General features: G+C 39.5%; 1 protein-coding gene across 1 annotated transcript; it reads right to left on the minus strand.

Annotated features, from left to right (window-relative positions):
* Window positions 1-4,610: 4,610 nt before the first annotated feature.
* Window positions 4,611-118,964, minus strand: Octalpha2R (alpha2-adrenergic-like octopamine receptor). The gene is made up of 3 exons (XM_043411015.1): window positions 112,288-118,964; window positions 17,034-17,408; window positions 4,611-16,236 (listed from the first exon to the last, which is right to left on the minus strand). The coding sequence occupies exons 1-3, from the start codon at window positions 113,779-113,781 to the stop codon at window positions 15,637-15,639; spliced, it is 2,469 nt and encodes an 822-aa protein (XP_043266950.1). The 5' UTR covers window positions 113,782-118,964; the 3' UTR covers window positions 4,611-15,636.
* Between the last annotated feature and the right edge of the window lie 25,215 nt (window positions 118,965-144,179).

Genomic DNA, 144,179 nt, shown 5'->3' on the forward strand with positions numbered 1-144,179 from the left:
GCGGCGGAAATAATGTCAAAAACGTGCCACAGGTGCAAAGCTCGTATTATACCGTCATCTGTTCTAATAATGGTCTCGTTCCAACGAAGTTTTCCCTCGGTTCTGGCATTAGAATCGCTGCCGTGACTCTAGATACTGATCCATGGAAATTAATAGGACAATAAGTGAATATTTGAGCAGAAATTTTCATATTCGTGTATTTATATATTAAATAGGAACTGGTAAAGATGAAATTTGAAGATGTTCAAGCCCGTGATGTAGAGTCGTTGAATTCGAGATTAGAATCAGTAAATCTTCGAAATATACTTAAAACTCTTAATCGCGTATAGACGCTCCTGCTTTTATATTGTTCCATTCTCAAATATTACATACAGAGATATAACTGTATATTCAGTATCAGTAAATGGTTTCACGCTCACTGATTCCTCAGCTCTTATCGCAGTGAGACCAGCATCAGTCCAGTCTGATTACGTTCAGTCGATTACGCTCCGCTTCCTCTCCAACACGTTCGACTATACTAATGTAGTTGCTCTTCCTCTCAAATTCTCTACCTTCCAGTGCCTCCTCCTCTTCTCTCAACCTCAGAACGTGCCTGTACCAGCGAAAGATGTATATCGTCAAGTTATGTCACTCTGTGGTTAGCGAGCTTGCTGCAACGATCCTAGGATCCCATTGCTATGCCTGCTCCAAATGACATGGTCAGTGTCGATTATAACAGCTGCCGTCGATTCTCAACACGTTCCTTGGCCGACCTTTGTAGAATTGCATGTATGCAAGTTCATATATGCGTGCTTTCGCGCATTGTTCGGTTGGAAAGAAATGCAAACTTGTCACCAATCCCACGTTTCATTATTCAGCCACAATTTCTTGAAACCTAATATTTGACAAGAATAAGTAGAACATGAATAACGATGATTCCTCGTAGCTAAGAATTTCTTGTGGAAAATATTTCGTTATAAGATATTCTGCTCCACTCAATCCTTAGTGCATTCTGATTTTTTGAAACATTCTCAATTCCTTTGAAGGAAATTTTCTAGCGTGGAAGCCGAATGATTTATTATTTTCCATAATAATTTCTGTGTTTCGTATTGTTTAGTACTAATGAAGAGAGTTTGTTACAATTTACTCTTGAACTGGTAGTCTCATCAGTACAAGGCAGTAATTGAAGAACGGTTTTTTTTATGAGATTGTGAAGAATATTTCTTAAAATTAATAAAAAATTTGCAGGGGTAAAGCTTATGCAATCTGCGCGACTCTATTTAAAGTAAAAGCAGGTTTTCTCTTCTTTAAGTACTTTCAAACATTTTGTGTTTTTAAAATTCCAATTGATAATCGAACGACAATTAAGAAAATTCAATAGAATTATGAAATTTCTAATAAATTTCGGAAATTGAAAAACATGAATAATCTCAAAGTGTTTACGAACGTTAGCAATTTTTGTGACTTGATACAAGGAACTTTATACGAGCATTCCGTGCTTCCTGACGCCAAACATATCCAGCGACTTCTCAAAAACAAATTTTTTTTTGGAATTTTTATTCCATAGCTACGTAATCGTCAGTATCTAATAATAAGTGCATAGACGATGACTCTCTTGAATGATGATGAGTAACTGTCTTATAATCGACAACTTTCACTCTATTTACTTTAATTAACAGGAAATGGAAGTTTTGTCGTTGTAGTAGTTTGATCTTTTCACATGGATACTCATGAAACTTGACTTGAAGTGGCTTTTAAGAAGTAGTCTTAGGACACAAAAAAGTACCGGAATTTTTTATTTTCTTTTATTTTACTTCATTTTCTTAAACTAAGAGGAAAGGATGCTTGTGTGTGTTCATGGTATGGGTAAAAGGTGAAGATGATAAGGAGTATAATGAGGAGACTCCTTATTCAGACTTATTATAAGCCGCACGGGGCCTCTATTTGTACAACTCTGAGTCTTAATATTAAAGAAGTCCACCCAAAGAAACGCTCTCTTACTCCTTAAAATGTTCCTCTTTTTCTCTCACTCCCCCCCCCCCTCCTCCCCTCGAACTGGTGCTCACTGACTCGGTTCTGCCTTTCTATTTGGCATGCAAGGCTTGGTCGGTTGGATTCACAGTCGAGGGATGAAAGTAGTCTCAACGGATATATATGGAGCTTCGTTATTACGAAGTCTTTGGAATTTTCAGGAAGCAATAACCATGAAAGAACGTAAAATTTGCGCGTAAAATGAAATGCTTTTTTATCTCGTGAAGTAATCTTCTCACAACTAAAATATAGATATGAGAAGTTTGAAAATTCGACGTGGTTCGACCGACATCGATGCACCAAAATTTTCTTGATGTCTAAATTATTCTAAATTTAAAACTTTATTCATCATTGTCCTTCACAATTTTTGACAGATTTATTAAAAATTCTAGAGATATTCAAAAGCCTGCAAACAATCAAGATTCAGTATTTTCTTATGAGAAATATTTTTCAAAAATTGCTTTTCAAACAGAGATATTTTTGGTTTTGCCAAAGTTGTTCGCATACATAAATTCTTTCTATTCACCTCTACGGACTTGACGTTTCACGAGAATTTCTTATCTCGAGTAATAACATGGACGGTATAAAGTTGAATCAAGAATTGGAGAACAAACTGTGCAAAGAGTCCGATAACGTTGAATCGATCTCGTGAAATGGCTTCACGTAAGTACGCTTTTACGACTCAAATAGGGCATTCCAAGAGCAAGTCTTTTTTTCCACCGTAGATGGTCTGCCACGTGTAGAGTGTTTCCATTGGATACTACAATTTAGTTTAACGCTGATGAGAGAAACTTCGGTTATCCACAACTCTATGACTTTCAATTTTAATCGAATTTTTCTATAGAACTCGTTCAAACAAATTTAAAGAGAGTTCACATTTTTCCTGCTTCGCATGAATAGTTTAAACTTGAAGCGATCCGCTTGTTCGCGAGCTTATTCCCGAGTTGTTTTTAACAGAACGAAAAAAATTCTACGAGACGATTCGAACGCAGTAGAACAAATGAGAAACCGTCATTCAGCCAGGAGACTTCGATTACGAAATTCGCTTTCCAAAAACCAACTTTTGCAATGAAAGCCTCAAAATTCTACCCTTTAATATAGTGAAAGTTTATCATGGACGACGCACCGACATGAGCGAACGTTTTCAAAAGCACCGTATGCAGAGCAACTAACTTCTTCGGATTGATTTTACATCTGTGATGCGAACGCGTTATTCGATTTCATGCATACATTTGTAGTTTGGTGTTCCAAACGATCAGCATAATCATATATACATGCGAATTCAATTCAAACTAGAAACTCGAAATTCTATCTACTTAGAAGGTAAATTTATCTGCGCACGAGGTTTCCTAATCCCTCCCCGTGCGCACGTAAAGTCTATCGGGCTTCGAAATACCGACAGGAAGCATCAAACTCTGTACTTTCATATAACATCGTAATACACAGTACATTTCTCGTTTGATGGTGCGCACACTTTCCTCCGTGCGTATAACGATAAACATACCACAATCTGCAAGGGAACATGGTTAACTTTAAGCCAGTGAATGTGTGCATTCGAAAGTAATATTATTCCAATGCAAATACGTGAAATTCCTTGCAGGTTAAGTAAACACAAAGATCGTAACGAGAGAGAGATTCCCTAGCGAGCATCAGCAGTAGATTGTAAATTCTCCCATTCGCATCGGCGTATATTTTCATAAACACATCCCGAAGCTTTGAGGGTCAATGTACATCATGCCACACCGGATTTCGAAGGCAAGCTTATACCGTTGTACCGTTGTACATACACATAAATATTAAGGTAAACCGATAGCGATAAGTCTCTTTACTTCAGCGGTGTACCGGATTAAGGAGCTTAAGTTCCGCAGTATTTGGTTGGGTGACATATTAGCCAAGCAGGGGCTTGAGTATTGATAAGAAAAGAGAACGTACTTTTTTAGGTTTAGGTTCGAGTCAACTTGACTGGATACTCGGTTAAGTGTAGAAATCCTCAATGGAAAAAGTGTAGAAATGGAGTAATAAAAATCCAAAAGAGTGATAAAAAAGGGGGTGGAAAAACGAGTAAAATAATGAGAGAATACCATAGAAAATTTTAATTTCCTCCCAGGTTTTATAATTTCATCGCAATACTTCAACTTCGTGCTACTACGTTGCAGCACCTTCTTTTATTTCAGCACTACAGATAAGCGACTGAAAGTGAGCTAATGAAGAAAGCGTGAGAAAGGAAAAAATAATTTGCACCTTGGAGCTAGAAATGGTAATGATAAAATAGTCCGTGCAGCTCGATTTGAAAATTACTGGTATAATTTAAATGATTGAAAACGTTTAACGTTTCAAAGATTAAATAAAAAATTATTTCTACAAGTAAAATTGCCCATACTTGGAAAGAAATTCTCATCGCTATCGATAGACTTTTGGAAAAATCGTCTTTAAAGAATGAATGTACAGAAATATCACTTACCGTGAATCGTGCAGTTTTTCATTGACGTCAAGAATGACGCGTGGCCATGTCGTTAGTAGATGGCGCCTCGGAGTACAAGGAAATAAAATGTAGGGCAATGTCGTCATTGAATAAAAAAGACACGAAAAGAAACACATTGTACTCTTGGATTTTTGTTTTTACTTTTTATAAAACAAAGTCGTAAGTATTGATAGTTTTTGGTTTTTTTTCGGTTTTGTTCAATTACTGAATACAACGTAGTACTCGTTTGTTATATATTCCATATCGTCGTTGTCGCTTAAACCAAAACTCTCTCTCACAACGTAATCTCGTTCATGCTCATACGCCCATAATATTTATTTCAATATTTTCCTTTATTTCCTTCTCTCTCAAATCTCTCACTTGTGAATGTGTCAAGGGAGAGAACTCGGCGCAATCATTTATTTCGGGCACTCGGTACACCATCTTTAGTCGTCGTATGATTTATTCGAATGAAGAAAAATTTATCGTGTCGGTTTTGTTTCGTGTGACGTTTTATTTTTATTTTTAGACATCGCGTTATCTTGTCAGTTTGTGACCCTTCGTGTACTTGAATAATTGTAGGAATAATAACGATAATAATAGAAATAATAAACAATATTTATAGTAATAATAATAATTATAATAACAACAGTCATTTCAAGTAAGCGCATGAAGTATCCCTTACCTCTCGAGCGTTCTGCTATTTCTTACACCTACGATTCTGTACGTCGCATCTCTCGTTGGTCGGTTTTTGTAATAACAACAGTAATAGTCATGTTGAGAATATAATCATAAATAGAGATAATGACTACAATAAAATTTGTTGACTCTTCATTTCGTAAGTTATTTTAGTATCGTTCAAATACGTATGATCCTCTGCTTTCGGTTTTATCGAACAGTGGACCATTGAGAACGTCGACGCATCATTTTGTTAATGTCCTATTAACCATCTTTATACAAAATTATTATCGCTATTGCGATCCTACGTGCTAAGAAACTCGTCAAAAGAATGCGTGTGTGCATTTCCTTTTTTTTTTTTTTTTTAATTATTTTGTTTTCTCCCACTATGAATGTCTGTATCGTGTGAAAGTGTGTAGGCGGTGTATAGAGTGTTAAGTTTTTCGTGGCTCTTTCTTTTCAACAATCCTTTGAGGCCGAGAAAAAACAAACCGAATTTTCACGATTTCCATAAAGCTTATTGAAATTTTAACCGAACATCGTTACCGTTTCAAGGAATTCATTTACATAAATGATCGTTTCATAGGATTGGAAATCGAGTGAATCTTTTTTCTCGGTGATTTGCACTACTTTTATTCTGCTAATATTGACGACAACGGGATTATTACAGCTTTCAACGACTTACAAAGAAACACCAGTGTTTCTTTATTTTCCTCGGCTTATCAATGTTTTTGTCGCTTCTTGTATCAATATCTTTCGCACTTCATAACTTTCTCTCTCTCTCTCTTCCTTTTTTCGACACTGTTACTCAACATCTTGTCTCTGTTGTCCCTGTTAGTACTTCATTATGCAAAGGAGGTGCCCAGCTCAGTGATACAGAAACTGATCGCGGGACGAGCCTTTAAAACGTGAACACTTGAACTCTCGAGATTGGAACAAGAGGAACGGTACTCAAGAAGATGATGGCGTGTAAATTTTGAAATGTCAACTCTTAGCATATTTCACAGGGTGTGATAAACTAACAACATTTTTATAATGGGCTAATATTTTTCATTTAACGTTCAAACTGCCTTTTTGACAGTATAGTTTTTGAGAGTCTAAAACAAAAAATATAAAGCAAACGAGAGCCTTTGCAGTGTGTCGAACAAATAATATAAATTATCAAAACGTTCATCAGCGATGCTCTGTTGGCTAAAAGTGACTTTACACGACCATTAATTCATTCGACATACCAGAAAAAAACTGTTTATTTAGGGGAGCTGGATTATTCAATTATTCTTCATTTATCAGCAGGAAAGCTAGTCTTATTTTACTGTATCTGTTAAAAAACCAAGATTTCGTAGTTAAAAATAAAGCTTTCGAAAAATGTTGTGTCGGAGCATTCGAAATAAACTATGAAACGAGTAACATTTATAGAAATAGTTTTTTCTCTTATACAATTTATAATAAAGTTTTGAAAGGTTGTCGGGAGAAAAGGTTCATTTTAAATGTGGTTGAGTTTCTCCGCTTGCAAGCAGTCAGTACAAGATATTCAACGTAGAAGCTCATATGTGACATTTTCCAAGTCCTTGAGTTTCAAAGCCATTTGAAGCTGGGCATGATTTTTATGTCGTACCGTCGAACGAATGAGATAAACGTGATTGGGTTTTATATGTAAATTCCTTCGAGCTCGTTTTATCGTGCAAACGAGAGTGACAGTCTTAGTAGATACTTTTCTGTCGAGGAAGGAATGGAAGACTTTTATAGATCAAACTTGACGTAAACCGAGGATTGGGAGCCTCAAACAGAAACCACATAGCATTTCACATATAAAGATTCCTGCGCGTGGGCTATGCCGTTATTTTATTTTTTATTCATGTGCATACCGTATACGCCTGAATTGTGTGCAAGATGTGACTGATTCGAAGATTAATTGACCCGTATGCCCGAGCGGGCATTACACAAAAGGAATTTCTCATTTCCTCGTAGATAAACCAATAACCTCCATCAAGATAAGAAACTTCCAAAAACGGACGAAAATAGGTCAAAATTACTGTTGCTAATTACGGTAAATCATATTATTTAAAAACGAATTTAAAAAATAAACTCGTCGCATTATTAAAACAAAAGTGTTCAAATACTTTCGAGAAGAAATTTCTTTCTCGAATACAAAAACAAGATAATAAAAGGTATTTTTTAGCTGAATACTGTCATGTTCCATTCGAGGCAATTTACATTGGGCGAACAGTGATATTTACATTACAAATATCATGTATCCAGCTGTACGCGGCTAAGATTCATTGTGCAGCGATGTTTTGTGTCAATGTATTGTGAATTGTATGAGCGCGTTCCATTTTGATGGTTGGCATTTGGTTGGTTCGGTTGAAACATTTGATTTTAAAAAACGTATGAGTGACCCTTTAAAGTCAACCTGACTACGCTTTTCCTACACAATTTCCGGTCGCTATTACATTCGAGTGCACTGATTGTTCGAGCATTCAATGTTATCCGATGTGTACAGGCAGAACTATTTTCATTGTGTGATTGCTCCGCGATCATTTTTTTGCCAGTATTATATGATTGGAAAATTATTGACAGGAAATGAGGCGTTTCTGTCAGATATATTGGACAACAGTTATCTATATTTATATTTATACACGTATATGCTGGAAATTTTCAATTTGAAATCTTCGAAATGAAAGCTCACATCTACGGAGGTAAAATCCTTTGCTAGTTTGATTCTGTATGTGTGTGTGTGTGTTTTTTCACCCTCGATAGGAACCACTGGAAACCGTAAGACGCGCCGAGAAAATATATTGGGTTCTCCGTTCAACCGGGAATAACTGAAATATAAACTGGCAAATCGAACGCAACATGATAATGTTTGTGGCCGATTGCGCTCGAACAACTTCTATCCATTTGTAGAACGAAATTGATTCGCGAAATTGTACCAAAGATTTGATTAACTCTTATTTCCCAACCAATGGCGAAGGAAATTCCTATCTTTCATTCATTTTCTGCACAAAGTACCAGCAGTGGTGGAATCGATAAACTAAACTTATCCAATCAAGTATTTAGCTGGAGCCTGATACTCGTTTCTCCGACCACCGTTAATGACGTCCAATTGGAAGGAAAAAAAAAAGTTTTTTTCTTCCTCAACGTGATTTATAGCAATTGAAAAACACGCAGTGGAATAATTCGGAGGGTGGTCACACATTTATAGGAAACTCATTCAACGATTCTTTATCAGAAAAAAAAACACAGCAAATAGAAAAAATAGATTTAACAAATGCGACTTTAATTATTAAAAATCGTTTCTATGGGGTTGATAGTACGATAGCAAGATAAAGTATTCGTGAATACTTGAACGTGCTCACAATGACGAGAATAAAAATTCATTTTCGTGCTGTATGACACAGCTGATAATGTCAATGAGGCTATTACACCAACGAAACTAACTCGAAAGTACAGTCACGAATTTTCGAAGCCATTAACGAGGGACGAGATGAACGATGGCGTTATTTTTCATGATCTTGATTTTATCAGGAAAGTGTAACGTTTTGTCCGCCTTTGAAAATATCGCTATAATATTTATAATTATAATGAAAAATGTGACAGACGGGCTCAGTGATCGTGATGGAACGGCGTGTTTGTCAAAACTCTGAGTGAGTTCGTGTAGACGCGATTATACGAACATGGTCACGCATAGCCCGTCACGCAGACCTCAGAAGCTTCTCAGCAATAAATTTATAGGAATTATACGAAACGCATTTTACAATTTCTCTCATGCCATTCAGTTCGGTATTATTTACAAAATTAAATATTTTCTGGTCGCAAAAAACTGTTTATTTATATATATATATATATATATATATATATTTTATATTATTTTATAACGTTGTGTAAATTGAGTAATATCATTCGTTTTCTTTTATGACGCTCGATATTTCATTAAAATTTTATAATATTTTTTTTTTTTTTTCAAATCTCCCGGACTTTATGCTCTATAACAGACAACCAACGCTACGAGACAAGAGGACTTGATAATGATTCTTTGTTCTTCAATATTTATATATATATATCATATGTATAATTTTTTAAAAATATGTTACAGCTAACAATGACAGTCATAATTTGCTTTTTTTTTTATAATGAATCAATGACGATAATAGTGATGATATTAATAAAATATTTGTAATAATGGTACTAACTGATAGATACCCACGTTTATATAAATATGTATATATATATATCATGTTCTTTCACGTGTATATACATGTATACATAGTTGGTTTTTCTTCCTAGTATACACATAATCGTATAATATATACAAGTGTCGTTACTAATAATAATCATGGTGATAATCATTCTTTGATTTACCATTGAAATTTTGTAATACGTTGCAGAACATGTGTATATATATATATATATAAATACACAAATATACTGCTATAAGTTTGTATGTATATGGGTGCATTGATGAATTTTTATGTACATATATATTGATTTGAAATTGCATACTCGTTCTTTCTAAGGATAAATATCCAATTTATAATTTTCGATTATGAATATCATAGATTTTCTTCTTGTCTGACTTCCCTCATAGCTCGACATATTCTGTCCACGATTATTCTTGACTGTGGATTTTTTTGAATATCCTTTCATACCCGATTCCCTTTTGAAGCGTGCGCGCGCGTCGAATTCTTCTTGTTTAGTCGACTATCACACCCCTTGAAAGCGTTTTAGTGATATCACAGTGATTTCATTGCTCCAATATTATCGATAGAATTTGTAACGCGATAATCGAGCGTTAACGCGATTTTTGCCAAGCCATTTCGCGCTTTGATTGAACATTGCTTTTGCACTTCGAACTTTAGCATTCAACATTGATAAAGCGATATTTTTCTTTCCTTCGTATATTTTCTTTGTAAAGTGAATGATTGATGCTTTATGTTGAGGGATTGTTGGCTTTGTTTTTCATGCATGAATATTGGGCATTATCGGATTTGAAAATTAATTGGTCCTCAGCTTGTGTTTCTATCATAATGGGGAGACCAATTTAATTTAGGTATTGTGCGGTATTGGTATAACAAAAGTCTGATGGAAATTCGTTCGTTTAATCACATTGCTGATCGAAACAAACGAGCAAAGCTCAAGTTTTTTCTTCTTCATTTCCTCCTGTATTTCGTGTTACTAGAAGCGCGCAATTTTTCTTTCAATCGCCACAAGTCGATTTTTTCCTACTTCTTTTGTGGTATAGAAGTGCGGTAAAGAACTATAGGCGAGGTTGCTGCATGCACGTGAAACCGCGAAAGTAAAAGAAACAAAAAGCGGATTAACGTCGAATCCCTTGGAGCACACCCTCGGGCGTACCTGATTTATTCAGTGAAAAGTCAACCGAGCTTTTTCCTCTTTATTCGCTTTTTCATTCTCCCTTACTCTCTGGGACTTCGTTCGGGCGAAAGATCCATTTGGGGTGCATTGGTTTTCTTTTGCCTCACGTGTAAGAAAAGTCGACCTCGCGCGCGAAATGCTTGCAAATTTTTCACCGCTCCCGCACGACTCGCACGCTCTCGACGAATAAAAAATAAGCATTTATCAATAGTTCCACCGAGAAAGATTGATTTATTCAATTCCAATCAAATTATATTTCATCAAATTATCTATTTAAGTGACTCCCCTGATCGATGATGTTTTCAGTTTGAAATATTTTCCGATAACTACTTCAATTATAATTGAATATATTCCGCTCGTAGTAAATACGATCATGAAAACAATTGATTTCATGATATCAAGTAAAGAGTGATTCATCTCAATCGGCCCACACGTCGGATCAGTTAAACGGTTCTCGTGGTAGTTAGACATAACGAGTACATTAATATATAATAATAACCACTTCTCTAGCCATGCTCTCTGTGACTGTGCGTGTGTATATGTGTGTAACGTGGGATTTTCAAAATTCATTCTTATGGGTTTTATTCGCAACATTTACTTTTGTATCAAATTTATTATTTGCGAAATACATGCAACGACTCAAAATGAGCCAGGCTCCCTTGAACAGTATTATCATTGCATTTTTTTTATTTTCCAATCGGAATAATCAATTTTAATGACGAATCATTAATTAGTCTCCACATTCCCGGTTATTAATCGAAGTTCCACAAAACGTTCTATTCTGATGATCGCTATACTGACGATTATAATTGCGTTGATGAATTCGCTAGTATTATTTATAATGTCGACTAATGTTTCATCTATACTATCGCTCCTAACTCTCCGCGTAATCCGATATTTGTGACACACAGAAATTTTATTTTGCGAAAAAATGTAGAGGGGAAAAAACTGTGACTCGCATCTCTAAGACACATTCCGAGCAATATTTTTCTTATAGGTATGCATTTATTGATGTTTTTGTCCAAAAATTATGGTACATTACCATACTAAGTAGAATTAATATTTAATTTTATAACTACAAATTTATTTATAGTAGAATTTACAGAGGGCTTTTTTCTTACTATTATTATCGTTAGATTTTTCATTTCTGCTCGATGTGTTAATCTAATCATTGCCGATACCATATCCGACAAATAATAAGATTCGTATAGTATGTCACGTTCGCGTATTGCAGTAAAAACTTTTCGCGCCTAAATAAGTGGAACAATAATAATGACCCTAAAATGTTCGATCTTTAGGGTTCATCACCTTTAAGTTACGACTAAACGGTACCTGTGAAAATAGTTTCAAACTGGTGTTATACCTTCTCCTATCATTCATAATTTTACCATAATGAAAAGAGGAAAAATACCTTTTCGATTCCGTCCAATGTTTTTGTCACAACACAAAACGAAATGTGTATTTTAATTATCAATTACAAGCACTCATTTGATGTATATTTACAAATGTTTTTGAAGGTCCCTTCAAATACGTGTAATAAAATTTATTGAATCTTAATTCTCTCTGTGCGTGAATCCCTCATCGTCGTATTTGTAACTAAATAAAATATTATTTTTTTGCAAATAAAAGGTTGATGAAACCAGATTAAGATGTTTTCATCTTCAATTGCTTTTCCTTAATTCAACTTTATTCAGCGTCATAATCGTTCCTAAATTTAATCTTGATCTATCTTTTAGCGGTTATCCCTTTTTTCTCCTCCTTCTCTCCACTCTCGATTTCACTCTCATTACGTTAACTCTCCAATTTCCGGGATACAACCACGGAAGTTCGGAGCTTCCGAAAATTCGGATCGATCTTTACTCCTATAGGTGTCTCTCTCTCTCTTTTCTCTTTTTATATATACAACGAAACCCCTCCTTCTCCTCCGCCTCTTTTCCCTACTTTTCCAACGTAAATTATCTCTGGAGTGTGTGTGTGAGAGAGAGAGAGAGAGAGAGAGAGAGAAAGCGAGAGGAAGAGAGATAGAGATAGAGCCGACATTTTCTTATCAGCGAATTCCATATTGGCTTCGCGCGTTTCCTCATTTCCGTTATTTCGCACATGAAAATACATCACGCGAATCACTCTGCCACGATCAAATATACGCACGCATACACAAGAGACGAGAGTATTAGCCAAAACTTCTATCGATTTATCGTTGTTGCACATTCCATCGTATTACTGTGTAAACATTGCCTCCGATCAGATATTTTATCTAAACTCGGAGAGTTTTTTTCCAAAATCATATTTTCACGTTGGTATACAATTGAAAGCTCATTCATTATATCGATCGTTTCAAATCGCAAAATAATTATTGTGCTTATCCTTTTACTTCAGAAAAGCACATTCAATTTTTCACGCTCTTATATTCGTGGCTACTATTTCTCATTGAGAAAAACATGCTCGAGCACATCGTGCCAAGGAAGTTGTATTTTTTGGAAAAATCGTAGAGTTTTCGCTTGGTGTAAACTTCAAGCTTGAAAGGAACGGAAAATCGCCAGATCCCGAGTACAGATATAGTCTTGCCTGACTCCATTTTTCGAATACTCAACGTCAAGACGCTGCCACATTTCTGGATGGCGAAATCAGATTCAACGTAGAAGTTTTATAAAGCGCTGGATTTTTAATTGGAAATAGATTGGAATTTTACTATAAATTCATTCTTCGTTACACTTTTTTTTCTAGTCCTAAATTTAAAATCAAACTGATTTTACTTGATTATCTTCAACGAATTGAAGCGACTGCTCTCATTTGCCGTGTATGCTCTCACGTGTTATTTGTCGTCGACGCAGAGTATCGTTTTTTCATTAAATTTGTATGTGTTTTTGTGTCTGCGTGCGAGCTCGTTGTTGTGTCAATTTGGGAAATTCTATGGAATCGTATTTGAAAATCGTCGTTTTTTTGTGCGACACGACACACGTTTGCTAAAATCTTCTACACGATAAACTAATTCAAATAATTCATGATTCAGACTCTGCCACTGCTAATGTGCTAATTCAAAATTTATTTATTTATACAATTGAAGTTTTCATTTGTTCTCCTTGAATATGTTCATAAATTATGATTTATACATATATATATATATATAAATATCATATGTATACATAATATTTTTGGAATATCTTGATTTTCCAATAAGACGATGCCGATCGATTGAAATAACCGATTCTATACACAACCCCAAGCATTTTTATAATCTGTTTAGTTTTTTTTCACTTCTTATCGTTAGGAAACATATTTTCGCGCGTTTGCTTGAGTCTCGAGCATTGTTTAAAAAGTATTATTTATTTGTCAGTGATTATCAATATAATCATCGTATCTCGTTTATTTTAATCCGTAATTTGGGTAGTCGTGCGAGGTTCGATTTTTAATAAAATCGGAAATATTTAATTGGAAATAATTATAGCATACTGTTCGATGATGAGCCCCAAACCGGCGAGAATTCATGACCAAATAGTATGAAATATAATAATATCGTAAATACACATTTATCTTCCATCCTAATACTTGCATAAACATATTGCACGTATAATGTATATGTATATGTATATACAATCCATAATATATAATGTTTCTGTGTTTTTAAAAATTACTTTATTCATCTCCCTTCTATTGTACTGAATATATTATCAGATCGGAGAGTGGATTGTCGTTTCATGTTCGAGTTACGAGTACAATGTTTAGATGAAAAATAATAAAACATTGAATTTTCTGGTTGAATAATGGTTTTTTCCATTATTTGGTAATTGATGAATATTTAATAATATTCTCTTTGTTGCTGGCGATGAATGATCGCGCACCGAGACACGTTTGTCAATGTTTATTATTGTTATTCTAATTTTAGCAGAATTATTGCTTAATTTCGTCGTGGTTTTTGTTGAGGATAATTATGATGCCTTCTGCGATGGTTGTTTAAAGTCTAAATATGAGACGCGACTATAGAATTCGGTGCGGGACCTTTGAAGGCCGAGATATTTCGTTTTATTTTTCTCTCACGTTCTTTCTCTCCACTCCTTAAAAAATCTTGAGAAGAGACAAGGACAGAACGCTCCGGCAACTCTTTTCTTTTATCACGGACTCGAGAAGTAACAGTGTGACCGGTAAATTTTCTTCTTTTTCTGCCACTCACCTCATTCTCTATGTGCACGTTTCGGTGGGTGGTTGGGGGAGGTGTTGCACTTTTGGACATTCGGGTCATTGACGAGGATGTCGACGAGGGGTTTTGTGAGAACGCAAAATATTTTCTTTCCTCCAAAATTTCGAGTGTCTCATCGTCGTCGTCGTCGTCGTCGTCGACGTCGTCGTTATTAACAACAACCATGCGAGTCTGGGTCAAGTGCGAGAGTAAGAGAGAACGGGCGATGTAAAGAAAGAAGAAAGAAGAGAGAGAGAGAGAGAGAGACGTGGCACGTTGTAAAGTTGAAAAAAGGTGTTTCGGCGCTTTTGTTTGGGAAAATGCGCGCTCATACATACAATGGCTTTCCACGTTTTATTTCCTCTCCCACTTTTTCGTCTCTTTATTTTTCTGCTACATTGTCAACTATATTTATATACATGTACGTAACATAGTCGAGGGAGTCTCGAAGCGCACCTGCGGAATGCACAGTCACGTCCGAAATTACCTAATTCAAATCTGTCTAACAGTTTTTTCATTTTATTTTTTTTCTCGACACTCCTCCACTCTGTTTCTCGTTAAATACTAATTGGTAATTAAGCGCCGGAAAGGCGATGTTTCTCCCGAATGGGAGGTAGATTTTCGATGCTGCTGTGACGATAGTTTTCCGACCCGATCTTTTGTCGATGTGACAGAACCGCGTTTTGTGTAAAAGAAAAAAAACAACATTCCATTTTTTCTCTCCTTTCGAGTTCCTTATTGGTTCCCACTCGCCTCACCCTTTCATAGGGTTCGGTTGAGCGTTGAAAAGGTCACCTTCGAATCGACCTTCGCGGCCCGTAGTTTATCGTATTTTTTGTCGACGCGACCTTTACCATCGTTTTCTGATTTGATGCTTGGGATTCTGGGTATCCTGCTGTTTCCTCGTCCTCGTTGGACTCTGAACTGATCCTGCCACGAATCACTTGTACAGTATTCGACGAAATGCCCGGCGAAAGTCCTTGTTGAATACCGTGTAGATAACGGGATTTAGGGCGGAATTCATGTAACCAAGCCAGAATGCAATGGCGAATGCCTGGACGGGTATCTCGAGAGTTGGGAACAACGGTTTCACGATATAGAGGAAGAAAAATGGTAACCAACAAGCTATAAAACTTCCCATTATCAGACCGAGTATGAGAGTCGCACGTTTTTCCTTTTTACGCGCTAAACGCCTCTTCTCACGCTCAGGGTCCCGAGGCTTCGCTGGCTTTATATCCTCCTGCGTCTCCTTGGCAGAGTGCTTGCCCGGGTCCGCGTGCTCCCTCTTGAGCTTCCCGATCGCTTTACGGCCAAATATTGGCCTGCAAAGTCTCAGCTTAAGAGGCTTGACCACTGCGCACCTGGACACGACACCGCTGTCGGACGAGGATGGATCGAACTCTGAGACCATGTCGACGTCGATACCAACGCTTGGGGCTCTGCAACGTGCTGGCACACCTGACGAACCACCATCGCCGGAACCGTTTGGCGAAAGACTCGCCTTCAGACTAGTCTTCTGCATCGGTATCGGCATGCTCACCTGACGTTTCATTCCCCCGGTTATTATGTATTTTTCACTCACAATGTTATCCCCGTTTCCTCTTCTCCATCGGACCGAGAAAAATGGTTTAAGTGTATCCACGATTTTTTTTTGACAAAAACGGTTTTCCCTGCTTAGCTCTCCCCATCTTTTCGGATGCTCAAATTTCCACTGGCCTTAGACTCGACAACATCAACTGCTAAACACGTTTCGACAAATCGATGGAAACTTCCGAAGCCATTTTTCCTGGTGATTGTCTCTAACCCTCCCGAGGCGTTTTGTTTCTTTATTCGAGAAAAATCAAGAAGAGACAGCGGTTTTGGTTATCCCGCAACGAACTTTGTTTTACAACAGAAAAGAGGATTTTAGGATTTTAGAATTTTAGCATGTCGTCAAAATCTACCCAAAAATTTCTAGATCTCAAAGTTATCAGACTCAATTTTGAATAACGATCCGTATCATGAAAAAAAGGTAAAAATAGATCGCTGTTCGAACCGTGTGAGCGAAACTTTTCAAATGTGTTCCGTAGCATTTTTTATGACTTATTTCCATTCAGAAGCTACCAATGCGGAATGGATTCTGCCAAGATCCTCCAGCGTATCGAGGCAACTGCTGCCGCATGACTGTACGAAAGTTTCGGCATTCAATCTTTATAAGAGACTAAAATTATACACCCGCACGCTTTCATTGCAATATCGAATTGATTATATCGAAATGGATATTAGTTCTTATAACGCCTCGGGAGATTTATTTGGAGAAGAAAAACTAGGTCGGAAGTGAACATTTGCTGAACGAACCTTTAGTGTATCCTTTTCGTCAGAAGCATAACATCCGCCTCCAGGATCAGCCTCCGATGTGCTTACGTCACTGGCAAAATCGCAAGTGACAATTGGTATCTGAACCGGCTGACTTTCGATCGTCGCAACGTTCTCCATCATTCCAGGTGTTTTTCTCGTATCTGTTGCCGGAGTGCTCTGGGTGAAGCTCGTTTGTCGTACGTCCGGTGATTCGGGAGGAACTGCTGGTCTTGGCCTTGGTTGTTTGCGAATTCCACGTCTCGCACGGGCTTTCGCCGCAAAATATATTCGTATGTATACGAATACCATGATGCACGATGGTATATAAAAACTGCCGAGGGCTGAATACAGCACGTAGCCGATGTCCTCCGATAACTAAAACACAATTAAAACCGACCAATTGTTAATTCTCTTCAATTATATAATGATTTAATATTTCTGTTATCGCAATCTTGTAATCCTATTAATGTAGGTTTATCAATGCCAACGCTTATCAACCGAATGCTTTATAATCCGGCTTTACCAGGTACGCGCCACAACGCAACGCCCGAAAATGCTTAGCAAATTCATCTGTGAACAACAGGTTTTTCATTTTTAATCCTCTTGTCAAAATAAACAAAATTGACCTGTTCGATTATCAATCAATTGCTGCGCAGACTCTTCTTGAACGACGTTTCCAAAATTTTAGGAAAAAAATCAGAAACCTTTGGATTGATCGAAAAAGTGAAACATTCATTCAAAAATGTCTGATTGTACTCAAAGCTGTCTATAACTTTGACTGCACTTCAGTTCCTTTTCAAATTTGCACATTTTTCCGTATTAAACCCAAAAAAATGTGTGCAGTGTCCATCGAGAATGGAAATAGTATACGGAAAGTCTAGTTCTGCAATTAATCCTCTGGAGATTTTCATTCGGTAATAATTTCTTTGGATGGTCCCGGTCGAATGAGTACTTTTTAGTGACTCGAATGCCATGGCAATTTTCTCCTCCGGTATAAAATAACTTTTAGTACTTTTGCGAACCATACGTCGGAGCGTGTGTGAATATACAGGCTCATATGGTAGGGCTCAATGTGGCTTGATGTAATCGGAGGAAGTACCCACTGAACGAGCGTTCAGGGGTTATATGGTCTACTGCATCACTCAGATTTGTCGAAGAGAGATCACAGAGCCGGTAAGGGAGAAATGGTGGTTCACGTGGATTTGCACCGCGGAATATAACGACCAATTCCACCGGAGGCAGGGATGAAAATTCATGAAACTATGAATAATAATGTTGGGTGAAAGAGAAAGAGATGATAGATAGAAAGAGACTCGCGGGGTCTGCGAATCTGTGGCGATTTTTAGATGAAAACCAAGCGCGAGGTGGAGTCTATATGTGCGAAAATATCCCCCGGTCTCAATGTTCGTATACTCAGTAAACAGATAAAAGTGTCAGAACGTTTCGGAGTAGAAAAGATCAAGGGAGAGCAAGGGAAGGAGAAAACGTACTGTTCCGAAACGTTGGAAGATTTTGTAGCGAAGAAGTCCAAAACTCTCATGGGAGAAGAGTATTTATTAATCGGTTGTAGCGGTACGAGAGCCATTCTGGGGTCAGCCGATCGATAAGTTTCTCTTTTCCTTGTGTTATATACGCGCAAGGAACGAAGGAAGGGATCTTCGCCGTTTTCTTCCTCCTGCTACGCAATACTGCCTCTTTGGTTACTATAAAGCTGCTTTTCTGTGGCTGCTATCCCGCCGGTAAAAAGTTGAACGAAGGTCGAAAGCCGTGAAGAGTGTGCTTACCAAGATTTCTCACGATTTCTCTCGAATATCCCAAGTGCAAAGAGCAACTAAAAATAGGGGAAAAGTTACTTTGACCATTGGCCATCAAGACCATAGTCCAATTTTCAACGGAGCTGAGAATTCTCGATTCACCAGGGACTATACGTGGAAAATTGGAGGACCGATGTGTATAGTGCGTTTATGACCCAAAGAGCTTCGAAGACCTTTTCCATTATAATTTCTCGTGGGTTTTTCCCTCTAGGCAGAATCATCCCAATCAAAAGGGCATGACCCATCGGAATTCATCAGGATATCAGCAGGGCCTTCGTGAGCAGCTCATTTTGCTTTTACACACCACTAACCGAAGTTTTTTCTTTTCTATCTGTTTCACTGTGAAGGGTGGAGATAGTCGTCACAGAGAAGTGAGAAAAAAAGGTAGAAAATGATGCAAGTACCATTTTTTACCCCCATTGATCGCATATACTTGTTTATTTGCAACACTCATACAAGTAAATGCCTGTCGTGCCTTGACCACGTACAAGCGAATAATAACTTGATAGCGACAACGCGATAATGAAAAAAGAATGAGATCCATGTGCTCATTTTTTATCTTCACAGACCGTAAATCATATGGTCCATGACCAACCAAAGAAGAAAGGTATGAGATTGACATTAAGGCATGGATACAAACCAGAAAGTACATGAGACAGGATCGCTTTTTTTTCATCATAATTCTTCTTCATTCTCGCTTTTACATGCGCCAGTTCTACAAAAACGTCATCTGTGTATCTTCATTAATCTGAGGCTGTTTTTATTCGACTGTCGCAATTCTCGACGAACTTTCGCAACCGTTATTAATTTTCTTGTACTTTGATCTTCGTCTTGTTTGTCGCGAACTGTATATCCAATCTGGCAGAAAGTCTGCCAATTATTTGAAGACTGTATCTCGAGGATTATTCGGTACCAATATTCTTTGCTGACCGCGCCGTTCGTTGGAATCCCAAAAGGACCTTCTACGCGACCCTAAGATATTGTCAGAGAAGACAATTTTCTTATTATTCCAAAAATTTCGTACCCGACATATCAAATATTCGTTTCTAAAGATTTTTCTCAATCAACTATTGCGACTCAATTCGAAATACTGGAATCACAATTTCGAATGATTATTCATATTTCAAGTTAGCAATCTTGAACATCAAAGAACATTATTAACACCCTCCTACGTTTCCACTCTGTTACAAGACTCCAATAAAAAAGTAAAACGAAAGAGGATGCTGGACAATTAAAAACTTTTGTGTAAAGTGTTCAAGTTTGATAAACATTATTTACATGGACAGTGGAAAAAAAATTGTTGTTTTTTATACGCCTCATGCTGGGTGTGTTAAGTGGTTGAGACAAGGGGTGCTTGAGCGGCATCATGGATACTGTACGTGTGGATGATACAGTGTGGGATGTAGTTTCGTGAGAAGCTTCTCTCCAATTAAGTTCAACGGACCCGAAAAAGCTTGTGCTTACGGAGTTGGCCATCCGTTGTTACCGTTGGTAGCCGCGTTCCAGGCGGATTTCATGATAGAGAACCGAGCCAAAGCTGAGGGCTAGAGAGCATATACATATATATTTTTTCTACCTACACACGTACTGAAGTTCTGACGAGGGAGAGGAAGAGTTAGTGACGGGGTTAAGGGAATTGGGTAGGAATCACTATGTTCCATTCTATGAGTTGGGTGCGGAAGATGTTGGATAAAAAGACAGAAAGATAGGAGGAAAGCAGGAGAGAAAAACCGTGACCCAATTATATTTCAAATTCCATGTCAGCTTTGAAGGGATGAAAGTATAGAAAATGTTGAAGCATCAAGCAGCTTTTTCCCTTTTTCTTTGTCGTAACTCTATCATCACAGAATTTTAACTTCTGAACTCTTCTCTTCCCGCATGCTCTCAACGCAATGGTCGATCTCTTAAACCCTCTCACACCCCCTTCGCACTTGAACACTGTTCAAACGGAGCACGATTGGTTCATCGAATGTTTGTTTTTGAGCCGTATATGCGTCTTCAGATATTGGAATTATAGATAATGTAGAGTAAGGTAAAGATGGAAAATAATTCAATTCACGGAAAGCCAGTGATAAGATTAATGACTGAAAGAACGAATGAGAGGGGGCGATGGAAGTAGGCAAGAAGAGGGACGAGAGATATATGACCTTCTCGAATATTAGCCACTTTTATAGCCCTCGGGATCCACACTTTGAATTTAGGTCAATATCTTTCAGCTCACTCATCACCCTGGTATTTATTCCTGTCATACACTTTTTGTGGCTGTCAGAAAAACTATTTTCTTTCGTTTTTTGCCTCTCTCTCTCTCTCTTTTCTCATGACGTCAAACGTATCACAATAATCGGGTATACATATCGAACGACCGCATTCGGTCATACAAAGATTTTCGTGTCCCCGACGTTTCTCAAACACGTGTATAGTGCTTTACAACGCGACCCGATGTAGGATACGAAATCCCTGACATATACGTTCCACCCCTCTCCCATGACGATTTCTCCCCGACGTGGGTGAAAGGAAAATTACCAAGTTGCACGTCGGATGGAAAAATCAGAAACGTGAGAAAGCTCTGCTGGATCGGATATGTGGGGCATAAAAGAGAATGATACGTTGTGAGTGCACCGTTGAAATGACTGGCTTTTTTGGAAAAGGAATGTTATTCAGCTCAAGAAAATCGATGTTGAGAGAATGCCTTATGGGAATTAAAGAATGTTTCTAAATAATAGCAATATCTGCAGGAAAAGCTTGAGGGGGGACCAATATTTCAAAGACTATAAAGAACCGTCAGAAAAAGGGAGGAACTCGTGTGGTCGAAATTGCGGTTTACAAATAAACCGAATTCCTTGGCTACGGTGTAGTACATCGGTTGAGAGAATAACATAGTACTGAAAATCTGGTCTACCTTAAACATTCAGGAGAAAGTAGATTCAAAATTTTAGGAAATTTCAGTAGCCGAGAACGTCAAGGGAAAAGAGTAATTAAGGTATAAGTAGCATAAAGTAAACTTACGTACAACATTGAGTGGCATTGAAAGAGGAACGAGGTAGGGGCCCCTGATTCCAGGCGCACAGGGTACTCACAAAGTGAAATTTAATTCATGTTAATTTATAATGCGCAAGCACTTTGCGGTTTAGCTGATGAAACCGCGTAGTGAAAAGGGGGATGGAAGTGAGGACGGATTCATCGTCCCTTTAAACCTGGAATACGGATATACAGTTAGGCTGAAGAGAGCGAAAGAGAGAGGTAGCAAAAGATCCAGGAGCGATTTCCACGGATGTACCAAACGAACCACATCGTGAATCGTCAGTACGTGACGCCGCATGGCTACCGAGTTAAACCTTTTGCTGGGGCATCTCTTGGATCTCACCGGCATACCTTACCCGTCATTGCCCTCGCTCTTTGTATATCACTTCCTCTCTAGATTTTCCGCTTCCTCCTCGCTTTCTCTCTCTCTTTCTCTCTCTAACTGTTCATTTGGTTGCAACCTGCGTTCCATCGTTCCCTCTCACCGGGCTGGTTTTTGTCATATCAGCCGCGCGAATTTTGCCAGACCACGCAAACGCACTATCGTTGTTCGTCACACTGCACTCTCATTAGTATGCTGCACCGCCGCGGTATAGCAATTAAAATCTTCAATTTCATCGGAGGACAATCGTCCAAAATCGATATTAATGAAGAAACAGTGCTTCCGTTATTCAATTCAAATATAGATACGTTTCCACAATGCTTCAATAGAGTTATTTTTTTATTGGAGCTTTGTGATGTAAATGGGTCTCTCCTCATTAGCGTTTAAACGAATTTTTCTCAGAATATTTTCTACAATCAGTCGTGATTATTTTATGCAAATAACGCGGGGAATTCCGGTCACTTTTAAAGAATACTACACCAAACATTTTTTTTTTACCTCATCGTCACAACATTTTTCGTCACCATTATTTCATTCTTTGGCTAACCGTCATATTTATCTTCATATGAATATGAATTATTCACAGCAGAGCTGTTTGTGTTTGTCTTCTTCTTTCTACTTTCAACACCTCAGAATTTAACATTTTTCAAGCTTTATTTTTTGCTGCACGCTCTCCAGAGCCAGAGAACAGACGTTCTCCGGATATCGTCACTGGCTATAGCCTTGTATTTATGGCTACGGGTTGCCACCATTTCTTTGCTTCAAGCAGCCTCGCAACGATCGTAGGGAGTTTCTTCAGCATCCAGTAAGCGATAGTTATACGTATAATCATTATACTTGTATGTATATGTATATTTATTGCTCTCCCTAGGGAGCCTCTCGTTCCTTTTACTCACGTTTCTATATACTCCGCGTACAGCTCCTCCTCAGCTTCTCGCCTTTGTTCTAGCGACATCATTCGGATCGCCTCGAATTTTCCCGATCGTTCAAGAGCTTCTTTTTTACTTCTTCCTTTTTTACTTTCGTATCGCCTTCTTTGTATCTTCCAACCAGCCTCACGCGATTATATACACGTTCTTCGTCGGGGCCAAGTTTATTCTTTCTGCTTTTCTTAAATCGTTTACAAAGGGAGGTTTGTTTTCTTTGTAAATTTTCGGATGTTTCTAAACGCTTTTATTTAATATTGCTCATCATTTGTGCATGTTCATGCGACGTATTCATCACCGAACAATAAATTTTCAAGGATGAATTTGTTGAGCTCTAACCTAAAATTTTTGAAACCACTGTATTTTCACTGTTGTTGAAAAACGGCTCAGAAAGGAGCCCTGGATATTGAAAAATACTCCGTATTTTTGAAAAAATACCCTGAATTGAATCCGAGTAAGTGGATGTGCCATGTGGAAAGAGAGGAAGAGGCGAGCAAAGTTGAAAATTTCTAAAGATAATAAAAACTATGGAAGGTCTAATTGATTACAGAATTGCAGTTCTTCGTTAGTGTGCACAAGAAATATATCGTACGGAGCGAAAAAACAGTAGGTGATTGATTTGGGTTGTAGCAAAAAGTTAGAAAGCTACGGCAGACATTGTCTTAGAATTCTTTTATAAAGTAGCGGCCAAAAAAGAATGAGGAAACGTTGCTTATATATTTTACTTGTTGTCTTCGACGACGTCAATTACGTGGCTATACATATCTAACAAACATCGTATCTCAACGACGAATTCCACTTCTCGTCTCTGTTACACATTTCTATTTGGAATGTTTGTTTTTGTCGATTCGCTTACATCTATAGAGACAGAGCTCGCGCGTTGTCCCACCAGAATTTATGATAGTCTTTCAATTACCTTCGTTCGTCGTATATTTCTTGAGAAAATGGTTCCTCACATATTGCTACTTGGACGGAAAATGCCTGTAAAATAAGTCTGAACATATCCAGGCTCTTCAAGTCTGTTTTATAACATGGATGTATTCGGACCTGATGTCATATTCGCTATTTTTCTTCAACGATTTCCACAACTGGCGATCAACCGATTCCTACCCTTTGTCTTACCCTCAACAAACTTCGTATTCATGAGAATATAAAAGAAACATTAAATTTGAGGAACCATCGCAAGGCTTTCCTTACCTTTTTTTATTCAATTAATAGCAGTTTACTTTTGATTTATAGCCGATCCAAATAAACTCTGGTTTAGCCTAACTCCTGTTGATATTATTTTACGATGAAAGTTGTTTATTCCTTATTGGACATTGTGCAGTCGCCATTCGCTCCGTGACCCTTCTACTTCTTCTACCGTTGTTGTTATCACGACGCGCTCGCATCGGTCCCACTTCCCTCTCCCCAACTCTGGCAAGGGGTAGGGATGTGATCATCACTGGTCGTGATAAGGAGCCATGGATTAGGCGAGTCAGAACAGCTTGGAAGGGAATGGTGATCTGCGAAAAATGAAGAGCTCAACGCGACCTCGTCAACCAGTTTGTACCTCAAACAGATTTCCATTATTTTCCAGGGTCTTTACTTGAATAGATTATGAACCACAGAACGTTACGAGAAAGAATCCCTCAAAAAGCGGAAGAGCGTGTCTGAGCATAAAGTTTGATTTACCGTTATCGATTGTGTTTGTCAACTGATATACGGGCAGGATTTGTCAAAGTCCATCATGTATTCAATTACGAAGGAGTACCGAGCTCAGCTGTAGAGAAAGCAGAGCGGATTATAAAATTCGCGAAATATTGATATGAGAAATTCCTTATAAACTTAAGAGAATGGATCAGTCGACTAACCTCACATAGAATTTTCGAAATCGAAATTCTTTTACACAGTTTGACCGATTAAAAAAAGGCTCTGTCAGCCTACACAGGACGATGGCAAAAATCGACTGACAGAGCCTTTTTTTAATCTGTTAAAGTGTGTCAAAGTGTGACTGATCCATCCTCTTAATTGAAGTAAACAAAAAAATAAATGAGGGTTTATCTTCAGACGGTCTAAGAAGACATTCGAGGACTATTACGTGAGCAAATTGGTCCGTCGTTTGCTACCCACAAGTCCGGAATGTCCCCTGTTGTAATATAGATCGTTGAAATACTTCTACAGGCATAACGGACGTTTGATGCGGACATGACGAAATCTCTTGGATTAAAAAGTATTGTAAAAGATACGAGTGAGGTTCTCATTCATAAATAAATTCGGATCTGTGAGAAGAGCGTGGCTGTAGAAATGCAGATACTATTCAAAGAGTAAAATCTTTCAAAATTTAAAACGTTGTACCGAATGGTTATAAATAATTCACTTTTCAATTTCATCATTAGTTGAAATATTCATGCAAACTACGGGGACACGTTTCATACAAAATCGATTTACTCTCAACCCCCATGAATAATATATGTGTGTGTGTGTGTGTGCCGAAAAAGTTATTTCGCAAGGTAGCATTTCGCTGGGGTGTTTCTCTCAAACAATTCTCCATCGGATACCTTCTTTATCCCTAGCTACTCCTGGAATTCTCTATCCCTTTTACCCCATCACAGCCTCACACTCAGGACCATACGGTGGAACGTATCATTTTTCATTCTCGTTAAGACGGTTATGATGCGCGTTTGCTGGCAGAAACGTCGACAACTACCAGCCGTACGTTTCATAATATATAAGGAACGGTCGATTCTTTTTTCCGCATGCTTCAGGGCTTGCCAAGCGATTATTCAATAAAAATGAAAAATCGTTCTCTGTAGTATCAGAATATATAACCATTTGATACGGCCATGAAAAAAAACGGTCATGTCGTTTTTTCGAAATTGATGTTTCGTTATAAATATTTCCCCGGTGCCACTCGGCCACATGATCTGCTGCTTCTCATTTCATTACTTGCTGGATTTTTATCCGCAGTTATTTTATTGCCAACTTAATCACATGTCACGCGCGCCCTCTTCATTTTTTATTCAGTAACGAGAGATTTGAACTTTGCACCGTATCATAGTTACTTTTGTACGCGCGTGACAGAAATTGAATAGTTCGCGTGTGTATAATTTTTCATAAACGTGGGGGAGGCATTTTTTCGATTGTAATGCGCACGCTGGTCGAACAAGAGATCAACTAAGTTCCTGGCTCAAATGTTTCAACTTGCTTTCTGACACTTGGTCATAACGAAAATCAGCGTTGCGCCTAGCGCGTTTTCCCATTTTCGCGCATCTGACGCGAGGTCCGATTGGACCGGATGCATTCCCTGCCAAGCGGGAACGGGCGGTTACAGAAATAGCCACTTGGCGGCGCCCCGGGGATAGTTGACCGCAGTCATTAGCGTATCCTGTGCTGATGTTAGCGTTCCATTATTATGCGGATGAAACAACAGTCAAAATCGCGGAGGTTCGGTAGCACGCCCATCTTTTATGTTTTCTTTTTTTTTTTTTTTTAAATTTAACAGCACTGTTCGTAGATAGCAATATTTGCCTAAAATGGTACTTGCGTTGTTTACTGAGGAAGCAAACTGTGTTGACCTTTTGGCATTTCTGAATAAGCGACTCGAGGCTGCCCAGTTGAGGTAATTTGGAAACATAGCTCAAGGCCGTACTTCAAACACACACCGATACTTGTGCAGGAAGATCTCCAGAAGAGGTCGAGAGTCTGGACGTGCGAGGGTGCCATATTCATGATGATAAACTATACAGTGACAGCTTCGCGGAGATGTATGTATACGAGAGTTCTTTATCACGGATAGTGCAAGGTAATGGAAAACGTATACGAAGATCGTAAAGATAACAATATGTTACAGGGGTATCGAAAGGCGATGAAAACGGTCTCGGTACCATCACGACAAAAAGAAGCGGCAGTTTTATCGTAGTACATTTGGCCATAACGCGATGCAGAACAAACTCTTAACTCCGGGATGGATGGAAAATAAATAAGCAGCTGTGAGTAAAAGCATGGGTTTTATGGTTCGGAAGAAAAGACGCGAAGGATACCATGTTCCAGTCTTTTAACAGAATACCTTGCTCGGCTTGCATCAACTTTCCTTTATGAAAAAAAAATAAATAAATAAATAAATATATACTTAAGCATCAGAATGTAAGCTGCATCGTGGATAAAGAAAAAAGGAGAACAGAGATGAAATAGAATCTTTACAGTCCACGTGAACATGAATTTACTAGCACTCAAACCACCACGTATATACCCGATGCACTTGCTAGTAGACAAACTACCATGTGGTATGGATGGTTAGCTGCAAGAGCATAGTCAACCGCATGCTTACGTGGAGAGTTCGTTATTTCAGGTGTCTCGTTACGTGAGATGCCCTCGGCGTCTCCGACACTGACACTGCAGCTTGACTTACGCATTGCAAGGGAAAGCAAGGATACTGTGCTGAGAAAAATATAGAACAGAGAACTCGTGAGCACGTGAAAAAGAGCAAGAGAGAGGGAAAGAGAGAGAAATAACACGGAAGGGGTTGAATATAAATTAGAAAGCTTGGGTGGAAGCAGCGTAGGACCAGGACTGAGTAGAGCGAGAGTGAACTGGTAATTGTGGTGTCGGTAGTCTTCTCAAAACGTCTACGCCAGGAGCTTTTTGCTTGAGGGATGAAGCTCATTTTACCCGCATGTTTTTAATAAATTTTCAGGATGTTTTTCACGCAAGTGAAACCTACTGAAGAATCTTTTGTAGACATATTCATTGATTTCGTTTTTACACATATGCCAACTATTAGGGAAAATTAACAGTCAACTACAGCAGGTAGAAAGGATCGTTCGTTTCAGTTTTTCGGGCATTATCGAGTTTTTATTCATCGTGCAGTTCAATAACCTTCCATTGTAATCTTTTTAACTTTATCAACTTCGTGAAGTCCAACGATATTCGTGTTTCCCACTTTTCTCTCGCTCCCTTTCTCTCTCTTCTTCGGTCCCTCTTTGTAGTTTTGTGTCGTTCCATGCCACTCTGAACTTCCCTCAAATTAGTTCCCCTTCCTTCTTCATTGCGTGGTCTACTTTATCGCCTCCCAGTCTTACATATCAATGACCTCAAAACTCGAATTGCGTTTTAGAGTCATAACAGAAACCACCTGCAGTGCACAACTCATTGGCAGTGATAGTGGTCAACCTGTGGTCGAATGAAAGTTTGTTAAACGTTGAACTCCGTGTGTACAGTGGCTTTGCTTCCGGCACACATGGGTCATCATTCGTCGGCACATAGGAATCTTCCTTCCCACAGCAGCGGTGATTGCTTCGCTCCTGTTTTAGTCGCTTTTTGATATGCTCATCTAGTCGTTTATTTTCACCTGAACGCGACAAGAGCCAAGCAGAGAGAGAGAACTCTCTGTGAGATTTTGTGAAAATGGTGAAACGTAGTGAGACTGAGTCACGTACACGTTCCCTTGAGCAATACCGTTAGTTGGTCGTGACATATACTAAGCCGGATACCATTGGGAGTTACATTTCTGCGCAAAATATGGATAGAAGAGCTAAAGGTGGCCGTAGAGTGAGGGTGGGATAGGGGCAGGGGGGAGGGGAGGGGAGCCGGAAAAACAGAAAGAGCGAAAAGACCGAAAAAGAAGCATCGCATATCCTTTCCGAAAAAAATGTATACTTTAGCAGTGAAAAGCTGCTTGTACTTTTTTATAGCTAGTAGAAAATGCCAGTCTTCGGTCAGACGGAAAAATTCGACTCTAGTTTTTGCCATCTTTTATTCAACTTTCCACTCGGCTTTTACTTGTTGCCAAGCCCTTTGCCACTTTGCTCTCTTTCAGAGTAAGTACTTACAGCATACTATACACGTGGAAAGAGTTCCTGATTTGAAAACTTATTCCTGCAGGACTTCTTCTTTGCCTTGATCTCCGCATTTCTATCGACCGAGAGTAACGAGAGTACCGGAAGAGTTTTCTATCGTGTCTCGTTTCCTCAGCTTTACCAAAGAAATCAATGAAATGAGTGAAATGGAGTAAAGAAAAAGGGGCGGAATGAAAAAGAAGGAAGATGCAGACGGACTCATAGGCGGAAACGTCGACATTACGATTCCTTCGAGAAATCCTTGTCGCCTCTTCCCAAATGCACAGCATCTCCGTGGTAAACTTCAAACTCTAAAGGCTTCATTCTGGTCTCGTTCCTCTCTGCACCTATCCTTTCACTCTGTTCCACTCAAAGGGCTCAGTAAAGATGCACGCATAATCTTTGTAAATGGCTGGATTCGGTTGGATCCAAGATCAGAAACATTTCATTGGGTGTATTGTTCAACAAATTTTGCAAGAGTGTACAACATTAAATGATGATCCGAAGAATGCCAATTATCGAAAATACCTTCCAACTGCCAAGATCGATCTTTTATCATTGAAAATTTGAATTTCGCTACTATTCTGGGGTCGAAAGATTTTGATTTTCTTACCAATTGGATTGCAATCCTAACCGAATATTAAGGGAAATTGTGAGCCTGAATGTTTGTTGATCCATTCGTTGCCTCATCGCTATTTCGACGATCAACGAATTATCACCGAAACGTGTATATACTTCGTTCATCCGCCGAATATAACACGGAGTCAATAAGATTTTAATCAAATCAAATTCTTCTCACTACGCCAGCGAAGCCACGGGTAACGGCTCGTTCTATAGAAGAGCATAGAACTTGGCAGTAGTGGAGGCCACATTGCGGTCAGACAACTGCATACCCTGGGGCATCGTGAATCTCGCTGTAAGCCTTCCTCTCTCTCTCTCTCTCTTATTTGTTTTCCTCGCACACTTGAATGCTTAATGTCTTGATTCGGAACATTTTAGTGGCTATCCCGACTTACCGCGTGTTCTAGACCCGTGGACAAGATGACTCGTGAAGTGCTAATTAACTACAATGATAAAATAAAATGTTCATTTCATTTATTTCCTCGAATAGTTCTTTCGTTTTTGATCACGGTATTAACAAAGATGGATTCACTGACCGAAGCATGTGTCTGCGGTACAAATATACGAATAATTATTCATCGACATGCCGCATGACAACGGAAATTCTCAGCATGTTTGTCGCACTATCGCGGTTCGCGAGCCTCGCGCATACTGCATCGTAATTAATTGTTATTCTGCATAACGAAGAGCAGAGAGATGAAGTAAGGGGTATGGTATGTATATGATAACTATGAGTGAAAACGACGAACGGGGAATGTTCGCTCACGTAAGCTGCGTGTAGGATCGATGGCTAATGCGATTAATCCCAATTCGCGATGGGTTTCGCCCCTTTGCCTCTTCGTTAACCCTCACTCCTGTGTCCTCGTTTCTCTAACCGCGCGTTCCCTTTTTAACTAGATACCTACCCAAGCTCTGTAGCTTCTGGACAAAATAGGAACAACCCGGACAGGTCACTAATGCTCGCTTCCCGTGGTCATCTCTCCCGCATCGTATTACTCTCTTAATGAAAATTCAATTTCACCGCGTTCTATGGGTTTCAATTTATATTCCCTCTGTTCCAACCACGAAGGAATGCATTAAAAAAAAAATACAACGTATCCTATCATCGTTGAAACTGTTGCATTGCATGATTTCAACATCTTTTCGAGGACGTGAATGCCAACGAGAAAATAAAAATATTAGAGGATAAAAAGTGTTTAGTAAGCTTCGAATATATAAAAAAGTTGAACAGAATTCTAAAAATCAGTGCAACTCCATTATATTCGTTGTCAGCTTACTGTGATTTTTAATGTTATTGTAGTGATTCTTCCAGAGACGCAAGATTGAAGAGTTAAAAATCGGACTATTTTTAATTCGTTTAAATACGTCATGAGGAAAAACTTAATCACCTATTAAGGAGTTTCGGTACATACAATACAATGTTGCCATGCTAAACCATGCTAAAAACATAAAAAATTTCAAAAAGTTCAGAATTTTATAAAATTTGGTGAACATATTCTTTAGTGCCAAATTTGGAAATACAAATTTTTTAAGATTTTTCTTCTACACAGTTATCGAGTAATTGATCACTAAAGTTCACGTGTATAAGCATAGCGTTTTCATATATATAGGTATACATTCCGGGCATAAGAAATCTGCTTTAATGCGTAATTAATCGATAACTAAGTAGAAGAAAATTTTGAAAAAAATTGTGTTTTTGCACTTGATGTTGAACAACATTATCACCAAGTTTGATCAATTTCTTAATATTTAAACTTTTGTACTGAAACTCCTTAAATAGAGTAAAATCTCGTCGAGTCGTAGATCAATAAACGGTTCTCGAACGGTGAAAATTATATGAGAATTATGACCGTTGTTATAGCTGAGATCGATGACGATTCATAATGAAAATTGGAGGTTACGAAAAGCAAGCTGGGAAGTGATCAAACACAAGTGTTGCGCGGTTGCAAGGGGCTTTAACAAGCGAGAAATTGGGAACTTGCCAGTTCATTAAGCGACAATCTTCAGGAAAAATTATATTCCTTACTATATTATCGTTAATAATCATTGAAGGTTAAGCGTCGAATTTAATAGGTGCAAAAAGGCCAGGAGCCAGAAAACAAACGGTTGAAGTTTTCATCAGTATATACTACCCTGAAGAGGGTGCAGGGTTCGAATAATTCTCGTAAAATGTCGAAAGGTGGAGGGTATATGTAGGCAAAAGCTTCGCATGCAGGACGGAGTGAGATGAGAGAGGCATATGGTAGAAAGCAAAGATTTTGGTATATGGCGGGTTAAAAGTACATTACATTATTACAAAGCCGGTGAGTTGCACACCATTCTGCCAGAAATAAGGTGCTCACAGTGCCAAATGAAACTCTGATCGCTTTTATCGTTCTCTCATTCGCGTGCATTCCGTTGAATTCGTAAATGGATTTCGGGCCACACTCTGATTCGGAAATCAATTTGTGCTTGGCACGCGTAATGCATAAACGTAAAAGTGTGGCAAGAAAATGAGTTGAAAGAAAAGATTAATCGACTGATTGGAATTATATGAATTCGTGACGTCGACCTACATTGGAATGTCAAATTGTGTTGTACTAACGTCACTCTCGTGATGCAGTAGCTCATTCTGCAATAATATTTCATTATCGTACAACATTTTCATACACTCACAGTATTTTTCAGCTATTCAATGGAAATGAGAGCAGGAAAGACTAGAAAAACTGCATTTTTGGGAGGCGAGATCTCACATTTCGTTGACTCATTGTAAACCACTCAAATTATACCAATGAATATATATTTCGAAAAAAAAGATTGAAAATAGGTCGAAGCGAATCCAAAATGGATGTTTTCCCATTCACAAATCGAAGGCCGACGAAAACAAAAATAGAGTGCGATTTATTTCGATCAGCATTATACTGGTTGAAGGTTCTAATGTTCCAAGAATATAGAAATTTACATTAGAGCCGTGCTGCTGAGTCATACGGAGATTTTTGGTAATTCCATTTACTTTCCCATTAAAAATTAAGTCGATCATTAGGAATAGCTAACCAGGAATATAATTCTCTTGAACTTTTTCGGTTTAAGTCACGCTTGAATTCCATTCCGAACTTCAACGGTCGATCCATACCTGATGTGGTCTAAAACTGGAGTAATTCTAATTTGTTGTGGTGGCTGATAGAACGACAACGCCCGCGCTCGGTAAAACGATAGCCACATATAGGGGTGGTTTTCGTTGCGGTTGCAGAGCCCGGTCGGGAGCAAGCGACGATGCGCAAATGCATTCGAACGCATTATTGGCCCATTATACGAGGTCCTCGACAATGAGTGGCGTGGGAAAGGGGGCCGGGCAAGAGGGGGGAATGCGTGAACGTGTGTCCCCAGAGCAAACTAATAGGACCGTTTCGAATACGGTGGGATTCTCGTGTCTCTCTGAGCATAACACAGAGTGACGCAAGTGGGATGCCATGAGACGGACTACAATATGTATAGGTCCGCGATTTGTGGGATCTCGTGGGGCAGTAGCGCGTAGATTGAACCAATGTAATCAAAACGAAAGCCCGAACGAATGATTACGAAGGTAATACGGATTTTCAACGGAATATTCGGAGGATTACGATTACTCTTGAACAAGAATTCGTGTTTCGTGGAAAGCATTCGAATCGATTCATCATCCATGACAGCAATAGTAATTGAGTAATAACGATGGTAAAAGTGAAGTAATTTCGTTTTCGTTCGATTGACTTTTAATTATTTTAATCTTTCATGTTGAATTCACCATTCGTCCACGGTGAAAACTGCTGTAGAAAAGTTACGAACGAGCGGAACTAATAATTAGCAACTTTTCCCTGCATTTTATTAATTCTTAACTCACGCGGAGCTTACCTCCATTCGAATACGTTTCCATCCACATATTTCAGGGAATAAATAAAAGTACGGTTAAAATTCGTGGGGAGCAATAAAATCTGATGATTGTTACGCCCCCTCGGCCGAGGCTTCAGCCTCGGCAACTCCGACACTCAAACTTTTCACATCAATTACCCTCACTACATAGGCGAGCAAGCGATTACAACATACTACAAAATTGTGTTTGAACCGTGGTTCTAGTGAACACAAAGACTAAATTTACTTCGTAGTGGATTGTGATATAGTTATACGCACTCCTACGTTGCGGTACTTATTCCATTCGCCCGTTGAAAAAATCGTTTAAAATTCGTTAATTGCTTCTGAATTGGCTTTGTGTGCGCTAGAGATTCCGAATTCTACTCTGGATAAATACGACTCGTTTATCTCAACATTAAAAATAGTACCAAAAAGGTTCGTAAATCCACAAAAATAAAATTCACAGACACGTCAGTGGCTCGACGCAAGCATTGAAAAATGCTGGAGTGCGAGTTCATCTGCACTTCCATAAACTCCAATACGACCATTTTCGGGCTTACGAAAGAATAAATGAAGTCGGGAATCCGACTACAGAGAAATATGTATAAAAAAATCTAAAAAATATATGACGATGAAGTTCATTAGTGATCAAACCGTTCGTGAAATTATGAATTAATGAGATGTTTCCAATTGAAAATACTGGCATATGCCATTCTCCCGAGATGAGATTGCTGAGAACGACTATTTTTTTAATGACGGAAATATACTTCCGCCGTGAAGCCACTAGCACTGGTATGTCTGTTATATTCAACTTGCAATGAAAACGCCCACACGAGACGATATTTTCAGTATGATCGATGAAACTAATTCGGGATCGCAAATGTTTCCGGTTTTGCAGTTCAGCTGATTCTCTGTCGACTGTCGTTTGCATCCAGTGGCCATTTGCCATTGGCATTTCGAGTGATTCGAAATAATAAAAAATAAAAAATAAATAAATAAAAAAAGAAGAAATACCACCGCGGGAGCTGAAACGGCGAAAATGTTACATGAACTCGTACGAGAGGTTCGTGCGTACGTATACTAACGAAATGTAAAAGCTTTCACGTCTGATAGCTCGATACTTTTTTGATAAACCGCTATCAAATTCGCCCAAATTTTCGTTCTATCTTCGATTTTTTCTCGCCTCATCTCATTGCCGTCACTCCCACCGTCGTTTTCATTTTTTTTCGCTCCTCCTCGCTCGCTCACAATACGCAGACATTCTTCGCGCGCGAACGTCAATAGTTACAGAGAGCCAACTGCGCGCCTAAACGTTTCGTTGCCACGGCTCGGTTCTATACATAAAACCAGGTTTTTATCAACGTACCGCACGTTTTTGCATTATTCTTTCACTCTCATTTCTGCATCTCTTTCTCTCTCGCGTTCTCTCACATATGCACGCATATGTAACACGAGTCTATCTCTTTTTGTCGATATCCATCCACGAGTGGACGGTTGGAAAAAAAATCACTGTGGATAACGCTCGCCTATTCGTCCGTCGTCGAACACGATGTGCAAACCACCGTTAGGACACCGACCACGAGCTCGAGGTATAATCGTAACCGCATGACAAACCATAAAGATACGTAGTTGCAAGAATGTTCAGAGGGAGAGAGAGAGAGATGGAGATGCACGTGGCAAAGAGTCACTTGGAGTGAGAGGAAAAAAAACTTGAGAGAAAGGGTGGAAAAAGATAGAGGCAGAGATGAGAGTCCTGCATGCATGCACCGATAGGCAGCGACGAGCTCGTTCTCCCGGCTAATTCCCGCAGTTCTCTTCTAGGCTTGCTGCACTTCTAACACGTTTTTTTTATTTATTATTCACGCTGCCTTTAGTTGACTCTTTATTTCATTCTATTTTTGAAAAAAATCTTTCTTCGCCATATTCCATACCCGCTCCGAGAATTGCTCTTCTCTTTTCATTTATTTTCGATTGTTGTTGTTTTTTTTTTCTTTTTTTTTCTTTTTTTTTTTTAACTTTGCTGATCCGCTTTGCGATATGTTCATCAGCATGTTTCGCTCCACTCAGTTTTCTCCTATCCAATTTTCTTTCATTGCTGTCTCGATCGTACAGGTCATGTGCTATATACGCGAATGTGTATCATGCGCTTGGCTGCATGTGCGTATGACGTAGCAATCAAGAGATTTAAACTCATGCATCTGTGCGCCTCGCCTCCAGCATTCGCTTTTATTCAACTCTATTTTTTTTCTTTTTTCACGGACGAAAAAATTAGTCGTTCGAACGGAGCGAACTTTTTGAACTTTTGAATATCTTCTCACATATCAATCTGTTCTCGCATATAACTACTCATCTGTTTTAATAGCCTCAGTACTTTCCGGACGAAAACAAATTCCAATGAAGATCCACCTGAAATTATTTTCTAACGTAATCGTGGATAACTGCGACACATTTCCATGCCATTTATATTTATCTGATTCTTTTTAATAACTTTTTACAATGTCCTCGCTCCATTGTTTCATCCGCGTCAACAGACGTTGATGAGAGTACGACTGATTCCATAATACAGTTCAATAACGTTTCAGGTAATGGAGAATAACGCTAACTTCGCTCATGTGCGTGTGTTAATTAGTTTCAGCACAAGGATACTAAAATTTCAGAATTCCAGATTTAATGCTCATTCATACCCAGACTGCCTTGAACTACCTTACTTCCTCTTCCACCAGCGGCGCAAACTTCAAGATTATTATTACATTGCTCGACTCTCACACTGGCGTTCCTACGCTGCGACTATTTCAAGAATTTCAATAGGAATTATTAACTTATTAATGAATTCTGTGCAAGTATAAGGGTAGCGTGGAGAAAGGTTACGCAATGGGCCTGTGCGTGAGGTGAAAAAACTACATCGAGTACATACGCACACTCGCAACACAGTCAGTGAGCTCTGACGGGAATTCCTGTTCGCAGGAGTAACGTTTATCGTTTCTGACGCTCATGCCACGTTAACCAACTGCGCGTGACTTCTGAGGGGTTGGAACTGTAATTGTCGCTTGTGCTTTTCGTAATGTATCGCAATCTGTCAGTCACTGTTGCGAAGACTCCAGCGGTTTTTATCTCTCGATTTGTCTCTCTCCATTTTATCTTTTTTCTCCATCCACACACGAAACCTGTACGACTATGAAAACTCAAGCGAATGCGTAGAAAATGGGGTTGACCTCGTAAAGTGATGACAGGAAGAGATTATGAAAAAGTTATGGTGATTGTCACTACCATAGGCGGTTTTCATATATGAGTAGGCGCTGGTCGCAAAGGATTTTTATAATGTAAAAAAGATAAAAGGTAACAAGTAAAGAAATTGTTCGAGGTTACGAGGAACAAAAATAAATCTCATTTATCCGTTCATCTGTGCATTTATAGACCTCAAATATCCACGTGTTGAAGAGCTGCGTTGTTCAGCCGGTATTAACTCGGTTTCACTTCACTTCATAATATAAACTGCAACGATAACATTCAGTACCCAATAACGTCGATCTACAGCAAAAAGAGTGTATGTCAGGGAAGGCGGAGAGTGAGAAAGAGCGAGAGGTATCCGCAGCGTTGTTTATCCTGAATGGATTTGCGTTGGTTGATACGTTTACGATGATTTCACACCGATTCATTATTCATCGGCGGTTCGCTTTCTCGAAGAACCGAAGCATCTGCCCCGTTCTATTTTCGTTCAAACTGAGAATATATCTATTCCCACTCTGCAATCTCGTTGGGTACAGTGAGGAGAATTATTCGGGGCAGAAGGTGAACATTAGTGTAGGTGGAAGCTTCATGGATTCGAAAAGTGCCAGCTGGCTCGTGGTACGTAATCAGCACCTTCTTCGTGGCATTTTCTCCCTCTCTCTCTATCTCTCTCCTCATCCACTTTTTTTCTCGTTTTTTACCTCTCTTTTCGAATATCTCCGAGTGGGAAGATTACAAAACGCTGAAAGCGCTCACGGAAAACGAGGCTCGTGCATTCCGCCCTGCTTGTTTCACGTACATCATCCACCGCAATTTATGTATATCTGTACGTTCATCCGCACATAAAATCATGCCTGTACGTATACACGGTTGTTGGCCCGTCTAACTGCGCGCCCCGTAGCTTCCGGCCAATTTACATGCTGCACGGTTTTTGCTGAGGTCAGGTATTTACCTGCCTGGAATATTCGTACATAACACGGTATGGCCAAACGAAGTACAGTTGCCGGAATGACGATCCAACACTGTACTCTGTATTCTCATATACACGTGCCTTAATCACTACCCTCTCGAGCCACAGCGCACATGGACAAGGCGTGGTCCGGTCACGAACCCGTCAACTCGATTCGAGCCGACTGCCATCGAAAAGTGTAGAGGGAATGCCGAGCAGGTTCGAAAAAAAAAACACGAGCAGAATGTAAAAGAGAAAAAAATTCTATTTGTTCATCTCTATCTTCTTATAAGGAACAGGAAAAAGGTCAGCCGCGAGAATCGATGCAAGCACATCACAGAAAGTATTCGATAGTCATCTTTTTTTTCGAAGCAGCTATGAACACGCAGTTACTCAAGACTCCATGGAAGAAAGGAGGAAAAATTGGTTGTGATTTTTTTTCATCCTGTGGGAACATAGATAAAGAGGGAGGGAAATAGAAAAGATTCAGTCTGAGTTTTTTGACGCTGATAATATTGAGAAACAATTTTTGGATTGTTATCCACGTTTATCGAATCCGGAACTGTTTTGAGAGGTTCGAATCCAAATCCTGAAAAAAATTTCTTTCAGTATATTGACCCCCTCCTCTCCGAAAATTGTCTCGATGCTTATGATCGATGCACGTGTGTGCTAAGAAAGCTTCGATTCAGTAATAAAAATCACTTTTATATCGCAGTTTTTCATGTTGAAAGAAAGGAGGGAGCATTATTATGTGCGAGATCGTAGTATTTTTTCTGAATTCAAAATGAAAATATTAGTTATGGAAAATGCTACAAACCACTAAAAGAGCTCACCCCTCTGTTTTTCTCTCTTTCCTTTTTCATCCAGAACCCTCAGGGTTCTGGATCGCTCTCATATTCGTGACAGAATATGAGACCGTGAAAACAGCATGAGTGCTGTAAAAAAATTGGAGACAAGTACATTTATGTTTTATGTAACCTCGACTGAGTAAAACCCGACGTGTTACTCGTGTAGTCCAAAAAATAAATGCACGATGATTTATAAGAAGTTGTTCGATCTATTCTCTGGAAACTTGCTTCAATAATGAGCAATTCATTACTAAAGGTTATAAAAAAAAACTATTTCAAACGTAATGAATAAAAAAAATGAATCTGTTAAATCTTGGTAATGTATGAAAAACATTTGGTTCAAAGGAACAAAAGGTTGTCAAATAAATGCAAAAGGGACGAGTACATCGGATGACGAATAAACAAAATTTTTAACATAATGGTATGTAAAAAAAATTACGAAACCAACTGTGTTTGAATAAAACAATTAAGAAAAGCTTTCACAAATCGTGAAAAAAACATTATATTTAGAAGAAATACAAATCCATAATTATATTGTAAAGGAAAAAAAAATTCAAATAGAACGTGAGAAATTCATTCCTACGGGAAGCATCCGGAACTTGAAAAAGTTCTAGTGAATCAAAAAGTTACCAAAAAATCGCATCAAAGGTAAAAGTCATTTGTTACTCTATGGTGACAGATACTTAGAAGAAAATCGATTCTTCTCAGACTTTCAGGATCCCTTGGTATTCACAATATTCGATGTCGATTTCGTGTCGGTACAAATTATGTTTAAATATGTGCTAAAAGTACTTGTCCGGCCCATCACTTTTCATTCAAATTGCTCATTCAAATAAAAATCAAACTAGACCTTAATTAATGTATTATTTTTATGGAACTAGTATTAACGCTGCCGTTACACGCCCACTTGAATTCGAACATCATCTCATATATGCTCGGCGGCAACTATTTCTTCGCAACAATTCACTCATGTTTTTATGTTGATTTTAACAAAGTGCAATTGTGTATGTGATAATAAAAAAAAAACGAGATTATACAGACGAATCCTCTCGAAAATTTCAATATAAACTGGAGAGTTAATTTGGAAGCTTGACAATTTTTATCGTCCGAAGGGTATTTTTTCATCAATACACAATAATATTTCTTGTATATTACAGAAAAATTGAATGCAATTAAGTTAAAATCTCTTGGAGATAATTTTCTCAATTCCCTCTGTAGGCATACATATGATCCATCAGATCTAAAAGAGCCCTGATTTTTATTTGAATGAGCAATTTGAATGAAAAGTGATGGGCCGGACAAGTACTTTTAGCACATATTTAAACATAATTTGTACCGACACGAAATCGACATCGAATATTGTGAATACCAAGGGATCCTGAAAGTCTGAGAAGAATCGATTTTCTTCTAAGTATCTGTCACCATAGAGTAACAAATGACTTTTACCTTTGATGCGATTTTTTGGTAACTTTTTGATTCACTAGAACTTTTTCAAGTTCCGGATGCTTCCCGTAGGAATGAATTTCTCACGTTCTATTTGAATTTTTTTTTCCTTTACAATATAATTATGGATTTGTATTTCTTCTAAATATAATGTTTTTTTCACGATTTGTGAAAGCTTTTCTTAATTGTTTTATTCAAACACAGTTGGTTTCGTAATTTTTTTTACATACCATTATGTTAAAAATTTTGTTTATTCGTCATCCGATGTACTCGTCCCTTTTGCATTTATTTGACAACCTTTTGTTCCTTTGAACCAAATGTTTTTCATACATTACCAAGATTTAACAGATTCATTTTTTTTATTCATTACGTTTGAAATAGTTTTTTTTTATAACCTTTAGTAATGAATTGCTCATTATTGAAGCAAGTTTCCAGAGAATAGATCGAACAACTTCTTATAAATCATCGTGCATTTATTTTTTGGACTACACGAGTAACACGTCGGGTTTTACTCAGTCGAGGTTACATAAAACATAAATGTACTTGTCTCCAATTTTTTTACAGCACTCATGCTGTTTTCACGGTTTGATTTGACTACTTTTTGTGCACTGTGAACTTGAAAAAAATTCACAGGACATGTTACGACACAACTATTATCGTTAATTCATTTTTTTGTTCGTTCCAAGAAATACACATAACTATTCTTGGCGTTTCTCGGCCAACTTCTTTTTTCGACCTTAGCATCATCAGCAAAAACCCATGACGTACCAGATCTTAACATGTTCGTATAATGCCCTTCAAATACTGTTCGATCATGATGGAAAATAGCACTATTGACTTTATATTTTTCGCCGCAAACAGTAACTACAGCGGATGGAATACCTTTAATACTAAAATTAATCTTTGAAAGTTTCATAGTTTTTTCATCTATAGATAATATTAAAAGTTGAAGAATCAAAACGCCTTGAACAGTTGATAGCGAAGTTTTTGTTAAGAGTGTTCCCATTCCGCCATAAGCATTGCACTGATGTCCTTCAATCGGATTCCACTGAGACAAACTATATATGTTCGATTAATTCCTGTAAAGTAAAAGCTTTTTTAACACGCGGAAAGCTCAAAACTAGTATATTATTTGCTTGTTCATCTGTGGTCGTATATTGACAAGCTTTACATCGAACTTTAATAATCAATTTATGTTCTACAGCATTTCGAAGTAAATCAGATTTTTTGCAGATTCCCATGAAAAATTCAGAAACGTCGTGCTGTTTTTTTTTGAATAAACGATTCTCCTACATATTCTCTTACAACGCATGAACTCACTGATTTATTTCTTTCCACATAAGACCGAAGTAAAAGAGGTATAGGATTTTCTTTCTCCTCCGAAGTCTGAAAAATTCTTCCCTAAGAGGTTTGCAATTGAAAATATATTGTATAATAGAATTAGCATAACACGAAACACCATCCGTATTGGTTAATCCGTTAATAGACCAGGAGCTCATATTTTTCCATTCACTTGGCGCTGCTTGACACTCCATAACATTTTTGGATATAGCCCAAACAAAATCTGGAATTTTGGGAGCCCATTGTTTGGCAAACTTTATGAGTGCAAGATCTGTACGAAACTTCTGTCTGAGACGATTGTATTCCCTTATAGCTAACTCACCTGCTTTTACAGAATGGGGATCGAAATTGATTAAATGTAGTCCGTCTAAGGTAGTAACACGAGAAAGACCAACATAAGTCTGTCCACAAGTGAATATAGAATTTCCTGCATTATAATTATTACCTATCAGTTTATTCGGAAAAATTTTTAATTAATAAAATAGATTTTTAGTTTCCCTACCTTGGAAATTTTTTAAAAAATTCCCTGCCTCATTGAAAGAGAAAAATATATCAAATTACGGCTAATAAAAATTCCAGATAACGCGATATTGAAAATCCAACTTACGCAGAATTAGTTTTTTTGAAAAATCATTTTATTATACATTAAAGTTGTTTTAAGTACTATACAGCCAAACAAACATGCGCGCGCATATTTTATTTCCAACTTAAATTTTACTTTGTTCGATTAAAAATCATCAACACTTTCGAATAGTCTGTTATGCGGTTACAAATTCAGCGCCATTTTCTAAATTATCAAGAATTCCATCAACGCCCTCATAAATTTCTTCTCCAACCCTATTGACTCCTGAATTAACGAGTCAGAGCAAATTTCAAAATGGACCATATTTTTTACCAAAATACATTAAGCAAACTCGTTTCTGAAAAACACGATGAACCAAGCCACAAGTCCGTAACTTCTTATCAGCAACAACGAGGAAAACTGCAAAAAACGTAAATATATATATATATATTATATAAGTGTTTCAAACCATGATTGCAATAATTTCCATCATCGACTAATTCGTAGCGTTAAACTTGGATACTGACTTACCTTGAGAAACACTTGAATCAATGGTTGTGTCTTGGCAAGAGCAACACGAAAAATGACCAAGCAGTTTGGACGGAATTCTCACAGCGAAAATCCAGAAATATTTTTTTTTTTAACTGAAATAGAATACAATTAATCACATAATGATGACTTCGTTTCTCATTCAATTTGATAGAAAACTACAAAAAAATGCATATAAATATACCTGAATCGAAATTTCATTCTCTGTAGTATCGCACCTTTCAGAACTGAAAAGTTCTAACATATTCCCAACGAGTCTGACCCAAGAATCTCATTCCCAGTATCCACTCATTTGAAGCCCATGGCTCAAGGAATACCTCCATACACTTAAGATCACGAAATCTGGACAATCAAGACTTTGAGCCATATATTTTCATGGAACGCTTGAGACTGTAAAACCGTGTTGATCAACCAAACTGAGGTCATGGAAAAAAATCACACCGTGTCCATTTGAATCAAAAGAGTTTTATCAGGAAACACCGCTTCCACTGTAATAAAAAAAAATTTTTATTGCAATTTCATCTTCATCTATACTATTAAACTGAACGAGTTTATAGGGCTTGTGGTTTATATTCTGATTGAGGATCAAATTTTGATACCTTTATCTCAGATTTGCTGGTCCGTAACAAGTTCTGACACTTTAGGAACCTGTACGCTTGGACCATTGCGACAATCTTCAAAACCAAAAATGTAAAGGAACAGCAACAGACCGCTTCCACATTTCATTAGCACTGGAGATAAAAGATTCTGTAATCAGAAAATTACTATTATATTGAAAAATTATTCTACTTACTCAAAAGCATTGTCACTGGAGCCTGCAAGTATACTCACCCGCACTTGATCTTTCTTCATTTTCTTTGCAGATCAACGTTGAACCAAACCTCAAGAAATCTCTATCCGAAAGGAACCAAAATTTTATCTCGGTCTTCTGACTGGCAGTCTTCAAGTATGAAACTTTAACGCTGTTGATTGCAATTTCATCTTCATCTCTACTATTAACTTGTGGTTTAAATTCTGATTGAGGATCAAATTTTGATACCTTTATCTCAGACAACAAAATTTTTGCTGGTCCGTAACAAATTCTGACACTTTAGGAACCCGTGGACATGGACCATTGCGACAGTCTTCACAACCAAAAATGAAAAGGAACAGCAACAGACCGCTTCCACATTTCATTAGCACTGGAGATAAAAGATTTTGTAATCAGAAAATTACTATTATATTGAAAAATTATTCTACTTACTTAAAAGCATTGTCACCGGAGCCTGCAAGTATACTCACCCGCACTCTATCTTTCTTCATTTTCTTTGCGGATCCAAAAATTTTTGTTGATCCAAAAATTCAGAATACGGACCAACTCAAGAAATCTCTATCCGGAAGGAACCAAAATTTTATTTCGGTCTTCTGACTGGCAGTCTTCTGCGTATGAAACTTTAACTGTTGAAAACACAATCTTGGATTTCGACCTCTATTTCGCTTTTTTTCATCTTTACTTTTTTCACCATTTTCACTAAACATTGTCCTGCTTTTAAATAGTCGGTGAATAGTCGGTGAAAACTGTTACATTCGCGATCTTTCTTTTACATCACGGAAATATATAGATATATACTTGTACTACAGAGAACTGTCAAACGCGATCTTTATAACCTCATTCATTTATAACAACACACCATACGTCATATCACGAAATATATATAAGTATATACTTGTATTATGGCACCAGAAAAAAAATATATAGGTATATAAAATGTATTATGGCACCAGATTTGTCACTAAAAAAAAACAAATAAACATCAAAAATGTGTGCGAAAATCCGACCCATTTTTTGATGCTATTAAAAAATAAATAATTAATATTTCTTCAACGCGTTAAGCTACAGAGTTCGAAGAGGTCGCGATCGAAAGAAAAAAAAAAATAAAAAATACGTTAACTTATAATATTCTCTGGAATACTATAGTTAATTAATTATTAAAGAAACAAATTTTGAAAATTTTCGAAAACAATTGGAAACGCTATCGCTCCGGTAAAGAGTCTCTGGCAGCAACTCGTCATGTCATGTTGTTGTTATAAATGTACTTGTCTCAGAGTCGCTGCCGCGACTCTAGATACATGAATCGCCTGTGATGAACTGCGAACACACCTAGTTCTCTGTGGACTGCTGCATATAGATTGCGTTTAGCACGTACGCAGTTTCCCCGATCGATCCAACGATCATAGATAATGGACACTTGCCTAGTTTCGAAGCAGCTTTAGCAGAGAACTTGAATTTCTAATCATCAAAAATCCACGAAGTAAATTAATAAAAAATGTAATTTTACTGAAACTAGGAAAGTATCGCGGGGTTGAATATTACGATCTTTAACGAAGGACCAGAGGGAACGAAAGCCGATTAAAAACGGTGACGAAATTGGTGGTTCAAGTATTTTTATCTCGAATATGTTGCAGCGCATCGTATGATTAAAAAATAAACTGGAAATTTACACGTGTTAAGTACAGGTACGTGCGGAAATTAAAGTTGTGATAGAGGTTCGTGCCAAGTGGCCATTACCACTTTCATACAACCAGCATAACCTCGAATCATAACGCAGACACTGACGTACCACATTTTATTACATGACTCTGTAGTATTAAAAAATAAGTAAAACTAAGCGATGCTATCTTGTCACGGATTAATCCATTAGGAAACAATAATGATATAATCAACCAACATGCAAGAACGAGTGAATGATTAAACAACTTCGAAGGTGAAATAAATGGTGACCGACAACTTAGTAATAGTATGGGAGTATAACACTATTCGATTATTTCTTTTCCCGTGACTATTCAAATTGTTTTGTAACAGTAAATATATTTCGAATACTCTCATCTACAGACTCGAGCACGAAATAGTTGTGAGCAAATAAAAAATACAATTGAAGGTTTTCCAATAGGCTCAGAGCGAATAATCGAGATTGAGGTTGCGAATGAATTTTGATTTTCCAAACTTTATATATGATGAATGAGAAATCTGTTTTATTTTTTTGTGTCGGTGGGAAAAATTCACTAATTCCTAATAAAGCTCAGGCTACGAATATCGATCGTTACTGAACACTTTGAGCTTCAAAAATCTCAGTATAATGGCCTAGTTGAATGAAGATATTCGAAGGAAAATCCTTGATGGACGTACGCTTTAGAAATTTCTGTACAACGGCCTAGTTCGATGAAGATATCTAAAGGAAAGTTCGCGATGGACGTGTGTCGAAGTTTCAAGCTCGACGAAGTTGTTGACGTCATCGTTTCACGGGTCATGGAAATTCTTGATCCGTCAGCATTTTCGGTAGCCAATGTTATATTAAACTTCTCGTGTTTAAAGTTCATGATTGCTTGTATGGGAAAGGTGTAAGACAGTATACGCTCTGTACACTGAACCTCGGAGCGAGAGCTCGCTCCTCTATCTTTCAAAGAATAAATATTGACATTGGCGATGCTCCATCGGTGATATATTTTGAGATTAAAAATACCGTCGTGGATAGAACCGAGATGAGAATTTAGTGAAGGTAGTGAGGAGAACGCCCGGGAGAGCAACGGAGAGAGAAAGAGAAAGAGAGAAAAAGGGAGTGTTAGTAGTGAAGAACCCAACAAGGACGCGGATTTTGAGTGGTTTTTTCTCGAGCAGCAGCTGGCTCCACTAGCGATGTTGGTTGAAGGTGAACGCAGGGTGTTATATACATATACATAAAGAGTTATACGAGAATAGAAGCACAAGGAATAAAAAGAGAGGATAAGAGAGAGATAGAGGAAGAGGGTGGGAGCGAGAGCGAGAAAGAGCAAAAACTCTATCTATGTTAGCGACGTCATTTTTCCGATCAGTCGAAGAGGCCGCGAAAGCTTTTTCCTTCTATATCTGTGACGATTCCTCTCGTTCTACGATCACAGACGACGAATCACGTGCAAATTTTTTCAATATATTCTCGTTATAAAAATGTATGAGGTCCCCGACATTTCGCGTAGGCCAGAACTCAAACTCTCCCTTCTCTCTCTCTCTCTCTTTCTATTGTTTCGGGATAGCTTATGCAAGAGGGTTTAATGTATATAGATTCGTAACAAGTAGGGAAGACCAACAGAAATGAGTTCAGGAAACCTCTGGTGTGTGCACCACCCAGAACTCGTTAGATAAGGATAAATATGGCACCCACAGATCTCCATCAAGTTTTCTCAATTCTCATATTTCTATAGTATTTTATAGAGACGCTCTGATGCATTGAGAATATATTTTTCTTTCTTCATTAAATATTTCATATGCTGACTGAACAGTCACGAGAGTAAATTACGAAGAAGATTGGTAGATTGTTGCCACGTACACAACAATATTCTTGGAAGAATATGAAACTTCTAACGAAGGAGAAGGAAGAATTTTGAAATAGAATTACATTGTCAACGATTTTCTTCTACATCTGTTATTATTGAGAAAATCTAGACGTTTAAATAGTTTGACATTTGCACTGATTGGACGGGGGGATCCTGACCGGTGAAATGATTAGATTTTCATCGGAAAATGTATTACCTGGAAATAAATTAATTCGATCAGCTATAAGGTCACATGAATTTTATTTGACTCGAATCCACATAGTTATGGACAGTTATTGCCTCGAAAAAGTACAACGATGGTGAAACAAAGGTCATAAAACTATGCAGTATCACGAGGGAATACGTACTTTTGTGATTTAAGACTGAAAAAAAAGTTGGTCAAGTAACGATTGCGGAACTTCTCGAATACAAACGACGAGGTTTTTTTTCTAGACACCACAAAATAAAAAGTACAAGTTTCCTCGTCTAGTAGAATTTACCGCAATGAGATAGATGGGGTTGACCCAAAAATGGAATGCGTAAATTTAAAGTTGAACTAACGACGTGGCTTTTCTATGCTGCCACTGTTCCACTGCGAAACGCACAGAGCCAAAAGTTACATACGCTCCATTGAATTAGTTGATCCAATCGGCTGATTCGGTAGTAATTGAATTAGTTTCACCGATGCTCCCGCTGGCGAAGTTTAGTAGCTAAGCGACCGTCATAAAACCTTCGTTGTATTTTAACTTGTCGCATAAAACTCGAATATACATCCATACAAGTTTGCTCGAATTAACAAACGTTATTCCAGCTGTGATTTTCGATTCTATAGAAATATGATCATCATTCGTTGAACTAAGGCACTGAAGAGATGAATTTCATAAAATTCGATGCAAAGCAAATTGAACAACGGAGCTGAACTAATAGAAATAATAATCATTATCCACCAGCTCGGAATTTGATCTGAACCATTTATAACACTTTTTGAATGAAATTATGTGTTGAAAAAACGAATATCAGAGCTCCTCGGCCTCATAATTAAAATATTGCAAACCTCGCAGCTTTCTATGGCTCGTTTTCAACCCATCACGTGTTTCTTTATTGCATCCGTTTGTAGTTTGAAACTTTGAGCTGAAAGCTCAAAGCTTATTAAATTTCCCAGATGCATTGAATAACGAAGTCAAAAAGAGGGAGTGTCGCTTGATATCAGAGGGGGATGTAACACACAGGCAATAGCGGATAGTGGAGAAGAGACAAAAAGAAAGAGAAAAGCAGGGGGAGAGCTTATCGATAAAACTGTTAAAGGCATACCCCGTTCAGTTCGTACCACGATATTTTATCACTGATATAGGGGATTGGCCTGAATCAGATGACAAATTATTCCACTAGCGATAAATCCTTCGAGGGTTGGTGAAACGGCGCTCGCTCTTGGCTCCGAAGGGCTGTTTTGCTACGTGTATTCCACAGAAACCTGAGCTCAACGAGACTCGTCTCAAGCTCGTCATCTTCGTCTGCGTCATCCTTTCCGCCTCTTTCAAACGATCTTTCGTACCCCCTGATGTAGTCTTTCCTTCGGAGACAATATCGAGCGAGATTTTCGGTCAAGATTGACATTTGACGTCAGAAAGCAAAGAAAAAGGAAATCGATTTCAATGCTCACCGCAGTATCCCCATGAACGTATAATTCTCGAACATTACACGAGGAGAAAAGTTACACTTTTGTTTCCGTTACGACGTCCGCAGGATTTTATTATTTGAAAATTTTCAGTTTCCCTGGAATATAATTACTGCAAATATATACCTTTTTACACACTAATTAATAAATTCGTGGTACCCGTACGCGTGGCACGTTCGTCTGCAACCCTTTTCCTACACCCTCTCCTTCGCCCTGCTGGTCTCCAATTTCACATGTATTCTGGAAACTTGTGAGGCCATTTATTTCACAGCACAATGTTTCACTCGATCCACTTGGTATTATGAGCACTGGAGCGACGCGCTCCTGCTTTCAAACCTAGAGCTCTTTACTACACACACGAGCGTATAATGCACTTCTGCTCTTTGGGTACAGAGTCGCATTGTTCTATTTTTCCCTTCTTTACGCTACTTTACGCTACTATGAATCTTGTATGGCTAACTGAAAATTTTCCCCTTCACCCAAGCCGTTTATTCGTAATGGTGTTATTCGAGGGCCGGTCCAATTTTGAATGCGACGTATATTCCATTTTCGGGGATGAAAGCACCATCATTCACGGAAAGCACTCACTATCTTTCTTTTTCTACCCCCTTTTATCACTTATATCAGCGCAACTGGCTTTTTTTCTGGTTTTAGCCCCAAAGAAAATTCATGATTTATAGAGTATACGTTTTACGCATCGAATACAGCAACGAACGAAGTGGCCATTTTTTTACTCTCTTGGCTCGTGTAATCTTACACTGAACTTTGCTCTTTTGTGTGGTTCATCTGCTCACTGTTTCGTACTCCAACTTTATTCTACTTTTTATCTATTTTTTTACGAACCCGTTTTTAATACTTTTTTTGTTATACAGATTGTACGCAAAAGATTGCATCTTCATGATGACAGATAGAAACGTTTTGGCATTTCAGTTTATTGGACCAGTGAGAGTGAGGAAGCGCGCGAGAGTCACTTGTGGCGAAAGGAGCCAGAGATGCAAATCGTGCGGTGCCTTTCACCGCGTCTCTCCCTTCGTTTACATTACTGAAGCTTTATCCTCATATCTCATGCTTCAGCTTTTCGCTGTAGATTAGAAGCAAAAAGTTGGAAAAACGGAAAAATAATAACGTGCCACGCTTGCGTATTTCAGCCTCCATCCCAATGTTATACTCCTATAAACTTGTTTTTATGTCAGTTTTGTTTGTGTATTCACTCATATTTATTTGGTATAGAAGTTTCCTTGCTTTTCACCTATTGGACGAAGGGATCTTTTGGGACATGCAGGCAAAACGAGATGAAATATGCTCAAACAGAATGGGCTTTCTTTTCACCATGATTGCGTAGCTGTAAAACTCTCTTCTATTTGTTCCTATTGGTGGAAATCCTTCGAGATTGGTCAACAAAAAGGCAGGCGTTGTGCGAGTACATTCGATCTTATTAAGAATTACGACGACGCTGAACGTAATAAAGCAGAGGGAACGGTATAAACAAGATATTTTATGGAAAAAAAAAAAAAAAAAAAAAAACAATTCCACGATTCCCCAACGTCAGGTCGGAGTTAAACGAAGGAAATTGGGTACGGAAATTCGAAAAATAGTGTATTTCAAACGAATAAAAAGATTTCCATAATTTTTCATTAGTCAAACCCATCAATGGACATAAACGAATTGAGATTGCTATCAATACCAAAAATGGGGTCGAGCATCCACTTACTTTTGCTATTGCGCTCTGCTGAGTTCCGCATAAGCCACAAGTATGAGTAGATAAACAAATTCCTTCGTATTTTACTTTATGGCTGCCTCGCATCCTCCTGTATCTTCCTTCATAACTGAAAGATCGTTCAGCTCTTGGAAAAAAATAGGGCTACCGTTACCACCAAGATTTCGAGTAGTGAAAGTTTTCGGAGTTCCAATAAAGCAACGTTAATTCGCATACAATTCGATTGAGAATGATTCAAACAATATAAGTTTCGATCCGATTGTTAGAGCAATTCGAGGGAGTGCATTTCAATTACAAGAATACAGATACTAGGCACGGATGGATATACATATATGTACAATTGAATTGATACGCGAAAGGTAGAGTCGGAGAGAGGTTGCACGTGCATAGCATGTACGAAGCAAAGTTCCCACAATCTCGGAGATACAGGATGTATTGTATAAGTACGTGGTTATATTTCTCTTTCCTTCTCCACCCCCTTCAAAGTCGGGGATTAAACTCGTCCTCTGTGCTTTCGGAGCATGAGAGTTACGTATCCAGTAATACGAATACCGCGTAGTAATCCCGGGAAAGGATTATCGGCGAATAGAAGGTAGACTCGACTCTATGCCTTGTCATTTCCGTGTGTATGTGTGTCTGTGCATTTATGTGAATGTGTATGCCTAGATGGGTATATTACGGCACATCATATTAGCTCCTCGCCGCATCTGTGGAGTCCCTCCACAACGTTTTCAAATCTCAGAGAACGGCACTATCTTTTGTAGTCCTACAAAGTACCTTATCCTTCAGTCGCAGCGTTCGACTATCTTAGTCGCGTTTCCACTCGTAGCTCTCGCTAGTTTCTCCAAATTCTCGTTAAAATTTTCCCCTCCTTTTTACTCAATTTTATGTGGCCCCATTATTTGAATCGGTAGCTTCTTATGGGACACCAGAAAATTGAATTCAGTTAAAACTTCCTTACGAAACATGGACTTTAATTTGCAACCTTCGAGCACGATTTCTCTGATATAAATTCCCTCCCGGTTTCCAGTATACGATCCGACCGCTGAGGAAATGGCGAAACATTCCACATATACCTAACGTATAAATTGACCGGTGTGAAACCCACTTCCGAATATCTAAATACGTCTTGCAAGGAGCAGCCGACTCGATCTGATGAAATCAAACAAATATTTTCGGAAATTCTGGAGAAAAAACAACTTTACAATATTTTATTAAGCGAACTTCGAGCAATCGAAAATACAATAAATACGTTTCATAATTTCTATGATTTGAAATCATGCCAAAGATGGAGTTCATACGCCCCAGGCAGTCCTCTGTGCTACCTGCGACTACGTAGCAAAGATGATATATCAAAGGAATTATCATTCATGATTGTACGTATTTCGGTAGTTACCGTAAGTAAAGATTTGTGATAGCAGTGTTTGAAATATTTGCCAAAATAATCTCAATACTATTTGCTAGAATAAAAATGCATTTATAGACGGCTGAATGAGAGGGTTGGAATCACTGATGTTGAATATAATCATAGTTCGTTGAAATACTTCGGACGTATGTGCGATCCGTGTTTATTGTATCACATTTCTCCTACCATGTTCCTCAGTAATGTGTTGCACAAACAAACGCGTTCTAAAAGCGGTGTCAGTGGATTCAGTAGAAATGCAGCAAATCAGAGTGCGAAGATGCCGGGTGAAACTATCTTACATCGTCACGTGAGGTGGAGTCGTTGCTCGGGCGAAACATGGCAGTGAGTTTGTGGATGAGTTGAAGCTTAGGATTGAGTAAACACAACCGTCATTGCTGAAGCGCGTCTTTACTTCTTGTTCTCTTGAATGCTTTGACAAACAGCACAATTGAGACATGCTGGTAGACACGTACGGTCCGGATAGGGGATTCGATAAATTGAAAGAGCGCGAAACTGCAGTTTCATGTTTTTAAACGAAGTAACAAACACAATTTTCGCCCGAGTACGGTCAGTGCATTGAGACTTTATTTTTTGCTCGAACAGTTTGATTAAAATGTGAAGTAAAAGTTGATATGATACCTCTCGGGAGAGATTCGCTCGATAGTGATTAAAAAGATAGCGCACACCGATGCATTTCTCATTCGACGTATTTTGTTTGAAACAGGTTTTGATTTTTTTTTCAAACTTCATCGTTTTTTTAGAATTCTCATATCGCGAGGCTGAAATTGCGTGCTGCAATCAATGGTCCCGGATTTCTGTTCCAGTGCGGTAAGTTCACTTTAGTGCATGAGAAAAAAATAGCAATAATTTTCGAAGTAAACTGTCAGTTCCCTACTGTTCTGGGATTTGGAAAAATAAAAATACAAAATTTCATGGAAAAAGAACTGAAAAATAACCGAAATTTAATTTCGACATAGTCGACATGGTTCCAAATGTCAACGCCCTTATTATGGACGGACCGAGGAGCACATTTATAAACACTGAATTTTTTCAACTACAGTAAATGGTTGAAAATGCCTTTATAAGAAGCATTAAAAAAACTCTCAGTTACGAAAAAAAGCACTGTGAATTTTTTTCTAAGCTTGTAAGAAACACGCTGAAAATAGCGATCGATATTTTTAAAGTACTCCACGAGACCTCCCCCTTTAAGAGAAGACATACCGACACGTCGTCTTGTTGCTATGGACCCCAATCTTTTTTGCTTTTGTCACTGCGTCACGCTGTCTTTCTACGCCTAGACTCCTAATATTCGCCTAAATTAAATTCAACCGACACATTCATTTCTTAACCAGCCGTGCGCCCGGAGAATCATCCGGAGCTCATTCTCGGCTCTTTCCCGTCTCTCTTTTACGCATTTGAGTTTGTAACTTCGTAGCTGTATATTTCCTGTCCTTTGGGAAGAAGATTGGCGTCGTACAGAACCCGTGTTATACTCGCGGTTCCTTTTGAAAGTCACACGGGGATTTGTACGTAAACTCCTTAAAGTTTGCTGCAGAGGGTCGAGTGTCATACGTGAACGACTGCACCCTCTGTTAAACATTTCTCTTTGGTGCGGTTGAAGTAAAGGCTCGAGCGTTTGTGTGCACACTCACGCTCGTCCTCCTAATTCTGCATAAATGAGGCTTCTCTTGGCTTGGCGTTATGCACACTCAATGTAAATAAGGAAGAAATGCCGTGGATTAAAATCGTCACTTTAACGTAGATGAACGAGTCGTTTGCCCGTGGCGCGGGCATTCTTATGAGGATTCTTTCCGGCCCATCTCCCTATTATTATGATTTTTCTTCGCTTTTCTCTCTGGCTCTCTCTCTCTCTCTCTCTCTCTCTCATCTCCGTATTCTACACCTGAGTACCATTGAACCTCGTTCCTTTTCGTCGTCAGAGAAAATGCTCGAGGGATGCAATATTCCGCGTTACTCTGCGATCTTGGCGTCAGATATCCTACTGAAAAACACAAAGAACGATCGAAAGAAAAAGAGAGAGAGAGAAATCCAACAGTACGTGAATAATGGAAATGAGAACTAAAATTGAGGGACCTCAAGTTGGAAACGTTAATAGTAAGAAAAATCGGTTCAACGATTTCATCTTGATTCTTATTTCGTTCAATTTCTACCAACTCATCGACGATTATATCTACACACATTTTATATCGTTATGGAGGGAGATCGTTGATTGGAATGTTATGAATGGCTGCCGCACTGTTTCTAGGAGTTTTCCCACTATTTCAGTTCAATCAGTTTCTCTACTGGAGATAAATCAAGCAAAATGGTGGAATTTAATAACTTTTTTCATCAACTGTACAAAAAAGCCTGAAAAGCACACTTTTCAATTGCTTCCTTTCAACCGACACATGGGACCAAAGGCTAATGATAGTCCGAGTTTGATGTTTGTTTTTTCTCCTTTTTTCTTTATTCGGTACAGCTTTCAGAGCATTTTAAAATCCATATCCCGTGTTGCTGGCGTTGCCTCCGTTCATTCGTGTTGCATATTTACCCTGTGGCTGTATACCACCTCGCTGCCAGCAGAGATTGCGTTAACTCCGAGGCCCAAGTGTACTACACTGCTTAGCCTGCAGCTTTCACCTTTTGTCGAGCAAAAGTCTTCCTTCTTTTCTCCGCTTTTTCATTTAATTTTTCGTTTCTTCGTGCTCTCATTCCGAAACTTTTCATCGTCAATCTCAAGATTTACCTATGCCACGCTACGCGTCTCATGTTTGGTCGTCGTTGTCTCGATTCGTCGTAACTCGAATTTTTTTCTCGCCAATTCCCTCGGGTTCATTCTCTTTTTACGTACTGCAGACTTGTAGATGCTCTCTCTCTCTCCGTGACATTGTATGTACCAACATAATTCTTCTGTTGATGAAATCTTGGACAAAAGTGGCATTCATCTTTGTATTTCTCTTATTCATATAAAATTTCTAGGTTTTTTATAAGGAGCACACGAAACCCAACGATTGTAATTCAATTTTAACCGCAATGTTTACGATATTCGGAATTTACGACTCCTCTATTTTTGTGCTACTTCGGATAATAATTTTCGTCCCTTAGAAGGCTCGACTGATAGTTCATTGGATCAGCTTCCCATGAGCAGATTGTTGACTAACAAACGCATAGGTAGCAACATGACGAGTGAATCTTCAAGTTTTCACGAAGAATCTTACCTTAGTAAAATGCACCATTTAAGGGTAATGAAGTTGCCAATATGATTGGATAGCGGCAGTGACGTATTTATGTCAGTGAGCATTCGGTGGCCTTCGATCGACCTGATCACGTGATTTTCACTGCTCAGCAGTGCACTACTTACTGAGAGTTTCAAAATGTTTTTTATTTTTCTGTCTCCTTTTTTCTTACGTTTCTCTCATATTCTCTCGACCTTTTTCTGTTCTTTTTATACGAGTGTCCATACGAAAATAAGGGCTAGAGACACGTAGAAGAGGAGCATACAGCCAGAAGGTATCTCTGCTCTCTCGTTGTCACTGATGGTATGGGTAAGTGCACAGTACTCAAGAAAAGCTGGTATAATACCAGTGCGAGTCTTTCTCTTTCTCTCCAGCTCTGTTACACTTCTATCTTCAGTTGCCATTCCTAGTCTCCTCACGTGGCCAAGGAATAAAGCACTGGTCGTCGCACAGCGATTGTATCCTGAAATGGCAAAACTTCTGAAGTGCAACTTTCGCTCACTACTACATCGCTGCTTGCTTTCATCCTTGAATGCATCCAGTTGCCGAATTATTGTGACAGAAACTGGGTGGAAAAAATTTCATAGTGTGAAATTTAATGAACGGACAACTGACATATGCTTGGGATATCTACATTTGGATCTTTCAGAAATTAGATCATTAAGGAATCGGAATAAAAATGGTTAAATCAAGAAATCAGTGATGAGAAGTAAATCCAATAAGACTGCGTCGATTCGTAACTGAGGTTGTTTTCTTTCGCTATTGATTCCACTGTGAAATATGATTCGGTACTATTTTCAAACGCTCGAGCTAGGAATCCGTCATTACCCATAAACGAGTGGTACGGGAACATTGCCGTATAGTTTGTATTTCAACAACAGTCATCAGCATCTTATTTTCTGGTTCTCGATCTATTGTTTCCTCTTCTCTATTGTTTTCATTTCGCAGCGTGATGGAGATGTTTTAAGAAGGTTCTCAAGTTCAGTATAAAATAGAGAACAATGTATAGATGTCGTGACTCGTGGTATGAAAGGGGTGAAAAATCCGGACATGGTGAGAGTAGAGGAAAGCTCGGAAGAAAGCATTGAAGAAGTGGATGAAAGGGGAAGAGAAGAAAAATGAATCAACGAAGTGAGAGGGTATAGGCGGGGATCGATCGCTGAAGTTAATTTGATCGTTTTGGCCAGGAGAGGAAAGCCAACGGCAAAACCCAGCTGATTTACGAGGTTACGACGTCTTTCCCTTCGGTGGCAGCTCTCAATGTTCACTATCCGAATCGGCGAATACCGACTGCCTGACTTCGGCACTTCGTTTTAATTTCGCCCTCGAACGGGCACGGCCCGTTGCTGCTGGTCTTGGCGACCAGCAACTGAACCCCGGAAAAGGTCGTGACCGAAACTGCTGTGGCCTTTTCCAACGGTTCTTTCAGTATTGGAGCTTGAAATCGTCGTGGAGAAAGGCAATAAATATTCCCCATGTGTGTGCTTCAAAATTTATTTTACAACGGGGAAGATGAGACGCGGTTAATGGTCCGAACTGAAAATTGTGCCTTCTCAAGCTGGCAAATAATATCTGGCTATGATCGAATGCAGCTCGATCTTATAAGTAGAACAATATTTCCCTATGGTACGATCCAATTTCAGACATCCTCTGTGTACGTTTCGAGCAAGTGAAAAAAATTCATCTGGTCCAGACCTTCGTCTCTGATGGTGTCCTTTTTTTCCACCACCCTTTCTCAAGTGAGCTAACAACACATAAGGATCATTGGCCATCCGTTTGAATACTGACGTTAAGTAATGGATTGCAGGTCAAATACAGGCTTCGAACTCAGCTATCACAGCGCAAAGATATCTATGCTAAATTCTCATAATGAATAATTAATTTATTCCACGCTTTACATATGTCCTGTTTCACCCGTAAGAATGAAACAATCGATCTTTGTTGTCCAGTATTTCACTGGATTTTTTCTCTCATCGTCACGACACATAAAAATTTCAATGAAATTTTGCATTCAGATGTAGAAATAAGTGCACGAATGCATTTCCAATTACAGCTTGAAAATGTTGATCATCGCGCTAGAAAAATTCACGTGACCATTGATAAAACTGAAACCCTTTGATATGTGGAGTCAGAAAGTACAGGAGAAATAAAAAACAACTGACAGCGTTGGGAATTTTATTTTCACTACTTGTGCAGGTTCTCAAGTGTTAGAAAAGTTCAAATGAACCTATTAGCATTTATTGGTGAATTTTAAAGACTTCAATACCGCGAGCATGACTGCTTATTCTACTTTCAATAAAATTCCAACCTCTGTTGAATAACTATCTTGAGAATAATTTCGTGTTAGAGTGTGAACTTCTACAGTTATTATGTTAAACTTCAGGGACGAATGGATGTGTCAGGTCTCTGGATACCTATTGGACACTTTCTCATTTCTCTAACACGCACCAATCCCTCTTATCCCACGTCTCACTTAACCCACTGGTACATTTAGACAATGAATAAAACGATTTTGACTGTAGTAGCGTCCGCGTCCGCGTCCGCGTCCAACTCCATTTGAATAATTCATTTCGTTGCTACGGCTCGCGTCCATTATCACGAACTTTTGCGGATTGAATTCGGGGCTTCAGCACTACAGCACCATGCAACTGTTCTGCTGTAATGCTCGACGTAGAAACAAACCGTACTTAACAAACAGCGTGTCCTTTCTGTTCACTCGTCGTGAACAGTCATTGAGAACAAGAAAAACTATTTTCCTTTCTCATTCAAATGGAATTCCGTATTTGCTTTTTGTTGCTGGTTACTCGATCAGTCAACCAGTACCAGGGAAAATTTTATTTGGCATACGCATTATCCGAGGTCTACGAGTAGTATAAATACAAAATGAATGAAAAAGAAAACAACTAAATGAGCTTGTACAGAGCTTAACTTTATGTATTCGATCACGATATGAAAATAGCAGAATTTCATATACTTTTCACCGCAAACCCAACGAAGACATTCTACCAAGCTCAGGTGACAGTGGCCTCAGAGTTATATGAGACAGGACAACACGAAGAAGGATTAAGAGAAGTACGGCAACGGGAAGTGAAGAGTGGTGGTTGTAGTTTTGTTTCTGTGCGAGCAAACGGGTCACTTCCGGCCTAGCTCCCTGCTTCCGTGTCCGTTTCCGCTTACCGTTTCCGGTTTTAATACCCGCTGGACAGCCACCGTCTCTGGTTGCTTACTGGGTGCACATCTGCAGGCTGGTAGGGTTATATTGACTGCGGTAGCCATTTCAAGGTTGGCTTCATCGTCTAAATGGTGTCTCCATCATTTGCATTTTCCTTTTGCATACTAAAGGGATGGGAGTCTTGTTATGGCAGAATATCGTGCTGATGGGTGTGGACCAGCTACCAGTGTTGACAACGCAAAATAGGGAGGGCAGACAGAAATGTTGGCGGATGTAGTTCGAGCACAAATTGTTTTACTAATGTATTTCATGTATGATATGTTCACCAGGGTGGTCCTTACGTGGGGTCGACATTTTTTTTCAAATATCCCCCTCCCCGCTGGTTCGATTCCAAATCACTAAAAAAGACACCACGAAAAAGCTGGGGTCAGTGTGGGCTTTCTCGTTTGGACTTTCTTTTTCGTCGCCGTTTTTCGGCACCTTCGTAGTAGTGATTTTACGTCCTGAAAATCTATCGACAAAGGGATAATGTGCGGAAAAATTCAGCGAATCATCGCGCAAATATTTCCAAGTGCATCCAGCACTCACGTGCTTCCTACGTGTTCCTTTAGTCGTAACAATTTATACGAGTGCTCGTACTCTTCAATTTTTTACACTATTTCGCTGCATAGTATTCGCGCGAAAATTTCGCACTGCGATAGTCAAGTAAAACGGACACCGTGTAGTCTGGCTTCGAGAATCTCCTACGTCATTGCGAACTCATCGATGTCGAAGAGTCCACAAGTCGAACACTCTGTAAGATATATGAGAACAGGGTAAAATCCTCGTGTTACAAGCCCGTTGAATGCAGCCATATCTCCTATATTTTTCTTGGCGAACAAATAAAAGTAAATTATATGCCAGCTCGAAGAGAGAAGCCAACGCTGAAGTGCGCAAGAGCGCCATCGCTGATATAGTCGCATGATGACGTCAGTGGTTGTAGCAAAACATTGTACCTACTGCGCGACCTTTTAGGAAGATTGACGAGTACCAACGCTTATAGATGTTTGTACTCAACATAACACTGGTCCAGAAATTACGATGAAGATTTCGGAGCACGCCGTGAATAATCATGAGCTGACGTTGAAATTTTATCTTCGGGAAATGAAAACTCAGTAAGTGGAAATAATAAAGTCATACTATTAAAATGGGCCTCGACTCAAAAAATAACTGAGTTCTTTGTGATCACAAGTATGTACAACAATTACAGTATTTACGGTTTTTGTATCACTCGTCTCTCAATGATTGACAATAAGGGAGCAAAACGTTATTGGAAGACCCGGGAACAGTATTACGAATTATCATTGAGGTAACAAATCCTCGTTTATGACAAGGTAAAAAAAATATTGCAAATTCAAGTACCGCTTGATCACGTAAATAAATTCCAATCGTTTAACGAGGTAATAATTCAATCAATCATTGATCCGATAATGAAAATTTAATTTGTGTTAATGGACACTCTCAATACATTCAGTTCGAAGTGGAAAATTTTTATTGAATTTTTTCTAACGAATTGATTTTTCGATGCTGAACGTATGAAATAAACTTGGAATATAAATTTTGGATTCTCGCATATTTCGTTTGAAAAACGTTAAATGCAAGGCATTGGCATCATTTGATGTAATTTTCAATCGAATCGTTTGGAGTTTGAATTCTCTAGAGATATAAGGTACCGAGATGTTTATGGTAAGCCGGATGTTTACGATTATTCACTCGTTTAGTCTGAAAAGTGGTTAATTGAATATTTCCGGAGAAGGGGTGAAAACCGCAAGGTACGAAAGAGAAGTGAATAGCGATGAAGGGTTGGAAGGTAATCTAGTTTGCCCAGCCACTGTAAAGTGAGCATCGATGGAAGAAAAAGTAAGAAAAGAGAAATTGGAATTTCGCTTCGTAAATATCATTCCATCTCTTTCTCTCTTTTTCCATTGCACAATTTACTTTGAGGCTGGTTGTCGAATGAGAAGCGCAACCGACGCTTGGCAGTCGGGGATATAAAAAACCCCATCCATGGGGGGATACGAGTGGGGAAGGGATGGGCCTGTACGCCTCGGGTCTTTAATATTAACGCCGAGGCCAACTTTTAAATTAAAAGTCTGTCCACAGACCGGCTTTGGAAAAAGTTTATGCTTATTCACGAAAAGCTCTCATCCACAGTAGTGGGCTTGATATAAAGGGAAAAAAGTATCGAAACGAAGACAGAAAAAGCGGAGCAAATGGAAAAACCCTATACACGTACATACATATGCGAGAAAGAGAGTGACGGAGAACAAGATAGCGTGTCAAACTTCTTCCTCTTCTTCTTCTTGTTTTTTTCCCTCGTTTTTTCATTGTTTTCACAATTTCCAATGCGACGGCGTAATTATTTTCTCATTTCGGCAAGACTACTTGGAAGTTTGTTAGTCTTTTCAAGTTAATCGCATCCGAAACTAGTACTTTTTCGTCAATATTCTCGGTTCAAGCCACCGAACCTGCAGTCAATGCATCTATAAATAATCTATGCAAGGGCCACGGTCCGTGACCCAAACTAATAATGGTAACTACCCGTATTTGTAGTGAACTGGGCAAAATGATTGATGATCACGTTATCCAAAGAAATCTTCAGTGTTTCAATTTCCGCTTGCAGGATTAGTGATATTAATGGATGCGAACGTCCGGAACACGTGAGGTCGTCGTCTTTTTTCTTTTTCTCATTATTACTATTCCAATAACACAGCAATGGTATTGCGAGCAAATGAACCCGCGAAATGTACATTTACTGTTTAGGCGCAGGTTCGACTGCCATTACGCGTACGGAGCAACTGAAATGCAAGGGGCATTCTGCACGCTTTTCGTTATTTATTAGCCATATAAATTAATTATTATTTGCATCGACTGTGACCATGGTTACTGATTACACTAGTGCAGAACGGGATTTCATTACTCCATGGATAACATTTCAGACGTGAATTATTAGGTCCAACATTGCGGAGAAAATTTATATTGTAATTTGGAGAAATTGAATGTTTAGCAATTCAAAACTCCTAACTACCAAACGAATATGCTGAGTAAAAATTAGTCAGAAGCTGATGTCTTGGCCAGATTTTCGCAGAAGCACGTCCCCAAGACTTTGTTCGTTCTCGGAACTTTTTCTTCCAGTCTCGTTGACACTCTTGCCGAGCCTTCCAATTGTTTTTTCAAACCTCCGGACCCACGGATACGTTTTCTGGTCGAGGCGAGCAAGGCTTCCAAGAGATTGTCACGGTTTTTATTACGGTCTGATATTATTTTATCAAAAGCGAATTTACTAAACAAGAAAATTCTACCAAAGCTATTAGCCGGGGCCGAAGAAGGTAACTTAGTTTTTGCACAACTCGAGTGGCAATTCCTTTCACATTTGTGACACGTTATAGCAAGGCGAACAATCGATCTCGTTCACCTCAAACAGTCGGTCTGCATAGGCCCTGCTCAGATAAGAGCGACGACTCGCAATATAAAAGAGTCAGCTAATAGAGCAGAGGGCGAGAATTGCTCCGGTAACGACGATGGATCGGCGCGCTTGTGTGCACCCACAGCTAACGGCAGTTCCACATGGACATATGGTACCATATTTGCACTTAGGTGTCGTGCACACGTGGGTGTCACACGCACACGTATGAAACGACGAAATGAGAGCAGACACAGTGAGTATGTAAACAAAGGATATAGCAATAGCGGTTGGCAAGGTTCTTGTGGATTTTCCACGAGAGGGGAATTGTAGTGACGAGTCGGGCATCGAAGTAGGATAGTGGGGGGTTGAACTCGGGCACCGAATAGTCGGTGTACAAAGTACTATTTTTTCGATAAAGTATGGCTAGTTTCCTTGAGTGTCGATTGACTGTGTCGCATATTTCTGTCACAAAATGGATGAAGTAGTGGTAAAAAGTGTGGTGACGAAATCAAAATTTAATTCTTGTGAGATTTTCATCTTTAAAGAGAGATTTGGGAAGTGACTGCTCGCTATTCAAAGTACAGTATTCGACGAGTACAAATGTGACGAAAGTTTCGTTCATCGGATGAACGAAAACTTACTTACAATTTCGCGTACAACGTTAACGTTTTGAGCGAACTACCATTGTTACGAATTCATGAATCTTTGAAGGGATCATCATTAAAACTGACAAATGAGAGCGCCCTCGACCTCGCGTTTCTACCTCTATAAGTTACTAATTGCAGATAAATCCGGTTCACGGAACTGCAGCAATCTCGTGACTAGTAGTGACCAAGCTCAGGTAGAGATAAGTGTAGGGTTATCACCCAAAGGCACCTGTGAATGAAGTCTCTCGTAAGAGACGAACGTTTCAAAGGAATAGAACCGTTTGAACGAGGACACGGTGGGACAAGTGACTCTGGAGAATTGAGGATGAAGAAAATGCTGCGAAGGGTGATTACGTGAGCTACGGGCTCGTGGGGTTATAACTCGACTTCAGCAATAGCCAGCGTATCGAGTTACATTGCATAGAATTTAGAACGTTGCAATTCTCAGTCAGTTTACCTCTGCCCTTTGTGGCAGTTGTTCAGTTGGTCAATCCTTTTCGTTTCAAGTATACTGATTCGAGTTAAGCTTTCGCCCTTTCTCATATACGAGCAATTCTATGGTTCACCAATTTGCAAACGAGATCCGTGCCATTGCAAAGTGGGTTTAAAAAACTAGAAGACTCCAGATGACGTCACATCCAATGAAACCTTGAGGAAATCCGAAGGACCGAGTTTTCGAAATTTCTGGATTTCTCCCAAACCCCAACGAGCAGTAAAGAGCGAGAGGCGAAAAACGTCAGGTCTGGGTAGTACAGTCCATAAAATGGAAGGATGCAGCCAAGTTTGGTGAAGAGCCAAAAGCGACGGTAAAGAGATCTCCGTGGCAAGAGTAGAGGTCTCATAAGGGCTTGAAACCTGAGGTACTTACTCCTTGTTTAACTTCCTGTAAAAATAACTAGCTCTCAGCGGCTGGTCTGTCCTCAGGGCTCTCTCACATTTAAACGAAAAGACGATAGTACAGGAAATCCTCTTCCATCTCTCAATAACCTTCTGCAAATTTTTTTATTTTCGATAGTTGTAAAAAAACTTACTCGTGACACTGTTCTTTCAGTCTGTCTACTTTTTCGAATGTTTTACACTAAATCCCGCAACGCGATTGAACGGACTTTATTCGTTCCACGCTTGTTGTAAGCTAACTTTTATTCATAATAACTTCAGCCTATTTTTTTACATTCCTAGGGTACTTCTTAAACTTTTCTGGGTTAAATCAACTGGATGGAGATTTCTAGTTACATACGAATCTAATGGACAGGAGTTTAGCTAGTGTTCTCTTGCAATTATATTCCAGGTATCAGAAATTTTTTTCTTTCTTTGGTGCAGCTTAATCGAAATCGTCCAAAAAACTTCTTCAACATTTCTTCTGTAATTACCCAAGATAAAACAGAATTTTTACGAGAAATCGATCTAATTTCGAGCGTGTATCCCTGGCCATGTAAATACGAACAGAAATACCCAATTTTCCAATAAATAAGAGGATATTCGTCATAGCAAAATACAATTGGAAACGTTGATAGATGGGCATAAGCACATCCACTGGAACACACAATTTACGTCGTACAATGTGTTATCTTGGAGTGTTGGTGGGCTTCTACGTACAGCGTTGTTGACTCAAATCACCCAGGAACACACTTGGCAAATACATAGACTTCCAAAATGTTGAACGTATGAGGATTTCTCGTCTGGTTCATACCCACGCGTGTGTGAACATGAACTACCGAAGTATCTATGTACCGTTCTGTATGTGAGCCCGTAAATGTACAGTGCCTACCACGTGACTTGTGTGAAATATTCTTCGGAGAATATACACAGACGCCTTGGACAATGAGCGAAGAGCAAAATCGAATAACACAAGCGCTGCCTTCTCTTTCGGCTTGTTTGCACCACACGTTATCCCGCTTGTCTCTTTAAAGGAGATAAACGATCACGAAATATATAAACAGAGCAAAATTGGCAACTACATTTACGACGCTATCTTCTGTTTCTCTATTTCTCATCCTCGTTACTTCGCGTTAATAGGAAGACATCGGAGTGTCAGGACTGGCGTATTAGCCTCGGACGATAATTTGTGTGGTCGAATATACTTCTAGGTCCTTTTCGTGATTCAGAAAAAAATACAATTCTTATCTCTGGATGTGAGCCTTCGTATTTACCAAAAGAATTTAGTCCTTTTCGCAGATTTCGTATAGAGATGCGATAAAAGGAATTAGTCAGGAAAATTTACGTAGTACGTAAATATGAGTACAGAGATGTCAAATAAGAAAAACAGTAAAAAGTGAATGCTATTTCATTACTCTTTCACGCCGGTAGTCTTTTTAACAGCTTTTTCCATTCTCTCCTATAACTTTGGACCAACTATCAACTTTTTTCCTCTTCTCTCTGATATTCGAGGCTTCCCTTAAGGTTTATTAGTCTCGAAATTGTTTTTACGATACTCCTTTTTCAGGGCCTCCGAAGAATTTCACGATCAGCTAATAACACTGTTGGAGGATTCAGTTGCTGTTGCTGGTGTAATTTGATCAGGCTCTTATTCCCAGTCTTGATCGATTGACAGCCCAGTTCAATGTCCCTTTGTGACTTTTACGTTCTAAAACTCTGGTGTCCAGGAACGAACGAGCAAAAGTAATGGAAACATAAAGACGATCATGGCATTTTTTATGAACGCTTGAAGGTTTTTTACTTACTATTATTTTATCTGGATTAACTTTCATCGTCACATTCTCTAACCGAATGGACTCGCCTAAATAAGTCATCCAGTTAGCAGGGAGATACGTTCATAGATCACGAACAAGCTTAAGGAGTTACTTCGAGTATTCTTCATTAATACACTAAAAGTCTATATCTCCGTGTTGACAGTGATTAATATTCGAAATTGAAAATACCATACGAAGTTATATTACAATGAGCATGCTGACATGGCTAACTCGATGGTCGAATAAGGAAGGATTAAAGAATTTTTCTACGTTGCAGATACCCGAGATTATAAAATGTTGATCGGGCGTTAATGCACTTCGATAATTGCACAGTCATGGATGTGGGTTTTGTCACCAAAAAGAGCTTCGATCATGATATTTGCACCACGATTTCATGGCTAATGATCAGTATCAAGATTGATATTGAGGTTTACAAATAATGCTGGCATTTGAATACCCGCACGCTCCCCGTTAGCTCAGGTGGTTAAATTTTGTCTATTAACGATAAAAGGCAAACTGCAAATACGAAACCAATCTACATTTCCTTCGCATATATAATCGATACCTAGAAACTGCAGCTATCGTTGGTAGTGGTTCATTCGCTATATGCAATCGGTTCGGTAAATGATTTGTGGCTTCGTGGATTCTAAATCACGTGCCAATGGAAACAATGAATGATCACGCGCCCCAAATGAGTTTTTCTATGAATACTTATTGCACTGAAATAAATATCTATTGCTTATGAATAAATTGTAAATGCATAGACCGAAGCATGCGAATTTACGAAAGTCATTAACGTATCGCTGTACTGAATTATTGTCATAGCGTAAAAAAAGTTAGTCGGAATTAGTTGCTACGCTAAAAATACGATGACGTTGTTAAAAATTGTAGCGTGAATAAGATCAGTTTAATTTCTGACTTCAAGAAATCTCGGATGTTCTCTTCAGCTATTTTCAGAGTGTCGAAAATAGAGCTTGCTATATATGGGAACTTTTTGCTCAGTTTCTTAAAATGAAAAACTCGGAAGAGGATTTTGTGTCTAGGTAGCTTGGTGAGAAAAGACTGGATTTAGCCTTCCTGTCGTTTCCCACATAGCTTTCTTTTTTTCAACGATATAAAGAATAGAGTTGCTTTATCGAGCGTTGTGGAAATCCTCAGTCTTATTCTTTATGAGCTGACAGTCTCTGCTTTAGCTCTCAAGGTAGAGGTGATAAATCAAAATCATCTCGTGAAAGTATAGTGGCCGAAGATCTTTCTTCGTGTGGGAAAGCATTTTCACACATTTGAGACAAGACACGAACGCGACATAGCCACGTATACATATACGGAAATGAGAAAAGCGGTGTAAAATGGAAGGTGAAGATGAGATATACGTCAGCTGAATCCTCGGGTGTTAAGTGCAAGCAATGCAACAAACTGTAGTGGATCGCTGACGTAAACAACAGTCATCGAGGAAGGTGACATCTTGTGCCAACGTGGGAAAGGATCCATAAGCCTCTTGATGCCGGAAGATAAAAAAAGAACGAAATGTAGTGCGTTCCTTTCACAAATGAGATGGATCATGTAAGAAATGTGGCACGGTTTATAAATGTCCATTTTCATACATATCTACATATATATTTACAGTGAAAAAGTTGATGCAACAGTCAGGCGTGTGTAAGTAAACGGGAATAATATTCCTGACGTTCGGAGTAGAAACTCTGAAGCGTATAACCGCGTGGCACATGCGACTTTATAGTTCGCGAAAAGCAAGTAAGCGCGACGAGAGAATACATTGGCCGTGACATCGTGGCGCGGCGTCAGTCGCGCATAAAGAATGAAAAGTCAAGATAAAATACAACGATGAGAGATGAGCTGTGTATAGCGATGGAGGAAAGGAGCAAAAGGATATATGGCCTCCAGTTGAGTTTTGCATAAACGACAGTGAGGAGGTTTCACCAATTTTTTTATCCGACAGTTGTCTCTCGAGCTCTAACGAAAATTATGCGCGTTATTGTCCACGTAATCTTTCCAAGTTCACTCTGTACAATGTCTATGATTCAGTGGAAAAAAATGAATCCATTTACAGCGAGAGTATTCTTCAGTCGTGATTATTTCTATCTGTCGCTGAAACCGTCATTTCAAAGTGCAAGTATTCATACTGCATTATTTCTTATGCATAACGGAGTTATTCGTTTTTGTTAGTATTATTCAGGTTGTTAACGACGTCATTTGACGATGTTCTTTCGTCGAAAATTTATTAAAAACTCTAAATGACAACGAACATTTATTATGTGTATAGACGATGATAATTTGTTTATGGAGAATAGCAGTACCAGAAGATCAATGCAACGATTTCCCATATTTTTATGAGCTCGGGAACAAATGAAATTTCGTGACAATTTAGTGCTCATGCTTTTGGCCACTTGGAATTGGAATATTTTAACGCTCGTGCACTCTGTATTTAAGTTTTAATTCCGGGTGACATTGCATACAATGAAACAAAATCGAGTCATCATCCCTATACAGGGTAATCAATGAAAGTAAATTTTCAATTCTGCATCACATTTTTAATAGAAAATTATTTCAATACACGAAATGCAAAAGAGTCTGTGATTGATATTTCGCAAAGGGGAAATTTGTTTGTCGACGTTATTTTTTGTCAAGTTAAGAAGAGCTTTGTGAAAATTTATCTGAAGCAATAACGGAGGCATTTGATCATCAGCACTTACTCGAGGAGCTACATACATTATTTTTTTACATACAAGCACCTGTAATGAGAAGACAATTCCAAGATCGATTGGTGCGAAAGAAAGAATAGACGGTCTCGAAGATAGCTTCATGTTGTACGAAATCCGGGTGAACAAATGGTTGCATTCGTCTATGTCTCGTTTGGACAAAGCCGCAGGTAACCAGCAGTTAGAGCTCTAGAGAAAGCACGGAAATAAGAGAAGGTTGAAAATAGGAAGAAGGTAGGGGGGGGGGGGGGGGAAGGGTACGGTTAATGGAGAATGGGTTTCGAAGGAAGCCTCGCGAGAGAAACTCCATTATTATCGAATCTATCTAGACTCGGAGTGTGGTACACAAGTCTCCGTACGTACAGAGCAACACACTCCAGCGAGCTGCGAAACCCTTTCTGCGTCCGAATGAGTTGGAAGCCCATAAATTCAATGTCGGGAACGCGGATTCGAGTAACGTGCTCCTCCAACCCGGTCAGTTCCAGAGAATGATGGGAACGTGGAGCGGCGAGCGGCGTTGGGCCACCACCAGCTTCCGACATCCTTAACTCGCTTTTTTTTTTTTATTTTTCGGTATTTCTCAAGGTTATGAGGTGAATGTGTACTCTATACACGCGAACACAATTTTGGGGGCCTTTTATTTCTTCCATGTTATGCTCTCGTTCTCTATGAGCTTCCAGGTATGGATGCATTGTGCCTCGATGCTGATTTCTTTGGAAGACTGCAATACGCAGCTAGTGGAGTGTAATTTGCGTGATTGCGAAGCTTTGTGAGCTTGCAATCTGCAGAAAAACGTTCTACTGGCTAAGTTTTATGCATTCACGATTCAAACGTCTCGCAGTTTTTGTGCCTCGTCAATGTAGTGCCCGGCGTTAAACGAGTCAGCTAACATCGAAGAACGAATGATCGTTTGCGAGTAAATACGAGCGTTTTTACGAAATCGTTTACTGAAAATTGGGCTCAAACGTGAGAGATCTGAAGGGGTACTATACAGGAATACCCATGGATCCATGAACAAAGACAATCAAAGAGGTCACCAAAGGACGGTTTGGGAGGCCAAGCAACACACAAGAATAGGAGACGAGTGGGATTCCTAGATTGAAGGGGGATTGCGTTTGATTGGTATTCGATTGTTAGGTTCAGAGGTTACGTCCAATCGGAATGCACTGCCAGGCGGGCCACTACTACCTCTCGTTAATCTCTATAAATTTCAACATGGTGAATCGATGATGTGCGAAAGAAACGACCTTTCGTCAATGCGCACATAGCAGTTGCCACCATGCCAAAGATTCTCGTTTTATTCACATTGCTCTAGCGAGCAACTCCTGACAATTGTAACTTTGTGGCACCTTGTAATGAGGCGTCGAGCTCAGAAATGAGATCACAGCGCAATCACATTTTTCCTGGTTATGAAATGAGCCAAATATGCGAGTGCAACAGCATTCGATTTTCCATTTTACGACTTGTACAGTAATGGAAGACTAAAATTAAAAGCATGCCGTGCACAGAAAGCTGAACATGCTTGAGTGAAGTTGATTGATTTTTATAGAATTTCGAATATGGTTATCTCCCCTCATCCTGCTCCTCTTTCTCCAGCTTTTCCGCGCAAATTCTGTTGCATAGTGCACGCACTGTACGGATTGATGAAGACACGTATAAATACGTGAGAGCGATTCTCTCATTCTCGGCACACCTCAGCGAATTTCGAGTCCAATTGTCTCTCTTCAGATAGAGTGCCATTCAGGAACTGAAACGAGGAATTTCGACGACCTCCTAAATTAACTCGCCCCGTAATCTATTCCTCTCGTGTATATTCCATCTAAACGTATTGGCCTCCAAATATTCAGTATTTATTACTGCACTGCTTTACCAATTATTTCCTGAAATTTGTTAAGGAATACGACAATTCTCCAAAAAATTGGATATAGTCAAATTTGTGAAAATCACTATTCAAGCTGAAATTCCAATGGAAGCAATCGATTATTCTAGTCCAATCAACAAGCTCTCAATCGTAGTGTGCTCAAACTCAAAAATTTCTATAAGGAAGCGTATAAAATAATAAAAGATCCATCAGTCATAGTCTGCCGTCCAATACGTAAACAAATTCCGCAAATGATTTGGTACGATAACTTGATAATACCTTGATTTTGACGGATTAATATCAGATACTAATGACGCATCTGCGTGTTATTATGACACAGTGGTTTGAGAGCTGGATAGAGAACCGTGGCAAAGGGATAGACGCCCAATAAATTGGTATCGATTACTTCAAAGGTAAATGTCGATTGCTGAGTACAGGGGTGGAAGCGTGTGTATACACATCTATAATAGTTTATCCACATGTACATATAATGTATGCATACTATTCCTACCTTCACGAAATTGTAGGGTACATAGAGACTCCCGGTGCCTACAGGTAGTCCTCTAAAATTGCATCGGTTTCGCTATATTACAGCCACTAATATACAGCCAATGCATTGAACAGAGGAGAATGCATGAGTCTTGTATGTCTGTCACAACCTCAACGTTATCGATTTGCCTACACTACTAGACTATTATGCACACTACATATTCTCAGAAGCTTTTGTTATGACCTTGTTTTAATCTGCACATCGTACGCACATTACTTTGAAGTTTACGTTCCCATGAGATTAAATAAATCGAGCGGAATCAATAAATAATTGAAGTTCGATCAGTTTCTAATCTAATTTCTCTACATTTTTAATCCATTCAGTATAAGGACGGTAGAAAATAAGCGGGGTAAAAATAAAAGAGGTTGGGTAAACAAAAATTCATTAAAAAATATTAGAACACCTCAATTGCGATTAAAATAGCACTTCAATAATTGATGATAGTTTGGGAAAAGATACGTCGACATGCTTCTGAAATTTGTATCGAATAATGCCAATGAACTTTCCTATTGAAAATAGACAATGAGAAATGTTATTCAAAAGTGAATTAATATAATGTGGAAAATGTGCACAAAAGAGTTATCTGGACATAAAATATTCGAGATGATCGTTGAATGGAGCATGTGTTTGCATGCGAATTCCATACATCGTGGATTGCATGTAATGGCCAGTGCCGAATTTATCGATAATTCAGATTGAAGACCGGGGAAAATCGAGAGGCGCCAAACCAAACCTAATACTCAACGCATGCTCGTGTCTCGAGTGCCCTCGCAATTCTGTTTGTTACAGTTCAGATTCCAGCTCGCACGAGTGTTTATAAGGATCCGACGGTGATCAATGCCAAATGGACAAACAAACACGAAGAAATTTTACTCAATCTTGTTCGAAGCTTCGATGTGATCGTCGTGAATTCTCATTCTCGAACATCATAGATACCATGCACAAATAAATTGATTCTATTACATTTTTCCATCGGTCCAAATCAACAATCATCAATTTTTCAAACACTTTATGACTTTGACTGAAATTTTCTGTCAAACAAAGCCATTATCAGATTTATGAAAAACTACATTTTATTTCCCGGATGATATTAATCACGAAAATAAATAAAAACAACGAACTTACATTTGAATCCAAAAAATATCCATGCTCTCTGAAGATTCCGTGTTAAGATAATTGATAGTAAGTGATGGAAGCACAATGGATTCCGAAGAGAAATGAGGTTCGAAGATCGCTTCGTATGTTACGATCCAAGTTGGAATTCCGAATGAGAATCGATTTTTGCCTGCACACGGTATGTAATTTGGCCAACATTGGAGCATCACCTCCTAACATTATTCTTCGGCGGATACAGATGGCAAGGAAAAAGTACGCATTTATCAGAGAAGGGATAGCAATGGGGCAGCGTAGCATAAAGTACCGATGAGGTAGCAGGCGAGAGGTTTTAGTAGATTGTCGATGTTAGTTGAAAAGAGCACTATGTATGGAGATGGCCATCCATGGAACGCGTTATCCTGTCAAATCAAATATACGCTCGTGCGCTCTACATATCCGTACCAAGGTATTAAATAGCGCGGAGGTCACGAATGATTTACCTGGCCAATCGCTCGTCACATAATAGTGCGGTATGCCCGTGGTTTCGGTTTCCTTTATTAGAGAATTCGTAAAGCTAGTGCTATGCGAGATGCAGTCATGCGATGACATATTCCATATTCTACTAGGCTTAACTCACCGCGAATCTTCTATCCGTGTTTATCAACATTTCCATGTGTTTCTTCGTACGGAATTTCCCGACGATCTCTCACCTGCGTTACACCCATGCACACAGAGCATCTGCGGTAGATAAACATGTACCCTTGTGTTCATGAGGAATAGAAAGAGGGAAAACAGAGAGATGAAGCAAGAGGGCGCTAGAGGGAAAGAGAGAAAGCGACAAAGAGAAAGAGGTATACGTCCTTACGCATTTAGCTTGATTGCGCGATCGCTCGCATGGATTACGGCGATTAAGCCACCGCCATTCCGTTTTGCAATTACTAGCAGCACTCTATACACGTATATACAAACCGAATAAGCGAATGCACTAGCGCTCCTACTCTCTCGCTGCTCCTGCATGCAGCTCCATGCAAAACGGCATTGTTACGACTTACTGAATACGTACTCTCATCTCTGCGCGTATTTTTTCTCGCTCTTACTTCGACCCCATTCCTCACAGCACAATCAATATACTACGCGGAGCCTGCATGCCCTTTTCAGCCATGTGCTCATGTACCTGCCATTCCACTTCGAGCTACCTTCGTCAACTGTACTTGAGCAAATCTCACCATTCTGGATTTCGAGCATATTTTTTTTTAAATTCAGAACTCATTGATTTTGGAATATTTCAATGTAAGTTTTCGATCGTGGAATGAAATGTTCCCTCGTTGATAATGGTCGACTATTTTACATTTTTTATTTTATGCAATCTGTTAATATAGAATTGGAATCGAAACTGGGTTTGTGAGATTTTGGTGACATACGAATATGAAGCTCGTAATTTCAAGGGACATCAATGATTCCATTTATTGTATCGATACCATGCAAAACCTTAGTCTTCTTCTCTCGGTCATGCTTGTGTGAGGTTTCATTGAAAGTAGTCAAATCAGGCGAAAATCAGCGCAGAGTGTTGTTTACCTCTGGATCCATCGAGCCATCTACAAATTGCGTGTTAATATATTCTGCCAGAGTATCTGGATATATTGTACGTGCATCCACTTCTCAAAAGAGATAATGGTAATGAGAAATTCTGAAAGAGAATTTGAAACACTGATTCGCGACGTGAACATATCGAGATAGCTCGCCAGTGGAAAAAGTATGAAGGATAGAGAGAATTCGAAAAATGTCACATGTGCCATTATGAATTATTTGAAAAGAAGCGAGTAAAATCTTGTTAACGCAATTATTCTAATTCATATCGCAGGTCTAGTGAAAATGACTTAAAAATAATAAGGTGAATTCGAATTCACGGAGTGCACCGTACAGTCGCTCCATCCATAATGGAGAAGGTTACGTTTCCAATAGCAATCTGTGCGTTGACCTGAATTGAACAGGAAATAGTCTCTATAACGAATTGAATATACTCTTGATTTACGTTTGGCGAAATTTGTTATTCAATTGAGAAGAAAATTTGATTTTTCTATCGTATTCGTAATGTTCTTTTTTCTCCTATTCTACGGAAGTCGTTCAAGAGTTCTCCGCGCGTTGTGTCTACGTATATTTCATCAATCGAAATCTTCCCGTTGTCTTTTGAGCTGCCGTCTCAGCATGGGACACACGTACACAGACCGTTGGGCGAGTATAGAAAAATACATAGAGAAGAGAGAGAAAAAAGTAGAGCGCGGAGGGAGCAAGAACCAGCATGAAAAACCTAATCCTTGTCTTGAAGGTATTCCCAACGGGGCAAACTCGTGGAAACGTCGAAACGAATTGGCATTCTCGAATGTATACATATAGCAAACGTATATAACATACATACACATATACATTTGGTATACGGAATCTGCGAAATTTTCTCGCCTCTCGATCTCCCCCTTTTCTGTCATTTCTGTCTTCCGTCCTCCCCCACACGCGAATTTTATCTCTCGTCACACGGGAATCGTATAATTGGGAATTCCTGAGAGAAGGATGGAATCTTCCCGAGTGTCAAACCAGCGGGGAGTATTCCTGCTCGGTAGCTCCGCATCCTATTAGCTTTACCATTCTTTAATTTTTTTGCTCTCTGTTATATAACACGAAGTGATTGCAATAGTTTTCCGAAACTTTATCCTTTTTGACAGATCGAACATGAACGAAATCCAATGTTTATCTCCAAAAAATAGTGGGAAAATGTTCGTTCCTCCTTTTGCTTCTCCTCGATAAAACCGCCGGCAACGTTTCTTGGCTCATGCATCCGAGAAACCTATGTACTAGACGTAAAAAGAAAACTTCATTGAGTGGGTGAGTCATCTAATAAAAGTAGTAGATGGGAAAGAAAAGAAGAATAAAATCGAAAGGAAGATAACGAAAATCGTCTTTCCTGTCGAACTATGCAGGCTCTTGCCAGGCACCGCATTCCATTATAAATTGAACATTTTTATAAATGTAGGCATTAAAAGAATGAGAATAAAAAATAATTAAATTGAGAATATTCCGATTCTGTGCACTTAGTTTAAGCCAATTTTGTCGTAGAACAATTTTTTGTTTTTCACAACCATCAGATATTTTTCGTCTTGACAGAGAATCTCCTCTGTAATATATCAATTGAAAAAGAGTCGCGTTGGGCGTTACGGTGACAAAACGGAGACACGCCACCGCGCTTCGCTTCACCTAGCACACGAGCAGGTCACGGAAAGCGCCTTTTTCCTCAGGATTAAGTGCACCGACTCTAATTGTCGGCTGTCATTCTGCATCGCTTTCCCTTCTGCCTTTTTTGACTGATGCTTTGTCTCTTTCTCGAGTTTAACTAAACTACGTAGCATCCTCTAAGCGCTTTGTTGCGGAATATTTGAAGCTACTTTTTTTCGCTAGCATGCCTTTTTACAGCTTCACCGTGTGTCTCCCCTTGTTCTGGGATGCGGTTGAAAAAGAAGCGCTCTTTCCATCACTCTTTTCCATTCTTTTCGCCGTTTCGTGTATATTTTACATTAGCCCGGTCTTTGCTCTTTCAGTTCATCGTGACATGACACTCTAGAGGGACCTCGAATTTCTTCAATGCCAAAGCAACCCGGTCCAGAATTAGCCCACAAAAAGTACTGGGGGAACGAAGGCATAGAAGTTACGAGAGGTCACTACTTTTCCTGTGGGGTATACTTCATTCATTCATTCATTCATTCTTCCGGGTCTATCAACCCACGCTCGCGCTATCATAGGAACCTTCCACCCCTAATAGCTTTTAGGTTTTTATGCTCGAGATTAAGCCACTTATGCCACAATGCGCAGCTTCGACAAGACGAATTTCTATCGCGAGCTTTTATCCAGAGAAAATGAAGCGTAACAAAGTACCGTGCCCACACAATTCGAAAACAAATAAGCGCACACGATTATGAAATTAGTGATGTAATATTTACGGACATACATTGATTAACCGATGAAACCAGCCATAGCAAATACCTATCGTTAATAATCAATAAACGGCGATTCGCAAGTAATAACGTCGGTATATTCACTCAGTAATGGTTTCATTCTATTCTTTCCCGTGGTATCGATTTCATATTTATTGCATTTTTTCATTGAGGGTAATCCACGACATATGAAAATTCACTCGCTCAATATTATTTCCTACTGCTACAAAAAGTGTGATCCGGAGACCATAACCTGTTGACTAGCCACACGAATGAATCTAGAGAACAATAATGGAAATAACAGAACGTATGGAAGAAAACAAAAAATATTAGGATGGAAGAGAATACGCCAGTTTATCGATGGTTTTCTCAGCGAGCAACAGAGCTTGATCGATGCCTGCGCAGTCCTAGGAACAGGAGTCTGCAAGAAAAAGTGCGAAGTGAGTCCACTCTTCGACCGAACAAAAAACATCGTTAAAATGCCACAATTCGAATGAGACGAAAAAAATTAAGTGAGGGCTCTTGTTCCAATGGACTTAGAAAGTCAGAGGGTGATAGTAAGATCAAGAGTTAGGGGGAAACCGGCGAACAGTGGAGTGGTCCCGACTGCGAAGCACTTATCGTTCGTGGTTTGCTCCATAGGTGGGAAAACACATAACGGTCGAGAGGATACGTTACCAAGCGTTTACTTTATCCTGATAGAGCGAGCGAAGAAAGGGATGAAGTATAAATCAGAAATTGACAGTGTACTTATTCTTCATTTCAAGTTGACAAACATCTCCGGTTAAACTTCTTACAGTGGACTCCGCACGACAGTAAATATACGAATATAATATTTTTTCTGCAGTGCTGACCTAAATATTATTGCTTAAAATAACTTTTGCGTTGGGATAAAATAGACGTGGACAGAAGTTCCCATTTGTAAGAGTTCAAGCACGGACGAGATGCGCCAACTAGTGTGAACCATAAATATGGGTCATTCGATTCGACGAGTCGATGGGACACACCCTCTGGGATTTTTTTATTACTGTTCTATGCTCTTTGATGAAAGCCTCACGTCCATATTCATATTAGCTGTTGGCTTTCAATATATTTTTATTCACCTATTTCATACGATGTCTATGGACTGGCCACTTGGTATATTCGAATATAAATATTAAATCTAGATAAATCCTTTGAAATGTAAACAAATAAGTTATTGCGAATTCGATTGTTGCGAAAGGATTATGAAATAAAGAGGAGACAAATTTTCGAAAGTTAGACAAGAATCGAGGATTCGGTTCAGTTTACTCAGTGTACTTACTTCGGCATGGATTCACATAGGCCAGTGATTGATGCTTTCACATCTATTCGGGAAAGCCACTACATCGACAGGACTGAAAGCTCCTGCCAAGGAAAAGGCTAAAAAAGATTCTCCATTTACGTTCTTGAACTGACAATCAGAAATATCTGCTGTCTATCCTTCGTCAATAAAGAGAAATCGTTCTTGAAGGGTATGGTGAAAGTATATTGCGGTATAGGAAAATAGTAAGTTTAAGAGCGAGGTTGATTGAGAGATAGGGAGGAGTCGCTAGGAAGGAAAAAAATTGAACGAGGACGAAGGAGACAGCATGTCAGAAAGATGCGTCAATATGGATGAACGTGATCGATATTATAGGCCTCGAGCCTGTCGATTTTTCGTCTTTCCATGATTCAGGAAGAATTTCCTAAGGACTTGTGTTCGGAGACGGCATAACAAGAGAGTAGCACGGACTTAAGTTCAGTACCGATACGCGAAAATAAATGATGGAATGTAAGACAGCTCGAGGGGTGATCCTTGCGACGATTTTTCAAGATTATTGAGAATCACCGGGGAAGAGAAACACACCCCTAAATCATATGAACTTTTATATTACATTTTAATATAAAAAAGATTAATTTTATCACGCTTAATGAACGGAGATGTGACGCAGAAAATTCTCCACAACCCTTAAAGAAAGAGAGCAATTAAATGTTAATTATTCAATGGTTAGGAATGTTTTCTCTTTCGAATTCTTTTTCCTATTTGTTAACTCTCTAGTGGAATAACACTGTTCAACAATGTATTCGATACTTATACATGAAGCTCGTCAGTGGATAAAATTGAGGTCGCATTCCCTCCAGACGATGGGCAACTATGATCGGAAATTACAGAAAAATGTAGGAGTAGGGAGTAATCTCTGCGAAAAGAAACCGAGAGATCAAGACCAACGAAGACCACCTGGGATGACGATAATGTCCGGTCTTAATGTTTTATAATTACTCTTGGGACTAGAGTTCTTTTCCTCGTGCTTGTTGCGAGCACCAGTGAAAAAAGCTTGAAGGACTTTGCCGAAGAATTATACGATCTTTGTGCTTACTTGAACTTCTCATTTTCTTTCGTCCACGACTTTTCATACGTATGTTAAAAACTCGAGATGGATTCGTTCATACACGATAATGATTTCTCTCTGAATACGATCGATCAATCTCTACCGCTATTGAGAACGAAAATCGAATAATAAAGAAGTTGTGTGTGGGTGTGCCTGTGTTGGTGGTGACCAGATCTATCTATATTCCCAACAGTTACATAGAAAGGGCAATCCTTTGACTGCAAAGAGGCACAGACATTGGTCGAGTAGTCCCACGTCAGATGATCGTTCGTTTCAGGAATGTTAGATATTAAAATACCGCAGTCTCTCTACCCCTGGAGCGTACCAGTGGCTCTCCGCGGTGTCAGCCTCGCCGTACTATCTACCCCTTTTCATTCACCCCTACCACGACGATCCTCTCTGCTCTGTATCACCCTTCCGATTTCTCGCTAACTGTCATTTCATCTATATATGGCATACGGTAAATATAGATTTTTACCCCTCTTTTGACATATATTTTCCTTCTTCCAATCTCCTCTTATCCCAATTTCCTGCTTACTTCGTGGTTCCCTCTTCGCGTACGTTTCCTCTCCTCCCGCCATAATCTCACCGAGAGCTTTTTCCATCTTTCTGAAGTATCTTCGATGGGAGAGGAAAATCCATTTCGTTGGCCACATTCAGTTGCTGCGAAACTTCTATTGTCATTATTATTATTGCACTATTTTATTTTCACGAATTTTCCAAAAGAATTTCAGATTCATTAGTCGATTTAGTGGATAATCCTTTTATGAAAATGCCTCAGTAATGAACAAGCCTTATCAAATAATGACGACCACTCCAGGCTATATGAGTGGAGAGGGAACCAGAACAATCGATAAGTAATGGTCCGAAATTTCAATTCAGAGATTTAATCCACACAGTCGGTAAATAAACGGAGTTTCAGGTAGATGGAAAAGTGTTCAGTAGTAGTAGGAGGCTGATCGATTATTGAATCACCAAAGTGATTTATTTCATTGCTACGGTGGTAAACTGAATGGGATTATATGTCGTGCTCCGAGTGTGACCTGCCTTAGTTCAACTTCAATATCGAGATATAATCCAAATTAGTTTTATTATTAAAAAGATGATCAATCCATGTTATATGAGCACATGCCTTCCCTGATAATTTGTCCCATGGGACCACTTACAATTATTGTACAAAGTAAAGGCATGCTTGGTGATACATGCCTCTAATACTGTGCGGATCCGGACATACATAGATTAAGTATAACCTCGATATAAACAATGCTTGGCATATGTGTACGTTATTAACGAGGAATTTTGGCCAACCTTCTGTCACCGACAAGCTATGGTTTAACGAGGCTTTGGCTAAAGCTCGTATATTTTATTACGGTTGAACTTGATCTTATTTCATAAATAGGAAACTATTAGCAATAAATAATACCAGAAACCGTTTCTTCGAATAATTAAAATCACCAGGTGAGTCGCTCAGGTGATAAGGTCCAAGTGCTTTTGAGATGTAAGTACAAGCATGGTGCTTATTTTTTTGGACTGGACCTATCCCATTACTCACGGGATAACTGAAGAAATGTATTGTCGATTGAATTTCTTATAGTGCAGAGAATGAAGTAAGAAATCCGTTACGGGACGGTAGCTCGAGCGTAATTGGTTCTAAACGCGTACACAACCTCCCGAACGTTGAGCCCGGTTTTCCTTCACGTAAGGAGCCTCGATGTGGCTAGGGATTCGAATATCGTGCAAGCTCTCGGTTATTCAGGATCGTAAATACTAAGAGCCAGGTATAGAGAAACCTAGCCATGGTTGAGCCAACACGGTAACAGTAGAATTGCAAGCCACTGTGACATTAATATCCCATTTCGAGTTGAGAGTTTTGTGGTTTGGCCCTTTTCTAACTTGCTGTACGGTTTGCCCGGATCCTTACCTCGTGGGTTTCCACCATGGAAACTTCTCACATTTCTCTCTCACTCCATAGAATTCTTGTTATATCGCGTTTCAAAACCACATTGCAGCGCAGGATCATCTCGTGATAGACACGAGATGCGAGCTAGTCTTCGGGAAACCTTCCATCTAATCAAAACTCCTCTTATCTTGGAGGAATTAAAACACACGGTAACGAACATACGTGAGAGAAGTCTTGCAGAGCTGTGCTTCCAGATGTTAGAAAGACTGTGATTTGGGCTATCCAACCGTAGGATTCACATCCATCAATGGGGGACCGGACTGTTGATGAGAGTATGGCAGATGTTTTCGGACATAACACAGAAACCTAAATCCCTCTTGGATGAAGAATTAGTGTCTTATTCAGCACCGATGAGTATGTGAACGAGCTCTTGAATGGAATAGATCTCCTTCAAATGTTGAGAAAATCATTTCAACAAAAACATGTGTTGACCACTTCTGCTAGATTCCATTTTTGATCAGAGACAAGCTGGATAGAAATTTGATACTGGTGTTCGAAGCTTCAATATGAAAGCGACCTTGATTTTTATATCCAGTTGATTTGAAAACAGATAGCCCTGACTAGCAATGGAATTTAGTCACCCGATAGGAACAGTCAGATCGAAATGAAACAAAGGGTTCACGTGTTGCCATATCTCAGCTTATGCTCTGCTGTTATAACGAATCAGGGTTGATATAAACCAACGTGTCACAGTGTACAATACACGTATAAGCGTATATATCTATAAACATGAAAAGAGGAGCAAAGAGCAAGGAGGAAGTTTCGAAAAGCTTCAGAATAGGATGTTCGGGGGCGCCTTTATTTCCTCACTCGTTCCAGCTTTCGATCTCTCTTACCCGGGCTCCAGCCATCCTGGCAGCTTCTTCTGCACAACACAAGAGCAGTCTTTTGTATTGTGCGAAGCTTTCCTACGCAGAAGGGAGACGCCTTTTTCTCCTTCCCTTTTTTCCTCTCTGTAGCTGCCTTGAGCACTAAGAAAATAATCAACGATCCCTGAGGGCACTTGCAGAATATCGCTTTCACCTCTGTACCTTTCCAACGCGCTTAAAATATTTAGCTAAACAAAATGCTACATGAATGGTGAGGCTTGAAGTATTCCATCGATGCAACCCGCTCTCTTTTTCAAGCATCTTTGTACACTATGTTTCATGGATGTGGATAAACTCATGTCGAATATTCCTCGAAACCTAGAAGTCGACCTATGTACCGCTCACTTTCTATTCTCCCGAACCACCAAAAATAAATATAGTTGAGCACATATTGGCAGAAGTTTTTATCTTTACAATATTCACTCAAATATTGAGCGAGTCTATGATTGTGTGCAAAAGAACAATCAAAGTTTCTATGCAACTTTCCTGGTGTATATTTCATGTGGTAGCCTGTTGACCAGGTCAGATGGTATGTCTTATAAATTCTTTCAGACATGTGGTAGGTATAACTCGCTTTTCCTCGTTTTTGGTTAATTTTTTCAATTCTTCATAATCGAGTTTATATTTTTTCATTCAAAAAAGTTTGTTGTCCACATTGGAACGGTTGGTAATCGAAAACTTTTAGAAGCGATTGGCTGTAGTTTTGTGATATTATGGAAACCCGATTGATGTGCTTATCAAAAAATATCTTTAAATAGACGCATCGAAGGGTGTAGTTGTTAAAGAAGGACACGCGAAGTCGAGCATCGTTTTTTTCACACTTAGTTCAGCTGTTTTCGTGGCAGTTTATACCACATGGTAACAGTGCTAACTCGTACGCATCGATTTTTTCGTCCATTTCCCTAATAATGTGCTACTCTGAAATCTGGCGCGAAGTAAAAGCCACCCTACTTTTTTATATATCGGTCAACTGTGTATATGCCCGCGTACTATATGATGCACAAACACGAGGAGAAGTAGAACCAGCATCAGCAGTACCATCACAGCTTACTGAATTGTAGAAGGAGGGAGAGAATGAAACAGAAGTGAATAGTAGGCTCGGTCACTGCGGGGATCGAGGAAACTAAAGAAAAACGAATGGGAAAGGGAGGGAATCTACTCGACTTTCCAGCAAAAACGTTTCGCGACGACGCGCGCGTTGTTGGTGCAGTCGAAGTCTCCGGCATCGTTTCAACCTTTTCACTCTCCCTCCGGATCGTTTATTTTCTTTCCCCGTTCCTTTCCTCGCTATTTTTCTCTATTTCTCATTTTCCTTTTCCCCTCTTCAGCGCTCACTCACTTCGCTGCCGACTGATGAGCGAAAGAGTGCGCGGATTCATATAATTCCCCTGCTTCCATTACTTTTTCTCGTCTTTCTTTCTTCGTATACCTCAATTTCCCTCTTGGCTTTCGAGCTCCTGCCTACTCTTCATGCATTTGTCCTCTCATTGAATATCTTTCTCGTCAGCGACTAACTACCCTCTTCCCAGGCATACTACCCTTAAGCTTAAAAAGTAATATGTTAGCGATCTATATACCTGCGGTTTGGTATGAAAAGTGACTGAATCATTCGGTACAAAAGTGACTAAATCTACCACTTTTTTATTTTTCATTTTTTTTCAGATGAATTACTATTCATTTTTTTATTTTCTCATCCAAAGCTCATTCAACGGGATTCCGACCCTTACCCTTTCACAATTCATATGGAACTTCTCATACAACAGTCAGATGCTGACAAAATTTTCCAGTTTTTTAGCTGCACAAAAGATTTTTGATAAATAAAACCTGAAGGGAAATGTTAGATTTTTATTATACGTAATCGAGGAAAAAATGTTTTGATTAAAACGATACCAGTGAAGATTGAAGCAGAACTGACCATTCTAGACGAAATCCAAAAGGGTATATATTAGGGACCTGTAGATTTAGTCCACATGCTCCGTACATAAAGTGATCCGTGTGTAGGCACACGGATAAGGCGTGGGAGACATGACGAACAACAGAGAACGCGAAGGGAAGCGATGTGGGCCAGCTGTCGAGAATCGACCGAGAATTTCTAGACAGCAATGTGCTCTTCTGCTGTTAATGTTCGGTGTTGCTCTTTTTTCCATCATTTTCTCAAATGGCTCAGAACGGTGGAAAGCAAAGTGTACAGAATAATGGCGATAAACAGAGGAAAGTAAATCGCTAAAGTGAGAGATCTGAATTCCATTGAAAGTACTTCAACTGCCGTTAATCTTGGTAATTTGTGGAGCTCCCACTATCCTCAGTGAACATCATTAAAGTACCAAAGATTATTTATCCACAAAAGATTTAATGCTCTCTTTCTCTTTCCCTCTCTCTTCGTCACCCATTACGCTTCAACTCCCACTATTATCTCTGTACATTTCAATACGCATTTATAATACAAAAAAGATTTTTAATGCGAGGACGAAAAACGAGAAATTAGAGTGTGATGTGGGAATAACATCCTTTTAATTTCTTAAGCCGCTATTGTTTGTTTGAGAAATGTGAGTAAAGATTGTCGGTCGAAATAATTGCCTCTCACCCTTAATAATCACGCCTCAATGACGTCTGACAATCGTTCAGGTCTCATTTAAAAACAATTATATGCTATGACGATTATATACGGATTCATTACAACCAGTCACAGTGAAATGCAATGACTATTTTTCTACTCGGTCTACATATCAATTTAATCTATAGGTAAACAAAACATAAAATTGAGAACGTAGTAAAGAATAGAACGATTAGTCGTTCAGGGGTCTCCCTTAAATACTGAATAAAAGAGGCATAAGTTTTTCTTGCAGAAGAGGAGTCCCTAAGGCAGGAGACCACGCAGAGAGGTAACGAGGGTTAAGATTTATTTCACAACAGAGTATATAAGAGAGAGGGCATTGGGGATTCGGCTTCTTATCTCATCGAAATCGTGATAAGCAACGAGCGTGCCTTTTTCAGCTTCGAAGTGTACATTTATAAAACCATATTTGAAATCGTTAATCAACCTCTCGCCGTTAATTCTCTTTCCTCAGCTGGTACCGTTTATTTCCACGAATGTGGTATCGCGTATGCCTTCGAAATATAGCCTGTCTTATTCTTCTGTTCTCACTCTTTCTCGCAATACAATAATTCACTTTCGAATGTCGAGAAACTTTTATGAAGTACCCTCCCCTTCGATATCTTAACAAAGGATTCTTTTCTACACAAAGAAATTCGACAGCGAAAAATTCAAAGCAATTTTAACGCTTCGAGAAACCGAAATATTTCTCTTGGATTTTGTCAAAGAATAAAGTTCACGAAAATATAATTTTTAAAGCGAAGGACATTGTACCTGAATTTTTGGACTATGCATGAATACTAACATCGTGAAATATTCGGTACATAAATTTTCCATTCTTTGCTTTTCGTCGATTGAAAATACTTTCATTCTCTTGAAAATCTACGAGGAAATTAGATTCCAAATATTCGTTTCATTTGATACGTTTTTTCAAAATAAAATATTCCAACACCAAACACCATAAAAAGTACAGAATTCAAATGATCCGCATTCATTTTCAGCATTCAGGTTCATATTTGGCTTTGTGTAAGTGACGTTAATACATCTTTCATGAATATTTTCTCTTGGCCATTCTGCACTATTATCATCATTATTTCCAATCGATATCGACGGATAGTTTGGATAAAAGCTATGCTATCTCTCTCTCTCTCTCTTTCCCTCTCTGATAACATTCCCGGTCATTCTCATTCCTGCCACAAGAGAATCGAACATTGCTAGGGAGCCTTTCGCATATTCACCTATATCGGATGAACACCGGCATTCGCCTGCAGTACAGTGCTCTCTTGGAAATCGCCTCTCGGCGCACTTCCGCCGAGAGGCGAATAAACGAGAGAAGCCCGACACCGGATATTTCGTCATTACGAATTCACCATTGGAATCACTTGATGTTAATGCGTCTTATTTCCCAATTTTTGTTCTGCCCCTCACTTTAGATTAATTTGGCTATTTGCTCTGCTGCAATTACTATCCCGATAACGTAGATAACGTACTTTGAAATACTGAAAGAGGATTTATTATTCAGCGACGTTGAGATTGAACGGAATTTTCCATTCGGCGGACATTAGTTTTTGCGCTGTTATCGCGATAATTTTTAATTAACGCACAAATTCGTTATCCACTATACGTAGAAGAACCAACCATGTGTGGCGCTTTTGGCTCGAGCCAAAAAGCATACTTTTCCGAGCTCGCTTTTCTTCTCTACCAAGCTTCCCTCCTTCGCCCCTTACTCTTTCCCTTCTTTCCATACTTCGTTCTAGCTCCTGGTAAATGGCCCGTGAATAAACGATTTTGGAAAGGGGAAAACGAAAAGAGGCTGTGTGGAAAATAGCAAAGAGATGTATGAGAGGAAAGAAAAGGGGTGGTTATGGCCGCAGGCTTTAGGCAACCGCTGTGACGTCAGGGCGTGTACTCAAAGAGGGGTGCTATCAGCTTCTCGACCGAGGAAGAAAAACTTTTTTAGTTCGAGCAATCAAAAGCTGTACTAGAGCATAACTGAGTTTCAGAATGTATATATATATATAAATATTATCATGTGACTGAACAGGGGTTGACGTGTGCGGACCATCGTGAAAAGCCGTAAGGTTCTACTACCCCTTGTATGAAACTCTATACTTTCACTGAGGGTAGGAAGATTTAATTTTGTAAAAAAAGTGTTAAGCAGGTTTGAGCCACTCTCCGATTATGTCACTGCTTCCAATGCCTACTGCAGTAAAATAACATTTTTTATCGAAGTAATAGCAGCAATGAAATTACAAATCGTTCATGCATTGTAGGATGAAGTTCCCACAACAATCTTGTCTCCTCTTTCTTCCATTTTCTTCTTCTCTGTAGTGATACTTGGCTTTTTTTTAAGAATATTCCATCGACTACAAATACCTCCAGATCGCTTTACCATGTCGTATAACTTATTGTAGCTCTCTTTCATTCGTCAGGTTCGTGATATTTGTCACTTAGTTATTCTTTGTTCGCTGAGCCTCCTTGGCTTTTATTCCAGCTATCTGGCCTCGATTTCGAAGAGCAATGAAAGAATTTTCTTTACTATTATGTGTAGGAAAATATCAACAGCTCTTATAAAATCGAAAGATTTTAGGCACTTTCGAATGTGTTACTCTCACGTCAATATAAATATCATAATACCACTTGAAGTACGGAGGAAAAAGTCCCATAAAAAGTAAACACACCAAGCCTTCGTCAAGGCTATTAGAATAGTTGACATGTACAATATCTATCAAACGATACTTAGTAAGGAATTGATTCTCGTCGCTAGGGACTTTATGTCCGTGAAACTAGAGAGCAAGTTTGAAGACGTTTTACCAAAGATAGCATTCGAGAGTGCTCTTGACATGTTGTTGTTAAAGGCGTCGGATAAGAGACTCAACCTGCCACTGGAGAAATGTCTCCACATGCTTTTATTCATTTAACATTCACTTACGTCACATCTACTTGCTTTCTAGTAGGTATTCAAAGTTGAAAGAGAGTAAGGTGGGAGCAAAGGTGATGCAGCGAAAGGGAATGATATCAGAAACTCGCGACAGACACGGTACTTGACTAAACTTTATGTCAAATGCATAACATTATCGTGCCAGTGCAACTGCAAAGTCAAGCCTGGCCGAGACGAGGCTATATCACACGAATGTTTAGGTTCTGAAGTTGCAAGCTTTTCCTATAAAAGAGCACGGGAGAGCTGGAATGAGTTATTCATTTAGTACCATACACAATCCCTTTCTCCCGCTACGAGTCTCACGGCAATATTCACTCATTCATGCTCTGGCAACCTCATTTCATTCCCCATCGTTCCCTGCATCTCCGACAGCCGTCTGGAGATACAATAGACCCGGACATGGCCTGGTTTTCAAGTTAATTTTTAAATGGACTCTCATAACCAAGATCCATTGCATGAACAGAAAAAAGACTTCACCATAGAAAGATCTACAATTTTAGTAAAACATTCGGTAAAAATAATAAGCACACAGTAAGTATTCAATCGAAACGAAATTCTAACAAGAATCCCTATTGAGGTATAATTTCCATGTAGTGTGAGAACACCTTGAAAAATGTCTAAAAAAAATGCGTGTATTTCCAGGTAATAGAAATCAATCTTCTCTACATGACAACGAAAGTTGATCCAAAGTTAATATTTTCGAACGTGATCACTGCTCCGGACGGTTCGCCATATTTTCGAGTAATAACTAGAAAGTGTCCTGCATAAATTTGTAACCTCAATGTGATAGTTTTGTTTGCAGCAGATTCATGTACCAGGAAAATGTCAAACTATTCACCGCGATATAATTTCTCCATAATTCTCGGGAAAAGTTTATTTGGTAATTATGAATTGCGTTCATTGCGGGCTGACTATACAAACCGAGGCTAAAGTTAATTCGGGCAAAAGCAAGCTGCTTCCAAGCGTGTTGTACATTGGTCTAACTGCCAGGACCAGTGACTTCTGCCCTCTTCCAAGTAGCTGCAGAAATATATAGATATTTATAACGTCTATGTATGCTAGATATACGTGTTAGTGAACACAAGAATTTCTCTAGTTTGTATATCAACATGCAATTCTGAGAGTAACCGTGCATATGTACAACTATAAAATCTACGTGGAGGGCAACTCGAGTGCACGGTGGAGCGACCCTATGAATAAATCACATTTCTTAATGCGTGATTCCTGCTGCTTTGTCTACTGGACGCCTTTTCCACGCGTGTATGTTTTTTCCTTTCAATGCCCTTGACTCGAGAGCTACGTTGAATTGCATAAAAAAATGAATGAATGAATATTACATTGGGCATTCGGAAGTGCTGCTGAGTGATTCCATATTCCTGTGGATGCGCTCGTTCTTTTTGTCACAAAAATTCGTAAAATAGTGGAATATTATTCAGTTCATCCGGAATAATCGTCCCCAGGGCTATATGAAGAGGGTAAAATAAGCAAAAAGCATGATTGCGGCTCGTAACACGACAAATTTTCCTTTCTGGCACTTGGCGGCTTAAGAGAGCAGATAAGTGAACAAGATGAAAACTCGAATGAAGGAGTGCATGGGAGAATGGGAAGAGTAGATAGATCGGGAGCGGGAAATATGAGAGCAAAAACGAAAGTGCCCTCGCGACGTGTTCTCTCGTGGTTTTGTTTCGTTCCAATGCTGCTGAAACGAGGGGATAGTCGTATATAACCGATAGTAAAAACAGCAAAGGAACTACGCGTATATATACGAGGACAATGAGAAATGGAACGATATGAGAATAGAAAGGTTTCCAGGGGTGAGGTGAGACAGAAGACTTGGCATAGATTGATGTCTCTCACTGCACTACCGCGGCTCGACTGGCCAGAGTTTCTAGCTTCTGTCGGTCATAATGCATAGCTATACGCATTAGAGAGGAAAAGAGAGAGCGAAAAGAAGGGAAGCAGAGACAAACAATGCTAGTAGCAGCAAGTGCGAGAGTCTGAGAGAGAGAGACCGACCGAGCAGAGAACGAGGAAGCTTCCTCTGTCAGACATTCAACCAAAGCAATACGGAGCAAGATATACATGGATATATGAGTACCATAGTGAAAGCCGGTATGCCGTCGCTAGGTTCTCTAGGTTCGCTAGGCGCAAGGTCCGCAAGCTTCCTCCGGCGGAGGCTTTCCACTGGCATCGCTTGTCATACCAGAAAAGCTTGATGTATTGCGTACCGAGGGTGGCTTCATTACTGGTTTACCGATGGCTACTCTTGTTTGCGTATTCTCATCCTCTCTTCCTCCTCCTCCTCCTCCTCCTGCCCCTGTTCTCATCTCCGTCACAACCCTTCTCCACAGTAAATGTCATAGAAGAGCAACGCGCTGCTGGAGATCCTCATCGCTACACATGATCCTCTATACTCCCTCGCATTGGCTCATAAGCACCCTTTCACGTCACCGTTACGCACTCTGTTATGTACACGATTCGACAGTTTGTCGCAAGCTTCTTATTCGTAAAGGTTTTCTGATGTCACGCACGATTCTCACGTTTATTTTAATGCTTTTTTTTGTTTGTCATTCCCAGGAGGAAAAATGATTGGGAAATGTTGACGGGGGTGAAGCCACGGGCATAAAATGCTTTGCTGGTAATTATGAATAATCCCATTCGACTCCCTCATGGGATTAACCGTATGTATACTTTGGCTAAAATACACAGTCTAATTGATTTCCAGTCTCAATACTAGGACTTTTGGTTCTTCCATATTTCTGCACGAGTCATTTATATTCGCGATGTCTGGGAAAATTTCAAGTATACCATTTGTTCGTCTTCAATTCCAAAGCCACGTTCTCGTGTCCCGTAACAGCGTCACGTCGTTTTCTTTTCATTCTTTATTCGAGGATACTTCGTATCTTTTCCTTTTTTGTCCACATTTTGCTTAGCTTGGACAGAACCTGCGTGTCTGGGAATCAGTTCTGTGTACACTTATGTAGATAATGCGAACGTTCGCAAGTGCATACAATATAGAACAGTCACTTTAGCAGCGAAACGTTTGCATATCGATTGCATCAGTCGGTCATATAGAACTCTTTTCACCAGAAGGAGAAAAAAGGAGGATATACACCGATCGAAAGGTACGTCGATAGAGGCTCAGGAAGCGAAGGGATGGAACTTTTATCCGACCATCGATGTTGAAAAACGGGAGAGAAGTGCCGAGTATACCTCGCATCGCAGCATCACCGCACATACAGTCAAAGATATCAGTGCGAGTTTCGGTCTGATCGTTTGATCCTCTAAAATACGGAATTGATAGGATCATTTGTTCGAATTTTCTTTTCCTTTCTACGATTGAAGTTGAAAAATATCAAATCTCCCTCTAAAATATAGCTACATGCTGACCGCATATCCGTCGCTACCGATATTTGGGAATCGAGGATATTCCAAGTGGTTATTTTTCTGGTAAGTTGCATGCTGGGAAAACGTCTCCGAATGGATCATACATTTATTTTGCTGTATTTGAAAACTTTTTTTTGGATTCGGATTTGATTTTAAATCGGAGAGATTACAAAAAATGAGCTTGTTTTATTTATATTCTCCAATGAAAAATATCGTGCGCATGTTGTAAACAACTTGATTCATTAAACAATCTGTTAACTTGTTAAATAATTTGCTAACACATTTTTGAGAATATGTCGCACATGAAATATGTACTTGGACTGATTTTCATAAGGGAAAACAGGATCAGATGCAATCAGGGAAAGAAAATAACTTTCAGCTTAAGTCAAACAGACCGCAAAGCATCACATTTCTCGTAGTGAATCGAGTGGCTTAATGTATATCCTTGAGCTCCTTGAGCTTTCAAATAAAAAAACGTGCGAGTGAAAAAAAGAATTAATTCACGGATATGCAAACAGAATTAAAAAAAAAAAAAACAAAACACCCGTAAAATGTGCGAAATGCGAGGCTTTTGTTCTGTTCACTCTTTGAAGTAACGATGTATATATCCAAGCTTATGTGCAACTATATTTTTAATATTCTACAAAAGAGACTAATTAATGTGAGCGTCGGCCCCAGACATGCTCAACAGCCCGACATTTCATTTGCACTTTCATTCGCTGTATGTCCATATACGATCGTTCTGACCCTTTTGCACTTTTACTTTATCCACAGTGCTGGGCTTAAAAACTTTTTCGTTTTATAATTTCACTGGATACGCGAATGAGTTCTATTTTCCAGCCTGTCGGTATCCCCTTTGCTAATAGTCAAATGTACTGAAAAGCCTCTGTGACAAAAGTAGTCGTCATTGAGTGAAAAAAGGTACAATCAATCGACGAATCATGTTTTGTTTTGTTTTGTTTTGTTTTTTTTTTTTTTTTTTTTTTTTTTTTTTATCAATTTCATTCGACTCTCGTGTATTTGAGGAGATAAAATCCTGGATGGACTATCTATATACCTCGTCGGATCTACAAGAATTCAGTTTTCGGTGTAACACTGACGCTTTCTCTGGGGAAAAAGAACTACAGCTTGCTGCTTCGCTATTGCTTGCTACTCATAAACACCATCAAATACTGTCTTCCTATTCCTTTCTCTCGTACTTTTACCTCGTATCCTTTTGTAAAATGTTTTCCTTTGGATGCATGTGATGGTGATTGTTTTGACATTGCAGTCTAAAAATTTCCAGTAAAATCTAAAGAGCTTTGAAATCTTGCACGAAACAATACAGCGTTTCTGCTTCGGTGGTGCAAATCTGGAGCAAATTGCAAGAAATATATTTGTTGGAATCGGATTTTGAGATACGAATACGCGGTGAAGGAGCTATTTCTTTATTTGGCTAAAGAATGAAAGAAAAAAGTTGAGTAACGCAAACAGGAAGCATAGCAGTGAGCTGCCTTAAAAGCCGATGCCAAGCTGTGGCAACAGCAAATCTGCAGTTGGTTCTACGTTCCTGCAGAAAATGGGAGATCGAAGTCATCTTTCTTTCTCTCTCTCTCTCTCTCTCTCTCTCGCTCCCTTTTGCGCTGCGTTCTTTCTTTACTTCCTTTCCTCTCTCTGTTAAACAGTAGTTGACAACAGATGGGACAGAACGAGAGGGGCCGAAGGGGAATCGGCTAAGCGAAATCCGATAATCGTGTTGGCTCGGGGAAACGTAGATTGAATGATCCTCGGGGCAAACAGGTAACAGAAAAGGAGCCAGTTTCGACTGCCGTACTTCTACTGTTATCCTCCTCGGAGATTCTCTTTGCACCCATCGCGACAAATAAAAATATATCAGAAGACACACGCTACAAGAAATTACTTATGAAGTGGTACAGACGGGAAGAAAAATTTAATAATAATCGCTGCAGTGGCTTTGAGGATCGTGGCGATATCAGCAGAAAATTGTAATGAGCCACGATATTTGAAACAGCTTATAAAAGCGCCAAAAAGAAAGATTTCGTTGGAAGGGATCGTACTGCTTTCCCTTTGCTCAAAGTATCTTCAAAAAATCGAGGAAACTGGCGATACATCAGAGTAGTGGAAAAAAGAGGAGTGCAAGGAGCAGAGGACACACGAGAGTGTCATCGGGAGGCGGTTGAAACGAGAGAAACGCGACGGAATGCAAGTTCCGTGAAACGAGAGGAAAGTGGAAGGTTGGTCGGAACGCTTCTCCGAGGAATTCATATAAACTTTTTTCGTCCTCTTTCCTCTTTCCTTCCTTCCCTGCTGCCTCATTCGCACGGATATCCGTCCTCTTTTCCTCCCTCTCGCTTTCTCTTCCGATGTTACGGATCCTCAGCTTGCGCAAATGGCCACCAACGCTACCGCAATATATGATCTCCATGGAGGAACTCGACAACGACTCTCTAGGATTCTGGTAAACCGAGAGAATCAGAAGACGCGACGTGTACAGAAACGGGAGAAATTTCCTCATCCTGACTCTCTCTCTCTCTCTCTTTCACATATCCAACCTCTCTCGTTCGCTCTTCCGCCCTCATCTCTTTCGCTATTCCACCCAATCCTCCCTCGTCCGCCCCCTTCCTCGTCGCCCACAGCGTTCCTCTTCGGCTTCCCGTGCTCCTCTTTCTTTCTGAGATATTTTTCCTCCACGCTGTGTCCTCCACTCGCGGCAAAATTCCATGCTTAACTCCATATATCCTGCGTATTGGATGTCGGCGTATTCCTCGTTGACATTTATAGAGACTCGATTGTAGGGAATGCGCACAGCTGTCTAGGTGTGTCCTGCTGGTATAAAGTATGCATATGTGCTGGCGTATCATATACCCGGAGACAACCCGAATCGAATGAATCACATAGAACGTGTGTCAAACATACAACCGTGAACGTAAACGGATGCAAAAATATAACGAAAACATAGATGCAGCCAAGCTGCTATGTAGGAAAATAAATCGACCGAATATACAGCACGATACTACGATCGAGTACACACATTTATCTATAGATGTGGACTTTTCAATGGCTCCAGGTGATCTTGAAGTTTTTTGATGCACATACAAGAGCATAAAAGCTCCGTTACCCCGAAGATAGGCCACATGTGCAATCTGATGAACTTTTCCAACAGAAAAAATACTCCGAACGAGCATCGATTTTTTCGATAAAACAATGACGGTGCAGCCTCTTTTTCTTCTTTATTGTGGAATTTGTCCAAAGCTGTATTTATACCGACCTATTAAAGCTCCGAAGCTTCCGGCAAAGCTCACCCGACGGCAAAAGCTCCATTCTATACTTAGTGAAGAGACTGCAGATATAGCTGCAGCCTAAATGCGTTGCTGCGCGTTATTGTCACGTGTGTCTTTTGCTAACCTACTCTAATAACGAATTCTCGGACCTATACGCCGCTGATCGTCATGGCTATTTGTGAGCATGTGGGTTAGTGTCTCGATTAAAGACATCTGAAAAAACGTTTTTTATTCACACATTTTGTGAACGAGAATGTTGGCCGAAAGTAATTGACAGTGAATTATCAAAATACTTCTGGAAGTACGGAAAATTTGTTATGTTATATTCCAGAACGATTTTCCTTCCTCAATGTTTTGTTTTGTAAATATACGAAAACACGATGGAAGTAGTTATATTTTTTGTGCCAATTATAGCTACCCTACAATGAGAAAGGCACCATGAGTTGGAAAAAAATGTAGCTAGTTTTCCTGGAAGCTATGAACTGGATGTATTTCTTCATGTGTTATTGGTTTTCAGTAGCACCTCCTGTAGTTCTTGTTACGATGTTATCTCAAGGATACCGAAGGGTACTACCGTCGAGGTAGTACATTTACGGTCCCTAGCTTGTGTATGCTGCTAACGTCGATAATCGAAAGAAAATATTTTGTAGTACCCGAGGAACGATTCTTAGGAAACGTATCTTGAACCTTATTTTTCGAAGCTGGTCCCCAATCGTTGTATAACCATCTATGGAGTGATTTTTAAATAATTGTGATTGAAACATCTTGAAATAATATTCTGCATCAATTTTTTCCGGACTTTTGAAGACACCCAAGGAAATATTCTCAAAGACGTGCCTTCTTTTATTGAAAAATATTGCTCACAGCAATCTTGGGCTTCAAGGGTTTCATTTTATGTTTTTGTGAAAAATAAATAGAAGTTTATTCATATACGTGAATAAATAGAACCTTCGAATCATATCCACTGAATAAGAAACTTGTTTGATCAAGTTTTTTTATGTACTGCGATTGATTGCATTTAATTTCAATTCGAAGCAGTCCGTATTGACATTTTGCCCAATAAATTATAATCTTTTTATCACGTTGGGTAGGTTCTTTTTCCTATCACGCCACGAGCACGACTGTTCAATCCAAGCTGGCAAAAATCCGTCAATGTAGAGGGAAGTTCGCGAAGACGAATGAGTAAAGAGAGCGAGTCCAACCGAAGCGAGCCTTTGAAGAATTTCATTATCGTCACCCGTGAAGCTGGTAGAGTAAAACAGCCCTGAGCACCGAAGGGATGGAAAATGCGCTATTTGGAGCGTGCTGAGTTACAAAGCGTACCATCGAAGATGTAAAGTATACGAGAGAGTGAGGAGAAGAGAGAGGGAAAAAAACGGAGAACAAAAAAAGTCGTTTTAATTCTTAATCAACTCGCGTTCTCTACTTTTCCACTTTCCACAACGTTCATGTATTCATATTTTGTGTGCTACCTCTAACAATTTTCTTTTGAATGCTTATACACCTAAAATGCCAGTAATATTTCAAGAATACCAGAGATCAGAAAAATAATGACATTTTTGTCCGAGATACGTGGGGATGAAAAAATGTGAGTTTTATGCAAATATTAAACTCGATTTAATACTGTCTTTGAACTACCGAGCATTCATAAGTTTCTGTGAGGAATGAGGATAAAAAATATTTTTCATAGAATTCAATAAATACTACAAGAACATTGGAAAAAAAAATTGAAGTTTCGTTACTATTTTTCTACTCTAATAATTTTCCTATATCATAGCACAAAAATCAGTTGTCTTTTTGTGAGGTATGCTTTAAGACTAAAAGTAAAATTATTACATTAAGGGTCAAATGACTCGAATCTTTGGTACGGTTAATTAGCAACATGACATCAAAAAACTACAAAATTAAAAGAGTCCAGATAATCCGAGCGCTTTCGACCGTTCTCGTGATGAGGTAGGAATCGATGTGGAGGTTCCCATTCCCTTATGCAAGCAAAGCTGCCGTTGGTGTTTCGATGCCGCTCAATACAAAGAAAGAAAAAAGGCCATGCAGTAGTGGCGTTGCAACTGCCGGTGCGTTTATCATTCTAGCTCCATTCGAAGGCACGGAATAATCCTGTGGAGTCGCACTAGGAATGGTTGACGCAAGGATCGGTCAGGGTAGAGGGAAAACAAGGATGAAAGGGAAAGAGAGAAAATGGCAGAAAGAGAGAGAGAGAGAGAGAGAGAAGCGGGTGGAAATGGCAGGTGGGACGAACAGATGCCGCCCGTGAGGTTGCTGCTCGTGGTGGTCCAAGGGATGCAAAGCAGTATGAAAAAAGAGTTGCTGCTGGCAATAATTTAGAGCACCTAGATATATATTATTTATGTATACACATATCGATGTATACACACTTTCAAGCACGTATACTATTTCTATACGTAAGTGCGCCACGATTCGAGCAAATATGGAAATTCAAAACGGGAAAGAACTCCGAAATGTCTCATATATGTTTGTAAATGTGTATGTGCCACATGTGCATGCTCGTGTGTGCATGTATTCAAGTGAATAATCGACCCAACGGAAATTCGGTACTCGGAGCTTATTTTCCTGGGACTATGTGACCCTAAAAAGTCTTTTCACCGTTCGACGTATATCGCACGAAAAAAATATGTCATAAGTCAAAATTGACAGACCAGGATGAATAAAATATACAAGCAATTAGTCGCCTTTTCGAATTTATAAAAATGCGAAAGTTTCAATAGCAATTGGAAGATAGTTAAGACTTGTATTTCTAACGACTCAACTGTTGCATATCGACTGCATCGATCCAAGAGCGATATAAGCGATACCGACTACCGAGACAGCCTCGGAATTGGAAACGATCGCAGATTAAAGGAATCATCAGAGCACGCTACCACTTCAAGAACGTCGTTTTGCGAATTAATAAACTTTATTATGCGTCTTGTTTTTCTAGCTACTATTGCGATGGAAGTTTCTCAGGGTTCTATAAGTCCTTGTGAATAAACACAATTTACCAGAATCTTTTTATTACCTTTCGATCACAATAACAAAATTATGCCAATGGAAGCCAATAATCCAGACTTTATCAAAGCGAAGCTTTTTGCATGCCCGATGTTATTGAGCATCAAAAAACGACGGTGTGTGCGAGGGGCTTAAGGTAGATCATGTCCGAACGATAGTAAATTTTATGGATGTCTAAATTGATCGATTTTCAATTCTCAATTAAAGATATTATCACTCTAAATTAATGTTAGAGTTATTTATCAAAAATTGTAATCAAATTTTTTTAGCCTATTTTTTGGCGAATGGAATTACAAGCCATTAATTAATCGTGGATTCGTCACTAACGAAACTCGAAATTTCATTCGTCCCTGGTTAAAATACTACAGTTTTTTATGTAAAAAATCGCATTATCGGGGGCAAAGGGCACAAAGTAAAATGGATCAAGAAAAAAATATTAATAAAAAGACAGAAAGCTATGACAGAAATGGGCCAAGCCAAGAAGAAACAAAATGCCGAAATAAGCGAATGTGAGGTTATGCGAGTGCTCTTTACCAATTTCTTTCAATCTTTAACGTAATATATCTTTATTACTAATAAGACAATCGTCTTGAATTTTTTCCCAGACATTCGTTATATACTTCATTGTTATTCTGTACTTTTTCATAAACTTTGTGAGAAGCGTTCATTCCTTATATGGAATGATAGACGATTTTTCATGCACAGTTCCTATAACCCTGTGTGTTTTTCTTTCTATTTAAATACGTTTATCTAACGAACCAATCAAACGAACAACCCTTTAAAATTTGATCCGCGTCAGTCGACTAACCATTCAAACTCTTTATAAATTTCAAGACTTTCTGAAGAAAATCGTCTCGTGCACGAATTACCTTAAATAATGAATTTCAAGATTCCTGATCAAAGCGTCTATCGTGAAAACTTCGAACAACCTCGAAAAAATGTTCATTTTAACAAATGTGATGTCACATATCCTTGTGCTTTAGTATTTGCAGAATTCTCATCAGAATACACCACGAAAGTGAGTCGATGCATGTCAGGCCGTCGGCCTCGTGAGCTGTTGCATTAGTATCTGAATATTTACACTATTACTGTGAGCACATACAACCCATGAACATAAAGTAATGTTATATGAATATTGCTGTATAACGTCATGTATAGATATGTATCAGTATTTAATGGTTGACGTTCAGCTGAATGCCTTTTGTTTGAAATTTTTTAATAAAGCGCGAGGCGCGAATTCCGTCGGCTCATATAACTGTGGCAATGCGAGCACAGAATTCACGTTTCACATCACGGTCCGCACACGTAACCAGGGCTTTGCACATTCCACATATCAACGTAACTTGTAAAAGTCATAAGGACGTATATGACACGATGAAAAGCATTTTGCAATACTTTGAATACGCCCCTGAACTAATCATTGCAAGAATACACTCGTGTCGTTATTTGGGACACTTTTAATTTGCTTAATTGTACAGGAATGCACATACTTTTCCATGGAGCAATTCCATGTTCACTGACGCAAAACACTGCATCGTATCGCAAGAAAAAAAGATCTTTAATTTTAAGCACCAGCACATTTTGAGATTTCTCAAAATATTTCAAATGTAGTGGCAGTTAAAGTGAAAATAAAAGTGAAATAGTGGTGCAAATTTGCACACTCTTTCACTATATCACTGATTGGGTTTTGGTCAACCGAATCTTCCTCTGGCTCCCTGGATGAACCCCCTATTTATTCATGGCCCTAGATGAGATGCAAACCGCACACCAGCGGAGTATCGGACAAGAAAAGCGGGAACTCTACAGCCTGGATCCCCGTCCGTGTAAATGTGTTTGATTTCGTATACATGTTTAGGAAAATCGTGGTCGAGCAACAAACGGAAGCACTACCAGCTCCCTTATGTATAATTTAAGCGGCCCATCAGTAGCTTCGTTTTATCTAACCCATATTATGCAATTAAGGATGTACTTACACTAAAGTTACGCGAATACGGAAAATCGTGAGAGATTAAAAGAAATAAGGAAGAGAATCATTTTATTGGATAATTGTGTTCTCGATATTTCCTAACCACTTTTCGTCTTCTGATTGAACTTTCAGTTGACTTGGCATATGCTTTTTATCCGATGCATATTCGATTCCCCAAGATTTTCGTTTGTGTTTAAGAATTATTTTTCACACGAATTACGTAACGACTGTGAATGATAATGGCTTCAAAAATCTTCCTTTGATTTCATTTATAAGTTGCCACTAGGAAATTTCTATAAACTTTTTTTTTTATAAAGTTAGAGAATATCAAACTACAAGCTTGAGCGTATCGCGCAGAAGGCAATTTTTCCCGATACCTGAATGAAAGAGTTGAGAAAATTCTGTGCTGAATTTTGAGTCAATTTGGTGAAATACTCTAGGAATAAAAGACTCCAAAACATACTTGGGTACCACGTTCTCCGTTTCTTATGCAGGATTTAATTTCTGTTTTACCTTTCTCTTTCTTGCCTTCTCCACTTTTCTCTCGTTTTCTGTATGTAATACCCATTTATAATGCAGTCAGCGAAATTGCAAGCTCACCGCGTGTACGAGAACTTTGAGCCGGGTCCACGTGTTTTTTCCCCTAGAGTTTGCCCGGCGAATATCGAATCTCGCTAATGCACAGTGCAGAGAGTGCACACCGGCAGAACCAACACGAAAACTTTTTTAATTGAAACGTTAATCAATTCCGAGGACGCCTTCGATTGGTCAACTCTTGGACACACCTGGCGCGACATGCTGGGTAGTCCAAACTTCCGGATCTCTTGACGAGGCTTTGGCTAAAAGTTTTTCACAAGGTGAGAAAACTCCCTGATAAGTTCAGAGATCCGAGGATTTGCCAGGAGGAAGCAAGCAGGTACGAAAATAATGAACGACGGGAGAGAGAGAGAGAGAGAGAGAGAGAGAGCCCTCATTGTCAGTCTCTTTCACGTCTAGAAAATTTAAGTTTCACCGGATACCGGATACGCTTCAAACAACAAAAGGGTCAAACTTTGTTTTCTACAGAGAAACTAAGTCTTTTCGAGAGAAGCCTTGCATAATAATTCGGGATTTTACGGTACAGCGTAAAATGTTTAACGTTTTTTTTCAGTGGGATTTCTACCAGGTCGGTATAAAGTTCCGTATTTTTAATTATAATTTTTTGTCACACAGAATTTTATAGCTCGAAGTGCAACGACATTTAATGAAGTTAGTCACCTAACAACAAGATTACGCCTTAACAAGACAGTTTAACACCTTAATAGAATAATTTTTAACACCTCAAAAGAATGCTTCTACGGGTTGCTGTAAAAGACTCTCGAAAACATTTTTGTTTGGTTTTTTTATTCGGTAGATCATTTTCATAGTTTTGCAAAATATTTGGCTATGTTTTTTGTAGAATTGAACAAGCATGTGGGTCTTCATTTTGCATCATGAATTCATAATCAATGCGAAAATGTCAAAAAAATACAATTGTCAGTTTTATATGAAATTTTTAACATTTTAATGAAATTAATACATGAAGAGAAATGAGGATATTGATAATGATAATGAAAGTTTTATTTAGTTTCCCTTGAATCACTAAACCCAATATATGGTAGATTCCCATGAAAATGATCAAAGAATTTGACGCATTCCTGTGCATAACGCAATAATTTTAATGATAACGTAATGCCAATCAATGGTATATAAATATAAACAAAAGCTCATGAGAATAGTGAACAACGATATTCGAATGTTTTTTTGAAGATTGATCCAAAACGACGTTTTTGTAAGCTCTCTGCTTCAATTCTGATTCGATTCAATGCCACAGTTTTTGTTTATTCCTTTTTTCGTCGTATAATAATTTATAATTTGAGTGTTGACAAGTCGTCAAGTTTTGTGATAAAGGAAAGCTGTGTGACTTTTTTATGCTATGAAGAAAATACTCTGTCGAACGAGTCAACCTGGGGCCTAGTTATCAAAGTTCTTGACACCTCGTATCGGAGGAGCGTTGAAACGTTTTCCTCCCATGTTTCAGGTCAATCCGTCGCCCACAGGGAATAGACTTTATACTTTTTTGCTCTGTGTGCGTGAATGAAATACAGAGAAGCTTTTTTTTCATTTTCACCGAGTATTTGGCATTTTTTACTGACACCGGTGGTGAAAAGATGTAATAAGTTTTTTCTTTCTCCCCTTTCATACGAAATTAGATAAATAAATCTGGAGGGTTTGGATTGCACTTCCACTCTGAATCGTTGAATGTGAGGGCGCTGGTCATGAAACAAAAACCCAGTCTTCAAAATTATATTACTTTTGGACGAATGCGGAGAGCCCCTCCGACTCCGGAATAACATGATTTTTTTTACGAGGACAATGGAAAGTAATGGTAGGGACAAAACTACATGGACGAAAATGAACAGAAAGAATAATACGTAAAAAGGGTTCACTTGAAACCTCGAACTCGAGGATTTGATGAATTCTATGTAGATATACCTCGGTAAAGACACGATAGAATTCCCTGAAAAACGAGGATTAGCTGTCGGAGTATCGCGAAAATCATTGAACCATGAAGCTACGGTTAAAAATAGTATAAAAAAATGTTTTGCTCGTCCCGATAGACGGATGTTCCAGATAAGACTTAATCGTGTTACGTTATCTCAACTGGAAAGTCAAATATGGTTAAGAGATTTTGAGATAGAAAGCAAAAGCTTTTGAAGAAAAATGATTTGTAAGAGTGAAGGAAGGAAAAAGACGTTCGAAAATTCGAACATAAAATTGGTGATATCATTCGAAACCATTCAATTTTTCTCGTATACTGTGTCAAAGAAAATAGTTAATACACGAAATTGCAGCAGATTCAAAAAAACCAAAAGACCCAACGTTTTCGTCGAAGTATAAAAAGATCTCGAGGGTATATCCGCGAAAAGATATTTTATTGTGAGGCTGCAACGTCCAGTCTTGTTGCACCGTGAGATACGAGACGTGTATAATGTCCCTGGCTTTGGTTGCCAAAGACACGACCGGCAAACGGTGGAAAAGTCTTTGCTTCAAAAAGCCGTGGTGGAAAAACGAGAGGCCAACGAGAAAATAAAAGAAAGAGCGGAAGGGATAGGACAAGGTCGAAAAGAGTTGGTGTAGGGAGAGACATGGGATCACGGAGGAGGATAAAAAGAGGGAATCCACGAGGCGGATTACCTGGGCTACTTCTCTTCAGTCCAGCTAATTCATTGCCCTCGTTGTCTGCCGTAGAAGCTCTGCTGCTGTGAACCTGGCCAAGTTTGCTTCGTCCAATTTACCTTCTCATCCTGCTCTCCCTCCTCCCCTCCTTTTCTCCTTCTTTTCCTGTCACCCTTCTCTTTCCATCATGTTTTCCTTGTCTCTTTACCCTCATGCTATTCTCGTCTTCTCACGTTCTTTCCCTCTTGGGATCTGTCGCCATACCACTTCCGCCCGTCCAACCATTTCCCCTCACACACTTCACTACCACTGGACCACTTTCGATTCTCTCTGTTCACTATTACGCGCTGATCCTCTTGGCCTTTATCACAAACCCACGCCAGCTTGAATAGTATGACGGAGTCCCTTCCTATCCTTTTTATCCCTGTTCTACTTCCCTCCCCCCCCCCCCCTCCTCTCTCTCCCTCACCCTTTGCTTATTCTGCCTCACTCTCCCGGTCTTAGTCGTCTCGCAACCTTTCGAATGAAGCTCACAAAGGCGCAACGTTGTACGACTACTGTGTAGTGCAACCCCAATACCGTTAGTAGTTCAGTTATACGGTCTGACCATTGGGGAGTCTCACTACTGACGCTTCTATTCTCTCCTACACAAGCACAGGATCATCTTGTGCTGTGGCTAACTAAGGCTGCGCTCAGGCTAAAGGAGCGATTGCGATGCCTTCGTGTCAGCAGTGGAAATAAGAACAGCACTATCCTCTTAACAAGTCACAAAAACGGTGCTTTTTGTGTTCCTTGGGAACATAAACCCAATTAGATTCCTCGTCGATTTTACTGCAACCCCAAAAAGTCTACCTCATCCTAATTATTGGCTTTGAGGATTTTTTTTTAACGAGGGTATAATATTACCGATCAGCTACCGCGAATATTCGACACTTCATTTTTTTGTTTTAAATCTTTTATTACGCTATATGCTCCGGATTCTGAAATTCGTATCGGCTTATGGATTATTTTATGGGTTATTCTGATCAGAGTGGACTCCTGGAATAAATGTATGGAAGAAGCAGAGAGAGAGAGAGAGAGAGCAACAGAAACGAAAAGGAAATATTTCCACGAGCGGTGGAATATCGGAAAAAAAATAAAATAAATAATTGAATGAAGTTTTGTAGCTGCAGTAGCGTTTTCATTTACAACCCTATTCGTACGTATACAGAAACGTGGCTCACGGACTAATAGAAGGATATCGAAATACAGAAATGAAAAATCTAAATTCCGTATGGCGTTTGCAGCTGCTGTGAATGTTCGTTGATGCAATTGATTTATTGATTGAATCAGTGAGTCGCAGTTTCCATGCGTTTCCCTTCTCTTAACTCTGGCAGCAATACCGTTAACTTTATATATGGGTCATGGATAGACGGCAAATTGATTACTGTGTTTCTTATAAAACATTCAAACGTAGAATCGACGAGGAGAATTCTTTGTCGGAACCGTGTTCGGGATGCTGTACGCTAAAGATCAATCGCGAGGAAAAGTTTGTGATTCCCGAAGAGCTTGGAACAAAGGACGAAAAGATATCGAGCCGAAAGAGATATCGGCCAGGCTTTCAGAAAATTTTAGTACTAGTTATGACTCTTGCGTGTTTTCACGTTATACTTTGGACTCTGCCAGATTTTCAAAGTATATTTCTACTGGCTGACTCTTTTTCTCAAGCCAATATCAATATAAAGGAAAGAAACAGATCGTCGCACTCCTAGGGACGATAACCTCGACGTGCTGACCAAGAAACAACACCATAGGGGAGAGTCATCCTCAAGTTACTACGAAATCGATATTCTTCGAGGCCGAGGGTGTGACTGCCAATATGGAAGGAAATATATATATATATAAGACCGTGAATTCTAGTGAGTATGGGGTTCGTGGTAGAAAACCGACACCCCAATATACTTCGGAACACTTTGGGTGAGATTTATAGGAACCTATATCTGTGCGTATGAGCTATACGAATTTAAACATCAAGAAAAGCTCTGTCAAAATAATTTAAAGTTTGCACTATTTTATGGCTATCCAGTTGCGGATTGAACAAAGTATTACAACGAATTTGCAATATGACTAATGACGGCAGAGAGTTATTCTTACAGAAAATATATATGACAACGTATTAATTCTTAGACAAGGATCTTCTTCTACTGTTTCGCATATGCATATTCAGGAAACTGACTGATTTTCCTTGAACTTCAATCAACGTTTATGGATACGTGCTCAGAACTTCTCTTCATGTATATTCATAGAAAGTGTACAGTTAACTGGAGACTTTCCTTAGTTGACTGGATAATCGACAGAAGTTCCAATTTACTTTTGCGGATGAAACTTTTTTATAGGAAGTGACTACATAAACTGGGTGGCCAATGTAACGAATTTTTGTTACGTTTGAATGCACGCATCACGAATGAATACTTTTTTTTTCATTCCCCTGCCAACAATTTGCTCGTGCATACAACTTTTTTAATGATGTGAACATCTCAAAGTTTAGCGAGAGCTGGAAAATAAAATCGTACTTTTTTACCAACTAAATCATTCGACCGAACAGCTATTTTTAAAAGCGATCGAGAGGGAATCAAAGAGAGTGGAGAGCTCCATGGTGTTGTTAAGATTGTAGATTGAATGCATTTTGATTTCAACGTCACATTACTCTCGTTTTCTTTCTCATTTTACACGGGCCACAATTTTTCCCCAGCTATAAGAAAGGGCAGGCGCAGTGTGGGAAGTGAATGAATGCAGATAATGTTGGAGGAAGATCGAGTCGAGGTGTCAGTGGAGCGCGATAAAAACGTATAAGAATATGACGAGTTTACTCCATCGAGTCATCGTTCGTTGGCCATGTCTATCATCGGTCTCGTGGTTAAACTAAATTATCGAAAGGCACTTTCCATAGAAGGGGGGGGGGGGGGGCAGAAGAGACTTTACATGGAAGTGATGGCGCGTTGACGTTGATGTCGACGGAGGGATTGATATGGAATGCCGTTGATGATGGGATGAGAGAGGAAAAAGGAGAGAGAGAGAGAGAGAGAGAGCGAGAGCATCCCTTGCCATGAGTAAGGAGATGGCAGTGGCAGAGTATAAACGCGAATACCACGGCAAAACGTGCCGCACCCGTTTTCATCCCTTCGAACGCGCGCGCCCCAGCACCACTATCTAGATTAAGGCCGTCGCTCAAAGTAATTATCCAATCGACTCCAGCCACGCGGTGTATATACGCGATAGTCTGCAGTAGAGCGATCTAACGATTTAGCGAACGAGTGAACCAACAAACTATAATGAACGAACGAGTCAGCATGCTAAGAAGAGAGAAAGAAAGGGAAGAGGGGAATGAGAAAGAGAGAGAGAGAGAGAGAGAGAGAGAAAGAGGACGGTTGCGGGAGCGCACAGCAAAGTTTGCATGGAGGCAAATCGCGGGAGGTATTATCGCTTCGATGAAAGTGCCAAGACAAGAGATCGTAGACTATGCTTAAACTAACAAGGATATTGGGTGTATGTATTCAATATCCTATATATGATAGCCTATATGTGATTTTCTCTCATCTCTCTGCCTTTAAAGTCTCCTTTCTCTTGTTCTTCGCTCCTCCGCCTCGTTCTCTTTCTCCTTTCAATCTACTAAATGTAGCGTTCAAACTTTGTTACATGTTTAATTGTCGTTCGTGGGCTTTTCATTATTGAGCAATTTCCGGGTTAATGACTCGTTTCAACCACCCAGCTTTCGAACATTTTTGCAACAATATGAAAATAGCTCAGTTTTTCATAAAGGGAATAGAATATTTCAAATATCTCGACGTCTTTGCACAAAAAATCGATTTTTATAAAAGATAATTCGTGTCGATTCTTAATGAGATCATGCCCACCACACGAGTGTTGAACAACTGAATTTTTTGTCATGATAAGGGATTGGTGCTGTTATATTCTCTCAAAATTTATAGGTTTAAAAATTAACATAACTAATTAATTAGTCCGTTGTAATTATCAATTATATAAAAAAAAATATCATTATTAGTAAAAATTTGACTAGTTAACTTTTTGATTTGGCAACTTTGTTGTTGGTGGAGAGATATATCTACCTTGCCAACGGTAAACTGATGGCTTGTCACTCACATATGACTTGATACACATTACCAACAATTTATTTGAATTTGAGGTTACGTCATTATTTGTGATTACAAATATTTTTGTTATCACAATATTTATATAAATATGAACAAAAAACATTTTTCTATTAATTATACCGAGAAAGTATACACGCCTGTACAGTACCGATACACTAATGTAAGCACGTCACAATTAAACACGATATACGTCGATATACATATATATAAACAGCTGATAGAGCGGTGTTGCCGATGTCGTACCGAACCTAGTATTCAACGACTCATCGTGAGCGATAATCGTAGTTAATTTATGATTTCATTCTTAAAGTTTCGGTGACCTGATATTTTTATAACGCCATTAACAAGATAAATGTTCAACGAATACGGATATGATTTAATTTTTTTTTTTTCCAGCATTTACGATCCCTTAAATTTGATTGAAAAATCACGATCCATTTACTGCCACTACGATGTCCAATTTTTAATACTTATTTTCTTGCTTAAATATTCGGTAACCTCCCCTCAATTTTTTTATCGTCATTTTCGAACATTTTTCTATGCTGTGTAAAAAAATCAGATTTTTCTGCAGATTTTTAAATAGTGGCCATGATCTCATTAATAGGCGAACGAATATTGGACTGATTGTTTATTGTCCACTTGCCCCGTTAAATTTCCATCTCTTTGCTATTCGTGGATTGTTTTTCGTACGAAATGATAAACGAGAATGAGTCTATACCTTATTTCTATCGAGAACAAAGATAAAGAGAAAGAGAGAGAGAGAGAGAGAGAGAGAGAGAGAAAGGAAGACAGAGTGGAACACGAAAATGGACCGTAACGAAATCAAGGTCGGGTTTCACTGGAGTATCGTCATTCTTTTACATTCGCCCCATCAAATGGAATAGACGATCTTTGTCGTCGGTGGCGGCAGCTCGCCGCCTCGTCAGAAACTCGAAATTTCAAGGCATCATCAGTGCGAACGGAAGAGGATCAATGTCCCAGAACGAAAAAGAGAAACTTCTAGATTTTCATCCTCTTTGTATTTTTCAATATCTCTATCTATGTTTATCGAGAATATTGAAAACATGAAACAAACCAGAAGAAAATTCTACCAGCCGTGATAAAAAGTATTGATGAACAAAAATATTTTATCTGACACGTGAAGCATATTCTCAATAACGCAAAGCCTTCGTTACAATTTTCGATTCTACCAGTACCCTCATTATTCACCGGTTTTATTAATTAATAATCCAATTTCAATGCAAATATAATTTAATAAATTATTCAAATTCGTTATAAAGCAGGAATAGCAGGGGATACGTGTTCGTACTAAATAAATGGAGAATCAAATAAATTCAACGTGACATTCGCATAATATTCTGTCCTACTTTCATTCCATCCGCAATTTTATTATCAGGATTATTGTGTTGACGTCAATAATAATGGAAGCGTAAGACGAGGGAAAATAGCTACGGGATGTGGTCCGAAGGACATATACACTGAATTCTTGGATCAATCCTGAGATCTGGTAGTGGTCGAGAAATGACGCGAGCGGGTAGCTCGACGAACAAAAATAGAGAGGATGAGACAGCGGAGCAGAGAATGAAGCAAAGTGAGCCGCGCGTCTCGATGTGGAAAGAAGAAATCACGAAATGGGATTGTCACTCGCTGAAAAGTCACTTTCGACATTTCGGACTGGGAGGGTGCTGGATGTGCTTCGCAGGAAACTGCGTATAAATATAATATCTATGTATCAAATATATTTGCTATATGCGGGCGTACACGTGAATATACAGCGTTAGCCAAAAGTATTAGATATCCTTTCTAAGTTAGATGACTGTTTTTTAATCAGAGAGTTATAAAACTGTAAAACAATTCGCAAGAATATTGACGAAAATCGGAAAATCGAAGCTCTCGGTATCTTCTTTGGAGACTGAATCAAGAGAAGCGAGCATACAATATTTTCGAAGTCTAACGCGTTCTTTCGTGAAGTGAAAAGATCGTGAAAAAACGATATTTTGGAAATGACGTACCGGGGACTAAAAATCGCATCAGCAGTAATGGAAAAAGGAAAATTATGCTGAAATAGTCTGAAAAACGATTATTTCTCGTTGAAATATTCGTTTTCAATCTGCCAGGAAAACTCAAAGGGTGCCTAATACTTTTGGCCAAAGCTGTATAAACCATAAAATCTACAGAAACAGTGCAATAACTTTATACTACTCAACATGCATATTCTCCGCGTATATGATATATATCTATATAAGAAGCAATATTGAGAGAAACTCTAGATCGTCACGCTGAAGTACCCTCACTGATCCACTCTGTCGTTGACATATATTCGAGATGTATCTCGTCACCGATCACTGTGGATATACGCGGTTAAATATAGTCATATGTTTACTCTGTATTGCACAAAAATTCTGAGCAGCATTCAGAAAAATTACTACGGCGAACTATTTCAGGAAAAACTCCTGTTAATGCTTGTAGGAATGTGGCACACGTACTATATATCGACAGTTCGATCGTCACCAGACGGGAATGTTTGAAAGTCATTTTCCAAAATATCTAGCCTTCTACCTTCTTCCATTGGGTATCATTTCAGGCTGTACCTACAACACGATATAGATGCTAGACGTATCGATCCGATTATTATTATTTTTATCTAAATTGCAAATCCGTTGACAATCGAATATCGAATTGCGAGTTCGATTCTCCTCGTTTTATTATTTATGTTGTGATTGGTCGTTGGAAGATAGCCAACTTCATGTTTGACTGTCGCCGAAGCAGCTGACAAATTTATTATGTCCATCGCAACGAAAAGAAAATTTCGTGATTTGCTTAGCAGCGAATTGACGATCACATCCATGAAAACGATCATTCGTCGATTTGGGGAGTATCCAGGGAAATTGGAAACGAATCTCCATTCAAACTTTGGGAATTCGCGATGGCAGATCCAGTGCAGTAGACCGGAGTGATTTCCTACAACAGTCTCTACAGCAATGACAACAGAAAATGCAGAAGCAGGTGCAGGTGCACAGATAGTGGAGACGAAAGCAGAGGCGCAGATAAAGAAGGCAGAATAAAGGAGGCAGGGGCACGAAGAACAAAAAAGACTGAAACAGACGCTGTGGTTGAGTCAGAGGAATAAGAGCAGGTAGAAGCACAGGCCAAAGCAGCGGAGAGACAAAGCAGAGAGACGGGCAGGCAGGAACGTCAAGGGCACAAGAAGCAGAAGGTAGAAAGTCATCGATAAAAGTGGTTAACGTGAAAGTATGAGAGGTAGACGTGGAATAGGCATCGACAGGAAAGTCAGAGGCAGAACAGGCAGAGACGGAAGAAGCGGAGCTAGAAGAGATCGAGGAATAAAGAGCGAGGGTAGAAGCGCCCGAGACCAAAGGGGCAGGTTGGAACAAAGCAGAAAAGGCGAAAACAGCAGCAGCGTAGATGGACGCAGACGAGGAATAGGCAGGAAAGCCAGAGATAGAAGAGGAAGAGGTAAAGAAGATCAGAAATAGAAAAGCTTAAAGCAGAGGCGAAGATAAAGCAGATAGGCAGACTAGGAAGAAGTATAGGCAGAGAAAGAAGAGTAAGAGAAGTAGAGGTAGAGGTAGAAGAGGTAAAAGTACAATTGGGAGAAAGTCAGTGGCAAAAGAGACGGGGGTAGAGACGGAATAGCCAGACACTGGGAAGGCAGGGGGATGAGAGAGAGATATTTGATTAAACGCTGCAGTGGAAGCAGTGAAAATTCCATGCGCGAAGCGTGCGTCGTTTTTTCAGTATTTTTAAATATTCTAATTCAAACTCGGCCTTTGGAAACATAAAATAGCACGAGTATTTTTTCGTGGAAATTTTTCAACAATTGCAGTGTGAACGTTCGCTGATGGTTCTATTGGTATTTAGTCACATATCGAGTAAATACATGAAAAAACTTTTTCAATCAAATGATATGGGAATATTTTAGCACCTTTTCCATATCCGTTCACATGCTTTTTTTCCTTTCATTTTCTTATTATCCTTATTGAAAAAACAATTTATATAGCAAAAGCAAAACACGTTATGAGTATGGAAAATAAGCAAAGAAAAAGTCACGTGCTGCACCCGCTGAAATGACACTTCTGTCTCAGCAAAAGGAAAAGAGAACGAAGGTGTAGGAGTAATCACAATAGTTCTGCAGTTCTGTGAACCGAAGAAGTGGGGGAACGGGTGAATCCTGAAATAAGATTGTCATTTTTCGTCACGGAGTTTATACTTCACTGTTGCATTGCATTTCCTGAAGAAAGAGAAATACGCGCGGAGCAAGAACGAGAAAGAAAGCGGAATGAAACATACTTTTGCGGACGAGTTTTATCAGCAATGTAAGAGCAATGAATTCTCCTCTGTTACAAGCTTCTTTCTTTCCTTACCAGTCAGCTTGGCGATTTAATACTAAATCGCAGAATACGATATGAATCATTTATATAGCGATCTGCTTCGCCTACGCCCAAATATCATACGGCAGTTCTTCTGCGAAGATAATTATTTCTGATGAAAAATGTTCAGCTCTCTCTTTCTCCGAACTTAACCGCATCACTGCCATTTTAAAAAGGAACAAGTTTGATTTTAAATTAAACAAGATAGTATTAGAATTTGTACGTTTTTCAGTATTTTCAATTCCGTATACATAAATTTTCTGTTAATAATTCTTGGTACCGACCTCATCAAATATTACTGTAAAATGTAGCAACTCTAAAAAGGCTCTCTCGTCTACTTCAAGTAGAAAAACGCCGCGGTCATGTTTTTGTCCTTTGCGACACAAACACAGACACCAAGTCACATACGCACACTCGAAAAGGTAATTAAATGAGAGTCGTGTATCGCGTATTAAAGTACAGACTGTAAAAAGAAAAAATTTAATTTCGAAAATTGGCTTGGCGAAAGTTTCACCGAGGGAAACGCCGTGTTTCAGGGCTCTTAAGCTCAGTCAAGTGTCGACACAAGGGTCAAGTGAGAATGGAAGGGTTCGCAATCTCTCTCGAACCACCACTACAGTCTTCGTGTGTGTTGTGCCACGAACAGGCTGAAGAAGTATAGAAACCTTACTAGCTCCGACAAGGGATGATGATAAGGAAGCAACGTTGCTTACACAAATCTACTTAAATAATTCAATTTTCCTGTGCCCCTCAATTCTTACCATGTCTCAAGTAATTGAGTGGCATATCACTTCAAATGGCTAATCAGAACTCTGACAATAATCTTCATTGTCAACCTTTTCGCTTGCTTCGTATGAATTGCACCCTTCATAATAAACTTTTCTAGCCCGAGGAAGTAAACAGGGTCAAGGCTAATAATAAGTACAAATGCTTTCTCCTACTAAATTAGCGCGAAAACTTTCCTATTTCACTAGTGATCCAACTTTACTTGATTCCCAAGCTAAACGATTTGCTTCATTTCTCATACCGGGAAGTGAGATAATGATACTGATGTCAATATACACTTTGAGTGAAATTTATTCTCACGACAACTAAAATTTGTTCGACTAACAAGAACTTCTATTCTACAAAAGTCCAATTTCATGTGCAAACGAGGGTGATCTTACTTTCTGTCTCAATTCGTTAGTCGATATTTTCCTCGCACACATTTGGCAAAAAATAAAATTATTCGATGTATTTTTATGCTTTGACTTCTACATTTTTCTTCAGATTCGTTTTCTAACAGGGTTCGAATTTTCAAATCCGCACAACCGAAATTTACGATTCATTACGACGTAATGCAACGTTCACAATGATTAACATATTTCAGTTCTAGCATGCCGTGATAATAAATTTCAAGTGTTTGATAGAATCGTTTCGAACATCATGAAAAGCACTCGTTGTACTCGTCTTCATCGTGTTGAGAGGTTCCGAACTGAGCGCCGAAACAAAAGTATTGGCAACTCACTGTTTATTGAAGTAAATATTGATTTTCGACGTTCCTGCCAACCCCTTATCGAATTAGAGTATAAAATAAATGAACATGGCAGCTTGACAGAATAGCGTCCATATTTGAACAAGAATAAAGTAAAGTTCGTTCGAGTTGAGCTTAATTTAAAATGCGAAAGTGCATGTATTCGGTATTGCATAATTTTATTATAAATGAATATGATAAAGAATAATCTACGCAAGTACTCTGAAGAGTTTACACAATCGACACTGACCGAGAGCACACGGTAATCTCGTAACAATTCTCAATTTGGGAATTAATTTTTACTCGCCATCGAACCGATACATAACCGTTGTATTCATCGACGTTGATGTAGGGGAATTGAATGTTTACAAATTAAATGTATCGCGTAGCCAAAATCTGGGCGGAAATTAAAGCGGACAGATCACAAAGCGGTATGAAAATTCCGGTAAATGGTATAACGTGTTATACACATCGATAATATACAGATATGTGACTTTGGCAGCATGTACTACGTAGAGCATTGTGGAACGGGACTAAAAGCTATGTAACGTATTACTGCCCCACACGAAGTAGGAAAAGCAAATATGCTCGTGGGCCGCGTAATCTTTTTTCCTTTTAAAGTGGCCAGTGGCGGAATGAGACTAACAGCAATCTGGTACGTCATATATTCTCTGTAATGCTCGTTCCTGTTATATTCGAGCGTATTGAAACGTCGTAGAAGCGTATACGTAATATAAATAATGGCCGCGTATTCTAACGAGTAAGCCGCAGAGCTTTCACCATTTTTTAATATACATTTTTTGCCTATTGACGACATGCGTTTTTGTGCAGCGATATGAGCACACGTGCAAGCTTCAATACGCTGCTCACAGATTTTATCAGCTACGGATCAAAGCCATAGCGCGATTCTTCAGCATCAGCCAGCCATCGATTTATACTTTAATCCATTAATGGAAATATACTGTTTTCGTTTTCAGAGGTGAAGTTTTTCATGAGAGCAGAAAAAAGAAATGGAAATGGTGAGATAAGAGCCACTCGACGATGGAAGTTCACACTCTGAAAATTTACATCTCACACCTCAGGAATATTTTTCTTTTCCCAGAACTCTCAGCATATATACTCATTGCAACTGATGTACGAATGAATTTTTTATTTCCGTTCGCGCCGGAAACTGAGGCTCACGAAGCCAGCGGAATAAAACATTCGACGAAAAATAAAGGAACGTTATGTCACGAGGAATTATGTATATACACGAGCCATTTTTCAAATGTGGTATATTAACCATGGAGTTTTACTCACAATCTATTTAGGATTTTCTATGAAAAGCATTTCAATGTTATCATTTTATTTTCACTGCCTACTTCAATTTTATTTCCTGGTAATAATGGATTCAACACCATTCGATGAATCTTTCAAATTTGAGAGACGAACGGAGATTACCTGTCTCGAAATTTCTATTGAATCTTAGAGGCAATCCCCCGGTCAAAAGACAAAACCTGAACGTAGGTTACAAAAATAATTATCGAAATCAAATACTCTCGAGTGTCAATCAATCAGAACGAATTTTTCATTTACCATAATGGATCTTGGTTTACCTTCGAATAAAGTATCAATGCCTGAAAGTGGCATTGTAAATGATGAGAATCCATGGAGAGATTAGTTCGTAAAGTGATGAATAAAAAAATATGAAGTACACGAGAAAAGACTTACACTGCATTTTGGATATTCCTCCGCTGGTTGTGGTCGCTTCCATCCAAGTAGAGGTGGTATACACACGAGTGCTGAGAGGAGCCAGACCAGAGTGATCATAAGGGCAGCTCTCGCTGGTGTTCTCTTCTTCAAATAATCAATCGCTTGGGTTATGCTCCAAAATCGATCGAGACTTATCAGACACAAATTCATAATGCTCGCTGTACACAGTAGAACATCCATTGCCGAGTATATGTCGCACCACAAATAACCGAATATCCAATAGCCCATTATCTCATTGGCGAGCGAGAAGGGCATTATAACAAGACCGAGAAAGAAATCGGCAACTGCGAGACTCGCGATGAACCAATTTTGAATGTTTTTGAGTGCCTTTTCGGTGGCAATCGCTATGATAACGAGCATGTTACCGACCACGACGACGATCATGAGTACGGTTGCCGCTATCGAAGCGAGAATAATCTGGAGTAGACTGTATCCCGAGGGATACATACCCTCGGCCACAACGACGTACGTATCGTTGTACATGCTTGAGTTCCAATTGTACATACTGCTATTCTCGTTATACCATGTAGAGTTCAATTTTAAGAATTCGATTTCCTCCATGGTGTCAACGAACCGAAACAACAATTCACCGTCTGCGGTCGAGTCGAAGACTCGATCGTCGTCCGGGCTTCGGTCGCTAGTGCCTCCAGCAACTCTATCTTCGTCAGCTCCTTCGATATTACGACTCGTAGAGGACGATGAATGCAAACCTGGATTATCGTCCTCAGGCTCACTGTCGTCGCCGCTCTCGTCACCGGAAGCAAAACCTTCGTCCTCCTCCTCGCAATTCCGATTCAATGAAGGCGGCCTCTCCTTATTCTTACTACCTGCAGCCTCAACTCCCTCTAAGCGTATTACCGGACTGCTTATCGTACTGAAACTCGTATCATCAGACTCGAATCCGGAGACTTTAACCCTGTTAACGCGCTTCACGAGCGAGTCGTTTCTCGTCGTATTAATAGTATCCGCACCGTTGACACCGAAAGGAACGCTTGTCTGTGTTGACAATGTCCCTGAGGGCACTTCCGGGATCGATGACAGGGTCAGACGCGAAGAAGGATGATGCTCGAGTGTCGCATCTTCCACGGGGTACGTCAAGTGTGGATACGAGAATGATGGCGACGAGGAGGAATTTTCGGACGCCAATGATGATAATGGCAATGACGACGATGATGACAATGATGTCGGTGCTGACGAAGATGTTATCAAAGAACCCGATAGAAAGCGTGACGTTGATGAGGCGACTATCGATGTTGTATCAATCGACGATGATGATACCGAAGCCGATGATTTAACGTACGAACTTGTTTTGCTTATACTTTTATTGACTCCTTTGAATAATTGCTGCGTTGCTGCCGATGTGGTATTCAAGCTCGTCGTCGTCAAATCGCTCATATTCTCTTCGAAGATGCTCGTCGACGCCAAATTACTACCGACTCTGCGGACGTTCATGACGCCGTTTGAGCTCGGCACGACTCGCACCTTCGACGCGAGCTCGTGCTATCGTACCGGATCTCGTCTTGTCACTAATTCGCCACGGGTTGTTCGCGTCGTCGGGATTAACGTCGTCGTGAAGATCGGTGGCTCGCACCGGGCTCCCGTGGCAAGCACGAGAAAAAGAAGGCAAAAAGGTACGGAAACTACGGACCCAACGAGGGAATGTATCGTCGTTGATTTGGTCGCGATGTTTACGGGGCTGCTGGTAGTTATTCTCGTTATTCCAATGTTGCTCGTTGTACTGTTTGCTTTGTCGTTGCTGATGATTGATGATATTCCTTCGCCCCTTGTTGTCGAATACCTCGCTAGGCCTTTCGTGTTCCTCAAGGAGCATCTCGGGTTCGCCAGGTTAGGCAACATGCCCGAATTCACGATGACGTCATCGCACGTTCATCGATCACGAATGCAAATTATTATTTTTTTCTCTCGATCGCTAATTTACCACCCAGATTGTAAGATCCTTGTTCTTCGCTCTTTGTATCTTGCCTGCGTCCTCGTAAGTTGTCTTCTTATGCACCCTTCGAGTATTTACCAACTCAACCGAACCTTCTCGCAAAATCGGCCTTCAATAATCCGATATAATTTCGTCCTCTACACGTTTTATTTTCACCAATCCGTTTCTTAAATTAGCTGCTTGTCCATCGACTTGTTCGATATGACTTCCAATATTTTTCCAACGATCTTCTCCGCAGCTTGTTTCCGCAGACGATAGAGTGGAAAGTCTTATAAGTGAGATGAGGACGGTGCTGTTCAGCTGAAACTCTTTTCCGTTGTTCTTTCACAGTAAGATGAGTTTGCTGGAAGGGCAACTCTTTCTGTCTCTTTTCTCGACAATTTCGCTCTACTTTTAGTTCACTCAAGACGCTTTAGGCGAGGCCTTGATTCATGCCTCGCTGATGTTGCTTTCTCGCAAATACGAGCCCCAAAAATCAAGAGACGCCGATATAGTGGGTACGTATTATGTATATATATACAGATAAATGTTAAATACTAGTATATCGGTATAAGCGTAAGAGTTGGGAAGAATGCTGAAGGAAAATGGATATAAATGCTTGGAGATAAATGGATTGCTACCACGGCGCGCAAGATAGATTAGATGAGATTCTTTCGTCCTTCCTCTTATAATATAATACTCTCAAACTTTTTTTCCTTTTATTCCCCTTGTTATGTTTCGAAAAGCGTAAGATCTTAAATGACGGAAATAACGTGGATGTCACGGAAACGAAAGGACGGAAAAGAGGATAGACAAAGTCTTTACGGGATCGCGTCCACTTGGGTCAATCGGGTGGTGGAGCAGCGACAAAAAGGGAACGGAAGATTGGTGTGTTCCACAAAACAGGTCAGAAGATGTTCACCGAATGGGAGTATTTCTTTTCGTTGACTATTTTTTTTTTTTTTTTTTCTATTACTCGAGTCAAACTGATTTGCTCTCTTTCGCTTTTTTATTTCTATGGATCTGTGACTATAGCACTGTTTTGGTATAACAGTTCCGCGGTCGTGGACAAAAATTGGTCCCCTTTTCTCACGTGGCTTGTGTTTCGTAAATAATTTTTTGTTTTCTTTTTCGTTTGCGCACTCTTACTTGAATTGTACTAAGCCGACTTTTATATGCTCGGTTTTATTTAGGAAATGTTTCGACGTTTCCGCGTGTTTATAGCAGCTCAGCGTATTTTATACTCCTGCTTGAGACCTTCGCTATCCGTTATTGTTTCTAGTAGTATTATTTATATTTTTTTTACAAGTGAGATTAGTCGCTTCACAAACTTTATGCTTTGTGATGTGTTTGTAACGAATCTCTAAAAGTGCATAAATTCAAGAGGATATTTATTCATGAAACTTCGTTATTGGTACAGATCGAGAAAAAGACGAAGGAACGAGAAGAGGAAGGGAAAATGACGTACCATCTGGAAAACCACGGTTCTCGGTATATAAAAAGAATTCTTCCTCCGACCGAGGATTTGACGTTTCTTATGAAGGTTATTCAATAAATTCAACCCCAATCTGAAACCCTTTCTATTCTTTGTCTTCTCGTATTTCTCCAACACCCTGTTGTACACGATTGAATGGCGTATCCTAACCGATACGCGCCCTTCAGACAATTAATTATTGTCCAGGCTAAAAAAGCTAGTTACCCGTACTGCTCCGACCTGCTGCTGCTGTACGCTGCTTTATTATGTATATTATAATGTATTATATTTTTTGTACCGATTGTATAGCGATAATGCTTTTTTTTCCCACAAATTCTACAATAATTTAAACGACAATGACGACCAAATGAAAAAGAGCTTTGCTTGATTTCCGGTAATTTTTCGTTTTTGTTTTTTACAAGAATCTTATCTTATGTATCTCTCTCTCTCTCTATTAATTGGATAGGTAACGTACGTATTTTCTTACCCGATATTAAGTAATAACCAAGATTGTTTTTTTCCGTTTCTATTCTTGATATTTTTGTAAATAAATCTCTACGATGCTATGAAAAAGATTCTTTAATAGTCGACTATCTTGATAGAAGTAACGAGAGAAGGAGGTAAAAGTAGGAAGCGTATACCGGAAGTGCGTTTGTTTTGAAGGGAGTTCCGTTCTCGAAATACCACCGAGATGCGAGTTATGTTTTCGCTCTTGTTATTTTTCGAAATTCACGTTATTTTTGTTTCCCCTTCTTCACTCACTATGCCTCTTTGCTTATTCTATTTACATTTATTTACACATTTTTTCAGTCTCTATCCTTTTTCACTTAACCTCTGTCACTTTCAGGATTAAACTGCAGAAAGAGCGCGATCTGGTTAAGCGTTGCTCAAAAACAAGTGCGTTTGTTCTACGTCTGTTGAACGAATTTCGTTTTTCTAAGTTTTCCAATTTTCGTCCGATGCCGATGTCCAAAGAATTTTCTCGGATTATGTCATCTGTATGGACACGTTTTCTTCGGATCGGTATTGCGTTTCCGAAAACGAAAGATCTACGGATCGTACGTGTTGTACGGATGTCATGAGAGTGCTCGGTGCTGTTTTATATTTACCTCGTGATATGGGCTTCGTTCGACAACGTTCACGGACTTTTACGCTTTGCGAATAAATAAAACTTTTGTACGAAGTTGTGCTTCTTGGTGAATACTTTGCGCTTGCTCTTCTTCTCTCTTCCTCTTTTAGTAGAGAACTAGAGATTGAGACGAAGGAATTTTCTACGATCTTTTCTACGATTCATTTCGTCCCCTTGTGCCACCTTTCGATCCCAAAAATTCCACTGTAGACGCAGTAATAAAAAAAAACACTGTGAACTTGTCAATGGAAAAAATAATTGATCGACGACATATTTTTTATGAACGTCCGAGTTTGTTGTTTTCCGGACTTTTCACTGACGGTACGACCACCTCACTGCGTTCATGTGCGATATGATATTCAGTTGCGTGCTAATCTTAAAAAATGCACAAAACAATCCTGCCAGTCAGATTTAACGTTGGATGTTATTCCCCGACTCCGTAGCTCGTGTTAAGCGAGTGTTCCTTGATAAACGGTTCTGCGAGAGCTTTATTGCGCTTAGCCTGATGAAAACCGGGAGCTGAATCTTAACGGCAACGCCCGACCGGTAATGATACTTGACAGGAAACCGTAGATCCAATGACCTCTCTTCTAGCCGGCTCCTCGTCTGTAGCCTTTAAGTCCTGTGACACTTATTCTCCTTGGTCGACTTTGCACTGGCTCGGAGCAACCAGTTCCCCAAGGATTTACTGGAAGCGTTGATGTAATTTGGTCGCTTGAGAACTGCGGTTGCTGCGATACTGTATACGAGAAGAAGCTAGAAGAAGAGGCGAACTCTTCCAGGATCGTGCTACCTTTTGGAACGTGATACACGACACTTCCGGGTCCCTTCAGTTTCACGCATCGCACAGCTACTGTGCGAAAAATACGCTGCTCCGCTTGATTCTTCTTTCCGTTGAAAAGCTTGCCTTCTTCGTCCGCCACCCCCTTTCGTCCTGCTCCCTACGTCCACGATACTTCCGGCCAACTTATCTCACATGCACTTCCTCTCTTGGGTGTAATCTTTTCCTACTTTTCTCATATATACATATATACAATATCGACCAAGAGTGCACTCCACTTTTTTTCAATTTCTGCAACCCCTAGCCATACACTCACTCTTCACTAGTACCAGGTAATATTTCACCCTGAAACTTTCGCGTTTTTTCTTTTAGTAAATGGTGCTTTTTTATGCCTTCTTTTTATCGTTTTCGTTACACCAAACCAGATTGTGAGAGCGATCACTCGTCGAGTCACGCGGCTTCCTTTATCTCGAGTTCACTGGCCCACACAAGTCAACCACTATCACCCCTATTCCTTATGACTACTTCAAATACGTGAATTCGAGTGGAACGAGACACTTTGATTGTTTATCATTGCTGTGACGACTTCTCGTTAAAATTATCGGTACGAGTCTGTAAGCTCGACCAGACGAAAGAAGGTGGTAAAGAAAATGCGCCGAAAGGAGATGGCGAATAGTTAACGGTTGCGATACACAGCAAGTAAAGTCTTGCGAGGTTCCATTGAACAGGAGTTTAAAACGTTTTGATGCGATTACCATGGAACGATATCTAAAACTGTTCAAAGCCACGATCGTCTCCGAATCAGTTTGTCTCTTTACCAATTCTGTTATTCATTGGATTCGAACAATCGGCACTCCACATTGAAGATAAAAAACGGTGGATTTCAGGCTCGAGAGTGTCTCGTTCGAACGCTGCATTGTGCTGATACAATTTTCATCCCTATTTCAGTTGGTACGCACCGCAATTCTTTTATTAGTTTGTTTCCCCTCCCCGTTGGGATTGCAAGTTTATTTCTCCTTCGGATGTCCGAGCTCAGCGTGAACCAGCGGTGGCACTGTATTTACCAGTATTTCGAACTAACGTGTCGTCGTAATAATCAAAGGAAAAAAGAGGATTGCGAGCCAGAATGAACAAGCCCTCATGACGAAAAATTTGAGAAAGTGCCTCGCCTAGCCGAAATGATAAAACGCGTAAATAATACGTAAATTTGATTAGTCTCTTCGTAGGTGATAACGCGACAACGAGAATTCACAATCACTCAGAGAGCCTAATCGGTAAATGACCGAACCTCTTTGAAGAGGGTTGCGAGTAATGCGCTTTACTGGCTCACTGGAGGCTGACTGGAGGCGTCGCCGACGTTAGTGGTACACGTCCCGACGATAGCGAACTCGGGGCGCCGCGCGCGGTGTTCTGCTGCTTCACACACTTTGGTATTATACGCGAAGGCCTTGGGTGCACGGGTGGTACACGTAGGATCGTGGGCGCAAGCGTCGAGGGACGCCGAGAGTCTACTCATTTCTCTCTTTCTCTCGCGCCCTCCTCTTCCTCCCTCACCTTCTCTCTCACTCACACACGTATTCGCCTCTATATACTCACATAAACGCATTTACACACATACACGAAATATCCAACGACCTGCCATGAACGCACGGTCGGCTTTGGACCATCGACCGAGTATAGTCAGCCGCGCACATTACTACACGTAATATACGAAAGTTCCCAGTGGGAGCGGATGCGAGTCGGGCAGGAGGTCGAAAAGAGGGTGTGCGAGAACGATGTACTACTGAAATATATATATACATTTATATATATGTACCCCCATACAGGGATAAGAACATCGCCGAAGCAGCGGCAAGCGAAAGGGTTGTAAGATATGGAATTAAGGGCGACTAGGAGGCCCTCACTCCTCAGGAAATGGCGAGAGGGGCCTTGATAAATTTCATTTAATTTAACCGAAGAAATATGACTTTTGTTTTTGTTTTTCCTGGGCACGGGTAACCTACACGGACAAATCGATTCTCAATTCGATATATTACGGAATCAGATTCAAAAATGCAATCCATATTGGGTAACGAAGAGAGGATTTGTATGTTGGGCATTTTTGTGATAATAGAATTACTTTTTTTATTGATTGAGCATTCGGAAGAGTTTCTCATCATTTTGAACTTTCGGAATCGATGCTCTTCAAAGTCACTACGCTGCTACAAACTAGTCGAATAAGTGATAAACTTTGACGACTATGGATTACGAAGTTTGATAACATCTACTTTGAACCTTGAGAAATATTAGTAATGATTTCCATCGAGATTTACGGAATCACCCTGTGAAGTTTTTCAACTTTGTTGTTCCATTGTGAAGCGAATCATAGCATCATGTCGCGAAAATTTTCTTTTGTTAAATTATCATTTTGCAAATTTATCGTCATCTGCATTTTTCTCGACCAAGATTGTGTGCTAAAATACAAGCTCATTTCCAATTCGTCCAGCTTCGGATGAAATAATAATGCACGAAGAAAATTTTAGGCAAAAAATTCTGTTTTCTTTGAAGATTTACTTATTTTCATTAGAAATACAGTGAGTTTCTTCATTGTGCTCAAAATGGTGCTACACTCTGATGTATATGATTATTCTTCATAAAATATTCTCTTTCAATGAGAACGTGGCAATCAATTACCTCACAAGAAGCAGAGCACTCTATTCCTTGTTACTTTTTAAAACATGAATTACAAATCCATCGAAAATTGAGAAAATCTCGAAAGTAAATATGAAAAATGGTGAATAAGAAAAACTTCGTTTTCCTGACGATTATGAAAATCACGTAACACGAGGCCATTCATATTTCTTTTAAATTTCTCATACGTTCTGAGAGCACAGCGTTCATGCAGAAATACAATAGAGATAACCGTAATGCACCCAATTCTTTTTGTTCTTTCAAAAGCACTCGCAGAATCCAAGACAAGAATTGAGCTCGTATGCAAATGACCTGAATCTGCTTGCACCTCGAATTCTTAATGTGTCCCAGCATGAATGACGGCTAGAAAAGTTTTGCCGCTGGCACATACATTTCGCATTACTCTGAACGCAAACACAGTGATAATATATGCACAAGATTTTATCATAAAACGAAGTCAAGTTTTAGCGAAGTAACTAAATTTATCGAGTTTCTTCAATAAAGTCGCGCCTTTGTACGTGTTCAGTTCTTATTTGTGGCATTCCTAACAAAATGATACAGTAGACATCACTTATGCAGTTCCTCTGATAACGCGTAGCTCGAGCCCACATAAATGTAAGGAACAAATCACTAGTCGGTAAGTTGGTACAGTCGTGATAATTTTTCAATAAATATTCCAAAATACATTGAAATTCTGTGTACGCACAGAGAGACGATAGAGTGCTCACGCACTTTGTCAAGTCAGGGTAACTTATGATTAAGCTTATGAACCATGTGACGCATCAATAGAATTTTGCCTGCTCATAAAGCTTGCATACCAAGTGTATAAATATTAGCCACGAGGGAGGGATGTGAAGAAAAGGGACGAATAATACTTAGTCATTGTGTGAGGAGGCCAACGCGATTTGTATTAAAATCCACCTAGTGGAGCCCTAACATCATTATTCCTAAAACAACACACGCACGCGCACACAATGAAGAAAACAATTCCATAGTTTCAATAGGTAAGAAAAAAATCAATCACTGTATTCACCAACTCGATAAAATAACTTGAAGCATGACACAGCGGTTACATGAAAATTGTGTGTTTCATGGTAGCTCAAATTTCGCTCAATAAAGCAATGTTATAAAATGACGAAAAGACCACGCACGCAATAAGCAAAAACTGCGGGGTGTCACGCCGAATGTTATTTCCCTTTTATATCGATGAAGAGTTTTTTTTCCACGTTGATCTTCAGTGCTGCCGGTATCGAACGATTTCTACAGCCATAAAGGGGATCACGCGAACGGTGTAATACGATCATGAGTCTTATATCGATACAAGGGGAAAGGAACTAGTACCTGCAGGTACGACGAGGACGCCGTTTGTGCTGTTGAGCTATGTCATGTGATCAGAAACACGTTACGTGAGTGACAGGCAAAACGTCGAGTTATTTATGCGTATGAATTCATGTATATTTATAGATATAAACAAATTTGAATCGATAAGGAAACGGAATTTGATATCTCAAGGAAAGTGCTTCATCCGATTCAAGAGTTTCCTTATTTAAAAAAAGTATATGTGAACTTACAGCCCTTCTTTGAAGCACGTCGTATAATAAAAGATAAAATTGAAACGCGATGCACGTTACTATGAAAGTCGATAATACGTCGCTCTTTTCGAATCTTTCATTGCGATTCTATAAGATTTTTATTTTTGCGCAATTTTAATATAGATCGGAATGGCGAAGACAATTTTCCCATGAAATTTGAGGTGAAAGTAGCTGTTTTGCATTGGAATATAAAGCCACGTTCGCAAGCCGTGTTTATCACTGAGGGTAATGTAAAATTTCAAACGCTAGGCATATTTTGACAGTTCGCACTGAAAAATGCACGAGTAGCGAGTCGCTACGGCATCGGAGCGTGTAACTCTTGTCGGGGAGTTTTTTTGTTGTGCAGCCGCAAAATTCACGATGGTATTCAGTAAAAGAGAGAAAGTGGAAAAATATGCACTGAAGTAATCGCAAGACCGCGGTATTTTTCACTGAGAATTTCTTATGGAGATGGAATAATTAACTGCGTGGTTGAAAATAATTAATCTTTCAGGATATCCTTCAATATTACATCGGACATGAAAATCCACTGAAATTCCAGTAAAGTTTTCTGGATGGAAAATAAAATTTGATTTTGTTCCTACGAGAATCTCTATCTATATCGAACGTTGCCTGCGTTGGTTTTTTTTTTCTAGTTAGAAAGATTGAATTCTGTATTACCATTTGATAACAAGGAATTAGGAACGGAAAAATGTTTGTTCCAGCTCAGCTTTCGAAGCTCGAATGAAATATATTATTTCAAGCTGCATAGGAGGATTCTCGTCATGCCAAAACTAGAACGTCTGTGAACTTGGAAATGTTGTTATAATACGGCTATGGGCAAACGTATTATCTCGTATTCACCTCCAGCTGGACCGCAGCAAAATATAGTACTTCCTTTCGTGTACTGTATATAATTCTATCCAGCTTCGTCGTCCTCCCTTACGTCAGGATATTTTCTCGCACGCTATTCTCCAAGGCTATTATATCGAGCCACGAAAACTACCCTCAGGCTTCCATTAACGTACAACGCTCCGAATGACCAAATGTATACAGCAACAGAGAAAGAAAAGAGCAAAGTATATTCTCTCTGCCGATTGGTCTGTCTCTCTTTACGAATTGCTCTTGAGCTATCGTCCGTTTAAATTGTCTTGCGCGGGTTCCCAAGTATTTCGTTTGAGTCCACTCGCGGGCTCCCAACACATGGTGGTGTACTATCTCGTGAGGGCGCGAGATCTCGTTGGCTTTTATACTGCTCGAATGCGCAACAGAGAATAATAAATTCAAGAATAGCCTATAACTCTCCCAAATACGATAAACCGCGAAGGCACTACATTCACTTAATGGATACTCTCGCGGCACACAGTACTGTGCAATGTATTCTATCCGCAGGATCATTCTGGCTGACGGATAGTTATTAGCCTCAGCTACTCCGGGCTTATGGTTTGATCATTTCTTCACGTCATTGAACGATACTTGCACGGGGAGCAGCAGCGATGAGAGAAAAGAGGTAAAGAACGTTGAAGCATCCAGCAAGTACAAAGAGAGTTATTGTGTCAGGAAAAGTGGTTGATACGGTAAAGCGTTTGACGATTCTGAAGATGAATATATACGTGAACGCATATGCATATTTTTCTCTGGCACATTTAATCTTCCGTTGGGTATAACCGTATATATAAAACTGAAACCATTAGAGCGTAGAGAATACTCTTGGAAAGATGCCACACCCGGAAAACTGTGATCGATATATGTAAGTGTGTGTACTACATACATACAAATGTATGAATTTATGTGGGCTTATACTCGGCCCCTCAAGCATCTTCTCACTCTCTATTCGCAACCCCTTTCACCTCGGACGAACCTCGAGAACGTTATCCCTCCGCGAATTCACTCCTCCCGTCTGTCTCAGGTAATTTCTCCACTATTTCGAAGATCGATGGTTTGGCAAAGCTCTTCGTTTCGCCCTGCGCTGCATTATGTTCTTGAAATAGTAGTGGTTGATGGTTGGTTTGCTTTCGCCATGCCCAATACATTCACGAGGCTCTATTGCCTGTATGTGTTTCGCTTCGGTTCACTCCGATCCGATGCTTTATCCGACTACGTCGTCTGCTTGACTACCGTCCAATTCGACAACGCTACGAATGCTGCTGGTAAACGCCGAATAGACGAATATTCAGAGGGGTGTACAAGTCTCAGAAAAATCGAGGGCGAAATCACGAAAATCGAATATTGAGCGCGGATCGGTATAAGAATGAGCTCCGCGGTGAAACAGAAAGCTGGAGGGAAAAAAAACGAGAATGAAGTGAGAACGGATATGGTAGCGGGAGTATATGACGAGCAACCACCTGCTGGACTCTTCCATGTAAATTATAACAACACTTTTCGACTTACTCGCTCCATTTTGCTGTGTACCTTTTGCTCTTTCTTTTTTCCTTACCAACTGTGCCACTCAAATCTTCGTGAATAAAGATATATAAGAAAAGTATTCTCAAGGAATCCGAGTGCTTGTTCACCACATCGATAGTAGTGAACGAAAAACAAAACCACGAAACAGTGATGGAGTGTGAGGAGATGAGGTCGAAGAAAGAGTTTTCCTGGCGAAAAACAAGATCGAAAGATATGAGCAGGCACTCGGAACAGCATCGAGACTATCGAACTTTTCATTGCTGCAAACATCGAGCAGCAAATACACTTGAATATATATATATACACGTAAGTAAAGACAGAAGCATGGCCGGAGTGGAAAAGGACTAGACATTCGAGACGAAGGATCTCAATGGTAGGAATGCTGAGTTCGTAGTGTTTACGACAGAGACAGAAAGATTGTGCACTGAGGACGAAAATCAACTACATTCGCACCAACCACCTGCTGAATACCCTTCGGGGCACAAAGTCATCCACATCCGGAACATTAATGGTTCAAGGAGTGTCATCCAAGATCAACACCGTTCTGGATTTGATCTTGGACCATCGCTTCTCTGTGTTAAGAGAAGTGTTATACATATACGTACACTTAAATCGAGATACGGAGAGAAGTTCGCGACGATTGGTGTGATGTAGTCGCTGCGTTTGGATCAATGCTTCTAATATGCGGGCCAGACTTAGCTCGCACTCCTTGCTTCGTAAATTGGATGCTTTTGCTAGTGAGGAGTGAGGAAGTGAGCCAACTTCAACCACCTGACGCTTTTGTAAGGATCTTTGGACGGTTGTCGACAACTTCCACGACTCTAAGTTTCTATACAGATGCTCCAGTTCTCTTTTTTTGTACTAAAGTCGACTGATTCTATATTCTGTCCTGCGTTTACTTCTTGCATTACTGAGTAGAGTAGGAGCAAGTTAGTGCAGGAAAATAAATTAAAGGAGCGTCCACAGTTCAAGTTATTGATAGAGCAAGAGCCATGAGAGTCCTTGGAAGAATGAGCTGGTTTTCCATGTCAAATGGGAGCTCTTATCATTATTCTCTCTCTCTCTCTCTCACTCTCACTGTTATCTATTTCTACACGCTTCCAATCTACTCCACTGACACCGTCAGTCACTTGTATGCTCCCCACTTTCTCTCACATACACATTATATTCGTCTCTTTGAACATCACTATCTTCAGTTCCAAGCTGTCTCTCCCTCTCCTGGTTTCCTTTACTTTGGTGAAACGTTTCTCGACGGCCACGGAAGAGTTGAAGAAAAGGAAAGAAAAACCTCCTAGTTCTTGACAATCGCGAGTCTCTACACTCGAGTTTGGGGATATTCACGACGGTCACATATGCCCAGAAGAGGAGAAGGAAGATGCGGTTCGGAGCGTGCGAGAGGACGTGTTATGTCGACCCCGAAACTTTGTCATCCAGAAAAGTACGTGAGAATACAACAAGGAAAGGAACAGGATCGTGGTAGGACGACAAAGCGCGAAATGCCCGGTCCCGTGAAGCACGTTTTCGTTGATATATATATTGAAACATTCGCCAGAAAATTAGCTGTGTCATTTTACATTTTCGCTGTTTTTATATATCCATTATTCATGTTCTAATCGGATCCTGAGCAGGAATAATATATCTTAGAATTATTAAAAAACAATTCATTGTTTTATTGTTTTAAAGGAAAATTTGAATGTGGCAATCTATTCCGAGATGACAGTTTTATTAGAGTGAAACAAACTGCTCTCGACGAGGATATTCTGTACATTGAATCGATCCATGAAATGGGGTTGATTCGTGAAAATATAAAGACGAATGCGTCTCAGAATGGTCAGAAAACAATAAATGGGTCAGCAATTGTAAATCACGTTGCGATTCAGTTTCAAGGAGATTTGAAACTCTATGATATTTCAATAAATGTAACAGCAGGACACATTCGAGTTTATCGACGATTAGCGACGACCTGGAGCTCAAGTCAAGGTCTCGAAAATCGAGTTCTCTGTAGATCGTTATATATTCTGAGGTATTATATTTGCACATATAGATACAGTACCTGTGGCTTTCTATATGCATCACTCCTTTCGTCGCCTTTTCTTATAGTATATCAGACATTGTGGAGGCTCGACTTTACCACACTGTAACCAAAATGGTCTACTGTTTCGCTCACCTCCGTACCCACAGAAACTAGTTACGAAACTTCTTACCTTCGACCTGATGCTTCTCTCGCTTCGCCTCCCAAACACCCCGGCGAAACAGATAACGTCGCTAGAGACGGGAAACTCTGGCCACAACCTCGGCGATACATCGGTTCGCTGAATCCGTTATTGTCGCCAACGAGATGTTCCACACCTGCTCTTTCCCTTCCAAGATTTCGAATTATGAAGAACAAAAGCTCCAGACTCAGTTATTTAAGCTGGATTTACATATTTTTTCCACACATTCCACGAGAATCATTTCATTTCACGATCATTTTAAATATTGATATTTCATATTATGCTGGTTGCTGAAACACTCGGATACCTCAGGCAGCAAGCCGAATTGGCAAAACGATGTGAAAACTTTATTTTGCAAAATTTCTCTACTCAAATCCACTTCGAAGTTGGGGGAGATCGCGGACGAAAATATCGTTTTTTGTTTCCCATATATTTTTTTTTATACTTATCACTCTCACGTCATTACCGTTGTGGATGACAATTCCAAACCCTCCGCATCTGTCCGCAGCTCCAGAAAACACAAGACAGAGGAGAAGGTTTCCCGTACCATCATGCAGCCGCTGCTGGAGGAATTTCTATGGAAGAGTTGCATGCAACAGCACTGATATATCTATACACGGACACTCATATATTTTATCGTTTTTCCTATATATAAGAACAACCGGGCGCTGTTTATGCCGGCAGCGAAAAATGTTCCACCTTGTTGAAGCTAGTGGGTGAGAGCGAAATGCGGTGCCCTCCTGGTTCGTTAGTGGAACGCGTTCCACCCCGCATCTCTTTTATTCATTTCCTCTCTTTCTCTCCCTCTCTCTCTCTCTCTCTCTCTGCCCATTCTTTATTTTCTGTCTTCTCCCTCCGTCTCTTTGGTTCTCTATAACACACTACTTTCTTCTGCTTCCTTACTTTTCTTTCTTATTTATTCTCCCTCATTTTTTGTTTACTTTTTCCATGTTTTCTTCCTCCATCTCTACCCTTGTTCTTCTTCCTGTGCCTCTCTTATGTGCGCATCCTCTCAGAACTCCTACCACCAACTTTCGAACAATATTTTATGGAATATTTTCACTCGTTGCAAAAAATACAGGAATCTTTGAGGAAAATATTAGGGAATGACGTATACGTGTGAAGGTTCACAGTTTCAATCTGAAGACAGAACGCGCTTTACGGATCGTACATGAAAAGAAGAAACAGAGTTTCATGTAGGGAGAGTTGGTGACAACGACGAGGTTGCTGATAGATATTTCATCAGGCAGCCCAACACACTATTCACAAAGCATATAGGCCGGACCAAATCTCCAGCGTCCATCAAAACGTCACGGTGTAGTATGCCTATATCCATACAATGAAAGCTTTGATTTAAAACATTATTATTATTATTATAATCCATGCAAATGTCTTCAACAAAACGGACGTCCGAAATTCCTCATAATTCTCCTCGCGAAAATTGGGTGACCAGTCAACTTTCTATGCCGGAACCTTCAAGCGAGGAAAATTCGAATGCACTCAGCCAAATGAATTCGTGGAATTTAGTCTCATCATTGTGCATTAAGATTTCAACGAAACTAAATCAGAAGGATGTGGATTGATGATTAGAATCATCTGCGAAGTATGACGTATGGTTATTTACCTACATTCAGATACTGATTTTCCCATTCTGCAGGCGTAAACTTTTTATTCGTAAATATTTTTGTCGATTGTTCATTTAATCGTTAAAGGCACTTCCATTTTCATGTTAGAGAAATTCATTATCCCAATTCTACTTTTTCAACGAATCGCTTCAGTCGGGTGATGGAAATTTTCACTTTTTCAACGATAAAAAAATTTCACTCGTTTAGGGCGGTATTTCATTTCGATTCCTGCTCCCTCCTACATTTTTTCATGAGTATAGATTCCCAGAGAAATAATAGTACGTTCCTCGGGGCATTCAACGAATTTGGATTTCGTGGGATCTTCCGATGAGCAATTTCCATTCAATGGCAGGGTTAGCTCAATTTTTTTCTCTTAATTTTTTCATATTTTCAAATACCATTTCACTTCCGTGATGGAACGAAGGACTTTTGAATGAAAAACAACGGTCACGGGACGTGTGGAAAATTCTCAATATTACACTCATCCGCATGCTTTATCAATTTTTCTTACTTGTCCTCTTGAGATCCCTCGAAAATGAAATACTTCAGATTAACACAGACTTTATGTTGGATCTATAAAAATAAAAATATGGAAATTATTATCAGAAGCAGATGGGAGGGCGGAGAACGCGTGAGCCGCAATAAACGGCTAGTTATTATAGACATTAGAGGTAATACAGCAGCGGTTTATGGCCACCGATGGTTAAGGCACGTTCGTAAAATACCACCGCTGTTCACTGAAGTAATTGCATAAGCCATCAGCCGAGCCAAGCATTAAACTTCGCGATCGAAGCCACCGAAGGGCTAAAGGATAGAGGTGTCCGAGCGGGTTTAGGAGTGTGTTTTTGATAGGTTTCACTCGTGCACAACCTCATTGTGGTGTGTACTTTTCCGTCGGATACTTTATGTACTTAACTTCAAATTCACGAGAGCCTCATGTTCGCGTAGACATTCTTGTCTGAAATTTGCTTTATCAATTAGTCAAACTTCATTTTCAGTCCTGCGGTACATTACCCCCTACTAACTAGCCAAATAGCCCTTTCATGATGTATCATTTAAAAGACTTTCGAAACATTCTCGTCGGTGTAACGCTCAAGCTTTTTCAACCGTGCATGAGTAAATGGTAGGGAAGATCATCATTCCAACAAAGAAGCATCAGTCGAGCTTACGAGCTACGCGGCTGCACTACTTTGCATCTAACAATGCATGCAAATATGGTCGTTTGTATAAATAAAAATAAAATAAATTTAATGGTCACTGGTGATGCCTGGAGTGATGGAAAAAACAGACTTCGATATGAAACTATACGAAACGTTGATGAAATTATAACTGCAGTTTCAGTATGAAATTTTTTCCTCTCCGTAGAATGGAGGTGAAAAAATACAGTGGGAAATTAATTGAAGTATCATGAACCTTATGCAGAGTGCGCTGAGTGCTAAGTTGGCTGAAATTAAATAATGGAAGAAAATCAAAGGTTCTCATGGATTTATTAGCATCATAGGGCGCGATAGTCTCGCGTATGAAACCTTTTACTTTGATGGTTTTCTTATTATTCCACATTTAGGAAAATCATTTTCTTGTCCAATGGAAAATCTTGTAAGAATCGACGAAACTGCCAAATCGGAAGTTTGACTTTTGAATAATTCTGTGAATATACCTGAAGTATATCCAGAAATATACATGTGAATACCGGTCAGTTACCTATTGAATACAGGATTCATTGAAAATGAATGAATGATTAATTATAACTCGTACAGCTGGCTGAGTAATCTCTGCCTTTTAAATTTTCGAAGAGCGTAGCTTTGCAGTTTAATTATATCCCAGAGCTTTGAATAAGTAACTCGCGACGCCATGAAAGAGGATATAAATTTAGTGTGAGCATCAAACTTGTTGAACTTTCGGTTGACTACTATTTAACTTCGCGTCGAATGGCTCCTACACATCCGCATATGAAAGTCTTGTTTATGCGGAAAACATGCGCGAGATACTGTACAATGAACATGTATTCCTAAGAAGCGCAAGTCGTAGCTAGCTTAACATCATCAAAAGACAACGATGCAGATGCACGAAAGAGTTTCTAAAATAGCTACGGCAGGAGGATAGCCACTTGTGTAAACGACAGGAAAAATATATAAATAATTGAAATGAAACCACGAAATAAATGGGTGACCTCTTTGAAGCAGAGGATACCGCGACTCTGAAGCAAATTGAGTGAGAGCGAAGCAGGAGGGCAAATATACCGTTAGAAAAATATCACAGTAAAACTTTTTGATAAAATCTGGAAAAAATAATGGCAAACGCCCGAGGACCACGGCTCAAAAAACTTTCTCTCATCTGCCCTTGTTCATTCGCTCATCCCTTCCTTCAACATTCTTGTCTTCTTCCCATCTTTCCAGCCGCTGCTCTCTGTCACTAGGATTCAGTTTGTAAAAGATCCACCTGATTTTTTTATAACCTCGTTTTGTTCATCGTAAAAAGCTTCTCCGATTTCATTACGTCATATTTTTTTACGCTCTTCTTCTCATTTCTCCTTTATATACGGTCTCTTTCTTTCTTTACCATTTGTTACAGATAAAACCGACTTGAGAAAAGCCAAACCGCTTGACTCATCGAAAAAATTTGCTTTGCAGCGAGCGCCGAGGGTCGAAAATTTCAGTCGCAACTAAATGCTTCTCGTCTGTCCGCTTCGTCGTGGTCTCGTGTTTGCTTTTTCCATTTTCGTTCCGTGCCCAACGGACAAATGTGTTTTCTGTCGAGCCCTGGGGACAGTGCTATTTCGAATGTACCTACGCTCCGCTATGAACGGTATATGTAATAGGTATATGTTCGTGTATGTTTCATGATAAATAGCGTGTACGCTTAGCTTTGAGGTCGAAATTGTGCGCACTGACAGTGCGCCGGGACTGTTTATTTTCGGATTTTTACCACAAATATTTCGTTAAAATATTAATAATTTTACCGTTCGATATAATATTGACTATAACTTGCATAAATATAATGAAGTTATAACAAGGATCGAAATACCTCGACGTACAATATATTATCTTGTTTTATTGTAAACAGAGTACGAAGTAAAACATGTTTGAATGTTGACAAGACCTGTTGCAAATAGAGGCCAACCATAACGGTAGAACTGATAACTCGAGGACAGCACGAACTTAGAATTGCATAAAAGCGGTGATTTTCGAGGCCATGCTTGATTGGTTTCAGCTAAGCTGCGAGTGCGAGTAGATCGTTAAATTATTAAGTGTTTAGCACTCGTAAACCATTCTTGGAACTTCTATAGAGTATTGAATATCGCAGATGCACTGATATGCTTCTTCGTGACAACACAAAATGACGTTTTACATATCTAAATGATGCATTACTTGACACAGGAAGTGTGTGAAAACGAGAGTGAAATTTTCATATTAAGAATGTTGCAAAAAGTCAACGGCACGTGGTCAGTAAGTCTTGACACGATGAAGAGAACGAACCGTCGTTCTCAAATATTTTCATTTTCACTGCTGTATGTTTTCATTTATGCAAACATAATTCCAATGGATATCAACGATTGCAGAAGCCTCACCGTGTTAAGGCCGTTAAAAGACTGTGCCCGCGCTCCATTTATCCTTTACATAAGCGTTGTATTTAGGTGTGCAAATTTGAATAACTCGTGCAGGGCATTTCACCTGTTCAAGCTATTTGAATTTGAATTTGAGGAAAGAAAAAAACGCTCCGAAGAAATTTTCTTTCCAATGAAAATACACTGGGTTCCGTGTAAATACAGGGAATGGAGTAATATTTGCGTAAGTGCATGCGATGAATCCATTCGCTCGATTTATAAAACTCGCACCGGAAGCAATAGGACAGAAAAAAAACAAGGAAAAGAATAATATACATATGTATAGAGAGAATACGTGTTATGTCTATGTTTATATAGGAAGGAGAAGCAGTTATTTCAAGCGGGCGGTGATCAAGGCTGGTAACATCGGGGCCAGTAGGTACGGGGTACGTAGTAGACGGACGTCTGCGTTATACATATGGAATACTCGGTGGCCCACTTTTTCACGAAGCGCACACAGGCCGGTTACCTACTGCGGGGCGTCCGATCAGACGCCGACTCTTTCCACGTGTTGCTCTTGCTCTCACCCGTCCGCACAATCGCTCCTGCACCCTCCCCTTTTCATCTTCACCCTTCCTCGCGGCAGCCTCGCACTATTTCAGCCCGGCGAGGAGAGAAGAGGGGCTATGCACAAAAGGAATGACGGAAGAGCGAGTGAGAGGAAAATGTAGTGCCGTTAACGAGGACCCCGCCCTTGTGACGTCACCGAACCTCCCGGTGTGACGTGCGGCTTCAGCGAGAGGAATGAGAATATTTGTGTATAGATATATTCATTGATAAGGAAGAAAACAGAGACAAAAGGGCGCTCGTGCGATTCATTAGAACTGCGAATCGTGCCGCGTCCATACCCACTATGTTTTCTGCCGTACGAGTATAGATGTATGCATGTTTGTATACATTTGTATGTATAGGGATGAAAATAAAGGGCGCGTGCGCGAGGTTGAGACCGAAATATATAGAAACTACATCACTTCTGCGGAATACCATCGCTCAAGAGTTTGTGTGGAGCTCGCGTTAAAACTGGTCCGTTACGAACGCACGCACACATGTACTTGGAAAAATGTATCTATTTTCATATACATTTGTTGAAAAGACAAGTGCGTATGCAATGTGGCCAGCGTTTACTCACTATCTGTACGTATATCATTGGTATATGTTCCAATTTTATTCGAATAACGTAGAACTACGTTTTTGATATAAAGAGAAACAGGTTTTGATATAATAAACGTACCTGCACAAACTTAAATGACAACAACCCTCTAGTGGTGAGATGGCAAAATTGCCATCTCACGTAAATGTTTATTAAGGTAAAGGTGCACGCAGTGGCTACCGGCGTTGAATAGTTTCGAAACAATTAACGGGATTAAAATTTCGTATGAGCGGGGCAATAGAAAATGGAGAATGAAATGCTTTTGTGAGATTTACAATGCACGATCGATAGAAGCCCGGCTCTTGATAGAGTATTTTTTACAACAACCATGAATCGGAGCTTGTATCAGGCTCGAGTGAATTTCATTAGCAACAATGAGAAGTAGTTCGATGGAAATTACGGTTAATTGTGGCGTGTTGCATAAGTTACTCCAAGATAGCCTCGGCGACACGAGGACTTTGAAAGCAGCGAGAAGTGACTCCGAGTCGGAAATTCAATTTGCTTACGCCAAATAAACACAGGCTGTTTGCGAACGATATCACATTTTATCTCGCTTATTTATCTTGTTCAATTCAAATTGCACGAAATAAAGTGGAGCCAGAAGACGAGTTAGCACAATCTCGACTCTCGGTGTATGTTGACCTCGTAAAGAAACATGCCTTGAGACTCCGGCAGCGTTACGAAGAGAGGTTAACACTTCAAATATGCTAATTGAGTATTCGTTTCGTAGCTAAAGGCGATACTTGATTATGCAGAATGTCCAGTGTATAGGGACCATTACATGAGACATGTGAGGAGAATTGTATATTGCCATGGTGCAGTCTCGTGTGAGATTATGTGTACCCTGGTACGAGAGACACAGTGAGAGGAATCGGAGGAGAGAGGGAGAAAAGAGAGCGAGAGAGCGCGCACGCTCTAGCTTTAGCGAGGGACGCGCGCGCCTCGACAGTGAAACAGCCAGCAAGAGGGGGTGTATCGACCCCAGCAAGATTCGCAATTCTTTTCTGTGCTCTCTCAGCGTGAACCCCTCGCGTCGGAGTGCGAGATGGAGGGACGCGGCGGAGGAGCGGAGCGAAGGAGAGCGAGAGAGGGGAGGAAAAAAGGGGTGAAAAGGGGCTTGGGACGCTTGCTTCGGGGGATGGACGCAAGAGGGTTTTTCCCCATGACGTCACGGATGCCTCGACGCGGAGAGGAGAGTCGAGGGTCGAAGTTAAAGCGCGCCTATCGTCCCTCACCAATTTTATATATTGCTCGTTTTTATTTATAGAATTTTCAAATGCCACATTTTTTGTCATCGGATCCGTGACATTTAAAATTTTAGAGGAGTTCTGTTGAATGAAAAATTTGAATTATTTATAGAAATCGCACTTCTGTCCTGTACTTTATTCAGGCTATCTGAAAATAATAACTTGGAAATAACGCAAATATTTTACGAGAAAAGTGGACACATCTTCCACCGACCAATTTTATGGCATTTTATGTATTTTACTACAAGAATTTAGGGATCCCATATTTTGTCGCATGAAATATGCTGTACCTACTCGAGGCATCACGTGCCAGAATTTCGAATATTTTCACTGTTTTTATGTCAAGGCTGAATATTACTTCGGTATGATGGAAACGATAAACAACGATCAGTGAGCAAGCGGATCTGTTTATCGATAAAATGCATCATGCCTGATGAGTAATACGAGTTCATAGGGCAAACCCGATAGAAAACACTCAGCTATATCGGATTTATCGTAGAAACGAAAGAGAATTAATATCTACAGACGGTGATCGAGCCACAGGAAAGCGATTAATCCTTCTCGTTTCCATCTCGATCTCGCTGTACCACGCACTCACCGATAAACGGAGGAGACTCGGTCCATGAAAGCAATGCCCAGAACCGTGACTACTTCGACTGGACAACGCTCGTTCGATTAGACCCGCAATTGACGAGAACCAATCCGTTATAGGTGATAGAGAGCACGCGGCAACGGAAAGGGGAAAATCAGCGAGGGAATGAATTTCGAACGTTGGAGGAAATCAGCGGTATTCACTCAGCATACGAGTATGTGTACTCGCACTTTGTCGATCCTACATATACGATGTGTACTCGGTTACTTCGGTCTTTGTGATTCGACACGAACGCTTTAATCCGTTCTCCTAGCGTACACTCTTTCTGTGTACATATATATACACACTCGTCGATTCGAAGGGCCATATGCGTTTAGAACACACGAGAAAATTTATTCTACAATCAGCGACGAACAAAACTGTGACTTTTTCATTTACACTATTCCTCGGCTTCCCCTGGATATTTAAACGTTGCAGGAATTAACATAATTTGTGTTTCAATGTCTTCACATCGAAGTGTTTGTTGTGAAGTGTCCGGGTCGTTGTGACACATGACAGCGAAAGTGGGGATCGACTTTTCATCTGCTAAATTTGAAATGTTAAAATCAAATTTTATAATTTTGTTGTAATTCCTGAAAATTGTGGTGAATAATTAAACATTGCGGTTTCATCAGTAATTAAATACGAGATGATTGTTATCGCAAAAACAACGGCGTATTAATATATCGCTGTAAAAATATTTTCGTACGTATATCGGCGTCAAAAGTGGTCGATTTTGAGCCTATCAGTTTAATTACGATGCACTTTCACATCTACATACACGAAATTGGAACCCTGCACTTGATGGAGTAGCTTAATTAAGAGCGACAATAAAAGCGCCAGGACAATATAAATTCCAGGAAGCAAGACTCTGCAGACGATAACGATCCGCATTGTTAATTAATTATTGCACGAGAGTTAATCATAAATTGCGGGTTCGATGAGAAATGAATCGTGATACAGATGATGCCTGCGTGCATTGATTCATCTCAATTTAAACGTTAACGATAGGAAAGAAAAGTTGAATTTTTTTGTCGACAAAGTTACAAGCACTCGCTCTTAAATATGATCATTCGTAATGGCACGAAATTTTTATCTCGCTCGTATTTGCTGCACGTCGATCACCACTCGAAAATAAAATCACTCGCGATCAATCTTCCAAAGTAGAAGTGTAATAAATAATGTGTAATCATAAAAAAAAACTCGACTCGAAAATTCCAGGCTGACGTCAACCCGTCCACCGATTTCCGGATTGGATAGATTTTCAAGATTCGAAACCGGCAACGTACTACGGATATCTGGATATATTGGCTGCCAATCTGATATGAAACGTTGTAGCAAGGCGCGATTCAAGTCAAGCACGAGTTAGGAATACGAGAGGATATGAAATCACCAGTGATCCTTCGTCCGGTCTGAAACGCTGCTCGACGTCCGGACGATTAGACGATAAATTGACGAGCGGCAATCGGTTATACAGGGTGAACGAAATGGAAGAAGCAATGTTTCGGCAGACGTAATAACGCGACGAGGGTCGTCGCGAAACATCGCGACGAAGGTTGAACAAGCGAAGTGAAGAATTGAGATGATGAGTTAAGTGAGATACGAACCTTGAAATCGAGAGATATCAAGAAAAATAAATGAGACGGATGAAGGTAGAATTTCATGTACAGACGGTGCGGTATGGATGAAGGTGAAAGAGGCGAGGTCGAATTCGATTATTCCATTACCTGTTCGCCTCATCCCCTTTAAACAAAGACTGTACTTTCTTTTGCTTATTCTGTATATGGAATGAATGTCAGACGCGCCGAGGCCAGTTCCCCAACTTCCATCGCAAAAGATTGAGTGATGTCGTAGACATAGATTCGGGCAAACTGGGTCACCGTAAAAGGGAACTCACTCGTGATCTCCAATGCGATACTTTATTTCTATAAATTGTCATACACTGTATGGCCAATTGGACGGTAACTTATGAGGCGAATATTCGAATGAACAAATATTCAAATTCAGATGCTAGTTGACTCATCGAAGCAATTGCTACGATTCATTTGTATCGACCGAATACCAAATGGTTAATTTTGTTATCGGTCAATTTCGTGCGTCGATCACAGTAATTGAAAACTTTGATGCTTTCTGCACGTCATCCGTCACGTTTCATTTGCCAAAAAGAAATGTTGCAATAGGAAGAGAAAAAGAATGGTGCAGTACGAAACAATTTTGGTCGACGGTTTACCAAGCAGGTTTTAGTTCTTGAGTAAAATTTTTTATACGAATATATGGAAAGCAAAACGCAGAATTTTTCTTTCTCGTTTATTTGTCCGTCTCTGCCTTCTTCCCTCTCTCTCTGTCTTTTAAACACGTACAACGCGCTTACGTTCCGAATAATAATAGGTGCACAACAGTTTCAAGCGTTTGTAAAGCAGAATTGTAAAAGCTTTAGCCCCGCTTTTCGTCGCAGCGATGAGTTTTGCCCATTTTTCTATTCGCTGCATATCCCGTTTGCTCTGCCGGCAGCATCTTCGCACGACCCACATGTGTGCGTGCGTACATTTTCAGGTTAACCTCCACAAATGCGCTGATGTATGCGACCGGATTTTTCTCGTAGTTGTAACGAGATGTGCGACGTCAGTCACGCCACGATGCGATGCGAAACTCGCGAGCTTTCCCTATCTTTTCTCTCCATCTTCAGTGGAAGCTGCACTTTTCCTTTTTCTTCTACAGTACGCCATTCTTTTTTCCGCGACCCATATATAGCAACATTTTTTCTCTTTAACCCTCTCGCGGTTCTCCCGTCTCTTCTGTCAGACGCTTAGTAATTTGTAGTGTTTTCCGAAATTCCTCATCAAAACAGCACAGAGCTTCACTCTCTCAACAACTTTTATTGCAAAACCTTCTGTGTTGTGAAAATGAATTTAGGCATTCCAACTAATGGAAACCCATCCTTAAACGAGGGATGAAAGACTAGAAAAATGTTCATTAATCGACTAATTTATGACGAATCTTATTCAATCTTTTGATGTTAATGCTGCCTGAAGTTCAACCTAAGAAAAAATTTCTCGCGCTGTTGAAAGAATAGTCATGCAACAGTGAGTACCACAGACTAAAAACATTTTTCTGAATAGTACACAATTCATGGCCGCTGAAGTATTGTAAAAATGATGAAACCAGCTTAAAATGGGCTAAATTAATTGAAATATTCGAGGCAAATAAAAATACAGTTTACTCGCATGTGTTCACTTCGTTTACAGAAGAAATTCTTACGCTTTTCTTGTGCAGATAACTTTCAAGCAAACCGAGCGAGGGGATATTTGATGTTGGTGTTTATACGGAGGGTGGTTTCAATGGTTATATACACAGACATCCAAAAATAAATACATTTACAGTGAGGTACTGAGAGAAATAGGGCGTTTGGAATATTCCAATTTGCCTTATTCGATTCACTTTATTTCTATTGAAAGTTTAATCAACCTAGTTAACTGGGTAAAATATGCTGTAACGATCCAACGTATAATGTCCACGAAAACGTGTGATTATCAATTTGTTTTTTCAATTATGTAACCACGTCCCTTTCAGATCCAATGTGACGTCGTTCCTGAAAGAAATTGATCAGCCATTTGTTTTCAGACGAGAAAATCATTTTTCTGGAACTATCAGAAAATTTACGTTACACATGGTTCCATAAGGAGTTGTACGACTCTCTAAAGAATCACCCTCTATATTTCTAAAGGAATATAAATCATTGAACGCGCACCAGCAGCTTGAATTAATAGCTCGCCGAATGAGACGTCGTTGTCCTCAACTTTCTCATCTGCACGGTAATCCGTCCACGACGTAGAGAGCATGGGTATATGTATAATGTGCGTATCGGGAAAGAGAGAGAGAGAGAGAGAGAGAGAGAGAGAGAGAGAGAGAGAGAGAGAGAGAGAGAGAAAGAGACAGCGATGGAAAGAGAAAGAATGTTGCTCGTGAGGGTGCTTTCACCTTCGATTTCCGCATCTTCAATTCTAACGGGGTTTTCTCGCGTGCACCGCTTTCTCGGCTGCTCCCACATCCACCCCCTTTTTATTCCATCTTTGACGTCGCTTCGCAAGCTTCGCTTGTGCACTTTCATCCACGATCCCTCTCGTTCCCACAGCCACCTAGGTATCTTCTCTTCCCTGTAAGAACCCACCAATAGCGGGTGGAAACTCGATTTCGCGTCATTATTCTTATCCCTGGTGAGCCACCCGCTGTTTCTTTGGGTCTCTGTCTTTCTCACTCCTCCTTCGCCTCGTAAACTATCGCAGTCTTTCTCTGTCTCGGTAAAGCCATTCGACAATTTCGAGAGCCAGTCAGCCTCGTAGCAAGGAGAACGAACGAACTAGATGGATCGACGTGACATTCCCGCGATACTCCCGCCTGCCAAACGAAAGAGGCCGGATCGATAAGATCCTCGAAGCTTCTTATAACTGCTCCTCGCCCTCCTCCTCAATAAATTTCTCGTCTCCATTTCTCCCCATCTTTGCTCCTCTTGCTCCCTTCTCACTCTCTCACTCTATTACTCTTCCTTTACCCATTTTCAGACTGACGACGCTTTCGCGAACTTTGTTTCTCTCTTTCTCACTCACTCACTCGCGCACTCTCTTCCTCATTCCGCTTTCGAGGAACTATTAGTTTCCTTATCGCGAAAATCTCTTGATTTTACATTTTCGCGGGGTCTTTTTTCTCGGCTAAGCATACACCCAGAAGCCAAAAGTCATTCCTCCTTATTGTCGCGGAGAAATCATCAGCTCAAATAGAGAAGGAAACCCTTATAAACCTCACTAAATAAGACTCCAGTACGAACAAAAAGCTTTTATGTTGTAATCCCTTTACGACGATTGATCCTTGCCCTTATTCTTTTCTTTACTTTTTACCCTCCTGTTCTCGCAGTCCCACTCAACTCATTGCCGAAGACGAAATTAGCTCTGACAAAGAGCATTTGTGATAAAACAATTTTACGCTCCGATTCATTTATGTGTACCATCCGTAATCCACAATCACGCATGACAAGCAGAAACTCTGATTAGTATTTGTCCAATTTTTCGATTGAGTATTACTTTATGAAGAATAACCGTGAGTATTTTTAAATGGAATAAATTCTCGTCGATTTTATCCAGCTGAAAGAGTGATCAAACGTTTTGGTCATCGTGGATAATAGAATTATTCCCGAATGTCGCTGAAGCATAAAGCAATTGAATCTCCAAAGTGATTCAATTTTTTCCGACCGGTCGAATTTAAAAATTCACTATGAATACTAGTCGACGATCACCAATTTGCTGAAAAAGAATGTAAATTTTGCTTCGACCTGTCCCTATCGAATCGAAGATTCCGAAAAACTTGCCGAAGGTTTTTTTTTAATACTGCAGCATCGCAATTCATCACGTCGTGTATCAAAAAAGGGTATCCCAACACGAGTAAAACAAAGCAGCGCTTGCTCCATTTTTTATCCGTGACGTTCGGCTATCGATGCGTTATTAAAGTCGTTCTTGCATGATAGATATCATGCGCATGAGAGAACAAACGCACGTACACTTGTCTGGCGGTAGTAAAGTCGGTTGTATTTCTCGTTTGCAAATAGAATGACCAATGACAATCAATTGATTTGGATGATATTATTTTATTCACCTATTTTTCATTATTTTAACTATGAATCGCACTTTTTTTTGGAGAAAAAAAGAAATTAGTCAAATTCAAAAAAACTTGATTCAGCATTTCATTGAAAATAAATTCGAGAATAAAATTTCAATGTTGACGGATTTCCATTGAGTATACACGAGAGATTTTTTTATGTATTGATATTTACGAAAACCAACATTTTCGGCTAAACGGTACCCGTAAAGCATCGTTGACAAACGTCAACTTCGTAACAACGAATGAGTCGTTATTTCGTCGCATGTTATGAGGGCTGTTGGAGGAAAATGGAAGAACTAGAAACACATTAACAGGTGTTGTATTCACCGTGTCGGACACGCATCTTCATTGTGCAGAGCATAACAGAGTTCAACGAACACGACAAATTGTGGAGTGGGAAAAGTTGGCCTATGGAAATAATAAAAGAGAATGGAAAGCCTTTTAACGAGACAAAACAAAGTTTTCGTTTTCGGAACATTCGAGCTGCGTAGCATTTCGCATTCAATGAAAGCTTTCTTTTTCGTAAAAGGATGCGCTGCGCGACTCCCTTTGTAAATATGCGCAAGTCCGTAGGCGTTTTGTAATTCGTACAAAAGAGGGTGAGGGGATAAGTTTTACGTTGAACACACTAAACGCTCCCTGAGAATAAAAGTCAACAATTTTTCTTCTTCCCAATCCAATTCTTTCTATTCTTAAAATCATCGTCCTCTCCGACTCAGTTACTTTTCTTTTTATATTCTGTTATTTATCTTACGTTTTTAGCTACACATTAGCCATTAAATAAAAAGCAGTATTGAAGTACTGGATCATATTTAATAAAGCAACACTTTTCTTCACGCAAGTGAATTTTTGAATTTCATCAATTAGTACATCGAATCAGAGAGTCCGGTGGTTATATATCTACGGAGAGTAATTGTCACGAGATTACCGGCTAATTCCGCTCTAACCAAATTAGCATGTAATTTATCACTAAGTCCATTATACGCGCGTGATTATTCATAACGACTTGATTCCCATTCTCCCTATCTTTCTCTATCCCTTTCTCTCTCTCCATATCTCTTTCGCTTCAACTGCAGTCTCTCCGGCTTCCCCTGACTCGTATTAACAATCGCCGAGAAATTTGATTGTCTATATGCCATTGCTATGCACCGATTTGGTGCAGCATGATGAATGCAATTCCATAACAAATACACGCTTGAAAACACGTGTGCCAATATTTATTACGAACGCTATACTATGTCTTTCCGATTATACGGATTTACCGAAATAACTGCAAACGATCCCGTTTATTCCCATGCTGAGAAGTGATTATTCAGAATTATCTTCAGAACTGTGCGGAGGTGTGTAATCTTTTTAAAATTTATGACATCGCAAGGGGTTGGAAGTACGAGGCAACGAACAATGTTAATCAGCAAAATTTTCTCACCCCTTCTCCAATCTTGATATTCTTTTAGAAGATAAAGAAGCAAGTATGGGGAATGACAAAGAAAAAGCGGGAGTACAAAACGAAATTTAGAATGGAGGAGAATCTTTGCACGATTGTATTCTATCGCGATAAGTGAATTGCCAACATCATTCACTCCCCCGAAAATCTTCTTTTCTTTTCCCTTTTCTCAGGCAAGATTTTGTCTCCGCTATATTTCTACCCCTGTTTGTTCTGATCTTACGGAAACTACAATGCTACTTATATACCCGGTGTGCGTTCGAATCCCTGGCTAAATTTACGGCAATGTGGTAATAAATCACAGCACAGTATATTCTTGAGCACATGGGCACAAAGTATCATTGAGATAGGACGGTGCAAGTCACAAACTTTCGCTCAGGAGCTTCACAGGGTTCGTCTGAGCGGAAATGAATGACACAAAATTTTCATCCTTCCGCAGACAAATGGTTGTGCTACAACTATTATGGCAGCATATCATTCGCTGACAGTTAAATCTTTAATTCATTATATTGGAAATTCGAGAAATTTGGCAATTGATTGAATATTGGTAAAACCTCTTTTTCAGCATGACTATCAACAAATTGTACTACATTTATCTCTTCTTCTCATCATGTGTTTTTCCAATAATGGGTGAAAAACCTCGTTGTGAATGTACCCGTTGAAACTCATTGGCAAAGACGTATTTCCAGTGGAAACAGTGGCAAACTGCAAACGAACTATGGGCAAGTACCGTAGCTTGCCGTTTCAGCTGGAGAATTCAAGGTATTCGAAAAATGTGCTCAGCAGAGCAGCGTTAGGGCCAGAATAAGGCAAGAGGAGGATGGAGAGCGCTCAAACTCTCAACTGCTGACCTGAAGTCCAGCAGCAACGAGTATTCACGTTGGCTCACACAGCGTAACATATATCCCTGAAACTATCAGCGGAGGAGTTCTAAAAACGGGAGAAAAAAGCTCTTTGTACTATTGTGTGTGTGTGTGTGTGTGTGTGTGTGTGTGTGTGTGAGTTCATGCAAGTATATATACATTTACGATCTTCAAAATAAATTGCCCATAAAAAGGCGTTTCATTTAATTGACTATTGAACCAGCGAGTTCGTCCTGGACATTGAAAACCGTTGCACGTGATACCCTTTTCTCCATGGAGACGTAAAGAAGCTATTTTTGGATAGAGAAGAGTAATTCCGACTATAACTTGAAATTTATTGAATTCACAAACAAATTTCTCATTCCGCAATTCCTCGAACCGAATGAGACTGCGGTACGTGACATTGTATTTTATTTTATTAAAAATTTATTCATGTATTTATCGACATGCTGCATTATCATGGAATGTTCCTCGAGCATCGATCATGTATTACGATGCATTTTCCCAAGTCGAAATAAAATCCCGAAAAATAGTGATATTTTGGGCACTGCGGCAATGGAATTTTCCAAATTCCCCAAAGTTGAGGATCGAGCAATGAAAATTAACGTGCGACGGAAGTGGTCCTGAAACGACTGACGTGGCGACGTTGGCCATTTCGAATGCAACATCGGCACAAAAAGCAGCTGACAGTCCGTTTATATATTCGGGCATAACTTCGTAGCGAAACCATAAAAATGTCGTGTAAAAAATTCACGTTCCTCATAGCTCCTCAAGAGGTTGAATCCTGTTTGAAGAAGAAATCATAGCTCCCCGTTGAGGCAGACAACCGTGAGAGAGTCATGGGAGAAAAAAGTTTGCGAAAGATAAATCGAACGAATTGGAAAGAGATTGAAAAGTGATAAGCCGCTGTCAACTTTTTTACATCGCTTTTAGTTCGCTTCACCCGATTCTCTCCTGTCTTCCCCGACCCCTCATCCTTTCATCTTCATATCCTTTACCCCACGAAAGATTCAAACTTTCCTTCTCAAAGTTGGCACTCGCCGACTCGATCTCAAGTTCCCCCATATTATTACGCTTAACCGAAGCTTCCGGGGGAAAGGCTCCGTCCAAGAAGCCGCTGAAGAGGAGAGAAAAAAACAACGCAGAAACACATGATGAATGAAGTTGGCACACTGTACGAGCACGATCAGTTGGGGGAATTCGATAGTGAAGTCAGGCTTGACCATAAGTCAGTCTTTCCTCGTTGTACCGATTTATTTCTATCTTCTCTAGGTTCTCAGATAAATCGTAACTATGGATGACTACAAGAAGGAGAACAGGAGATAGAGCTCGAGACCGAACGCGAAACAGCAGACGGTGGTAAATGCGTTCAGGGTATAAGAAGAAGAAGGAGAGAGAGGGAAAAACTCTTAGATCCTCGTTGGCAGGGGGTTCTCTCGTCGCCCCCCCCCCCCCCCCCCCCC

Source organism: Venturia canescens, chromosome 2 (assembly GCF_019457755.1).
Source record: "Venturia canescens isolate UGA chromosome 2, ASM1945775v1, whole genome shotgun sequence".
Taxonomy (NCBI): Eukaryota; Metazoa; Arthropoda; class Insecta; order Hymenoptera; family Ichneumonidae; genus Venturia; species Venturia canescens.

What these genes read in the sequence shown, in the direction of transcription:
- Octalpha2R (XM_043411015.1), bottom strand. Translation starts at nt 113,781, where the DNA reads ATGAACGTCCGCAGAGTCGGTAGTAATTTGGCGTCGACGAGCATCTTC. An exon ending in AGGAATATCCAAAATGCAGT is followed by an intron (nt 17,409 to 112,287) that starts GTAAGTCTTTTC and finishes ATTGTGTTTTAG; the next exon opens with TTATCGGAGGACATCGGCTA. An exon ending in ACGAAAAGGATACACTAAAG is followed by an intron (nt 16,237 to 17,033) that starts GTTCGTTCAGCA and finishes ATGAAACGTCAG; the next exon opens with GTGAGCATGCCGATACCGAT.